The following is a 108,784-nucleotide window of genomic DNA, read 5'->3' on the forward strand; positions in this document are numbered from 1 at the left end:
GGGAAAAACCTAAAACAATTAGAAGCCAAACAGAAATTACATAATTAAATCGATGCATGCTTAATAATACAGCATGTATATTAGTTATAAGCAAAAATAATATTTTATATTACAAAAAGACTGTGAACCAAAAAATCAATATTTTCAAATATCAGGTTTGAGCATGATAATATATCTTTAAATTCAATTTCACTCTACGGCAAACGCTCAAAAAGTTGTATAAAACAATGTATAAGAGGTGTTTTGCCACTTGTAGGATGAGTAATAAGAGACATCTATTATATTTTTGTCACATGTTGGCCGAATCTCCAAAAACACTCAATTGTTTTCCTCATCTTCCACATTATACATGTCAGCCCCAACTAACACTGTTCGGTATACGCCCCTATATAAAGGGGACGTAACTTTGTTTACCCACGTGCCAAATAGCGGGACCATTCGTAAATAACGGGATGTACCGACAAAGCGACATCTGCTGTCATAATATGAAAAACAAAATAATTGCAACTCGCATTATGCTTACTGCTAACTGCTTAGTGCGTACTGTAACATGCGTTATAATAATGCTATCGTTGTCATCTTCGTTGTCAATGCGCACTGATCATGTCTTGCATTATATTTGTAATAAGTGAATATATGGCAGCATATGAATGCAAAGACACGTCAAATTCGCCCGAGTATTGATCAAAATCAATTATTTATTGTGAAATAGTATCGACAATATGTAAGTGGCAGATTCATAGCAAATTAAAGGTACTTTCAGGAACTTACCATTTAACATCTAGTTATATCAAGAACAAGCAAAGAATGTTATCTTAAACACTGAACATTATACGCTGTCCTTAAAAAAGATGCAATTAAACATATAGCATATTAAAATATGTGAGTTTAATGGTTCAGAAAGAAACACATGAAGTTGCGATTACATGATAGTGCATTCAGTAATCATAATGCATGACTGTATTCAGCAATACGTAGGTTTCCATTGTCATAAAGAAGTATAGAATCCAGCATAATGTAAGTCCAAAGATTGAATAAATGCACTAATTCTGTTCCATACTTTAAATGTCATTTTTTTTTACCGACATTCCTAGAAAGAAGAAATAAAGTGAATATTAGAGTAAGCAGATCCTTTGCTACCGAAATCTTACATTTACGCTTTATCATTGTTTTACATTCATTGTTAACCTTGGAAAAAAAGAAATAAAAGGGAACCTGCGTGACAAGTCGATGCCTTTAAACCACTTGCATCTCCGAATCCGGCCAGGACTTGGGACTCTTTCATGTGATGAAGCTTTCAAGCTAGATTGCAGATGATCGGTGGTTCTATTCTGGTGTACGGAGGGCACCTGGTGTCTTTCTTTATAAAAATGTCCGGAAAGTCGTCACGTGACCTTAATAAAGTCAGCTTGACTTAAAACCCAACTACAAAATAGGCTGTTAAGAAATGCATAAACATACATATGCAACAAAATCAAACAATACATACCAAAAACAGTTATTTAGCTTATTTAATTTTTTATAAAGATCTAAATGGATTTTTATGTGTTTCTAAAGTCAACAGAGATAACTTATAAGTCAAACAGTTGCAATATCCTTATCTCTGTGAAGCAGGAATTAACTTTTTTAAATGAATGAGAAATTGAAATTCGTTATATAAGTTCACATTAATAGTATTATGCTATCTTTAATCGGAATAAAATGAAATGCTTTAAAATTGTAAAATTTCAAAAGAAGGATTAAATTGATATCGTCTAATTGCCATAGCTTTAGTTATCAGTTACTGGTGAAAGTAAATTAATTCTCTCTAACAAGCTTGGTGCTTTAGTAAAACACATCTTTTATACTCTTCAGATTAACGGGTACATACATGTATGATATGAACCGCGTCACGACAAAACCAACATAGTGCGTTTGCGACCAGCATGGATCCAGACCAGCCTGCGCATCCGCGCAGTCTGATCAGGATCCATGCTGTTCGCTTACCAAGTCTATTACAAGTAGAGAAACTGATAGCGAACAGCATGGATCCTGATCAGACTGCGCATCTGTCTGGATCCATGCTGGTCGCAAACCCATTATGTTGGTTTTGTCATGACGCGGCTCAATTGATTTCCTTAAAACTGCATTTTAGTAATAACAATGATGGTAGAAACGCTGTTTGATGTTTTTCTAATTTATTTTTCTATGTGATCTTTACAGCTTTATATCTTTAATCGATATTGAAAAGCAAATATTTTATTTATTATGTATACGTTTTCATTTAATTTCGTTTAATTTAAATGAATGAAAAATGAACAACCTACAAAATACATGGATAGTTCGAATATTCAAATATTTGAAACGGATAAATAACTTACGTTGCAATTTTTCATGAACAATTTATTTGATTTGTTCTTTTATAAAGCATGCTCTTCTCATTTTGTAAACGTTAGACGAAAACAAAGAACTTTGTTTTTTTTTCAATGAACAATTGAATTGAATCTGTGTGTAAATTTTCAATGAAATTATCATTTGTTTATACCACTTAATTTGTACTTATTCAACTTTTGCGTTTCTTCATTGGTATTGGTGATCCCTGACTCTTAGACGCGTTGCTCTGCAAATTTACAACTGCTTCAGGAACGGCTATCCATTAGTGTTATGTATCATCTAGAACAATACGTTACAGTTAAAGTAAGGATTTCAGTATCAAATACAAACATTCAAACACATCAACTATGAACATATTTGATATTAGTAAATATTGATAATTGCTACACAGTCTCTTTGTTAACATAAAATAAATAGCGGATATTGAATAAATGCAGGTTCAATACTGAATTTATTGAACAAGTTGAATAAAGTATGATAAGTGAGCGAGCCTCTGGCGAGCATAATATTATCTTATTCAACGTGTTCAATTAATTAAGTAAACAAATCTACACTACTATAATATTCTATTTACAATGTATCACATACCGTAAATAAAGACTTTTTAAAGAAGAAAACAACCATTTTTTTATTGACGCACTTATATGGGTAACGCTAATAACGCTTTAACACTTAGCAGTATAGAACATTAATGGTAGCATAACTGGCTCATAACAGGGGTTAAAGTCCAATCACTTTTGATTCGAACGTGTTAATTGTTATCAATTAGTTTAAATATTATTTTGTTCCGATAATTAATAATTTATGTTTTTGTTTTTTTTTTTGCAAAGATTACTTTGTTACGTCAGTTACTTCAGAAAAGGAATCATGTGTTAACTAATCTCTATTAAAAATGTTTCTCCATTCAACTTGCGCCCTAAATATGTAAGTGTACCATGTTTCCAAAATGATAAGGAAATTGGAACAGGAAAGCAACTGTTCCCTTTTTACATTTAGCTCTGTTTGTAGGCTCTCAGGAATTTACACTATTACATAATTTATAAATAACAAACTCATCCAATATAATTTGGTTTACTTCAATAACATTTATATAGAACAATGATAGTAGGCATGATAATTATTGCCAAACCTCCGATCATTTAAATACATATTCCCTTGTTGGTATGTGTCCTTTCCTACTAAATATATAGAATGTATTCAATGTATGTCTGAAAACACCAAACGATTCAACATTAAACCAAAATAACACAATACAGCAGTCGTATATTATTACTTCCAATAAATAACAAGACAACAGAGACAAAAAAAGACTCCCGCTGTTGAAATTTAGAGTAATAACGATTTATCCCCATTTAAAAAAAAACATTTGGACGGTAGTTTGAATTAAACACTGCCGTCAATGGACAGGTTCGACCAAACCGGGTATTTTCTCCCTCTCGTTTTTGCTGACCATCAATGATGTTATAAAAGATATTTATAGCCAGCTTGATCTACAAACTGTCACTTTATATTGTACAGATTCCTATGACTTTCAAGTTGAGACAGTTGTTTCGTATTGTCTTCATCACGGGGGAGGAAGTGTTACACGAAAGATGGAGTTCTTATGATAACTTGTTCAGGAGTTCTTGTGATAACTGTCACGGAGTTCGTCGGAAAACATCTGTATATACTACAAAAACACTCGTTAAAAATGGTTATTTTCATCGTTCAAAAATGAGTTTAGGTGCTAAATTAAACTTTAATGATCAAGCTTGTCTTACATCTTGTATTATGTGTCAAAAACTAATTCACAGGCCATTTTTCATCGCCTCTTGCTTCAAATCTGGTAGTTTTGAGTAAAATTTCTAAATTACTTCCCAATTCACAAGTTTTGACCGGTTTATTTCTGGTCTTCATCCTTGCCATACATAATTACCTAATTATAATGCAAAATTGCAAACATAAAGCACCGGCTAACAGATTTATACCCGATTTTTCAAATGTCCCGGAGTTCTTGTGATAACTTTTGTTATTGCCAGTGTGTTTCTTGCACTAAATCACGGCCCGTTAGGGCGTTTATTATCATTCAATAAGATTGTAAATCATTATGAAATGCAGTACGATCATCCTTTGCACAAAAATGTAGATAAAACGTTGGTCTTAAGTGTTTGCAAAGGATAAATAGGTGAAAGGCTATCATCTTCAGTAAAAATTGAACCAGCGGCCACTGATATTCAGCAGTATAATGGCTTAAACCACAAAACAAAAATGTCTCAAAACGTACACGTTGTTCTCAGTTTTACATGTTTTAAGCAACCACCTTTCTTAAGCAGACAATATATAGGCATGCTTCCCTTACCTAAGGGCTAAGTAATTTGTATCATTTTATAACATAATAAAGTATATAACAAGCATAATTTCCACACCTATGTCTTAAAAAAGTACGATACATGATAAAAACTCAACTGCGGTTGGCTCTAACTACCGATCTCTCGAACAAATTTGTCCCTCCAGGTTCGAGCGAACTTAGTTTGGCTATATATTTTTGTTATCAATTACAGCAAAAGTAGCAGAGTTTCCTCCCAAACATCGACAGAAAAATATACATGAAAATACCATATTTGAGTATTTCAAAGCGCATTTTATCACGTACATAAATGCCCTACTTGTTTCATAGCAGTTCCCGGCCCCAAATCGCACTTTGTAACAAATAAAATAAAAATCTGTCTACCGAAGAGTGCAAACTTTGACAAAACAAAGTTAGGTACCTGTCCAGCATTACCTTGTTTTAATGTTGCTCTTTTATTTTACATTTAATGGAATAAAGGCCTGAGATGTTACACCTTTGCTCACTTATTCAAAATTTCATAGCAGTTTTTCGGACCTTTTTTATTTTGAATATAATTCAGTACAAATAAGCAATGTTAAGCTGGGTTTTTCAAATAGATATAACTTCCCAAACTTTTCCGTGTCGTCTTCAAATACATTGTTTAAAAGTAGTGATTAACCTAGAATGAGATTTTGTTATTGTGCATGGGCATTCAAACTAGAATTCCCCAGGTGTTGCTTGTAAGTGTCGCACGTTCTCTAATGTAACTTAAAACAACAGACAAAACTTTAAAACATATAAATTGCTGTACTATTATAACTGCTGTATTACACAGAAAACAAATGTGTCACTGATTGATGCAGTAACATAGATGCTTAACTGAGAAAAAATAGACTGTATGACTGGATGAAAATGATATAGGGCCAGAATACTGCTAGGAAACCAGAACATAAATCCTTTTTCCAGTCTACGAAATCTGCGTCAAACAAAAAAATACTATGAAAAAGAAACTGGGGGTAAGAAATAATATCTCTTGAACTAAAATTCACTTAAAACCAACATTATATGTATTTATTGTTTGCGCAAAGGATGAGCGTACTACATTTCATAATGATTTTCAATCTCATTGAATAATAAAAACCGCTAAAACGTGCCGTGATTTAGCGCAAGAAACACACTGGCAATAACAAAAGTTATCATAAGAACTCTGTGATATCTTCAGAGATATCACAAGAACTCCGGGACATTTGAAAAATCGGGTATAAATTTGTAAGTCTGGGCTTTATGTTTGTAATTTTGCATTATAATTACGTAATTATGTATGGCAAGGATGAAGACCAGAAATAAACCGGTCAATACTTGTGAATTGGCAAATAATTTGAAAATTTTACTGAAAATTACCAGATTTGAAGCAAGAGGCAATTAAAAATGGCCTGTGAATTAGTTTTTGACACATAATACTAGATGTAAGACAAGCTTAATCATTAAAGTTTAATTTAGCACCTAAAATTCATTTTTGAAAGATGAAAATAACCATTTTTAACGAGTGTTTTTGTAGTATATACAGATGATTTCCGACGAACTCCGTGACAGTTATCACTAGAACTCCTGAACAAGTTATCATAAGAACTCCATCCTTCGTGTAACACTTCCTCCCCCGTGTTCATGATGATTACGATAGCCCTCGTCTACTAGAATTTTCCCCTTTTTACAAATGTCATGTTCGTTTAATGCAGTTCTTCAATAAATTCCATGTTTACAGGGTACACTTTTACGCAGCATTTTACACATAAAATGACTTTTCGCGAATGCCAATCACAACATCATTGTCCATCTAGTGTATGATTAATAATCCGCGTAACACAACAGCACACAATGGGTATATAAATCACTCTATCTTACAGACATTGTGTCTTTCTTTTTCAATTATTGCTGCTTTTTTGATAATTCCTAATTTCATAAATTTTAAATATACTTTGTTTCATTTTCATCAAAACGAAGTTGTCTCCCCGTTTCCCTTTTTATAGCACAATATGAGCGTTTTACTAGGAGAAGATTTGTCAACAGTGGAGTTATACCGTGACGTGATCGTTTGATTCAGACTAATTGCGGTGTTTTCCTTCTTAGAACCGAGGTCCAAAGTGTCGCGGCGTCTTCTCCAGGAGTGCTTCATTAGTCCTAAAACCTAAGAGCAGAAAACGAAATGTTTTTATGAAATGCCAAACACAGAATATAAACAAGAGGGCCATGATGGCCCTGAGGTCGCTCACCTGTATATAGCCCCCCCCGGGGCCAATTTTTACCCAAGGGCTTTTATTTGTTTATTTGAACAAACTTGGTAGATACCCATAAGAAGATGTTTCATGCTAAACATCTAAGTTCTAGCTCATTGGGTTTTTTAAAAGAAGATTTTTTAAGTTTTTACTATACACATATAGTTAAAAACAATGACACCCCTGGGGCAGGGCCAGTTTTGACCCCCGGGCTTTTTATTTGAACAAACTTTGTAGATATTTACTTAAAGATGTTTTATGCTTAATATCTAAACTCTAGCTATTTGGGTTTTTTCAAAGAAGATTTTTAAGTTTTTGCTATACACATATAAGGAAAATCAATGACCCCCGGGGCGGGCCAGTTTTGACCCCAGGGCTTTTATTTGAACAAACTTGGTAGACACCCATTAGAACATGTTTCATGCTAAATATCTTAGCTCTAGCTCGTTGGGTTCTTTAAAAGAAGATTTTTTAAGTTTTTACTATTTGCATATAGGGAAAATCAATGACCCCCTGGGGCGGGGCCAATTTTGACCCCAGGGCTTTTATTTCAACAAACTTGATAGACATTCACTAGAAGATGTTTCATGCCAAATACCTAAGCTCTAGCTCTTAAGGTTCTTTAAAAGAAGATTTTTTAAGTTTTTACTATATGCATATAGGGAAAATCAATGACCCCCTGGGGCGTGGCCAATTTTGACCCCAGGGTTTTTATTTGAACAAACTTGGTAGACATGCACTAGAAGATGTTTCATGCCAAATATCTAAGCTCTAGCTCTTACAGTTCTTTAAAAGAAGATTTTTTAAGTTTTTACTATATGCATATAGGGAAAATCTATGACCCCCTGGGGCGGGGCCAATTTTGACCCCAGGGCTTTTATTTGAACAAACTTGGTAGACACTCATTAGAAGATGTTTCATGCCAAATCTAAGCTCTAGCTCTTAGGGTTGTTTAAAAGAAGATATTTAAAGATTTTTCTTTCGGTTGCCATGGCAACCAGAGTTCTGTATGGAATTAAATTCTTTGAACAATTTTTAAAGGTGACCACCAAAGGAACATTCCTGTGAAGTTTGGATGAAATTGGCTCAGTGGTTTATGAGGAGATGTCATTTAAAGCAAAAGTTTACGGACGGACGACGGACGGACGGACGCCGGACGAAAAGCGATCACAAAAGCTCACCCTGTCACTTTGTGACAGGTGAGCTAAAAATGCAATAAAAATTAACGATATATTCTCAAATATAACTTAACATTTACGAATTTAGTAATTTAATGTGACCTTACCTCGCCATTGCAAAGGCAAAATATCAAAGCTACACACATTCCCTGAAAATAAATAAAACAATAATAATAAAACTTTTTGTTCAATGGCTTAGGTAAAATATTTTGTCGCAGAACCAATGTCCAATGACGTTGCTTCTTTGAACTATACACGCAAACGACTTTTAAATGTTTCAAACAATTATTCAAATCGTCTTAATGTTTTCCTTTTATTATAAAAAAAATATCAGAAAATTAATGTTCTTATATCAAATAACAACTTTTCGTTCATTAAAAAGAACAAGTTGCCCCACTTGAAAATTTATATGGCAATCCCCAAAAAAGCATCTAACATTTTATTTTACCTATTTATGTACTTTAACGTTTTCTTTCCCAAAAAACAATTTTCTAAATTAAAATTTAAAATTTCCATTTTTTAATCATGTTCCTTAGAAAGTAATCGTTTTAAAAAATTGCATAACTTTGAAACAAATTTGGGGTTAAACACGTTTTCTCACACATTTCACCAAAAATTCCTTTTTTTTTTTTTTTCACGAAACCCGGGGAAATTCCGGTTTCAAATAACATTTTTTTCTTGTTTGGGGGTTTTTTATTCTTTAAAAATAATTCATCTGCAAAAAAAATAATTTCAATCAAAATCCAATTTAAAGGTATTATCAAAATTTTTATTGTAATTTAAATTGGGTTTTATCTTTTGTGAATTGGTTACAAACCATAGAAAACCCTTTCATTTAGAGATCCCGGAACGACTCCCGGGGGGACCAAACGCCCCCCCAAAAACCCAAAAAAAGGGTTCAATACAAACGTGGCCTTTAAAGCTTTTCTAAAAGAACAAACACACGTCCATGAATGAATATTATTCATATGAAATTTGAGATTAAAAATGATAATGCAAACTGCCATTCCTCTGTACATTGATATTTACATGTAGTTATGTGTTTTGTTGCTTGATAATGATTATTTGTGAATAAAATATTTGAATTCGTTTGAATGGCGTTACAGAAGCGGCTAATTTCTTTTAAATCCAATATTTGTTTGTTTGTTTTGGGTTTTACGTCACATCGACACAGTATAGGTCATATCGTGACAGTCCAGCTTTACTGGTGGAGAAAGACCCCAGGTGCCCTTCCGTGCATTATTTCAGGCACGAATGGGTGCCTGAGTAGAACCACCGACGTTCCGTAAGCTAGCTGGATATCTTCCTCACACGAAAGAATCCAAAGTCCCTGTCGGGATTCGAACCCACAGAGGCATTAACCACTCGGCCACGGACACCCCTAAATCCAATATAGCAATGGGTTTGAAATCTGTAACATGCGCTAGTGTGGATATTAACAGTGTTTGAATGGTCAATTCTAAAGTCATTTAACACTTTTAGTATGGTAAAAGTACCTAATCCATGGTAATGGCAGAATACAAACCTGAAATTACTTGGTTCATTTGGATGTACTTGGAGTTGTGTGAGCAGAATTCGAAGAATATTACATAAAAAGAATATATTTGCCTGAAAGATAAATATTGTTTTTGTATATAATTATTTATAAATTGTTGTTGTTTTCTTTTACAAGATATACATGTATTCTAAAAATACGATAACTGAGAAAGAATTAAAAAAAAATAATAACAAAAATTGAATTCCTTTAAATTCCTTTAAATCCTAAGCGAAAATCTGGTTTGTTGTGTTGTTTGCTATGCCACTGCTTTGGATCTTAGCTGGTGACAAAATTAACCATTTAATGACATCAAACGTATTTGGTACAGTATAGGCACCATGTAAATGACTGATTATATAAAAGATATTTTATCTTCAATGTCTAAATATACATAAAAAAGATATTTGGGAAAATACATTTGCCAGAATTATAAACACAGTGTGCCCATACCTACAAGGATAGATAGATTGAGAACTCTTTTTTGATTCGGCGGGTGTTAATGCGTGGCCGTTCTTAGGTAGTTTGTTAGACGATTGGTCTGGTTTATTCCGAAAATGTTACAATTACTTTTTGCCGTATTATTAAAATATGACACCAAAGGCGTGTGGTATGGGTACACTAAACAATTTCATGGTTGACATTGAAAAGATAAATCTTCAAATTGAATGAATGGTGTTTATCTAAAATCGCTAAGGAAAAATTATGAACATATATAATCATACATACCATTAGGCAAAACAGATTTGGCGTATATATGATCCATTCTTTGTCACCCATGCTTTTCGCCCAGCAACTGTTATAAAACAAACAGAGAGATAAAATATGCAGTGTTAATTTCTAAAATCGCATATAATGACAAGTTGCTTATTCACTAATTTTTGTAAATACAGTTTTTTGTAGTAAAATTAGACTATATATTTTAACACCTGTCATTTTGACATAAACATATTTGTTTATTTCTTTGTTTGTCTGTCTGTCTGATGTTTATGCCGATTTCAACACAGTTTGAATACTAGACAATTAAACACATAAAACACTAAAAGAGATCAAAGTACGTTTTCTTTTCAAGCAGTGTCTATGATAATTTCGCTTAACTTTGAAACATAATTTGATACGCCAATAACTTTATTAAAAATGATAATTTGTCAAGCTAAAAATTTCAAGGCTAAAAAAGAATATTTTTATCGTTTTACTAAATCCATTGCGTATCGAATGGCATTTTATGGCAACTATGATTATAATATACAGAATAGATAAAAAGTAAATCGTAAAAAATCGAACAAGACGTAATTGGAAATTGTTTGAAACTATTCATGGACGTCCCCGAACGTTACATAAAAGTGTAAGGAAAACCATGCCAGACAAAGTGTTTATATTGAAACACTTGGTTTCGATGCAAAATAATAGTCAGTTTATATGTAACAATTGTATCATAGTTTGGGGACCTTTCTGTTGAAAATGTGTCGAGTTAAATCGTATACATATACATGCACCGTGCGTTAACTGGAGTGCAGGACTATTAGTTACCCGCACTCCAAAGCATCCCCCATTGATTGGTTTTTTTGCTGGGGTTTACTTTATTGTGACGGCAAGAAAGGGAAAGCAACAAAAAAGTCATATTTGGGATGCTGTTCATTGGTTTTCCGGGGTTTTAAATTTTTGTGACATCAGGGAAGTGTTTTTTATTTTTTGACATGAAAAACAAAAAAAAGAAAGAAATCAAAACACCCGGCAAATCTGTTTATCTGGGGGGCCCCACGCCCTCGTATAAATCAGATAGCCTCGTGTTTCGATGCTCTTTCTATTACTAACTTGACCGTGCAAATTATTCCAAACTCCGTCATCTTGAATTATACTCAATTAAGGGGACATTATCGACTTAATTCATTTTAACACTTAAATATTTTGCAACGAAATTGGATTACATTCTAGTTGTTTTATGCTAACCGATGGAATAATGTTTTATTTATGATTTCGCCATTAAATCATAAGGATTGAATACTTTGATAATGAAAAATAAACAACAAGAAACGTTTACATTTAATAAAAATATACTTAGTAATTATTTTTTTCACTTTCACATGTTAATTTTCCCCCGCTATATGGTGAAAAAATTTTAAATAAAAAATGACATTAATTTCTATCCCAAATGGGTGGTGTGGTATTTTTCACTTTGAATGGATTGCTTGACAGTAAAATGCTGATCGATTTTTCTCTCTCAAATAACAATGATCCTTTTACGACTTTATGACATGCTGATTACCTTCTTAAAAAGATGTTTGATAATTGTAAAGTTTTTTAAAAAACAAAATTTTGTAGGAAAAAAATTTTCTCCAAAAGGTTTTTTTTATTGGAAATAGAGTTTTTAAAAAAAATGTGGCATTTTATTTTAAACAATAAAATGCACAATGATACACCCCCAAAACGTTAAAACAGATTAATAAAAACATACATAAAAACACATGAAATAAAAATTTAAGGAGTGGTGGTAGCCACTAGAGAAAATGTGATATTTTTATACCAAAGATGAAAATAAATCATTTTAAAATTTTTGAACAAAATTTAATTTCCCGTTTTAAATTTTAAAAACATTTTACTCTTTTTTGACATTTCCCCAAATTTAAAAAAAAACTGGCCCCCCTTTTAAAATTTTGTGTCCCTTTGAACTTTTAGAGGAAAAGAAGGTCCGATAAGAAAACCAGTGGAAAAAAAACGGAAAAATACATGTTAAAGTTTTTTTTTGCAGAACAAAAATTGGGGTTTAAGTGAAAAAAAACAGAAAAAGAAAAACGCCCCAAATTTAAAACACAACATTTTCTTTAATATTTTAATTTTAAAAAGTTTTTATAATAAATTTTTTCCCTAATTTTTCAAAATTTTCCCTTTAAAAAATTGGCCAAAAACTAAGGGAAACCCCAAAAAACAAAGTCGAATTTTTTATAATTATATCATGTACAATTTTAAAAAATATTCATAATGGTGGTTTTTTTTGTTAAAGGGAAAATTTAAAAAAAGGGGGGTAAAACCCTTTTGAAAAATTAAGGGAAAAATTTTGCTTTAAACAAAATTTCAACCCTTGGGAAAAAATAAACCACTGGGAAAAATCTTTTTTTGATTCAAAACACTTAAAATAAAAGTCTTAAAAGCTAAATTTTCCCCAACCAAGGTGGGGAAAATGAAGTAAAAAATATCAAATTAAAAATCATTTGCTTTTTAACATTAAGAATATTAAATGTACTCTTAAATAGACTATAAACGAAATGTTTTGAAAATCACCAATAGTACAAAGACACAATCGAGAGCAGGGTAACCCCTTATGTAAGGCAATGATTAAGGAGTTTCAGCTGTTTCGTATCAAACCAAAAACAAACAAAAACACATAAAAACAATAAAATTAATAACTTCAACAAAAACAAAAAAAAAAACAGCCCCGAAAAAAAACAACAACAAATATAAAAAAAAAAAACAAAAAAAAAAACACACAATGCAATATAGGTCAAACATGTAAGTTCAGTTCATTACAGTAAAACATCTTGTCCATCAAATGTCCGACACTTTTTCAGTATCAATTAATACAGTTTCGATGCTTTATGGAAATCTTTTGCGTGACACATTTTCGCATACTTATTAGACTATCACAGTATATCCATGAGAAACATATAATTTTAGTCATCTGTTACACGTCTATTAGAACATCACTTTGAGCAAGCCAAACCCAAATTTTTGTAAAAAGGGGCCCCATATCCAAAAGATTATCCCTTTTGGGTTGAAATTTTTTAAATTTTGGAAAAACCGTTAAAAAAAACGGGGCCCCCGAAAAAAAAAAATGTTTTAAAGTTTTTTGCTAGCACAAAGGGTTTTTCCCTTTATTCTATTAAAAAACACCCGTTGTGAAAGGGAGGCCCTTTTCTTTTTTTATAAAAGGTCAAACCTTTTTTTAAAAATAAGAAAATGTCAGTTTAAAAAAAAATTTACAAAACAAGTCCCCATCACTATGGAAACAATAAGATTTTTGAAAAAAAAAAGAAGATTCAAAAAGATATAATCAATTTTTTCCCTTAAATTATTTTGTTTTATGTACTTTAAAAGGGACTTCCGGTTTCTTCCTCTATTAAATGAAAACTATTGGACGAAAGAATAAATATAATATTATTTATAAAATCAGATCCCCTCCCCCGCAAAAACAAAAACAAAAAAAAAAAAACAAAAAAAAAAAAACAACAAAAAATCTCATAACAAAAACACTCCAATGAGTATCTAAATCATTGTTTATAAAACCTACTACGAATTTTTTTCACAAAACTTTGAGAATTAATTCCGGAACGCTACGGATATATTATGGAAAGACTTTAGAGCTTATAAAATATCTTTATACTCTTTTGTTTTAAAGGCACATTATGCGTCAGAAATGCTATCCTTTTTATTTCTCAAAAGTTTAAATATTTGGTGTCTTGTTACGATTTGGTCCACAAAAAATATACTTATTTACCGGTCCATATAAATGAACTAAATCTTTGCATTCTTTTGCTTTGCTGGCAATCGGTATAATTATAATGAATTAGTATTTTGTATGGAAGTCAAAATACTATTTGTTTACATTTCGCTACCTTTACGACACATTACTGCACATTCAGCACTTCTTTCTTCAGCTGTTAAATATCTTACATGTTCTTAATCCATTATTAAAACGTTATTAAACATGTGCTTTACATTTCTAAAGAATTTAATAAAAAAGGATTTCTGAGGCATAATGTGCCTTTAAAAGAAAGTAATTTCAATAAAAGTAAAAAAATGTATAGAAAATGAGAAGCGTCAATTCCGTTTTATCTTAGGATTCAATTAATGTTCTGTCACTATTTTTGTAATGAAAAAATCGCCCTGTGTGTGTGCGGGTGTGTGTTTTTGTTTAAAAAATAAACAATAATGGGATACCAAACTGAACGGCCAGCAAAGGCAAATTGCTTGTCGTTTTATAATTATGCTGAATATAAAAAGTTGGAGCACATATTACCACTGGGCTGCAAGTCTAGGAAATAATTATTTTCTATAGTTTATCATAGTTTACAGATGACTATCATACAAATATTGACATTGAAATATAACGGAACATGACAATTTGCCTTGTTGCAGGATGTTTAAATATTCTGATAAACTTTAAATAAAAGTGGCGCATTAATTTACTTGAATTATAAATTGCTATCTTGCGTTTCTTTTATTTTAGGAGAAAATATAATTAATAAGAGATAACGTGTTTTCGGAGAGCCTGTTCTGTTGGTTGATTTCGTTCTGGCGTTTTCCATACCATATTATTTATTCGGTAATGATGAATAATTGGCAACTTATTCCTTATATCTGTATTTGAGGACGTTAGATATACTCTTATCATTTCGACATATGTTCTGTATGAACGTATATTTTGTCGAATTAGCGATGCCATAACTCTTTAAAAATTGAGATAGCATTTACATAAAGGCATGAAAGGAAATTTAAATATTAAACATTTTCAATTCAATGTTGCATTTTGTAAAATCTGGTTAATGGGCATGCCACAAATATTGCCTTCGTTTTAAAGTGCACTTTAATTGCCAAACAATGTAATGATATTTGAGATCTTAATGGTTTAAATGGATAACTTTTAACAGTAATTTCAAGCTCAATTATAAAAGTTACAAACAATTGCACCTTGTTTGTCTAGCAATCGTTAAATAGTATTAAAATCTGGCAACTATAATGAACATTTATCAAACACTCCGTTTCATCTACATTACCCAATAAAAAAAACCTTAAGATTGTTTCACATACATGCTAGTATGCTATTATCGATTCTTTGTTCTTTAAAAAACGCATTTTGTCTAGTTTATGCGTCCTCATCCTTTTGCGTATTGAATAAATCCACAAGCGAAACCCCTGGTGCATAGCAACACGTGCTGATCAACATTCCTGTAAAGTTTCACGACTCTAGGTTAAATACTTATTGTGCTATGTGCGACACAAATTAAAAATTACACATTTTTACTTAGTGAAGGGCAATGTCCACAAGCAAAACACCAGGTGCACAACTTCACATGCTGATCAACATTCCTGTAAAGTTTCACGACTCTAAGTCAAATAGTTTTTAGCGATATGCTACACATCATAAGAACGGACGCACGGCCGGCCGGACAAAGGTAAATCTAAATCCACCTTCTGTGTTGGGGCACAATAAAACGGTTTTTATACACGTTACAAATAAAAATGTGTATGAACACTTTTTAAGGATTTCTGATACCACCATATTATTTTCAAATGTCAAATTCCCATGAAAGTGGTGCTAGGGGGCAAAGACAGTAACTTACATTAAGCATGGTCAGACTTAATAAAATCGAGCCTTTAGTATTTCAATTTTGACCATAATGGGTGATGTTCAATGTTTTCCTTCACAACTTAGAGTTACATGTATTATATTTTGACAAATTTAAAAAAAATTCTCATTGAAAAATAATCAAGTTAAAGAAACATTCATTTTATTTTGTCGGTGAAAATATATCAAATGTGCTCAATAGCCGTTTCAGTATTATGTGGATATAAATCAGATAATTGTGCTGCCGTGAATGAGTTACAAATATATCTTCTGCAGCAATATAACATCTTATTCACAATGTAATAAACTCAAATTATAGACAAATGAATGTTTTTTTTTCTGAAATTAAGTTTTGTTATAGTACTTTTTATCACGCTGGTTGAATTAAATTACGGGAAAAACAAAATGCAAACATATGAAAATATCAGCAATCATGTTTAAATGCATTGTGATTCTCAAATACAAATTTTACAATAATTATTTTACAAATAATTTTTTTTTATCTCTCAGAGATAATTTGAAATACATCATTGTAACCTAATGATGCTTGTCTTTCAAAATAATAAATTCCATATACATATACATTCCAGAAAAAAAATATAACTGAGTATGGAAATATTATTTTGAAAATATCAGGAAGTTTGCCTTTCTCACAAGGGTTACCAAAAAAAACAGCTGTAAGAAGCTTGACATTTTGCAGCTTTGGAAAAAAAAGAAACATAATTCTACATGCCAGCTAAGTTTTCCAGCATGAAATCTGAACAACAGAGAAAATATACATTTGCATGCATAGTCTTACAGCTTCATTATCTTTTTTGTAATTACATGTATAAAGAATTTTTATCAAAGATAAAACCATCTGCGCTTAATCTGTCATGTAACATCTGACATTAATTTTATAATGGTGAATAATGGATGATACATGTCATTTGTGTGGTTTCATCAACAATTGTAAGCCATCCCTTTATTCAAAATGCATTTAAAATTTCTTAGTTTTATGGCAAGCTATGGATTGTTTGGCGCCGATGAAATGATTGCATAAGGGATATGACTGTATGTTCTTTTTTATTGATCCGATTAAAATTCATCTCATCTGTTATGATCTTGCTGTTATTGCAAAATAAGGATATGATTTTTTTTAAGATTTGAATTAAATGATATTTCAAAATAAAAGAACATAAGTATCATTTTAAATCATTGAAACTGAAAACAAAATAAACATAAAATGTGTACTTTGATAGTGTGACATTTGTGTCCACACAATTTTTATTCAATAGGGAATTAAAAATGCTTAGTTATTTATTTTCAAGAAGAATTTTAATTGATATTCTGATAAACTCTAATATTACGTTATTAAAATAAAGTTACGAAAGGAAGCAGAGCATTTTTCAAAACTTGTTTATTTTAAATATCCACCTTAAGAGATAATAATAATAAGAATAGTTATGCCGGTCTTCCATGCAAACTGATTCATGATAAACACTCCTTTGAAGTGTTTATCTGGTACAGCTTTTTTGAAGTTGATACATCTACTATCTAAAATATTTTTTTCTGACAAGGGCCATATTGCGCTAACTTGTAATGTTATGTAGAGAAATGAAATATTAGGTTATGTGCCATTAAAAAGAATAACAAAAAACAAGAAATTGCTAATTTACGATACGACGCAAATTCTATCTACCGATTACTTTTTATCGTAAAGTTTTTGAATGATCACATACCTTTCTGATTCAGACTTATTTAAATCAGATTATTAAGTCTTATTACATCTTTCGATGTGTTCATTTAACTGAGGTCGGTTGGTTGCATTTAATTCAAACAAAAAAGCTCCAAGGTCTTTTCTTTTGAATACGAACTTTTCCGTTAGTTGAACATACAGGCATAAGTGGGGCAGTAGGTAGCTTTGAATAAAATACTCAAACCTCGAACAATTCAATATTATAATATAAAACTCGTATTAATATAAATTATTATAATGACATGACTTGTATTTGAGTTGATATTATTTTTCATTATTATTAATATAAAACTTGAGATGAAATTGCTTATAACTGGACATGAAAATGTCAAAGAAATTTTCTAATTCAACCGAAAGACAATCAAAAATGTATAAATGACAAAATGTTACATTCTTTTTAATGTCAAATGAAAATTGTTTCGAAATTGTTATTTTTATGTTTCTATGTTGGCATAATTGCTAAGAATTTGCCTGCGGTTTCATTGTCCGCTTTTCAAAACAGGTCTTTTCAGTTCTATTTTCATTTGTGTACTTGTTCTGTTTACCGAACTATGAGCACTAATAATGCTTATACAAATATAATCGATATAAATGGCTCCTTTATTGTCAGATAACTGGATAAAATCCCTATTATTGATATATCAGAAGGCATGTGTGAATGACATATCTTAATTGATTTTGAAAAGGAGATTTATTGTGTAAATTAAGAGCTGTCATCAGAATTCTTGCATTTGTATTGTTATGATATATTAAGCTGACATAGAATTCTAATTTTGTACTTTATTACATTGACATCAAAAGAAAATTATGTAGCGTCGAAGTTTATAGAACATGAGTAAATGGTTGGTAATTTTATGTATTTGATTATCATACCTTGTATTTATATTGACATATTTTTGGGTTTATTTTCTATTTTTTATTTTAGTATATAATTATTCCCATAATTTGCAATTTCCGTTAAATATTTCATAACTAAGGAACATTCCACTATTTTCTGAAAAATTCTAGTCGGGCCAAGATTGAATCAATACTTTAAATAAAGCGGCGATATATATATATTTTTAATATCTCGACTGAAGCCTTTATCTCATATCATTGGTTTCTGATGCTTGCTTATTAAAGGATCGCCATTGCTTGACATTGGTCATATTGCGTAAAACGCAATTTATCAGGGAGCTAATATACGACTCCATGTATATGTTGTACGAATTAAGATAATTGACCCGATATGTTTACAATGGTTTTTCGAATAATGAACAAGGAAATAGCCAGGTTTCAGTTGCTCTATTGCTCAATTTTCAATCACAAATGAGAAATTCTAAGCTTATTTTGATCTTGTTTTAATTTTACAATATCTATCAATATTTTGTCATGAATTATGCGATTGTGATGGGTATAAGATAAAAAAAAAAACACGACAATTTCAAATTAGAAACCATACACCAGGTGTATACTCTCTTTCAATATCAGCTTCTTACGTTTACAAAAGAGTTATCAATCGCCGCTATCAATTAAATATCAAACATTAATCGGATTCAAATTTAATCAAAAGATTAGATCAATTAACAAAATGGCTTCTCGCAACTTATAGCAGACATCAATGAGAAAAAAAGTTTCATTTCTCACAATTTATAGCAGATATCAATGCATTATTTAGTTGCATTTACAATGATTTTGTGTGCGTTACACCAACGTTTCTAACAATTATGATACTTAAATATTTCAATGTGATCAATTGAACATTAATCATTTGCTAAAATTACGAATAATAAGTTGAATGTATTTACAAATAACAGTGTAATAAAACGTTATAAATTAGGAAATAACTCGTTTATAAATTCAAATCACACAGTCGAGCTGTGTTTATGTTGACCGCCATTTCATTCCTGTTTGAGGTAGAAACGTTTCTTATTGCACATAATTACAATGAAATGCTAGCCCAAGAAAGAGGAAATGACCACAGAAGATACTCCAGAAAGATCATAAACATTTTTCATAGGTTCACTTGTCTACTTCATTAGCTCTGTTTTATCCGTTTGGCTTCGGACAACGATCTTTATTGATTATAAAATTGTACTCATCATCAAAACCTATTTTCTTGTTAGATTGATGGTGAGGTATCAGTGTCAATATGCCTATGTGGTGAATGAAAGGTCCGTATTGTCGCGCTGATAAGTTTCTTTGATCTTAATTTAGACATGTCATCTTTAAACTGGCATTAGTATAGTTGTGATATACAAGGCTGACATAGATATGAGCTTTTCCATGTCATTGATGCGGCATGGCTCAATGAACGTTATTATAATAACAAAAGACAAAGGAAGCGGTTGACTGCAAGATATATCAAGTGTTATCCTATTTTACATCATTATTCGTTGACTTTACTCTCTTTTATAGTACCATTCATTGACGTTAAACGCTATGATAGTTATTAAATAAAAATCTATTTTATGTTGTTATTCATATAGCAAATTTTAATTTATATTATCATTCATCGGCAATAGATGCTTTGATATGAAAACATAATTTGTATAATCATTCATTGACGTTGGACGTTATAATTGGTAATAACGTCACATGTTTCATATGTATATTCATAAATTCGTGTATTTGATTGGTTCGTGCGTATGGACCAAAGGGAAAACAATTTGATAGATACATTTTACGTTGTTAATAACCCCCACCCCCGCAGATAATTTATGAACTTGAAATAGTTTTAACAACAAAATAGACGTAGTAACGACAAGAACATATCTAGAAAGACATTTTCAGGCTTGTATGAAATTATTCGTTACTCAGAGAAGTCTTCAAATTTTTCAAATTCGCTCTTAACAGCACGTCGATTCTACGTCTGTTTTATCCAGCTGACAAGTGAAACACATGTAACATTGAACAGGTTGATTATTGTACGATTGATAAACCCTTTGTATGCCGGGAAAATTGTCGTCTGCTAAAATGCCGGCATTTCAGATTATTCAATTTTAAAAATCCAATTGTCTCGAAAAAACAAAAACAATGATATAAAGGTGAACGTCAAACAACTTCAATTAGTACCAGAGATGAAGTCGATGCTCTCGGCATCTGGTCTGGTACTAAGTTGCTTGGGTACATCTTTCTTACCAAATATGGTCACGATTCGTTGTTTGTAAATTGTTTGTTTGATTGCCTATGTTTGTAGTTAACTGTCACTATTTAGATAGTATGTGTTTACTGAGAAAAAAGTCCTATTGTTTGATCTCGTTCTGTTAGAGGTATGATAGTTATACAAATGTCATCATTCAATGGAAATTAGATAAAAAATCTCATGAAAACTAAACATAAAATAAACAAGAACAATTTAACGACAAACAAACAAAAGCAATTTGATAACCGAACTAAACTAAACCTAACCAAACTGAAGGAAGAAGGGAAATCTTCTCTGACTAGACAATGTAGTTAGGAAGATTACTTTGCGTTATTTCTAATTGTGAATTTAAGCTTTTTGTAATTATGAATTTATCTCTTGTGGTCTTATGGAAATATTTCTTTATATATTTTTATCTCAACAGCGGTTTCAAAGGGAAAACATCTTATATAATTTATATCCTTTATTAATTCTACTGGTTCTTATATATAGTAAGTGTATTTGTTTAATATATTTCAATAATTTGAAAGAAAAATCTTTACGATGTCATGATATAGTCTTATTGACAACAAAAATTGAACGGGAAATTGTAAGTAAATAAATGTATACATAAATTATATTCATGTTGTGGTTAATAACAAAATGTGGGAATAATTTTGAATATAGGAAAGTTAGCTGAACATATTTTAACATAGGATAATGCATACAACCACAGTGCAATATTTTCGATTCAAACACTAGCTAATTAGCTAATGTCTAAAAAGCTTATTCAAACCAAAGCCGAATGAGTTAAAAATAATAACAAAAGATTAAGAATATTCAATGTACTCCTAAATACACTATAAACGAAATGTTTTAAAAATCACCAAAAGCACAAAAGACACAATTGAGAGCAGCCCTTGTACCAGCCCTTGTACAGGGAATGATACAGGAGTTACAGCTGTTTCGTATCAAACCAAAAACAACCAAAAACGCAAAAAAAAAAACAACCCAACAACAACAAAAAAACCAAACACTACCCAAAATAAAACCAACAAACATAAAAAAACAAACAAAAAACTATGTAATATAGGTCAAACATATCAGTGCATTACAGTAAACACCTTGTCCATCAAATGTCCGACACTTTTTCAGTATCATTAATACAGTTCAGTGCTTTATTGAAATCTTGCGTGACACATTTTCTCATACTATTAGACTAGTACAGTATACCACGAGGAACATATAATTTTAGTCATCTTTTACACGTCTGTTAGAACATCACTTTGACAACGCAGCAAATTATTCTTATTGCTTTGCGTAAAGGAACACCCATATCAATGATATATCATTTTGCTTGATTATAAATCTGACAACCGTTAAAAACCGTTAGATAAAAAAAACGTAATGTATTGCTAGCATAGGTATGTCATTTATTCTATAAGAAACAGCTGTTGTGAAAACAGGCAATTGCTTGTATAAAGACCAACCTTTTTATAAGATGTCAATGAAAACATTCAAGGCAGAGTCTGAATCATCAAAATTACAAAATAATAAACCAAAACAAGAAACCTCATCAAACAAAAACACCACATATGAGTATCTTAACAATTGTTTACTAAACCTGCTACGAATTTTTACACGAAACTTCTGGAGAATTGACTACGGAATGCTACGGTTCTTTTATGGAAAGAGTTCGGAAACTATAAAATATATTCATACCCTTTCGTGTTTCAGAAATCAATTTAAAGAACAGTAAAAGGTATAGAAAATGACAAGCGTCATTTCGGTTTTATTTCAAGTTTAAAATATTGTTCTGTATCTATTTTTGTAATGAAACAAGTGCTTTGTGTGTGTGCGGGTGTGTGTTTTTGTTTAAAAAAGTAAACAATAATGGGACTTTAATGATTCAAAAAACCAAACTGAACGGCCGGCAAAGGCAAAATTGCTTGTCGTTTTATAATTATGTTTTAAAAGCTTGAAAACATATAACCACTGGGCTGCAAGTCTAGGAAATAATTGTTTTCTATAGCTTATCATAGTTAACAGATTTCTATCATACAAATATTTTCATTGAAATATTACGGAACATGACAATGTGCCTTGTTGCAGGATGTTTAAATATTCTGATAAACTTTAAATCGAACGGCGCATTAATTTGCTAGAATGATAAATAGCTATCTTTCGTTTTATTTACTTTAGAAGTACAATATAATTAGTAAGAGATAACGGGTTTTCGGAGAGCCTGTTCAGTTGGTTCATTTCGTTCGGTTATTCATACAGAAGAAATATAACTTTAACATTTGCTAAAAACGATATATTCAAAGTTGAATTCAGAATTTCGCAATTTTCTTGCTTAAGCCGATACTAGGGGGCGTGAACGGTAGGTTGTAATTACCAGTACCGTCCATGAACAGACTCAATCAAACCGAGCCTGAAACATTTTAAATCCCGCATTCTATGACCTTCGCCTTGCCTTTTCGATCTTTGTGCATACAATAACATGTTCTTTTTCATATAATGATAAGTTGTTATTCGTATAGGCAGATTCATCTGTTCAAAAATATACAAATTAATGAATAAGATATTTTAAATAAACGTTAGAAATCATACATAAAGACACATGGAAATAAATACTTCATGACTGGTGGCAGACACAAGAGAAATGTGACAAAATATATACCACAAGATGAAAACAAATCCTGTATTTATAGAAAAAGACTTGAATGCTCTGTTTATCATATACATTTTTTTCTCTTTTTTTTGACACTACATTTTGAACGACACCCCCTTAAATTTTTTTGTATTGACAGAATTTAGAGATAAGAAGTTCGACAAGACACCAGTCAAAATATGAAAAAAAACATGTTTCTCTGCAGCGAAAGATATTTTTACTGTGAAAACACGAAAAATGAAAATACGCATTTTATTTCATAAATATTTCCCAATATTTTATCTATAAGTATATAATTATTCCCATAATTTGCAATTTCCGTTACATATTTCATAACTAAGGAACATTCGACTATTTTCTGAGAAATTCTAGTCGGGCCAAGATTGAATCAATACTTTAGATAAAGCGGCGATATATATATATTTTTAATCTCTCGACTGATTTATTTGGACCCTTAACTCTGAAGTCTTTATCTCATATCATTGGTTTCTGAATTACACTTATCAGCGGATCACCATTGCTTGACATGGGCCATATTGCATAAAACGCAAACAATAGGAAGATAATTTACGACTTCATTTATATGTTGTACGAATTAAGATAATTGACGAGATATGTTTTAAATGGTTTTTCGAATTATGAACAAGAAAATTGCCAGCTTGTTCTTTATTCAATAAAAAACGAGAAAATTTAAAATTTAAGAAAGCTTTAAATGCACCTTTGAGTACGTTTGATCTTGTTTATGTTTCTCAATATCTATCAATATTTTGTAATGAATTACGCGATTGTTATGGTTGTAAGATAAGATTAGAAGACAGACACCAGGTGCATTCTCATTTTCATTATCAGTTTCTAGTGTTTAAAAAGACCGGTTTATCGAAGAATTATTAATTACGGCTAGCAATTAAATATCCAACAATAATCGGATTTAAGTTTAATCAAAAGAATAGACAAATTAACAATCATGGTATATCGCAACATATTTAAGACATCATTTATAGCTGATATCAATGTATCTTTTAGTTACATTTACAATTCTTATGTTCATTACACAGAAATTTCTAACAATGATGATACTTAAATAATATTTCAATATTATAAATTGACCATTAGTCATTTTGCAAAAAGTACGAGTAATAAGCTGAATGTATTGGTAACCAGCAGTTTAAGAAACCTTCAAATTACTCGGTTATAAATTCAATCACACTTAGTCGAGCAGTGTTTATGTTGACCGCCATTTTATTCCTGCTTGAGGTAGAACCGTTTCTAATTGCACATAATTACAATGAAATACTAGCCCATGATAGAGGAAATGACCACAGAAGATACTCCAGAACGATCATATACATTTTCCATTGGTTCACTTTTCTAATTCATTAGCTCTGTTTTATCCGTTTGGCTTCGGACGACGATCTTTTTATTGATTATAAAATTGTACTCATCATCAAAACCTATTTTCTTGTTAGATAACTGGTTATGTATCTCAATCAATGTCAATATGCCTATGTGGTAAATGAAAGGTCCGTATTGTCGCGCTGATAACTTTCTTGATCTTAATTTAGACATGTCATCTTTAAACTGGCATTGGTATAGTTATGATCTATAAAGCTGACATAGATATGAGATTATTTTCTGTGTCATTGATGCGGCATGGCTAAATGACCGTTATTATTATAACAATGGACAATGGAAGCGTTTGACCGCAAGATATATCAAATGTTATCCTATTTATAAAAAATAATCTACCACTTTCCTTCTATCAACATTGTTTTTGGTATTTATATTTTTATTGAAACATCAGTGTTCACGTGTACTAAGATTGATAATTGTATCGTCGACTGTATTAGTCGTCTCAAACTTCTTTCAGTTTATTGACAAGGATGGCGTTGAACGCTTTGATAGCAAATTGAACTTTGGTCTTGCGATGTCAATACAAAAAAAACCCCATATATTTCATCCTTCAACATATATCAATAATACTTAGGAACTTGAAATAGTTTGAACCATAAATATCACGAACAAAATAGATATGATAACGATGTATACATATCTAGAAACACATATTCAGACTTGTTTTACAAAAAATGTATTAAGTTTAATGAGACTTATTGTTACTAAGTAAAGTCTTCGAAAGTTTCAAATTCGCTTTTAACAGCACGTCGATTCTACTTGTTTCATGTAGGTGAAACCTTGAACTGATGGTAACTTGTACATATTATATCTTGCCAAGCCCTTTGTACATGTTGTATGCCGGGAAAATTGTCGTCTGCTAAAATGTCGCCATTTTAGATAATTCAGTTTTTATTCAATATCTTTCGAAAACTACAACGGTGAACGTCAAATAGCTTTATGTTTGTACCATAGACGAAGTCGACGTTCTTGGCATCTGGTCTGGTACTAAGTTGTTTGAGTACTTCTTTCTTACCAAATATTATCACGATTATTTTTTTGTCAATTGTTTCTCTGATGGCCTGTGTTTGTAGTTAATTATTGTCACTATTTAGTAAGCTTGTGTTTACTGAGAAAAATGTCCTATTGTTTGATCTCGTTCTGTCATTTCTCATATGTCAATGTCTGATAATGATGAAAAATGATAGACGTATTTTAGATGACAGAAAGAACATTTCTTTATTTTAGAAATCGGATCGCTATGCAATTGTCAACATACAATGGAAATTAATTATAAAATATCATAAAAAAACCAAAATTAATGTAAAATCTCAACAGCGGTTTCATCTAATATAATTTGCATGTATATCTGATATTAATTCTATTGGTTCTTATATATAGTAAGTGTATTTATTGAGTATATTGCAATAATTTGGAAAGAATGTTTACGATGTCATAATATAGTCTTATTCACAACAAAAATTTAACGAGAAATTGTAAGTAACTGAATGATACATACGAGCTCGTATATACATATACATAAAATATATTCATGTTGTGGTTTTTTAAAAAAAGAATAAAAAATGTAGGAACAATATTGAATATAGGGAAGTTAGCTGAACATATTTTAACATAGGTTAATGCATACAACCACAGTGCAATATTTTCGATTCAAACACTTAAGCTAATGACTTAAGATATTATACAAACTAAAGCCGAATGAGTTAAAAAATAATTACAAAACATTTTCTTTTTTAACATAGAATACTAATGAACACTAAATATCTTCAAACACTATAAACGAAAAATCACCAATAGTACAAAGACACAATCGAGAGCAGGGTAACCCCTTGTGTTCAGCTGTTTCGTATCAAACAAAAAACAAACCAAAAACAAACAAAAACAAAACACATAAAAAACAACAAAATTAATAACTCCTCCCAAAAAACCCCCCAAAAAAAACAACAACAACAACAAAAAAAACATCCCCGGAAAAAAACAACAAACATCAAAAAACAAGACACAAAACAAAAAACTATGCAATTTTGGTCAAACATATCAGTTCATTAAAGTAAAACACCTTGTCCATCAAATGTTCGACACTTTTTCAGTATCATTAATACAGTTCAGTGCTTTATTGAAATCTTGCGTGACTCATTTCTCAGACTGGTACAGTATACCACGAGGAACATATAATTTTAGTCATCTTTTACACGTCTGTTAGAACATCACTTTGACAACGCAGCAAATTATACTTATTGCTTTGCGTAAAGGAACACCCATATCAATGATATATCATTTTGCTTGATTATAAATCTGACAACCGTTAAAAAGCGTCAGATAAAAAAACTGTAATGTATTGCTAGCACAGGTATGTCATTTATTCTATAAGAAACAGCTGTTGTGAAAGCAGGCAATTGCTTGTATAAAGGTCAACCTTTTTATAAGATGTCAGTGAAAACATTCAAGGCAGAGTTATTCACATTAACATCAAGATGTCCAGATTAACCAGACCAAGTCTGCGACATTTTCAATTAATATTGTTTTTTACATCCTTTAGGGATTCAGTTTTTCTTTTGGCGAAATATGTAATATATAATCTCCCGATAAAAAAACCCACTGAAAACTCCAAAAGTTTCTCCCCCCAAAAAGCAACAACAAAACCAAAATAAAACAACAAGAACAAAACCTCGCATAACAAAAACATCCCCAGTAAGTATCTTAATCATTCTACGAATTTTTACACGAAAACTTTGAGAAGTGACTATGGAACCTTACGGATCTATTATGGAAAGACTACGGAACTTCCGTTTTTAAAGAAGTAATTTCAAGAAAAGTAAAGAGAATGAGAAGCGAATCTTCAGTTCAGTTTTATCTTAGTTCTGCACTAATTTTGTAATGACAAAAAGGTGCTTTGTGTGAGTGTGTGGGTGTGTCGTAATGTTTTAAGAATACAAATGAATTAAAAAAAAACTGAACGTCATGCAAAAGCAAATTTCTTGTTGTTTTTATAATTATATTTTAAAGGCTGAAACAGATATAACCACTGGGTGCAAGTCTAGGAAATAATTGTTTTCTATGGTTTATTATAGTTCACAGATGACTATCATACAAATATTGTCATAGAAATACTACTGAACATGACAATGTGCTTTGTTGCAGGATGTTTAAATATTTTGATAAACTTTAAATCAAAGTGGCGCATTAATTTGCTAGAATGATGAATAGCTATCTTGCGTTTCTTTTATTTTAGGAGTAAAATATAATTTATAAGAGATAACGGGTTTTCGGAGAGTCTGTTCAGTTGGTTGATTTCGTTCTGGCGTTTTCCATACCATATTATTAATTCTATAATGATGAATAATGGGCAACTTATTCCTTATATCTGTATTTGAGGACATTAGATATACTCTTATCATTTCGACATATGTTCTGTTTGAAAGTATATAATGTTGTTTTAGCGATGTCATAACTCGAAACAAATTGCGATAGCATTTGAATAGGGGCATAAAAGTAAATTCAAATAAACAGTTTCAATTCAATTGCATTTGCAATATCGAGCGAATGGGCATGCCACAAATATTGCCTTCATTTGAAAATGAACTTACATGGGCAAACAATGTTATGATATTCGAGATCTTAATGGTTTTAATAGAAAGCTCTTAACAGTAATTTTAAGCTCAAATATGAAAGTTATTAACAATTGCACTCTTTAAGTCTTACAATTGTAAAATAGTATTAAAACTTTAATGAACATGTATCAAACACTCGGTTTCATCTACATTACCAAAAAAACCTTAATATTGTTTCACATGCCTGCTAGTGTGCTATTGTTGATTCTTTGTTAATTAAAAACGCACATTGTCTAGTAAATATTTCCTCATTCTTTTGCATACTTAATTAATTCACAAGCAAAACACCTCGTGCACAATTACACATACTGACCAACATTCCTATAAAGTTTCATGACTTTAGATCAAAAACTTATTTAGCTATGTGCATCACAAATTGAAAATTGAAAATTTTAACTAAGTCAATGACAATACCAATAAGCAAAACATCAGGTGCACAACTGCATAATTATGCTGATCAACATTCCTGCAAAGTTTCAAGACACAATATGAGGACAAAAACACGGGCGGCCGAGCGGACGAACAAGGGTAAATCTAAATGCCCCCTCTGTAGTGGGGGCACAATAAAACAGTTTTGTTTTCATACACGTTCCAAAAAAAAAAAATATATGAACACTTTTCCGGGTTTTTGATACCACCATATTCTTTTCAAATGCCGACTTCCCATGAAGACAGTGCTAAGGGGCATAGACAGTAACTTGCATTAAGCATGGTCAGTCGAGTCTTTAGTATTTCCATTCTTGTCATAACATAATGTTCTATGTTTTTTCACTATACGTGTTATTATATTTTGAGAAATACTCGTAAAAGAAAATCTCATCGAAATAAAATCAAGTTACAGAAACATTCATTATATTTTGACGGTGAAAATATATCAAAATGTTCTCAATAGCCGTTTCTGTATTATGTGGATACAAATCAGATTAATGTGCTGCCGTAAGTGAGTTACAAATATTACTTCTGCAGCACAATTACATCTCATTGCGAATGTAATAAACTCGAATTGTAGACAAATGAAAGTTTTTTTTCTTCTGAAATTAAGTTTTGTAATTGTAATATGTTAACATACTGATTGAGTTAAATTATGGGAAAAACAAAACAACTCGATCTTGATGCAAACAAATGAAAATGTCTGCAATCATGTTTAGATGCATTGTGATTCTGAATACCATTTTTTCTGGGTGCCCTACTGGTGCGACTGGATTGTGTCGGGCTGCGTTCTGTGAACGTTGCCTTGCTTTGTGGATCTTTATTTTCATTTCATTTTCAATATTTTTTACAAATAAACTCTTTTTCATTCGCAGAGGTAATTCAGAATTAATCATTTCAACCTCATGATGCTTTTTATGAATGTTTTTTTTATAACTGACTATGGAATATAAATATGAAAATATCAAAAAATTTGCCTTTGTCTTAAAAAGATCACGAAAAAAACATCTGTGGGAAGCTCGACTTTTGCAGCTTCGAAGCTTTGGAAAAACGACAATAAAAAAACGCCTTTAATCTACCTGCAAGCGAAATTTTCTAGCATGAATTGAAAACTGAACAGCGGGGAAATTATGAATTTACATGGTCTAAAAGCTTCATTATCTCTTTTCAATTATAAAGATTTTTTCTTTGTATCAAAGATGTATCTTCTACCTTAAACCATCTGCGCTTAATCTGTCATGTTACATCTGACATTGATTTCATAATGGTGAATAATGGATGATACATGTTATTTGTGTGGTTTCATCAACGATTGTAAGCCATCCCTTTATTCAAAATCCATTAACAATCTCTTGGTTTTATGGCAAGCCATGGATTGTTTGGCGCCGATAAAATGATTACATAAGGGACATGACTGTATGTTCTTTTTTATTGATTCGATAAAAATTTGAAATTTAGATCATCTGTTATGATCTTGCTATCATTGCAAAATAAGGATATGATTTTTTTAAGATTTGAATTAAATGATATTCAAAATAAAGGAACATAATAATCATTTTAAATCACAGAAACTGAAAATAATCATAAAATGTGTACTTTAATAGTGTGACATTTGTGCCTCCACAAGTTTTATTCAATAGGGAATTAAAAATGCTTAGTTATTTATTTTCCGGAAGAATTTTAATTGATATTCTGATACACTCTAATATTACGTTACTAATAATAAAGTTACGAGAGGAAGCAGAACATTTTTTAAAACTTGTTTATTTTGAATAATAACTCAAGTTTAACAACATCCATCTTAAGAGATAATAATAATGTGATAACAATACATCGTCTACGATTCGAATGGTTAATGCGAGAATAGTTATGCCGGTCTTCCATGTAAACTGATTCATGATAAACACTCCTTTGAAGTGTTTATCTCGTACAGCTTTTTTGAAGTTGATACATCTACTATCTAGACAAGGACCATACTGCGCTATCTTGTAATGTTATGTAGAGAAATGAAATATTACGTCATGTGCCATTCAAAAAATGAATAACAAAAAGCAAGAAAATGCTAATTTACGATACGACGCAAATTCTATCTACCGATTACTTTTTATCGTAGAGTTTTTGAATGATCACATACCTTTCTGATTCAGACTTATTTAAATCAGATTATTAAGTCTTATTACATCTTTCGATGTGTTCATTTAACCGAGGTCGGTTGGTTGCATTTAATTCAAACAAAAAAGCTTCAAGGTCTTTTCTTTTGAATACGAACTTTTCCGTTAGTTGAACATACAGGCATAAGTTGGGCAGTAGGTAGCTTTAAATAAAATACTCAAAACCGGACCAATTCAATATTATGATATAATACTCGTATTAATATAAATTATTATAATGAAATGACTTATATTTGAGTTGATATTATTCTTTATTTTTAATATAAAACTTAAGATGAAATTGCTTATAACTGGACATGAAAATTTCAAAGAAATTTTCTAATTCAACCAAGATGAACTATCAAAAGTAAATCAAAAATGTATAAATAACAAAATGCTTCATGTTTTTAATGTCAAATGAATATTGTTTTGAAATTGTTATTTATATGTTTCTATGTTGGCATAATTGCTCGATAATTGCGGTATCATTGTCCAGCTTCATAACAGATCTTTTCAGTTCTATTTTCTTTTGTTACCAAACTATGAGCATTAATGCTAAACAAATACGTAAACTTATACGTAAACTCTTTTATTGTCAGATAACTGGAAAAAATCCCTATTATTGATATATCAGAACGCATGTGTGAATGACATATCTTAATTGATTTTGAAAAGGCGATCTATTGTGTAAATTAAGAGCTGTCATCAGAATTCTTGCATTTGTATTGTAATGATATATTAAGCTGACATAGTATTCCGATTTTGTACTTTATTACATTGACATCAAAAGAAAACTATGTAGCGTCAAAGTTTATTAAAGATTCCAATATCTTGTATTTGTATTGATATATTTTTTGTATATTAAGACAGATAATACCATTTGAGTCTTAGACTTAAAGATACAGCAAAACCCTCAATCCTTCAACATGTAGATTCTAGAAACCAGCATTTTGTCATAAATTAATGGCTATTTTGTAAAGAAAACGAAAATACGTTAGAAAATTACGCGATGCATAAATCTATATTTTTTACACAAAAGACTCAGATAAATCTTTAGAAATTCAACGTTGTCAACGTTTTTATTCTATTATTCATATTTTATTCGTGTTGATATTTGATTCCTGTTATTTCATTACAGAAATAAATTTTTGGACATTGAAGCCGACAATTAATTATTTGACTAACGGAATTTGAATAAAACTTGTTAATTACCAATAATCTAATCTGGTATTCGAACATTCACATTAATTAATGTGTAATATCTGTCCAAAAATATTCAAATTACGGAAAAAGATGTGTTTAACGAAATGTTAGAATAGGAAATAACCTGCTTATATTTCTTGTGGAAAGTCGGGATTTTTTTCGCATTATAATGGGCTATTACAGGAGAGTTTCATAGAAAGGCGTCGAGAATTTTTATTGTTCGTGTCTGGGAAACCAGAGATATGTAGCAGAGCAATTGGTATGTGATAAATATGTCCATACTGTTGTCGTTTATTAGTTTGTGGCAAATATAATACGATAATCATTCAACAACCACGATGTGAAATGTGAAATATCACAATGTTGTAACTGTTATCGTATTTCCTGGTTACACGGGATCAGCGAATTGGTTACGTACCTATGAACTTGCTCGCAAGTTAGTTATTGCTACTGAACTAAAGTAGTGTTTCGTTTATTTATACATTAATACAGGTTACGATTCACATTGTTATAAGAAAAAGTAAGACTTTACATTACATGCATTAACCATGAAATCTAATATGATACGATACGTTAATAACTTTGTTCAAATGATAATACCGGTATTATCATGTAAACATTTCAAGGCTTACAGAGATATTTTGATCGTTACACTTAAAACTAAAGCATATTGAATGTCATTATATGGCAAGTATGATTGATATATAAAATATAAAAAATTGTAAATCTTAAAAAAACCGAACACGTCCCCGTAGATCTCAACCAACGGACGTAAATGGTAAATGCAAGATTATGTCCCAGAAGATCACGACCACCCAAACGTTACATTATTGTATCGAAAACAATGTCAGACAAAGTTTTATATAAGAAATCTTTTTTATATAGACATAATAACCACTTTGTTGGAATTATACTTATATTAAGGGACATTATAGACTAAATCCATTTTAGATTTAATATTGTGCATCGAAATTGTATTACATGGTATAACTTTTATGCTTACCGATGAGATAATGTTTTATTTATTATTTTGCCAACCAATCTTTATGAATGATTATGTTGATTAACAACGATAAAAGTCTACATTTATAAAAATATAACAATTATTTATTCTCTTATGGGTTACTATAGTGAAAATATTTAGTAAAACTGACATTAATACCTTATCATAATGGTAAGTGATGAGTGAATCTTTCACATTGTGTGGTTTGCTTGACAGTAAAATGCTGATTGATTTTTTTCTCAAATTACAAGGACCCTTTTATGACATTATGACATGCTATGGTCTGATTGCCTTTTATACATGGAGAATGATAATTGTAAGATTTTGAGAACAATGTCTTTCGTAGGAAAACATTTCTTCAACAGGTTTTCATGAATGAGAAAAATATAAGATTCAAATGAAGCCAGTAAGCATACTTTATTATATCAAAATGCACATGTATATCACAATGACGTGCAATCAGATGTAATAAAATCATACATGAAAATAAATATTTCATGACTGGTGAAAGCGACAAGTGAGATGTGACAATTTTCATACGACAAGATGATAACAAAAACTTGAGATTTCTGTTTATTATTTACATTTTTCCCCTGCTTTGACACTACATTTTGAAAGCTGCCGCATAATCGTGTGTATTGACTGAATTAAGAGGAAAGTAGTCCGACAAGACACTAGTGAAAATACGGAAAAATATGTTTCTCTGCAGTGAAAAATATATTTACTGTGAAAACATTGAAAATGAAAATACGCATTTTATTTCATAAATATTTGTAATTATGTCATTTAAAGCATAATATAATAATTCCCATAATTTTGCTAATATCTAAGAAACATTTTACTATTTTTTGAGAAATTCAGGTTACGTCAAGATTGAATCAATACTTTAAATAAATCGATATTTTTTTTAAATCTATCAACTGATTTATTTGGACCCATAACTCTGAAGCCTTCATCTCATATCATTGGTTTCTGAATTTCACTTATCAGCGGATCACCATTGCTTGACATAGGCCATATTGCATGAAATGCAAAACATCTAGAAGATAATATACGACTCAATTTATATGTTGTACGAATTGAGATAATTGACCAGATATGTTTAAAATGGTTTTTCGAATAATTTCATTGTTTTATTAAAATAATGAAATTGCAAGCTTTCAATTAGTCTCTTGCTCTTATATTCAATTAAAAACGAGAAAATCCCAGCCTTCAAGTGAAGAGTAACTTTGATCTTGTTTGTATTTATCAATATCTATCGATTTTGTGTTATGAATTACGCGATAGGGTTGAGTAACAGATAAAAAACGATAATGTAAAATTTGAAGCTAAACACCAGGTGTATACACTCTTTTTCATTATCAGTTTCTTATGTTCCTCGGTTTATCGAGGAATTATCGATCACAGCCATCAATTAAATATTCAACATTAATCGGATTCAAGTATAATCAAAAGAATAGATAAATAATCAAAATGGTTTTTTAAACATATAGCAGTCATCAATGTATATTTAAATTACATTTACAATGCTTTTGTGCGTTACACCATGTTTTAACAATGATGATACTTAAATATATCAATGTGATCATTTTGCTAAAAGTACAAATAATAAGTTGATTGTATTGATAACCAACAGTTTAAGAAAACGTTAATGAATAAGAAAAGAAATATTCGGTTATTAATTCAATGACATTAAGTCAAGAAATGTTTATGTTGACCATCACTTCATTTCTTTGAAACGAGTCTAATTGCAAATAATGACAATGAAATGCTAGCCCAAGAAAGAGGAAATGACCACAGAAGATACTCCAGAAAGATCATATACATTTTTTATTGGTTTACTTTTCTACTTCATTAGCTCTGTTTTTTCCGTCGATCTTTATTGATTATACAATAGTACTCATCATCAAAACCTATTTTCTTGTTAGATAAGTGGTTAGGTATCTCAATCTATGTCAATATGCCTATGTGGTGAATGAAAGGTCCGTATTGTCGCGTTGATAAGTTTATTTGATCTTAATTTAGACATGTCATCTTTAAACTGGCATTACTTAAGTTATGATTTATAAAGCTGTCATAGATATGAGATTTTCTGTGTCATTGATGCGAATTGGCTAAATGAACGTTATTATAATAACAATGGACAAAGGAAGCGTTTGACCGCAAGAAATATCAAGGGGTATCCTATTTCATAAAAATAATCTACCACTTTTCCTCTATCAATATTGTTTTTGGAATTTATATTTTTGCTATAACATAACATTGCTCACGTGTACTTAGATTGTTTTTTCATTGTAAACTGAAGTAGTCTTCACTCGTATTAACTTTACATAAAAATTCTATTTTCTATTGTTATTCATATAGCACATTTAATCTTATACTATCATATATCGACAATAGATGCTTTGATATAAAATCATTATTTGTATGATCGTTCGTTGAAGTTGGACGTTATGATAGCAAATAATTGCACATTTTTATATGTATGTAAATTCGTGTATTCGATAGATAGTGTTTAAATAGTAAGTCCCACGTGGACAAATGCTAAAACAATCTGATAGATATATCTGGAGTTATTAATACAAAAAACATATATTTCACCCTTCAACATATATTAATATTGCTTATGAACTTGAAATAGATTAAACGACAAAATCCCTCGAACGAAACAGATGTAGTAATAACGTTAGCTTATCTAGAAACTCAATGTCATGCTTGTATGAAATTATTCGCTACTATGAAAGTCTTCAAAAGTTTCAAATCCGCTCTTAACAACGGGTTCTACGTCTGTTTTATCCAGGTGACAAGTGAAACAAATGTTACTTTGAACAAGTTGATTGTTACACGATTGATAAACCATTTGTATTACGGAGAAATTGTCGTCTACTAAAATGCCGGCATTTCAGATTATTCAATTTTTATGAAATTTTCTCGGAAAACAAAGGTACTATTAGGGTGAACGTCAAACAGCGTCAGGTTTGTACCAGAGATGAAGTCGAAGTTCCTGGAGTCTGGTCTGGAACTAAGGTTTTTAATTATACATCATTCTTACCAAATACGATCACGATTCGTTTTTTGTAAATTGTTTGTTTGATGGCTTGTGTTTGTAGTTAATGTTTGTCACTATTAAGATAGTTTGTGTTTATTCAGAAAGAAAGTCCTGTTGTTTGACCCCGTTCTGTCATTTCTCGTCTGTTTAATGCTGTTAATATAATAAGATGATTTATTTTAGACTTTTTTTTTCGGGGAGGGAAAATTTTTTAGACAGAAAGAACATTCCTCATTTTAGAGGTAAAAACAATTGTTATTTCTTTAGGGGAAAATTAAATTAAAAATTCATAAAAAATAAAAATAACAAAAAAAAGTAACGACCCAAAAAAAAGAAATTTTTGATAACCGATCAAAAACTAAATTTATAAAAAACTAACGGGGGGGGAAACATTACTTACTAAAAAGGGAGTTAGGAAGATTACTTTGCGTTATTTCTTATTGTGAAGTCAAGCATTTTGAAATTATGAATTTATGTCTTGTAGTCTTTTGGAAGTCTGTCTTTATATTTTTATCTCAACGGCGGTTTCAAAGGGGAAACATATTATATAATTTATATCTGATATTAATTCTACTGGTTCTACGTAAGTGAATTTATTAAATATATTTCAATAATTTGGAAAAAAAATGTTTAAAATGTCAAAATATAGTCTTATTCACAAAAATGTAATGAGAAGTTGTAAGTAACTGAATGATACTAAATACATATACATAAAATATATTCATGTTGTGGTTTTAAGAAAAGGAATAAAAATGTGCTAACAATTTGAATAGAGAATAAGCTGAGCATATTTTAACAAAGGGAAATATATACAACCGTATAGTGGAATCTTTTTGATTCGAGAATTTAATCTAATGTCTTTAAAGGTAATACAAACCAAAGCCATGTGAATTAAAAAGTTCATTCAAAACGTTTTATTTTTTAAACATTAAGAATATTAAATGCACTCTTTTAATATTGTCATAGACTATAAACAAAATGTTTTAAAAATTACCAATCGTGCAATCATAACACACTGTTAAAAAAAACAATCGAGAGCTAGTAATCTCTTATTGTTTATGGCAATGATATAGGAGTAACAGCTGCTTTGCATCAAACATCACCCCCCTCCCCACCAAGAAAAACAAAACACAAAAAACACACAACACACAAATAACTGTTACAATATAGGTCAGACATATCAGTTCAGTTCATTACAGTAAAACACCTTGTCCATCAAATGTTCGACATTTTTTCAGTATCATAAATACAGTTCGATGCTTTATGGAAATCTTGCGTGACACATTTTCTCATACTATTAGACTAGTAAAGTATACCACGAGGAACATATAATTTTAGTTATCCTTAGCACGTCTGTAAGAACATCACTTTGACAACGCAGCAAATTATTCATATTGCTTTGCGTAAAGGAACACCCATATCTATGATATATCATTTTGCTAGATTATAAATCTGACAACCGTTAAAAAGCGTTAGATAAAAAAAAACGTAATGTATTGCTAGCACAGGTATGTCATTTATTCTATACGAAACAGCTGTCGTGAAAGCAGGCAATTGTTTGTATAAAGGTCAACTCTTTTATAAAATATCAATGAAAACATTCAAGGCAGAGTTATTCACAGGAACATTAAAATTTCGAAAAAAAGAAGAGTCAAGATTTAATCACATGAACCGAGTCTGTAACATTTTCAATTAATATTGTCTTGGACGTCCTTTAGGGATATAATATAATTATAATATATCGATAAAAACACAACCCCCCCAAAAAAAACACAAAGAAAAACACCAAAAAAGAGACCCCCAACAACAAAAAACAAAACACAACAACAAAACCTCACATAACAAAAACATCTCCAATAAGTATTTAAATCAGTCTACGAATTTTTACAAGAAACTTTGCGAAATGAGTACGGAACGCTACGGATCTATCATGAAAAGATTTCGGAACTTATGAAATCTAATTATACTATTTTGTTTTTAAAGAAAGCTATTTCAATAAAAGTGAACTGTATAGGAAATTAGAAGCGTCGATTCTGTTTTATTTTAGGTTTCAAATAATGTTCTGTCACTATTTTTGAAATGAAACAAGTGCTTTATTTGTGTGTGCGGGTGTGTGTTTTTGTTTAAAAAATAAACAATAATGGGACTTTTATGATTAAATAAAACCCAAACTGAACGGCCAGCAAAAGCAAATATCGCTTTTTGTTTTATAATTATGGGTGCAAGTCTAGAAAGTCTAGAAAATAATTGTTTTCAATGGTTTATCATAGTTAACAGATGACTATCATACAAATATTGTCATTAAAATATTACGGAACATGACAATGTGCCTTGTTGCAGGATGTTTAAATATTTTGATAAACTATAAATCAAAGTGGCGCATTAATTTGCTAGAATGATAAATAGCTATCTTGCATTTCTTTTATTTTAGGAGGAGTACACTATAATTAGTAAGAGATAACGGGTTTTTGGAGAGTTTGTTTAGTTGGATGCTTTCGTTCTGGCGTTTTCCATACCATATTATTTATTCGATAATGATGAACAATGGGCGACTTATTCCATATATCTTTATTTGAGGACATTAGATATACTCTTATCATTTCGACATGTGTTCTGTATGAACGTATATTATGTTTAATTAGCGATGTCATAACTCTTTAGGAATTGCGATATCATTTGAATAGAGACATGAAAAGAAATTCAATCAAACAGTTTCAATTCAATGTTGCATTTGCAATATCCAGTATGTGCGACACAAATTCTAATTTGCACAATTTCACTCAGTCAAGGGCAATATACACAAGCAAAACACCAGATGCACAACCGCACATGCTGATCAACAACCCTGAAAAGTTTCATAACTCTAGTACAAATACTTTTTGAGCTATGTGCTACACAACATGAGAACGGACGCACGGCGGGCCGGACAAGGGTTAATCTAAATGCCCCCTCTGCAGTGGGGGCACACTAAATTAGTTGTTTTTATACACGTTACAAGAAAAATGTGTATGAACACTTTTAAGAATTTTGATACAAACACATTCTTTTCAAATGTCGAATTTCCTTGAAAGCGGTGCTTGGGGCAAAGACAGTAACTTACATTAAGCAAGGTCAGTCTTTCTAAAATCGAATCTTTAGTATTTCAATTTTTAGCTCACCTGTAACGAAGTGACAGGGTGAGCTTTTGTGATCGCTTTTCGTCCGGTGTCCGTCGTCCGTCCGTCGTCCGTCGTCCGTAAACTTTTACTTTAAATGACATCTTCTCATAAACCACTAGGCCAATTTCATCCAAACTTCACAGGAATGTTCCTTTGGTGGTCACCTTTAAAAATTGTTCAAAGAATTTAATGCCATGCAGAACTCTGGTTGCCATGGCACCCGAAAGAAAAAAACTTTAAATATCTTCTTTTAAAAAACCCTAAGAGCTAGAGCTTAGATATTTAGCATGAAACATCTTCTAGTGAGTGTCTACCAAGTTTGTTCAAATAAAAGCCCTGGGGTCAAAATTGGCCCCGCCCCAGGGGGTCATTGATTTTCCCTATATGCATATAGTAAAAACTTAAAAAATCTTCTTTTAAAGAACCCAAAGAGCTAGAGCTAAGATATTTAGCATGAAACATGTTCTAATGAGTGTCTACCAAGTTTGTTCAAATAAAAGCCCTGGGGTCAAAATTGGCCCCGCCCCAGGGGGTCATTGATTTTCCCTATATGCATATAGTAAAAACCTAAAAAATCTTCTTTTAAAGAACTCAAAGAGCTAGAGCTAAGATATTTAGCATGAAACATGTTGTAATGGGCGTCTACCAAGTTTGTTCAAATTAAAGCCCTGGGGTCAAAATTGGCCCCGTCCCGGGGGTCATTGATTTCCCTTATATGTGTATAGCAAAAATTTAAAAAATCTTCTATGAAAGAACTCAAAGAGCTAGAGCTAAGATATTTAGCATGAAACATGTTGTAATGGGCGTCTAAAAAGTTTGTTCAAATAAAAGCCCTGGGGTCAAAATTGGCCCCGCCCCGGGGGTCATTGATTTTCCTTATATGTGTATAGCAAAAACTTAAAATCTTCTTTGAAAAAACCCAAATAGCTAGAGTTTAGATATTAAGCATGAAACATCTTCTAGTAAGTGTCTACAAAGTTTGTTCAAATAAAAGCCCTGGGGTCAAAACTGGCCCCGCCCCAGGGGTGTCATTGTTTTTAACTATATGTGTATAGTAAAAACTTAAAAAAATCTTCTTTTAAAAAGCCCAATGAGCTAGAGCTTAGATGTTTAGCATGAAACATCTTCTTATGGGTGTGTGTGTGTGGGGGGGGGCTATATACAGGTGAGCGACCTCAGGGCCATCATGGCCCTCTTGTTACCATAATGGGTGATGTTCAATGTTTTCCTTCACTACTTAGAGTTACATGTATTATATTTTGACAAATTAAAATAAAATCTCATTGAAAAATAATCAAGTTAAAGAAACATTCATTTTATTTGTCGTTGAAAATATATCAAATGTGCTCAATAGTCGTTTCAGTATTACAAATCAGATTAATGTGCTGCCGTAAATAGGTTACAAATATTACTTCTGCAGCAATATTACATTTTTTTTCAGAATGTAATAAACTCAATTTATAGACAAATGATTTTTTTTCTGAAATTCAGTTTTGTTATTGTTCTATGTTACCACACTGATTGAAATAAATTATGGGAAAACAAAATGCAAACATATAAAAATATCAGCAATCATGTTTAAATTGCATTGTAATTCTCAAATACAAATTTAACAATAATTATTTTACAAATAAACTCTTTTCTCTCGCAGAAGTAATTTGAAATTCATCATTGTAACCTAATGATGCTTGTCTTTCAAAATAATAAATTCGATATACATATACATTCCAGAAAAAATATAACTGCGTATGAAATGTTATTATGAAAATATCAAGATATTTGCTTTTCTCACAGGGATTACAAAAAAAACACCAGCTGTAAGAAGCTTGACATTTTTTTCTTTGGAAAAAAAATTAGAAACATAATTCTACATGCAAAAAAAATATTCCAGCATGAAATCTGAACAACGGAGAAATTATAAATTTGCATAGTCTAACAGCTTCAATATCTTTTTTTTCAATTATAAAGAATTTTTATCAAAGATGTAACTTCTACCTAAAACCATCTGCGCTTAATCTGTCATGTTACATGTGACATTAATTTTATAATCGTGAATAATGGATGATACATGTCATTTGTGTGGTTTCATCAACGATTGTAAGCCATCCCTTTATTTGAAATGCATTAACAATCTCTTGGTTTTATGGCAAAACATATGATAAACAAGATCAACAAGGAAAGGCGGCGTTCAATGAACGCAACCCCCACACGACCCAGCAACAAGAACCAACGGCAAGGAGCCCAGGCGGACCCCGAACAAAAACAGGACAGAGCAAAGACAGAGCACGGACAGGTTAATCATTAAATGATAAATAATTTGGAACTGAGTGGGAATTCAAAGAAAATAATAATAGGCCCACAAAGGGGAAGGGGCAGGAGACCGGGGGGAGGGGGGGGGGGGGTAATTAAAGAAATAAAAACTAGAGGCAATGGGGAAGATACTTACCGTAGACGAGAAAACAACAATGGACACAAGCAAAAGTGTCACCAAAACAGTATGAAACAACATAGACATACATCTGAGGAACACAGTGGGGCGCCGCCTTGGAACGGTCAGCAGCATAATAATGACTGCTGGGGAGTTTAAACCGGTTAATGGTGCACCAAACCTCGCTCTTAGCCCCACCATGTTCCTATAAACGAGACAGTGTAAGTAAAATGAATCCCCGCCAAGTGAAATTCTAACAGTTGTCATGGTTTCAAAAGGTTAAATAAGTAAAACACTAAAATGATCATGTAGAAACATATAAAAGTAAACCCAATGAATTGTTTGGCGCCTATAAAATGATAACATAAAGGACATGACTGTATTTTTTTTATTGATCCGATTAAAATTTGAAATTCAGGTCATCTGTTATGATCTTGCTATCATTGCAAATAAGGATATGATTTTTTTATAGGATTTGAATTCAATGATATTTCAAAATAAAAGAACATAATTATCATTTTAAATCATTGAAACTGAAAATAATCATAAAATGTGTACTTTAATAGTGTGACATTTGTGTCCACACAATTTTTATTCAATAGGGAATTAAAAATGCTTAGTTATTTATTTTCCGGAAGAATTTTAATTGATATTCTGATACACTCTAATATTACGTTATTAAAATAAAGTTACGAAAGGAAGCAGAACATTTTTTAAAACTTGTTTATTTTGAATAATAACTCAAGTTTAACAACATCCATCTTAAGAGATAATAATAATGTGATAACAAGACATCGTCTACGATTCGAATGGTTAATGTGAGAATAGTTATGCCGGTCTTCCATGCAAACTGATTCATGATAAACACTCCTTTGAAGTGTTTATCTCGTACAGCTTTTTTGAAGTTGATACATCTACTATCTAAAATATCTTTTTCTGACAAGGACCATATTGTGCTCACTTGTAATGTTATGTAGAGAAATGAAAGATTAGGTTATGTGCCATTAGAAAAAAGAATAACAAAAAGCAAGAAATTGCTAATTTACGATACGACGCAAATTCTATCTACCGATTACTTTTTATCGTAGAGTTTTTGAATGATCACATGCCTTTCTGATTCAGACTTATTTAAATCAGATTATTATGTCTAATTACATCTTTCGATGTGTTTATTTAACTGAGGTCGGTTGGTTGCATTTAATTCAAACAAAAAAAGCTCCAAGGTCTTTTCTTTTGAATACGAACTTTTCCATTAATTGAACATACAGGCATAAGTGGGGCAGTAGGTAGAATGAAATGACTTGTATTTGAGTTGATATTATTTCTTATTTTTAATATAAAACTTGAGATGAAATTGCTTATAAGTGGACATGAAAACTTCAAAGAAATTTTCTATTTCAATTAAGAAAAAACTATCGACAATCAAAAATGTATAAATGACAAAATGCTTCATTCTTTTTAATGTCAAATGAATGTTGTTTTGAAATTGTTATTTATATGTTTCTATGTTGGTATAATTGCTCAATAATATCAGTATCATTGTCCAGCTTCATAACAGATCTTTTCAGTTCTATTTTGTACAAATACATAAACTTCTACGTAAACTCTTTTATTGTCAGATAACTGGAAAAAAATCCCTATTATTGATATATCAGAACGCATGTGTGTATGATATATCTTAATTGATTTTGAAAAGGCGGTCTTTTGTGTAAATTAAAAGCTGTCATCAGAATTCTTGCATTTGTATTTTAATGATTTATTAAGGTGACATGGTATTCCGATTTTATACTTTATTACATTGACATCAAAAGAAAACTATGTAGCGTCGAAGTTTATTAGAGATTCCCATATCTTGTATTTGTATTGATATATTTTTGCATATTAAGTCAGATAATACCATTTGAGTCTTAGACTTAAAGATACAGCAAAACTCTCAAACCTCTAAATTAATGGCTATTTTGTAAAGAAACGAAAATACGTTAGAAAATTACGCGATGCATAAATCTATATTTCTTATCACAAAATACTCAGATAAATCTTTGGAAATTCAAAGTTGTCAACGTTTTTTTTCTATTATTCACATTTTATTCGTATTGATATTTGATTCCTGTTATTCCATTACAGAAATAAATTTTTGGACATTGAAGCCGACAACTATGGTAAGTCATACAGCGGGAATATCATTTTACATTTGCTAAATCGATAGATTTAAAAATGAATTGAACTATCTGCGGATGTTTCTAAATAAAGAATTTTACAATTTTTGTATTAAGATGTTGAATTGCTTGCTTGCAATTACCAGTACCATCCATGAACAAGCTCAATCAAACCGATCCTGCAACAATATAAATTATGACACGTTGGACGTTCTTTAGGGATTCCGTTTTCTCTATTTTAGAAAATACACAAACATTTCAAATATATAAGCTGCTATCAGATAAAGATATTTTAAATGTGTTCTACAGATTCAGCTTATATATAATACTAAGAATTTTATTTTTATTAATAAAAAATACAAATTTCAATTATGCAGGCGTGAGAACGCATCCTGTTTTTTTTTCTCACAAGAATTGCTAAGAATTGTGTTCTCTTTATTTCATTAACGTATCAACATCGCTTCCGAAGATAATATAATTTGATACAGTACTGTAATATATTTGAGTACGTTAAAATATCTAACATGAATTTTTTGCGACGGGATACATTTTAGAATCAATTATAGAGACCAATAATTATTTGCCTAACGGTATTCGAATGAAACTTGTTAATTAACAATAATATAATTTTTGTGCGACCTTCCCTCCTTTTTCCACCTTTTTGCTCTCTCCCAATCTGGTTTGGTGCCCAACTGGGTCCCTAGTTTTTTCGCGCACTACGTTTTTTAAATATCGCCTTGCCTTGTTGATCTTTGTGTATACAAATAACAAGGTCTTTTTCTATTCTATGACGAATTGTTATGCGAACATGCACATAAATTCACATGTAATATCTGTCCAAAAATATTCAAATTACGGAAAAAGATGTGTTTAACGAAATGTTAGAATAGGAAATAACCTACGGATATTTCTTGTGGAAGGTCTGGATTTCTTTCGCATTATAATGGGCTATTACAGGGGAGTATCATAGAAAGGCGCCGACAATTTTTATTGTTCGTGTTTGGGATACCAAAGATATGTAGCAGAGCAATTGGTGTGTGATAAATCTGTCAATATAGTTGGCGTTTATTAGTTTGTGGCAGAAATAATACGATAATCATTCAACAACCAGGATGTGAAATGTGAAATATCACAATGTTGTAGCTGTTATCGTATTTCCTGGTTACACGGGATCAGCGAATTGGTGTCGTACCTATGAATTTGCTCGCAAGTTAGTTATCGCTACTGAACTAAAGTAGTGTTTCGTTTATTTATACTTCAATACAGGTTTCGATTCACATTGTTATAAGAAAAAGTAAGAATATGTTTTTGTGCTCTTAAAGATTATTTTATTTCTTGCAATCTTTTTTAAAAAACATCTTTTTTAACACTTGTTTACTAAAAAACAAATAAATTTTGTTCTGCTTTAAAAAGACAATAGATTTTTTATAACTTTTTAAATAAATATTATGGCCGTTAAATGCTTTTTGCCTACATTTGATAAAAAATTTTGCTTTAAATTTCTAATTTTTTTTAAAAAAAGTATCAAAATACAATTACAATAATGATACTACATGTTACTGCCAGAAAGCAACAGATGGTTTAAGTCATTTACCGGGAGTGATTGTTTGGGATAACAGTACAGCAAAAATAAAAATAAAACAAATAAAAGGAGAATGAATGTAAAACAAAGTCTGAGGCATATTGTGCCTACAATAAACTAGTTTTTCTTTTACACATGTTATACAGAATGACAATATGCGTATCCCAATTAGGATAAGATACATTTTTATCATTATTCAATTTTTTTGGTTGGATTTTACGTCGCACCAACACAGTACAGGTCATATGGTGACTTCCCATCTTTACTGCTGGAGGAAGACCTTACGTGCCATTTCGTGCATTAATTCTGGAACGAACGGACATCAGAGTTGAACCACCTAAGTTCCATAAGCAATTTGGATAGTTTCCTCACAAGCCACGGACGCCCATTCAATATAAAAGATTTAAAATGTTTTGCAATATTATTCTTAACGGTATTGACCTCATATTAAAACATCTAATTAATTCGAACATTTAATTAATTTGAAATAAGACGTTTTCAAACTAAGATTTATAATACACCCTGACGGTTTAATATCGTACACTATTTTCATCATGTAGAAATACAAATATCGTAAATCTACGTTTGGATGATAACATATTAAATTCTGAACGAGAAAATGAAATCTCATCAAACGCAAACCAAGTCGGGCATATATTCATATCATGTTTATACAATTATATGAAAATATATCCCCTGGCTGTTTCTGCAATATGGAAGCTAATCCGATTAATGTGTCCTAGTAAATGAGTTACATACACAATTTATTTTACTTGAGATATAATGGCTTTTACTAAAATGTAATAGACTTTCAAGACAGAAAAAGCAAAATTGCAATATATGAAATTTTATTTGAAACGATGGTTGTAACTTATCATTTTGATTCGGTAAAAATGAAATATCATGGAAACTATATATTTTGGTAAAATCATAAAGATCTTTTAGATCATTTAGATCCGTTCGAAATTTATGGCATTTTTGTTTACTTTTTTGTATTGATTCAACATTTTGTCATTTTATATAGGTCCACACACCATAGTGTACAATAATTTAATTCGGAAATAAATGTTATGTTTTTTAATTACTGCAAGTAACTTTAAACTGATATTTTGTTGATTAGTTGACCGTTACAGCAGATTTGTTTTAAGTAGCGCGACCTTAAAACAACAACAAAAAAACAACTTTATTATAATAAGAAAATAGTAGAAGAGAATGAAGTGTATTTGGCTAGACATAAAGCATAAAGACTTATGGTGCGTAAAACTATAACAGTAGACACATTTATTAAAGTTTACTTAAACTGCAAGCTTATACTCATATTCATATAGCCATTTTCTTATAATTTATTACTATATTAAAGGTTAGTCTAGGATTTTACACACTCGCCAACTATTTCATGCGAACTTTACAAACATTCACCCAGGTTCAGCTTATACATTATTATACATGTATAGCAAATAAGAAATTATTCTAGAACACAATATCATGTTTACTATATAAATGTTCATACTAAATCGTTTAGACCTCTACCAACATATTTTTGTTCACGAAATACTTGAAAAATAAAAATCTAAATAATACATTTCTATTGTTGTTTATCAATATTTGAAAAAACTTTTGATTTGAAAATTTGCCTTAGACCAATTCACTTTAAAGACTTTGATATAATACGAATATTTTACCGATACCAAATTTGCAATCATTTTAACTATTGCTCTGCTGGAAGCAAAACTGATTTGCATTTGAAGTCTGACCACACTCTACACTGTAAGCTGACTTACTTTGAATATCTAGCTTGATATCCTCATAATTGATTGATAAGGCACTGTTTTAATATGAAAGCCCTCGAAGTCTTTTAAGCAATCTAGCAGGTAAGGTTTATAATAATATGACGTCATGAAATAACTTCTAAAATGTGTTGATTTTTCAGAGTGCAGACTATTTCATATAACAAAAATCATCTTTTTTTTTATGTATTAATCTATATAATTGTAACTACTTCACAGTCTAAGAATTACATGTATTACTTAAATTGAAAGAAAAATAAAAATTATTTCTAACCTCACACTAACAATACCACCAACCATCTAAAATTACGAAGAAACATCTGCGAATAATCTCTTCCGTGAAAACAGACTTTTATTTCTGAATTGTATGTAAATAAATGATACAATAATATTTAACATCTTTTGTGTTTTGTCATGACGATAATTACATTGTCTCTTTATTCGAGATACATAAACAGTCTAGAGTTTTTTTTTTATAAGAAGACATTAGCTTCGAAGGTTTAGTATTATGCATCATTACCCTACGAGGCATTTGACATTTATTTTGACATTCAGACTATCATCGATGAGAAACATGTGGTTTATCTTCAAGATTTCTTTAAATTTATATAAAAAAGATGTAGAAATATGGCATTTTATGAGCATTTAAGTTATTTTGCAAGGTCAGGAAATGACCATCTCATTCGGCACATACACTGATTTCCTAAAGTATTAAACGTACATGAGAATACTTTTGGAAATAATGTAACACAACTGATAATATAGTAAATTATGATGATACGTAATTGATTGGGATAATTTCATGAGAATGAGGAAACAGGTGGAGTTTAAAACACATTTCACAGTTCTAAAGGTATATGTGGCTAACTTTATCCCGAGTATGATAATCTTAATGATAAGCTGACGTGTATAAGATAGCAAAATGCTAACAATCTAGCTTGAAAAAATACATTCTAAAGTAAACGGTATTTTTCTCATGTACAAAGATAATTGTTTTTCTTTTTAAATATTTATTCGTTTATTTAGAGAAACTTTAATTTGATTTAAAAAAAAAAGAAAAATATTGTTGTTCGTTAAAACAAAACAAAAATTCGTTCAATCGAAATGACATTTCGTTTTTAACGAAATCTTATTTTGATTGAAATAAAATGCATGATAACAATACATACGTGCATACACATGTATTGTATATAAAGATGTATAAAATATAAGCTTACATATTATGACAAATATATTATAATATGTTCACATCTCGTTTTTTTTCCTACAGCTTTTTCTTTCTTCCGTATATTGTAAAATTCTTGTTATTTCTAAGTGTTGATAATAGATGCTATCTTAAATGATAAGTACCACAATTTAAAGATATTATTCCACGCATTATTGTTGAAATTTATACATAATTTCAATTTGCTAGAAAATAAAAAAAATAAAAAAAACCCAACATGAACAGTTAAAATATTCACTACAAAGAGAATTGACATTTTTTGGAAACAATTAAATAAAACGAGATCTTGAAAAATGGCGTCGATAATCTTCTTGTTTATGCTAAGAATGCCATAAACTGTGGCATTATCAGTTATAAAATTTGATAGAACTAGTTGCTGTTCTACTGATTTATGCAACAAAATATTCACTGCCTGCACAAATATTGGTTTATATAACAGATTTAAATAATTCATGGAGCTAAAATGGTAATTATGACAATTATTTTTTCAAGGCGTGCATAATACATTGGAATTTTTTTATGAAATATCTTTTGTCAAAATGGTCAGAAGACTATATTCATCTTAAGAAAGAGTGCTACTAATTGTATAAGAAGGAAAGAAATTGAATGCTATTTAATGCATGAACATGTAGTTTCATAAACTGTACAAGAGACAGTTAATTTAATTTCAAACGTTTCGTAACCAACAGGCTCAATTTTTCTCCTAATGTTCATGTTTTTTTTTATACATTCTTCTTTTTGCAGACTTAAACAGTGCCTCAATTCAAAGGAAGATTTTTTTTTTAAATATTTTGAATAAATAACTGTAAAATACCAATACACACACATTTTGAATGATATCTAATTATAAGCATTTAACTCAAATGTAGTGTTTTGTGTCCATGAATTAAACTGGTATCCAAATAAGAGAATGCTTTACAATGGACCTTCAGAGTTTACATTTGTATGTAAAATGACTGACTGGCTATCCACCTGATTGTTACACTGGGATACTACAATTTTCCTGGCTGGCCTGGCTTACATAAAACAAAATGTAGTTTTGTTTATAATACAGTTTGAGAGCAGTCAAAGACCGTAGATATTCATTAAAGTGTATTAGCTGTAAAAACGTCTTTTCATAGGACAAAATACAAATATTTGAACACTATAAGACAACTGAACCTTTGGTTTGTTTATCAGATACATCATAAATAGAGAATATTGAATGAGTGTAGTTTAACACTAAATTTATTGAACGAGTTTAATGAAATCATAATATGCGAGCCTCTGGCGAGCATAATATTGTTTTATTCAACGAGTTCAATAAATTTAGCATTGAATCTTCACGAATATAATATTCTATTTATCACATATATAAAATAAGAACAGTAAACTGTTTAAAAAAAATGCGCCCATAGTGTAACGCTAACTTAAGTGAGCTTTTAAGCTATGTTTCTATATAGCGCAAATGACGTCACGTCAAAGTGTTATTACACTAGTGTAATATCGTTTTTATTAAATTGCTTTATTACACTCCTGTGCCGCGTTTTATGTGATAAAACTAATTCATATAATTTAAAGCAACTTTTCCCTTAGAAAAAAGACGTTTTGTCAATGAATATGTTAATGTATTAAACAGCTATAGTTTAACGTTATCTCATCCATTTGTTTATTTCGTAATTTCGTAGTATCGTTTATCAAAATGCTTTTAGACGAAAAGTTAACACTGCAACAGGCTTGATATATTTCTAAAAACATCAATGAAGATCCGCTCTTAAGATATATTTTATATCAATTGATATGATAAAAAACCTATAAAAAAGCAAGATTTATTATCAGGCCATCAGCATTATGCTAACACTGAACACATTTGCCTTTTTATAAGCAATAATCACAACGCTAACAGTATAGCGTTTGTCAAAGACTTTTGGCGTCGAAGCTATTCTTGTTTTTTTTCAAGACAGTCGTTAACCAATCGAAAGTGAATTCAACAATGACTGATTATTTATACATCATAGATAGTCATTATATTAATGCATAAGATATTCGTATCTTGCTGAATATAATAAGTTAACAAAAACAAAAACAAAATAATACTAATAAAAAATAGAAATAAAGTTTCAATATAATGTTTGAAGATCATTTCATGATTTATCATTTATCAAGTATTTCCGGATACTTCGCCTTTCGTAAAGGGGCTAAAGGGATGATTTTTTTTAGAGGGGATAAAAAAAATTTTTTGGGGCTTTCTTTGGGGGGACTGTAAAAAAAAAAAACTTTTGGGGGGATTTTTTGGGGGGGGCCAAAATTTTAAAATTTTCTTAGGGGGGGGATCAATTTATCACTGGCATTACATTGGGCACTCCAAACTGGAATTCATTTACATATATACATTTCTTACCTATAATAATAAAACCTCTTGAAAGCCAACGATTATAGACTATGTTCTAAAATATGGCGTCAAAGTGTCTTTGAAACAGCAAGTCAAGCTATTCATATGTCAGCAGGTAAATTATTCTTACCTTTTCACTTGTTTTGTACAAGAACAGTCATTATCATCTTTGCTTTATTTACGTTAATCGCCAAGGAACAGAAATATTAAACTATATTGTATTTAGTCAAATTATTCTTCAAAATGTTTGAAATCCTAAAATACCATGTGTACTATTATAATAATATATAGAGGATGTTCATGTTTTTCTATAAAACAGGATTTATCTTCATCTAGTGGTATGAAAATAAAAAATTCATGAGTGGCGGTAGCGGTACCACAAGGTTAAAATTATCCTGTATTTATAAAAAAAACCTTGAATTTTCTGTTCATTATTACATACGTTGTTCTCTTTCTTAAATTTTATGTATTGGCAGTATTTTAGAAACAAGTAGTTTAGCAAGACACCAATGAAAATACGAAAATTATGCAGATTTTTTCAGTGAAAATACAGAAAATAAAAATACTTATTTGTAATTATATGAAAATATGGGTACGCATGCTTTTGTACGTATATATATGTTAATGTCACATCAAAGAGCTTTTCTAATTGAAATAAACACAGTCATGGTTTACGTTGATCGTTTATGTTTTGATAGCATGCAAATGAATGAAATAAAACCAGATTAAATTATTGGAGACAAATGGTAGGTCTTGTTGTTTTTATCTGATTCTATTATTTCCCATATGTCACTGTACGATAATGATAAATAATGTTTGACTTATTCCATATGTATCGATATGAGAGGACATCAAATAGATTTCTATCAAACTGACTTGTTGATTAGCTGAATACTACAATCCCATTAACTGATCTAATACTGACAAATGAAACGTTTGCGTGCAGTTGTTTTCCAGGCATATAATGTAGATATATCTAAATTAGAAATTATCACAATAGCACTTTCGAAATACCATTTATTTGACAGTGAAAAAAATATACTTCAGATTCACTGTATACAATGTTTAGATACTAAACCGCAATTAGACGATAATAATTAAAACAACTTTTGAAAATAACAAAGGAAGCACAAACCCCTTTTTAAGGTTATTACACTATTTTTTTCTTGTACGTGTTTACCAAAATGTTGACGATATTGAGAAAAAGTCATAACAAAACCATGTTTCGGTTTATTCGTACATTTACATAACTTGTATCGAGAAGAGACAGCCGAAAACTCAACCTTTTATAAAATATTTGAATTTATGGGTTATCAACATAATCACAAGGCTTCAGTTGTTGTTAAAAGCTAAAAGCAATGAAGATAAATAAACGAGTCTTGCTTTCCGGCTACTTTCAGGCAAAATTATTACAAAGACGCATTTATTACTTCTAAATCTAAATATTTATAGAGTACTAATAACAGTAAATAAATCATGTCTATTTTCAATCACTTTTATCACACAAGTCTATTTATCATTATAATGTGAATTCTAGAGGACATATAATAAAGTTATGCATTTATTTTCTTATGCTTTGCAATCATAAAACTTATAGAGGTATAGAAGATATTGAATAAATGTAGGTTGATACTAAATTTATTAAAGGAGTTGATTGAAACTATGTTTCGGCTCATTCTAAAATCATACCAGCTTTGAATGGCTAATGGAACTCATAAAATTTTAACTAAAATCTTTAGTTCAAGTAACAAGAACATTTAAAAGAAACTAATAAATAAATTGACCTATTCGAGAGTCGTCAAACAATTAATGAAAAAAATACTTTGTTAAGTAACACTGTTGCTAAACAAGAATCACTAAAGTTCATCATGTACTTATTAGTAGTAATGTATAAAGAATATTCGGATATAACTGATTTTAATGTTTAAAAATGTATGTTTTTTTAATGATGGGGAAATTTTAATTGGGAAAAATTTGAAAAAATAAAATACTTTTGTAAAAACTTAAAAATTTGAATGAAAAAATGTAAGGAAAAAATCTTGGGGAAAAAAAGTGATTCTTTTTAAAACACCCCAAAAAATTATTTAAAAATGAACATTGCAAAACTCGGTTTTATAAAAATCTGTTCATTTAGTGACAATAAAAAAATTCAACACCTCGTACACCCCTCCCCCAGCAACATCTTGAGCGATATCCATTCTTCACAAAAGTACATATTTGACGAATGAAGATATATAATTACATTGATTTTTCAAAAAGAGTTGAATTAAAACAGGATTATTCTAATCATGTCGGAAACACATTTTTAGAAAATCTCATTATACAGTTAACTTGATAACAATCAAATTCTGTCTCTAAAATGATCTAATTAACAGTGACAAGCTGATAAGAATGTAGGATAAGTTATGTTCGTAAAATATCGGTTGAAATGATATAAAGGTGAAACATTCAAATATACCAAAAATGTAACAAGAAATAGGATACATTTTGTATGTGTGTTAGTTAAAAATGGTTTTGAACTTAACATTTGAAACATTCATGGAAATGTGTAATCAACTCGTCTAGTTTTAAATGGAGATGTTTTGATAACAATTTAACGTATAAACATTCAACAGTATTAGAATGTTCAAATGTTCTTCAGTTGAATTCATGGTACCTTATATCAAGCTTTTTTATAACTATATTATTTCATGTTAAGAAAATGCAATTCTTTGCAAACGTACGATTATATTTATAAATGTCCAATTAAGATAAATAAATGCGCATCCAATCAGTCCATAGATAATTCTATGTGCGACGCAGATATCAAAACAAAAGCAAAAGTGTTTTTAAAAACACTTGATATTATGAATTATTTAATTATTTGGGAGCTATAAATGTTGTCTACTATGAATGAATGATTCTTTATTGAAATAACGGTAATAAATTCAAAGAGACTTTATTCTTGTTTTTGAGAAATATGAGAATACGGAACCTTTATGTTATTATTTTTGACATTTAAGAAATGATTCATAGAATTTACAGCAAACTTATTCCCTTAAAGTAAAACAACTCAAATTTAAATGTATAATGCTATAATTTGAACATATCAATTTATTACTCATTTCATATGGTGTATTGAAATCTCTTTATCATATCATTTAACACTGCTTAAGGCTCGATAAATATCTAAAAGACAGTGATGAATGTCCGCTCTTAAAATATAGTTTATATAAATTGTTGTAATAAAAAGCCATAAAAACAAGATTTATGATCTAACCAATAGCTGTCTGCTAACACCATTTTGCCGTTTTATAAGCAATTACAACGCTATCATTTTAGCATTGTGTCAAAGACCGTTGGCGCCGTAACTATTCTTGTTGGGTTTTTTTTTCAAGACAGTCGTTAACCAATGAAAAATGATCTAGGTCACGGTCTGATGATTTATACAACAGAGATTACCATTTCACGCTAGTATTTCAACGTATTCCAGCCGAATGTAATATGTCAAAAAATCAAAAATAAAAATGTATAAAACGGAAATAAGAAATATAGCTTATTAAATCCAAGATGTTATGTGTTACAAAATGATTTTCATTGCATTTGTAGAATTATTGAAAAAAAATGCTTAAATTTTCAAAGACATGGAACAATAATAACAAAAGAAAAGTCAAAAGAATTTTATATTCACCTTTGCTTGTTTAAAAGCAGTATAACTCATGTATCATTAGATCATTATATAGATAAGCATAAGATGAATGAAAAACCCAATGTTTGCATATGAAAACATCTGATGTGATTATTCAAAATAAAATATTCCGCATTCCTTTGACATGTTTGACATGAAACATACGCCGCATGGCACATTGCATGTATTTAGAAAGGTCCTACATAATGTACAACAATAAGGGTCAGAGGCATATGACAATTATTTAGAACATAAACTACATACCGAACAACATAATATAAAGATCAGGAGAAGAAAGTATATGCTAGCTAATCAGATTGGTCCATCCGTATTCTTTTGAATAATTTTCAATTATAACTCGTCAAAAATAACGCTTTAAGCATATTCCTTGAAGAATTCTATCATGTCATGTAAGAAATGATATTTAAAAAATGTTGAAGAATAACGGCTAGTTTCAGATTGTATGCTAAACGTTTTGTAAAAATCATAATCAGTGATCATGAGTCACATAACATTGGAAATAAAATTAAGTATAGGCTTGTTTAGATAGTTCAATATCACGCTCCAACGCCATCTGGCTTTTCTTGTCATATAAAACATTTTAAAACGGCCATTCAAAGCAAGGATGCAAAATGTAAATATCGAAATACTAAATCAATATAACTGTACTAAAACTGTAAACAGGTCATAAGAAGCAAAAGATGTCGCATTTTCGGTTTAACGGGCCTATAAGTAAACAACAACAATTTCCTCACAAAAAAATCAATTTTTGTTCGAAAACACCTTGGAGTATGGCGAGTCAACGTCACAGATAGAATGAAGAAAGTGTACAAAAACAAGTTCAAACTAAATAAGAAGAAAACATGGCATTATTTGTCAAAACATTGGGTAATAATATGAATACACGAAGTCCAATCTGAAAACGAAAGAATATAAATGTTTATGTCTTATGATTAAGTAATACTACTATCTATATTTGGAAGAAGAAACCTCGCAATAATGTTTCAATTGTGTGAAAACCGTTCATTACTCTGCGACCTTATAAAGAATATTTTACTCGTGCCAAATACTAGTTTTCTCACACATAAAGTAGGTCAAGCCTAGCTCAGTAGTGCATGTGAAACTAAAAAAAATGTTGTCATGATATCCGGCTTGTTCATCCACGACAATATATTATGATAGTCCATTAACATGTAAATGCAATTAAGCCAATTATGTTATCTATGCAAGCACTGCCATATAGTTGATTTATACGCAAGCAATGTCATTTGATAATAGCAGCATTAATAACAAAGTCAATATAATACGCGTTAATTTGATTAACACATTTACCAGCAGCACACTTTTAGATTGCAAGATCGGTTTTGAAAAAAAGTAACAAATGCCAACTTCTACGGAAGTTACATCTTAAAAGAGTATTACAGCTAAATTTAATTTATAATGGTTTTATTGGGGAAAAAAAGAAGTTTCATACCATAAAACTTTTAATTCTCTTTCGGCTGTCAGCGATACAATACAATTTGAATTTACTAAGAGACGACGCTGGGAATAAATACACTTGATACAAATAACCACACATTACCAGGAAAAAATGATGAAAAAGCGATTAGACGAAAAGTTTGATATCCTTGAAATATCGTTCTCAATTAATCAAATTAACTTATTTCATAGCAAATGCATCTCACATTAGCTTGCTTTTTCTACCATTTCTACCATTAATTTAATAAATGTCGATGTGTCATTTTTGACACTAAAACTATCGGCGATTACGGTTTTATGAGAATAACATTCAGGATAACTTGTACCAAGAAACAAAATGTGACGAAGTGATTGGGAGTTCCTACATTTGTAAATTACATGAAGTTGGAAAATTACAACAGCTTTTAAAAGACAGGCTCAATAATCGGATTTGAAGTATCTGAAAAATCTATTGATTTACATTAATGATATACATTTATTTATTAATGAGCATGTTAAGGTATATTTACATAAAGGTTTTAAGGTTTTTAACTAGTTCTAATAATTTGTTGTACGATGTACTTCAAAATGGAAAGACTAAATGATCCATCAAAACATTACCTTACTTTAAGAGAGTTTATATTATTTATTTAGTGTCATGATCAATTTGTTAACATAGAAATCATGCAAACATGATTTTGATGACCAACGTGTAACTTTTACAACAATTTGTTAATTAGTCGACATCTGTCATGCTGAGTCACAGTTTGTTGAAACAAGAAAGTTGCAGTACAAAAATATTTAAGATAATTTCAAAAAATGTTTTGATTTATTAGTTATCAAATCTTTCCAGAAACTTCGCTTTTATAAAGCTAAAAGCGATCACAGAAATTAATTGATTCTCAAACTGATTGATTATTTGGCAAATCTAATCCTATGAACATTAATCACTGACATATAAAGGTATTCAAAATGGAACGTATTTACATATTTTCGGTATATACATGTTATAAAATGCCGTTTGCTATGCCAACAATAGCAGAGAGTTCTAAAAATATAGCGTTCAAGGTACCTTCCCAAGCTAGTAAAATTATTCATTTGTCAACATGTAAGTTATTCTCAGCTAATTTATATTGTAAAAATACATGCACAATAACATGATTCATTTGTTTTTTTTTACGCAAAACATTAAATTGAAAGTCCACGAACAACAATATTGAACAATATTGCTTTAGTTAAATTATTTTCAAAATTATTTGATATCCCAATAACCATGAATGACATAATGATATTAAGTTGTATGTATGCCTTAAAACGTATATAAATGATTATTTCACATTAGTATTTTCATTAAAATTAACCAGTCATGATATTGGTTGATCGTGTATTGTTGGATAGCATGCAGTGAGTCAATGAATGAAATAAAACATGTTCAAATAAATAGAATAATGGAGGCAATGGGAAGGTCTTGTTGTTTTTATCTGATTCTATTATTTCCCACATGCCACTGCACGTTAATGTTTGACTTATTCCATATGTATAGATATGAGAGGACATCAAATAGATTTCTACCAAATTGACGCATGATAAGTTGAATACTACAATCTCATTCACCAATTTAATACTGTCGAATGAAACGTTTGCGTGCAGTTGTTACAAGATAATTGTTTCAAAATGGAAATGTTAGGACATAAATTTTGATGAAATACCATTTAAATAATGAAAAAAAAAAGAAAAGAAAACTGGAGATCCTTAGAAATTAAAATAACAGACCCTTATTGGTTAAGTTTATGAAAGATATTTGGAATTGCAACATCTCTCACGTCCACTAACACCTGCTTTGACTATGTCACCCTTTTCATGAATGATATTGTAATTATAAAGAAACTACATTCATTTATCACATTGACTTTATTCTAAAAGTTGTGGTATTAGACAAATATAAGACACTATTGAAAATAACGATAAAAGTATAAGAAATTAAAAAAGTGTTACATTAATTATTTTGTGGACTTGTTCGCAAATTAACTTTAAAATTCAAAATTTAGGAAAATAAAACAAAGTGTGTTTCGAATCATACATTGAAAAGTAAGTCAATTTTTCACGAAAATAAGCAGACTAAAAACTTTAACATTTAAATTTGAATTTATGTGTTATAACCATATTCAGAAGGTTTCGGCTGTTGCTAAAAGCTTAAAGGAATTACGATAAATAATGTATTCTTGCTTTCCTGGCTGTCTCCGGTTGCTCTTTATATTTATAGATGCATTTATAACTTAAAATACTTTTGTATATATTTTTTATTCATTTTGCAATTTTATCATGCAAGTTTGTGTACACCTTTATCACATTAATTAAAACACATATATTACAATATTTTGCCAAAAATATTGTAAATATTGTCAATTTAATATTTTATTTCTGAACTAATGCTCTGTTGAGCCAAACAGTAATAAAAGATCATGTCGCACCAGAAGATTAACTAGAATTTATGCAATGATAATATTCTTTTTCTGTAAATTGTTTGAGGGCATCCACACATTGTTTTGTATGAATGTAATAAAGAGTTTACAAAGAGCACACCATACTGTTTGATCTCGTTTTTGATATTTCTCAGGCAATTGGTGTAAAAGTATTTAAATTTTATCCTTCAAGATTTGTTTATCCTGTGCTAGTATGCAGTGGACTGCAACATTGCTGTTTTTGACGGATTTCGCGTTTTTCGAGAATTTTATAATGTCATATTTTAGTCCTTGTATATGTATCTTGTATGATGCGAAAAATGTCAATCATTTTGATTAAACACAAGAAAATGGATTGTAAGAGCCAATATTAAATGAAAAAGAAATGCTTGTTAATGTGTTCTTTTGCGTTAAATACCGACGCAGAGTTATTTCATACACTTGAAAATTCGGTAAGTTATATTATTTATTTTCATTCGTAGAAATTGCTAACACGTTCTTATCAGAAATAACTTAACGTTGGAAGACGATCTAATATCATTGGAATTTTATCTGTACTTTCTGCTGGTGTTTATTTTGATATAATCTTACATTACATTGGATAGATTGACGTTTGAATAAATAAACGTTTCAAACTGATACTTTTTTACATGGACCATACTGCAAAGATATTTTACATGATTCATACGTAGGTGTAATATTTGACATCTCAAGTGGATATTAAATCAAATTTGATTTTATTTAAGATAATTGCAAGTATCATAGTGGGTATAAATATAGGAATTCAAAATTATAAATCAATTCAAATAGTCTTTTAATACATAATTCTTGATAGACATTTGACTGAAACATGACAGGCGAAAAAACTATTTATCATCAAATGTAAACATTCAAACCATGTCAATATATGACTAACATGTCGTATCAATTATGTTTAACCTCCTTACATTCCGTATTATTTATGCAGTCAATGTCTTGATATGTTTAATTGTTCAATTGGGACCTGGGCAAAATGCATTTTATATGACCATGTGCCATTTCAGTCGGTCTTTAACAATAATAACTTTGCAATATAAATACATGCTACATACCCACAGCTACAACAGAACTTATGATACCCCATAAAGAAATAATACAAATACATCTTTGCAACATAGAGTCAGTTATTTTGATTTAAACAAGATCACTATTGAAATGCAAGGTATAAAATAACATCATTTATCAAATGCTATAAACGTTTAGGTAATATAAGATCTTTTAGTTATTACGTTGATTTATTAAATAATTTTATGCAGTCATGCTGTTTATTCACTATCATATAACTGAACTTATACACAATTAATTTCGTTTGATAATAGCAGGTTGCAATATCAAGCCAATATCGCAAACATTACTTTGATTTATAAACGTATGATATTGAATTGTCATAGACAACTGACATAAATTTATCAGAATTTTAATTACAAATACTCCGGTAGTATGATTTAGCTACTATATAAACATAAAAAATAAATCATTATACACTTATTTCATGGGTGTATGTGGAACAGTTAAAAATGTTGCCCGAGGTATCAGGGATGACAATTGGAACTGTTGCCAGAGGCCGATTGCCGAGGTTAACAGTTCCAAATGTTATATCTGATACCGAGAAACAACAGTTTCCTGTTCCAAAACACCAACGGAATAACTGCTTTATTATATTATACTTTGCAATAAAACTATAATATACATTGCAACATCATTGTTTACACCTGAATTCTACAGACAAACCACTTCCTTACATTTAGCATATGTACGTTCGTTAACCGAATAGACGCGGGCGGCGTCAACAGAAATACCCGATAACGTCGACATGGGTGTAACAGTTAAAAATGTTGACCGGCAAACACGTTATTTCATCATTACACGTGCGCAGGATTTCAGCCGTCCAATTAATAAGTTGTAAATAAGGAATAAGTATTTATAGAAGGGATAAGGTAATAATAGATTTTAATTGTGAAAATGTCAAGACATAATGTATCGCTACTCTAATATGGGCCTATATTAAGCATTAAGTGCATATTTGGCCGATGAATCGATACAGCACATATCACCTTTCAAATAAGTTTAAAAATTATAATCCTATTCAAGTCGGAAACACATAATAGTTTTTTGAAATATTGTATTTAATGAACACACTGATCTTTAAAATATGTAGTTTTAAATGTTGATATAATCATACAACAGTAAAAGGTAAACTACTAACAAACTATCGTTTAAAACATGAGCCTCTCTGAAGCGCCATGATAATAGATTTCTTATACCTATATTAATAAGTTATTTTCCATGTAAACAAATGGCTTTTTGCAAATATAAGATGATATAAAGGTCTTAATAAAATAAATTAATGCGTATCCAAATAGTCGGTAAATAATTGTATGTCTAACACTGATATTAAGACAAAAGCACTCGTTAAGAAAACTTGCTATGATGAATTATCTAGCAATTTTAGGAGGTATTTTTGTCTACCATGAATGAATGATTCTTTGTGGAAGGTTTATTTCTGGAAAACTTCTTCCTTTGGCACCATTATAACTTATATAACAAAAATATTTAAACAAACTGCATGAAAAATGTATAATTTCTTTAATGATAAATGTACAATGTAGTTCATACGTAATTGCCAGTAAATGAAAACATATTTGATATACGTAATAAGCAAAAATGGCGACAAAATATCTTCGAAAGCCTTTTAATATTTAAATTTACGTACATTATATGAAATATATAGCAAGCTTTTCTGTTGGTTTGGCAAAAATGCTTATTTAATCGACCACCTATATAACTACTTCTATGAACAGTACATTGTATTCATCACATCGATAGAAGATGTAGCTTCATTAAATATTAATAATACATTTTAAATTTCAGATGCACTTGTCACAATCATAATACTTAGTCGATTGCTTTATTTTTCGTTTCTGTTTAAATATATTTACTCATCATAAACAACATTAAATTGATAATCAACGCATTTAATCAATCACTTAATTGCTAGATATCAATTTAATACTGACCTTGATATCTATTAAAGTAATACTTTCATGTCAAATGTTTGCGTATCGTGAAAAAAATCAAAACCAGAATCGAAGTTATCATCAAATATTAATGATTTTCCTGGTATAGTATGTAACATATCAGATTAAATATCATTCTAACATGGAAACATTCATTAATGAGATATAATTACCTTTCATTTGCCTGTGTTAATCTCACAATGGCGTATGTGCTCGTAAAAACAAGAGGAATGCCTGTAAAATGAAATAAAAAATTGCAAATATAATTTCTAAATTGCATGCATCACAATTTCCGAACTACTAAATAAATGAAAAACGATCTGTTTATCATAAACAACTGAAAGATTGTTATGAATAAACTACATTTTCATAACTAAATATAGACAAATTACTTAGATATATTGATTCTGAATTTCATATAATATTATAAGCACAATTGTTTAATTTTAATAAACTGTATTCAAGCAATGTCTTGGTTTAAGCACAGTTTTGATGTACTAACATTTCACTTCTATTGCAGTTTCAAAAGTTTTATACTGGTCCTATTCTACAATTACTGAAACTATATATAATTGAAATATTTAAACTGAATTATATTTGAGCACCACTGTCGTAAAATATAGACGGGGCTATATCTGAACATCACTAAAAGTCTTCATTTCGATCTCTGTATGAAACTGTACTGGGGAAAACATGGTTGTGAGGTAAGAGGTAAACAATCATTGTTTTGCAAATTTTGATGCTAATCTACTTACCCCATCCGAGAATGTAGAATGGTATAAGCCTTTTAGGAGGTGAAAAGGCGTTGACAATCAATCTGTATAGGTAAAGGCCCTCACAAAACATCCACATATAGTTTGTACTAATAAAATACAATTTCAGAAATGACAGCAGCTTGCACTGAGCCTGCAACGAAAAGAGATTCAAATGTATGTTGACCATTGTGAATTTTCAAATACAATGTTCTTATTTGTAATTTGTAGATACACTGCTTAAATCGCATTGCTTATATTATGTTAAATTGCTTACAATTATCATTTGTCATAACTGCATAATATTATTTTAACCCATTTGTATTGATTGAACATTTTTATAACATTTTTATCTATTTCCAAGCTTTGCTCATTGAAAACCGATTTGACCTTCGAGTAGAGGATATCCGATTAACTTGTGTAATCTAAACACTAAGTATCAATTATTTTTTTTGTTTGATCTGTTTTTTTTTTAAATTATTTCTGGTATGTTTTTTCCTTTCTCTACCGATATAATGTATAAACACATCAACAAATTGTTTCAAATAATGTATATTCATTTTATGTGAACTCATACGAATAAATATTACTTAAAAACAAAATTGTTTTACAGACTGAAGAAAAGTATAAATTGTTTTACAGACTGAAGAAAAGTATGCGTTAATAAATAGAAACACCATTTTATGATTTCTTAAGATATTTTGTTAGATAATATAATAACACTTAAATATTTAACTTAATATCTGAACACAAAGAAGATAAGTACTGATTCGGATAGGTCATGATTCGGAGACGACTGCACGACATGACATTTGGTTTATACTGAGGCAGCAGAATAGCCCGCAAGGGATGACATTTGGCTATATGTAGAAGGTGATGTTCTTACATAACTTGTAGACGAAATTAGATGGATTTGATGAAATAATTGCTCATATACATAAATCCAAGTTATATACGTCTGCTATATAACAGTAAATGACATTTAGAAATTTTTAATAGGAATACACTAATCTACAGGAATGTAAAAAATATATCTAAATTTTTAGTAATTTAACCTTTCATATACTTTCTTTTGATCTTCGTTATGAATACAAATGATATCAAAACAGTCCGACAGGAACTTATACTTCCTGTTCAACAAGGAAACGAGGGTTTGCTACCTGACATTAGACAAAAGATAGAATAAATCGCATGCAAAACGAAACGAAGTTCATTAATGTTTTTTTTTACTAAAGCATCGACAACAATGTCATGAAAAGACTTAGCGTTAATGACTCGTGATAAACTGAAATGATACAAAATGTCGTTTTTTATGGCCAAGTCTAAAATAACATTTACTATTTAAGTTTCCAAACTCTGGAGTGAAAAAAAAATCTGGAAACAAAGTGATCCCTCGGAAGCATTAATCACAACAAAAATACATGAAAATTGCAGACTCAGTTTGATAGAGTCTGTACATGAGGGATAATGAAAAAGTGCAACCCCTCACGCCCCATAACATAACATCATATACTACAGTCTGGACCATTATTTAGATCTGGACATATTATCATCTTAATCAGACAATTCAGGATTTGTTAAACAATAGATATGATAGACCTTAACTGTTGCTAATGTGATAACAAAACTTAATAATTGTTACGTTAATGACCTTATAAAGTGCATCGGCATACTTAAGTACATTGTTTCTTAAAAAATACAAAAAAAACAACAAAAAACAAAAAAACAAACAAACTTAACTACACCATGTAATTTACTGACATTAGATAATCACCATTTCACCGTATATACTATATACTCTCTTGTACATAAAACCAAACACATCGTGATAAAATTATCTAATGAAGATATAATGCAACAGAATGTATATCTGGGACACGAAATGTTCATATTTTTTACTCATTATTTGATTTGGTTGTTTTTTATAATCGAATTAACATGTGACTGATCACATTCGTGAGGGATTTTACTCTTGGTAAACAACAGAGTTATTTCAGGAAAGCTTAACAACCATATGTCAGTTTATCAGTCTAAAATGTATAATGAAAATGTCATTCTGTGCTGTCAAAATTAGATAAATAGCTGAAACTCTCATCTGGCAAAGATGTTATTGTTTGAAACAAGACACATAGACGGCTAAACAAAAAAGGTAAGTTTCCACTTCATTCGTCCTGCCTATGCAACAATTTAAATATACCTTAAGTCACTTCTTTAAATTCTGTAACGATTATTTGTTTTCAAAACTAGAACAATAACATAAACTTGACCGGACACTTAGCACATTTGAAGAAAGTAGAAAATAAAAAACTGTCATACCTTGAATAGAATTTAATAATATGCTAGCATGTATTTGTCTTGAACAATACCAGAGTTTTGACCTTTCGATCACCCCCTTTTTTACAAATATGAAAATGTTTGTTAATAATCTGAGAACAATGAAACGGCGCAATCTAAGTTGGAAAAAATAATTCTTAGAAATTGATTTCAAAGACAGTGATAACTGGTAAATAAATGAAGAGCTCTTATATATCACTACATAAATAATAAGACAACGCCATTATTTTACGAGCACCATGATACGTCTATGAATATGGAAATTATTAATGTTTCAAACATACATTGATCACTAACAAATAACCAATTATAACTCTCCTTTCACTGGTATTTAAAGACAATATTATATATACAAGTAAAGAAAACAAGAGTTCGTAAATAAGCATTTTGTAACTTTTAATTTGTAAAATATTGCTTGAAATTATTCGTATATTAAAGAATAGTGGGGAATGTCACTTGTAATGATGAACACAAATAAAAAAGATGCCAACCTTATTATCAAGGATAACATAACTTTCAATTGATTTGACGAGCATGACAGCTTTGTTCATGTATGCAAAATATCCGAAAAGGATAAGTGCTTGACTACTTAGCTGTTTCCTCTAAATAGAAATAAAGTTCAATACAACACTAACATTAGTTCAATCTACCATTGATAAAGACTAACATTAGGAATAAGAACCATTTAGAAATATAATGGAATCACATAAAATCTGTGAACATATATGGCTTAATTACTTCTAAATCATGGTCGGTGCTTTTAAGCAATTATATATAGGTTTCAATTGGACTAGAAAGACACCGTAAAGTGATACTTCCTTCTAGAGGAAATAAAGTTCAGACTCTTAATGCCCGGAAATATTTGTTCAAGAAGTAAAACAAATAATAAGAAAGTAAGGACATATATTCAAAACAATAGTTGAACAAATCGTTGAAAAAATCGTTGAATTCATTACATATTCTCAAAAGATTTAGAAATTTACTTACTATTTACCAATCATTAATATTTACAGGTTTACTTTTCATTTACATGATTTATGTCTTTAGTCGGAAAATACATAAAAGTAAGAACTTGTTTCTATTTCATATTTTCAATTTCCAGGAAATAATATTAAATAAAATAACATATAAATATAATTAAATAAAGGAACGCAATTGTAAGAAAAGTAGTCCACCTTCCTGTACTGAAAATTACATTTTATAGTCAAGAAACTCTACAACCAATGAAATATGACAACTATCCCGAAAAGAATGATTTTTTAAATTTTTTTATCAAGATTCTACCATTAACATGGTGCTTTTATCAATGAGCTATTGAGATTACAAAATAAAGGTACTCGCTTTAAACAAATGAGAAATGTTAATTGTTTTTTTTCTCTATAATGAAAAGTTATGACTAAGTAACTTGAAAATTATACAGTGTCTTGTTAACAAACCACCAAGAATAACTTATAAAGTATCAGAAATTGGATATAAGGTAAAAAAGTACTTATTCTATTTGCACTTAATGCTAGACATTTTCATTTGCTAAAATTGGTCATATACTCGTCCATTCACCGGCTATTAACTTCATATGAAGATCTTTGCCTTAGGAATTATTGTATCACACAAAAAACTTTTTTATGATTTCATAATTTTGCAATATACATTTGCAAAAAATAACCTTTTTTTGGTCATATTTATTTGCGTCGCCTTTAGATAACCTTCTAGAAATTAAGAGTTGAACATTTGCACTTTCTTTCGCATAGGAATTCAGAATTGTCCATTGTAACACCGCACTTTGGGGTCAAACACACTTTGGGGTCTGACCCCAAAGTGCGTTACGTACTTTCGGGTCAACGTTTTCATTAAATTTCACTTGTGTCATTTCATTTCAGTCTCAATATAGATCCCAAAATGGCTACAAATTGAAACAACGTTATTGCGGACAGATTAACGTACGAGCGTATACTTAAAATATTTTAAATATACTAATAGCAGAAGTTACTTAAATGAAATAACATGCTTGGTACCTGACAAACGTAAAAATCATTAAGATGTCAAATACATTTATTCAAAGGCATTGACTAATCGAGAAATCATTGTCATTACTCCGTGATGTAAATTGTATTTACAAACTAGATTTTCTTCTTAAATATTAATGATATTAACATTGTATACGTTTTAATTACCTATGTCTTGTGGTCCACATATTTAGGATTGTCAAACATTGTGAAATAGTCTTGAAAAGAAGTAACAGCTGTAGCCCTTATGCAACTTTACTATGATTGTTAATCAGAACTTGAATTGTATGAAAATATGTGCAATGAAATAGTTTTTACTGCAATCCATTGCATCCCCATCATATATAATTTAGGGTTCAATATAGCACCAAAAAGTAAATGGCTGATACAACATAATGCCCTTCCAAACATGTTATTTTAAGGAATACATTTAATCGTACAATTTATATAATTAGTTATAAAGTCAAAAATTTGATATTTAAAGTTGTAAAATTCTTAAAACATTTTTATCTAGGAATGACTGTCACTTAAAAATCTAAATGGAACTAAGTAAGATTATTTTATTGCATTTTGGCAAAGTGATTATCGACTGTCACCATAAATATTAAAAAAATACGTCAGTAGAAACTATTTAAGCAGAATTCAATTTGCACCTTTAGAACTTTGGAACCCAAAGTGCGTTCATCTGTAGCATATTAACGCACTTTGGGGTTCATTTCCTGATTTTGACCCAAAGTTCGTTTGACCCCAAAATGCGCTGTGAAGTGTACTGCACTTTAGGGTTGGACCCCAAAGAGCGTTTGACCCCAAAGTGCAGTGTTACAGTGCATCAGAATAACCAGTGTGCCATTCTTTGCTATGATAACTATTTCATAAAGAAATGAAGATTAGACTCTTAAACCATTAAATAATGTTTCACGACTAGTTAATTTGAAAAAAAGTGTTTCCATCAGATATATATGATCATTTACTATCCACATTTAAAATGACAACAGATTTGTGTGTATATGTAAATGGTAAACTTTTTTAATTTTGTTCTTTCTATTTTAGTTGTCTGAAAAAGTTTAAATACAAAAAGGGGGCGAGCATTGTTGATGAATGTAATCATTATGATTTTAAGAGCGTTACAAATTAATGTTGAACATGAACAATTTATTTCATAAAGAGAACAAATTACTTGACTTATATTTAACGGTTATTTCTCTAAAATGCAAGTATGTTCAATTCAAAACACTAACATTAATTTAATCTACCGTTGATAAGGACATTTAGAAATGTTGTAATGGCATCACATAATGTCTGTGGACTTATACAGCTTAACTACCCTTGAAAATGATCCTTTTATAAGAACCATTTAGAAATGCAGTAATGGCATCATATCATAATTGTCTATGTACATATACGGCTTAATTACTCTTGAAAATGGTCCTTTTAGAGAATAATACTTTGGCTTCAAATTGACTGGAAAGAAACCGTAATAAAAAGAATACATATTAATTTTACTTTTGCTTTGTGGGAGATTAATGAGTGTACTTGTATAACCCAGAAAATTCAAAACAAATAAGATAATAAGAAAATAATAATGTATATTTGTTAATATGCATGGCTTTTATCACTTGTTCTGAAAAGATTGAGAATCATACTCGCTATAGTGTGTGAATATTGAAAAAGAAACAACCTTTAAATATCAGTGTGTCTACGTTAACTTGGAACATGCTAAAACACCATTTGAAAATAAATACAATTACCAAGGAATTGTGTTAAACCCATCAACTGTTTCAGTACTATCCCTCTTGATGTGTTAATTACAAAACTCAGTTGTTACTTGTGAAACCTATCTTTTCATAAATAATATCAAATGTATTTTATATCATATGTATATATATATCTTTTTTATAACACCCTAATCTTTACAATTTTGAATGGTTCTGATATTCAAAGTTCAATCGTGACTGATCAAAGCCGTTTAGTATTTAGTTTTCTTTTCTATACAATGATGGAGCTTGTACAATATGCTCGAAAAGCAATGGTCTGTTAATCAGTCTGCCATGTACTCGTACATGTATGAAGAAAGGCCATTTCGTGTTGAAATGCTTTTCAAAGTAAGATTAACAACTGAAACAAAATTACAAAAACACCATAGACAACAGAGATGCCGTAGGAAGAAAAACTTAATTATAATTTTTACCCTCACAGCAATATTTGCGAAATACAAAATGAATGTTTTTTCCTATATCTGCCGTAAGAGCAGACTGCATAAACAAGGTAGAAAAAAGTTTCTCTTAACCTCCAGTGCAACAGTTGATAGATACGATTTTCTCTGATACATGTTAACACCTTATTCTTTTGCTATTTACAATGACCTACCGTTGTTAAAACCTGATATATTTGTTCCGTTTCATTAATTTCTACGATTTATTTATAGCAAAGTAGCGAATTATTTTTCTATCCACTCAGACCAACTATTTTTAAAGGTAAATAGTTTTGCCAATACTGAAAGATGGATTGATTTAGCGTGATAATGTAAATGGCTTTTCGATGTTTACATATACTTGTTGAAGCATTAACAAAAATACAAAAGGCATGCACTCTTCAACTCATAAATAAATAAATAAATAAATGAATAAATAAAGAAAGAAAGAAAGAAAGAAAGAAAGAATAGACAACTTTTAAAAGTCACAGCTAAGTATCTAAATTTATCATCAGTTTCATTTCATCTACTCTTTTAAATTATAAGAAATGATTCAGTAAATCTGAATGGAAAAGAGAAGGTGAAAACAAGGTTTAAAAAGTGATAATACCAGACTCGGTTTGATTGAGTCTGCTCATTAGAGGTATTCGAAAGTACAATATTGTTCAAGCCCCATTGAAACCGTCTAAAGGCCAAACAGCCTTAAACATAAATGTGATATTCTTGAGCACTTAAAATGAAAAAATGTTCTTTAATAATGAAAAATTTACTCAAAAATAAATTAAAAATTGTTTCTTTGCACGATGTTTAGCACAGTTTGAGCGGTGCAACGCTTTTTATTTTACGGTCATTTTGCACAGTGGTAATAATTATTCCTGGAAAACGGTATGAGAAAAAGACAAGCATTTTTCACATAAGTTGAAACCAGATCTACATCAAATCGAACACAAGTCTCGCAAAAAATTGTCCACCCCTTTCAGTGGAGTCAACACAATAAATTATTTGAATCAATTATACCAAAGGACAATCAAGTCCATCGCTTTTCTTTCATATTCCCAATAATATAATGTCTAGAATACAGCCATATGTTCAAATTATGAGACGATATGATTGAGGACTGGAGACGCAATGCAAGAGATATCGTTCATTTCCTTAGAAACTTTAGTAATTGAATATTACTTTATATTGCAAAGATACTTTACTACTAATAAAATATGACAGAAATACGGAATATTGAAATATAATTTTAGTTTTCTGATCACGATTCCGTCGTTAACATTATGTCTTGTTACTTATGGGATATTGAGACCATATCATTAAGGTCTAGGTTTTGAACAAGGATTTATAAAACGTGTGTCTTAAAGTTTTAAATTAACATTCATACCGAATAATCCGTAATTTAATGATAAATCAGTTAGCAATGATTTTGAAAAAAATGCTATAAATATCAAAACATTTCAAAATTGGAATCAATGGCACAAGCAAGTGATATCTTACCAACAAAAATTTAAATATTACTTATTTGCCTGTAAAAGCGGACATTTAGAACATTGCCGCAGTGATAATTGTGTTACATAAAATGTGTACTTATTTTTTCATAATTATGCAATATATACTTTGGGCAAAAATACTTTTTTAATGATCTTATATGTACATGTACGAGTATGTACGCTTTGGCTTTTAGTTCTCATAAAACACTTTTTCCAAAGGAGTAGAAAAAACTAAGTAATTGCCCAGTGAAAGGAAATGGAAAATATTGGTTTTTCTGACATAACATGACATCTTTTGCCACATAAACTGTTAAGAAAACAAAATATTCAGTCAATACTAAAGTTGTTAAAGAAACATAAAATATAGTCAAAACTTAGGTCAAAACTTAATCTTCTTAAGCCGTTTAGAAAAGATAAAATATACATTTCAGCTCGCAATGTTTTGAAGGTTTTGTTTCAGTCAATATTAGTAACTAGTGACAAAGAAAAAATGTCATGAAAATGAAAATGATAAATGTTAATGTACTCAGTTTTGAAAATATAAACTAGTTCATTACAAGAAATATGAAAGTATGCTCTTTCTGAGTACAATATCTTCTTCAGTAGCAAATAAAGTCCTTTTTGGCATATTGAAGCAAATGCACTTTTCATCTTTCCTTTAATGTTTGGTACAAGTTAGAGATTTATGACATTTCGTTTACATAATTGAACATAATTGATCATAATTCACGATCTCTGAATAAATTTCGTTTTATTTTCTTATTTCAGTATTAAAACGTTTACACAAAGCACAATGACTAGATAATTAATATAAAAAAATGTATTATAAAAGGTTACACAGTCCAAGAGGAAAACGTTATAATATCTTAGACGAGGGCGATTGGTTTTTATTGCACTGAAATATTGCATTACAAGAAACAAACATGTTTTGATGAGGGCCGATGTGTTTGTACTCGAAGAAAGTTTAAACCAATTAAATATAAATAATGTAAAATGTAAGTATGATAAATATGATAAATAATAAAGTATTTTAATAATATAAATATAATAAATGAAACAAATAAATGTTATCTTGATCTGGTACAAAATTATATATGCCAAACCTATAAAAAAGTGGTCATAATTTAAACTGGTGGATATTTCTTATTTTGTTCTTCTTATTATTCTTATTTTTATAAATTTCTATCCATTTAAATATTCTTTCACCTTGGGAAATTAAAATTCCAGAAAACTAAATGGCTTATAACAGCTTGAAAACTTGGATTGATTTCATATTCAAAATAACATAATTTGATTTCTTTTCTTTAACTCTTGTAAATATGACGCGCATTATAGCATACTGAGGATTTCATACAATTAGATAGCTTTTAATGAAAATAGCTAAAACAAGCAGTCTTTTTTTATAAACAACATAATTATGATTTTAATAGATAAGTACAACAGTAATCTTAATACGTTGACGTCGTCTCTATTCATTTGTTACATTTTAAATATGTTGTCATGAATTTAAGACATACAAGCTGAATGGGGGCTTTGCGTACAGGTATAATTAATATCATAAGGGGGGAAGACAAAAAGGGGTCAGTTTCCATCACAATTGAAATAAGACCCTAAAATACACGATACGAACAGTTTCGTTTTGATTAAGTCTCTTTAAAAGAGATAACGAAAAGTACTTTTTAATCCATAGCACCGACTTCAGAAATATTCAACATTTACCACTTTATATTAATAAATGATCACAACGGGCAAGACAAATGTAGTACTAAGACGTTTGGAATAAACATAATCATATGCAGTATTGGGGTCTCATGCCGATTCCGACAGTGTCTTATTCTGCCAACATAATTATACTCTTTTGTTAACGAGGTAAGAAAAAATAAAGCATGCATTAAATCTTAGCTATTATTATATGATAATATACCATATAAAGTAAATGAAAATTATTCTAGTTGATGAAAAAAGCTAATGATGCGATAAGGACTCTCTTTATAAAAGTAGTATTTAAAGACGTACCCTAGAATTAAGAACCATTTAGAAGTAGGACGTTGTGCAAGTACAACGTTCAATGTACCGAAATTGCCTAATTACTTCTAAAATGTCACTTTCAGATAATTACGTTTGATAAGTACTTCCATAAAAAGCCATTCTTAGGTTTTTTTTAAGAGAATGTAAGAAATTTTACTTAAGAATAATTACAAAAACAGCGTACAAAATTTGAAAAATGAAACATAGACAGTTTATTTATTTCATGTTTCTTTTATTATTTCCATTTCATTTTTTCAGCATGCCTGTATGGTGCAAGTCCGATTAAAAATGAAAAAAAAAGAAAAAAGATAATCAGAAATTTCAATTTCAATCGCTAATTAGGGGAAAATCATCTTAAATGTCAATCATTCAGTTAATGTTTACTCGTATCATTTTTAAGTGATAAACCTTTGTTATCATTATAGAGCGAGGCCAGTTTGCAAATTTGTGTTTTATGACCGGGGTGGCGGGCACTATACAGTTACTATTACTGAAAATCAATTTAACAGATTCTGAAGTAAGATATTTAATGAAAAATGTATTAAGTGATTTTTTTAACTGCAAAATGCATTGATTTTCATGCTTTACATGTTTGTTTGTTTGTACCAACAGTTTACTTGTTTGTTTGTTTATACCAACTGCCAAAATTATTTTGGCTAATTTCCGGTCCTTACAAACTTAAAGAAACATCAGGATCAAAACGATATCACCTAGTAGCATGCATAGACTCCAGTAATTTGAACCCATTAAATCGGTTATACGGCCTCGAAAAGTTTAACGGTGGTTGCAATTTTGATGCCTCAGTCCGTAAAAGCAACCGCTCCGCAAAAGGCTTTAAATGTAGATGAAGGAAAAATGCAATGCCAATTAGGCATATTTTCATTTCATTAAAGCTGAAAATGAAAAAGTAGATCTATCCAGATATATGTGATCTAGTATTTAGTATCTTAGTACTGTTTTGACTCGTCTTAAAAAATGTATCACTACAATTGTATGGTTTCCATAATCAAAGTTCAGTCGTGACCGATCAAATCCTTTAGGGATTTCTCTGTTGGTTTACAAGAGAGTTATTTCAAGAAAGCTTAACAACCATATGTCAGTTTATCAGTCTAAAATGTATAATGAAAATGTCACTCTTTGCTGACAAAATAAGATTAATAGCTGTAAAAATATTGTCTGGTGAAGATAGTATTGTTTGAAACAATTCTACAGGGACAAGATAGACAATATACAAAACAGAGTAAGTTCATAGTGGTCTTTGATCTGTCAGAGCGAAATATATATAGAAAAAAGAACTCATATATATATGTTATGAGCAAAGGAGTAACTAAATAAATTGGCTGTAAATTTATCATTTTATAATCTGTGACCAAAACTTATCAAATAATACACTAGATACATTTAAAATGTCAGTCTTTTTAAAGAAAAACATGTAGTTAAGTCATTTTATAGGAGAAATTTATATAAAAAATAAACGAAAAAACACACCAAGTACGTTGTTCAAGAGCGTTGAATTGTTTGAGGTATATATGATTTAAGATAGGGTCATTGTTAAGACATACTTTTAGTGCTCTGACATGGGACAGTGTTTTAAATATGTAATTGTAGTAAGTAATACATTTTCTTTAAAGGTTTTGTACCATCTACTTGACATTAAATTATCGTACAATTGCAGCCTTTCTTTTTATCTGACAATAATAGTACACTATTTTAATTTAAAGGCAACTCTTAATACAATCTTATAATTCTATTTGAATGAAATTCTATATATATATTTTTGCACATTTTGTAAAGAATGTCTCTGTCAAAGCGACAAGTCCAATCTTTATACGACAACTTCATTACTTCTTTTCATTTACATGCATCTCCTTTTCGGTTACATTAAAGTAAGCTATCATTTCCTATTCCGTTTTATGACGTCTAGGAAATAACGTTATGTCCAAATCATTACATGATATAATTAAATCTTAGATCGTATTGTTAAACGGACGAACTCGTATTCTTGGAAATTTCAGTAATTGAAAATTGTATTTTACTGCCTAGTAACCTTTTATGCAAATAGGATATGACAAAATGTCTTTTATAATAAAAATGTGATTTAATAACGTTTCTTTTTTCCATACATGGTGGCGTTTGTCAATATAAGATAAAAAAGACATCTCAGAGGTCAATATGTAAAAAATGAGGGTTACAATGTTCACGAATTACTGTCTTTCAATAACATGAAAGCCGTCTTGTAAATGTTCACTGAAGGCTCTCAATATGTATAATATTTAGTACTCATTTAAAATGAAGTAAGTGGATGAAGATTAATACATCAATTACTACCGTTTAAAAATGCATGTTAAAAATACTAAAATGACCTTGAATCAGAATTTGGTTTTATTATCGTTATCGGTATATTAGAATATAGGAAAAGCCGTCAGAGAAAGGGACCTGAACACAATTTATCATATTCCTATTATTGAAACTCATGCTAGTGTATTGGCTTTAAAGGAGTGATCAATTTCGTCTCAACGTGAATTTAAATTGAAAAATGATAGGAAAAAACAACACAGAACAAACAAAAAAACAACCCGTAACACCTTTTACATCATCTTAATTGAAACGCAATATTAATATACAACAAAAAATAAGAAGTATATTAAGCTTATATATCCAAATATCGCCTGATATGCGAAATGTCAATATACAAGAACGAGGTAATAGATCAAACTTACAGAATTTTTATAAAGCAGTGTATCAGAGACGTTTGTATTGGTGATCCTGTCGTAGGTGACCGTAGTGTTCCAAATGATGATGAACGTACCACTAAGAATAAAGCTGAGGAAGAAATTGATATGTAGTCGTATACGATGCTGATGTAGTAAACACCTGTATAAATATAAACACAAAATTATTATATCTTAACAAGAGACGTGGCGAAATGTCCGAGTGGTTAACACGTCAGACTAGTAATCTCATGATCGCTAGCCGCATGGGTTCAGGCCTCGTTCGGGGCAAGTCGTTGTTTCCTTGAGTAGGAAACTTTACACTCATTGCATATTATCTTTAGGTTCAAAGAACGGATTAGAATGTGTGTATATAAGCTAATAGCATCCTACACAATCGAACTAAAATAAATTCTGTATTAACCAAGCCATGTGGCATATAAGTAAAACGTATGATTTATCAGTTTATTATTTTTATTAAACGCTAACCTTTACACAAATCAATCAACTGATAACGTATTACTTAATACATTTGTATTACGCAGACTTTATGTAAAATGGACCATCAAACAGCGATGTTGGCATATTCTCGACGTTTCCTTGTTTTTAAATCATCTGATTGAATTTTTATTTTCTGTCATTACACATTTTAGACTTGCATTATACTCTTCCGAAAAATTCTATGAATCAAGCAGAATGCTCGTTATATATTCATTTAGACTATTTTGATACAAGTCGATATGAATTCACAATTTTCGTACTATACGGTCGCTCGTCTATTCTTTCCTGTGCGTAAAGTAATGCATATAAAATACGTTTCTGACAAATAAGTTTACACTTTTTGCTTACTGATGTTACTTTAGTACATTCCATTTATGGATATGGTCTATGTATAAATAAATTCAAATAATCACGACATTTTTAATGCCTGTTTTTATAAAGTGCTAGACGATCTCTACAGTTCTAAATAGTCCTAATAGTTACTTCTCTCAAGGCAACATTGACAATTAGTCGGCAAAAGGCAAGTTAAGAGTTCAACTTGACGGCATGATTTCCACTTGTATGTGCAATTGTCTATAATTACGTCGATGCTTCCATTAGAAATATCGTACGATTATTTCAAGAGTATAGATATAATGGTGATGCGTCGTTAAAGATTAAATATGTTACCTCTATCAGAATTAACGAAAGAACACCTCATCTAAGAGAGTGTCCGCACCCTTTAAATTACTATTGGCAATAGAAAACAAGTAGAGCGGATTTATTTTTTGTGACAATGGTCTGATTTATAAAAATTGACACCATTATGGTTAAAAACTTTTTTGCTTTATAAGAATATTGATATTTCTAGTGCCAGAAATACAAACATATTGCCTGCTCACATATCCATAAAAAATACATGTAACTTTGTATTGTGGGATTCCGTTTTTCTCTATTTTGTAATGTTATTGATCTTTAAAAATATCAAACTAAGTTAAACGGGCCAAATAAAAAGTTTATTTTTCATATTCTTTTTATATTTTATGCAGTCTGCATATTTTATAATTACCATTTTTTATTATCAATTTTTGGTCAATGACCATTAATGAAGTCATGTTTATGGATATAACTAATAAAGCTCGATTTGATAACGAAACAATGAGCATCTTGTCACTTTACTTGTATTATCATACTTTTGTATTAGTCACATTTTCGCTTTATTAATTTCTTTAGCGAATGCGAATATTAATGGTGAAATAACAAGATTACCAACATATTGCACTCGATAGTAGAAAGAAGGAAACATGATGCTTGTTACACTAACCTACATATTTTTCATAATTATGTATTGAGCGCACATTCTAATTTAACCTAACTAAATCACATAATATAATATAATGAAATATTGTTAAAAAGAACATAGTTAAAAATCTAATGTGACAGACGTATTTCTTTACCCTTATTACAGAAATGTCACTTTTAAGCATAAAACCGATTGTACAAACAAGCAAATTATTTTTTGAGAAAGTATAAACTAAAATGAATATTAATATTCTAAAAACGATAAATTAAATACTGTACCTAAATTGGAAGAATATTATAACTGATGGTACAAGACATAACAGACTTGCTATTTGACAGCCGATACTTATAAATATTGTAGTTTTCAACTCCTGAAATGGAAAATTAAAGATAACATATTAAAATTATTATACCTGTTCAAATACATATTTTAAATAACAAAATACCTGTACATAACATAATATGAGTTCTTTTGTAAATATTTAAACAAAAATGAGATATATGAGGCTAATAAGATATCTGCAGATGTTTCTAAATTCCAAATTGTACCAGTTCATGTTAAATGTTGAATCCTGCTTAAGCCGGTGCTAGGGGGCGTGGACGGTAGTTTGCACTTGACAGTACCGTCCACGAACAGGCTCGATCAAACATTTTCAATTTTGCCGTCTTGGGCTTTCTTTAGGGATTTTTTTTTTCTCTTTTTTGAGTGCAGTGCCCAAAAACATTACTAGATGAACCAAGATATTAGTTACATTTACTACTCGTATAGTATCTGGCCGCCATTGCAATTTTGTGAAATGTTATATAACATAACGTCTAACTCCTCAGAAAATTGTTACAATTGAATATCCAACAATATCACAATTATTAAAACTGATTCATAATCGGTTGCGTATCTTTGGTCATTATGCTTTCTTATACAGTATATAAATTGTTTAATAATCGGCCCTATACACTATTCATTCGTAACGTTCTACATCATACACCATACAAAGCGTAGGGAGATTTTTCAATTCGAGAGTGCTCTGTTATGTAATCCAGCTTTATTATTCATATGAATGGGTGTAATTACAAGGTAACAGAAACGGCCCTGTCTAGACGAAGTATTAACATTTGAATTACAAAGGAACTTACATAGATTATTTGTTTTTTGATATTGCTGTATCATAGATGAGTATAGTATAATGTATCTCAATGCAAATTACAGTAATTTCCGATATAAAAAGTTCACATACGGCCAGAATATGATTTAAACAAAGTTAGCAGTTCAGTTTTGAGATGCTTAGTTTGTATTATTAATTTATTTTTGTAGTTACGACAAATAAATATATTCGTATTAAGAACATAGACTTTCATATATCATCAGACTTCGGTGAGTAATTGAATAATTATCTTGGAAGCATTCACTTGATACAACATTTAAATGAAAAGGCATACCTTTTAAAGACACGTTATGTCTCAGAAATTTTTATTCTTTTCTTTTGCAGAAATGACAAATGTAGTAAAAGAAAATTTAAGATGATTATCACTTGAAGACAGTAGTGTTCAATGTGAAGTAGTTAGTCGTAAAGGTAGCACTATGTAAACAATGTAGTATTTTGACTAAATCACGATAGCTGTATTCATTGCTGACACGGAAACGAGGAGAAAGATGTTTCAGCTATCCTACCAATGGAATGTGTTAAAAGACACCAAAAAGTTGAAACATAAAAAAAAAACATTTTTGTGGCAAAATGGACTTTTAATTGACCATGCAACAATCAAATTCAAAATGTTTTTACCTGATAGTTTAGACACGGTGTATAATCTGTCCACTCAAGCTCACCATTCTTTGACCAAGTACCATCTGACAGGCACTTTTTCAAAGCCGATCCTGTAATATATTTCGACAATGAAAAGACGCTTTCATAGCAGTATGTCAGTTTTTGAATTGTTTCAATAATGCTTTGTAATGTGACATTCATTAAAGCGTTTAAAGCAAAACAATTATACAGTTGTTGTATGGTAATTTTGGCATTTCTAAAAAAAAATGATTAGGAAATTTTATAGTATAATAATAAATGTTAAAATAAAACATTCTGTTTTTTGGCATCAATTGACAAAACAGTCTTACTTAGTAAAAACCAATATAAGTACTTTATAACATATGTTTTTTTCAAAATAGAGAAATGTATACTCAATGTAATAATTACTTGTTGGAATGGCAAACGGCAAGAAAACGGGACATGACATAGAGCTTATTCGGCCCGGCGTTCCTTTTCCCCAGCACCCAAATCCATCCCACGTTGGTGCGCACGTGTCATTGAAATCCTCGGAGTGGGCGTGACTACGACAACATTTATGGGATGTTTCACAACAGAGTTTCCACCTGTCACATTCATCAGGTGTCAAAGATGAGCAGATGATGTCAACTAAGGTAGAATTTTTAATATCAGCTTTGAATGTAGAATAAGCCGGGTATTTTGAGCTATTTGTCGTAAGCATGAGGTAATGCTGATGATGGTGAGGTTTAAACACATTCTCCGGATACAAGAAAAAGTAACACCATACGCATGCGTGAAAATCAAAGTCTTCCGGTTGAAATATTCCAAACTTGCTTCTGCATTGCTGGGCAAAACAAACGAACTGAAAATAAAAAAAAAACAAAAAGGGTACCATTAAAGTTATATTTTAACTTAAGTTTGTCGAAATTTATTATGATGCCATGTGAACTAGATAAACTACATGTTTCCATTCATCACCGGATAGAAAGCTATGAAAGAGGTAAATGAGAGAACGGCAAGATTTCTTTCATTTCAACTTTTGTTCTAAAAAGAAAAAAGTCTGTTTGTTTGCTTGATTGGGTTTTACGTCTCACCGACACAGCATAGGCACATAGCGACGTTCCAGCTTTACTGGTCAGTACAATTTGAGTTTGAAAAATTCAAGTAGTTTTATTTCTAATTAGGCATTTGTCACCTGTCGCCTGCAATCAGAATACTAGTAACATAAAATAGAGAAAAAAAACGGAATTCCCTGAAGAAAGTTCAACACCACAAAATTGAAAATGTTGCAGGCTCAGTTTGATTTAACCAGTTCATGGACGGTAGTGGTAATTGCAAGCTACGTAGCACTGTCTTAAGCAGAATTCAACTGTTAACATGAACATGTAAAATAGTGAATTTTGAAACATCCGCGAAACCGCATTGGAATGATTGCAATATTAACAAAGCTTTGTTTGCAACAAATCAACTATGAAATTGGAATATATAGAGAACAAACTGTATATATTTAAGGCACTTTAAGCTAGAAGAAACAAATACGAATTCGCCCTGAAAAAAAAGACAAACCATTAGAGATTGGATCTAGAGAATGTTTGATGCTTATCACTTTAAGAAATTTGATCTTTTGCAAACTATTTTGTCATCAAAAAAGCAAATAGTTAGAAAAAATATAATTTCCATTTCAAACAACATCACAAGAAACCTTTACTAATTGTTAATACAACCAAATATGTACCCTTTTGAAACTGTTGCATTAAACAAAAAGTAAACAAAAAGCTTTCGAGAAATAAAAAAATTATAATATTTTGAGGCTTTATGCGTCTTTTAGATTATACCACTCGTATTTTCAATGAAAGCTTATTTTAAACCTTGCTGGAAGTACCCTTGTTGGGTTTTTCAGCACTGATGTCATTGCTTTATATGTAAGTAATTATGTTAGATAATGGAAGAGGGATATAGATTCGATGGACAGGGACACAGATGAAAAATTAAATGGTTTCTAATTTTGTGTTAGACAAAAAGTCATGACTTCCTTAATTCCATTGTTGTAATGCAATAATCACTTTTTTTACTTGATTTAATGTCACAAGGGTTGTTTAAATACGATCTACGAATAACATATTGTATTTTTTGTACACCGTTATCATAATAACCAAAGACATTTAAGACAGCATGGGGAATGTCATGTTTGTTTTATGTCTGATAAATTTGTCAGCAAGGACACAAATACATATCATTCAATAACAACCTTTAGGTCATTTTTTGCAAAAGATATATCAAACATTTTACATTTTATAGTGGATGGTTTGTAATGTTTAATGAAATTGTTTACTAGAGAGATAATGGATTAGTGTAAGATATCTCATGCCCCCTAGCACCGACTTAGCCGGTATTTAATCTCCAATACTTACGTGCTGGAATCAATGATTCCGATGAACCAGAACAATATAACAACACTAAAGTGAAATAGGGGGTAACGTTCTTTTTTAATCTGTCACTTGAATTAAAGATTAAATCTCCAGAAAGTTGAAATCGTGAATTCACAAAATTGTAATCGTCAAGTTCAAAACGTGTAATAACGAAGTTGAATACGTGAAGTTGAAATCGTGAATTCAAGAAGTGGAAATCGAGAATCCGTGAATTATGTATGTTGAAATTGTGAATTCGTGAAGATGAACCCAAGAGTTCAAGAGGTTGAATTGTTACCATCGGTCTATCGTTAGTTTCACCTAATATTTACTGTTGTGAAAATATACGAAAATATACCTATGAATGACCCGACCTCCAGACTGCAAGAGACGTGCACTACGATATTCATTAATGTATTTCTTCTTTAAAGAAATTCTTATGCTCCGATCTTGAGGGAATAGAAATGATAATGATTAAAGTTGAATTGATAAATTTAATGATAAAATGACGAATGTGCATATTTACTATGACTCATTAAAAATCGGTACATTATCATAAAAACAACAGCAAAAAACAACACCTCCTACCCCCAAAAAAACCCAAACAATAACAAAATAAAGAACAAAAACACCAACAAAAACAACACACCAATCCCCTCCCTCCCCCCTCCAAAAAAAACAACAACAAAAAACACAAACAAACTCACAAAAAAAACCCAACAACAAATAGATCAAAGAAACAAGAACAACATTACCAACAACAACAAAACAACAAGAACAACAAAAATAATTAAAACAAAGGGAAAAAAATTATGAATGATTGATGTGACAGGTTTAATTTTTTAAAGCTAATCATCTGCTATAAAATTGGGATTTCTTGATTTAAAAAGGAGTAAGACAAGTAAATCTCAGAGCATTACATGTTTAACATAACGCATAACATTTAGAACTTTTAGAATCAAAATGTCAAACAAAAGGATAAGCATATTAAAAACGAAATAATTTTTATCTAACAAACATATATTTTCTTACAAAGGTTTTTTCGGACGCTGTATGAGATAATCAATTACAAGCACATTTTTCTGATGTTAGTTTATATTTATATTAAAGTTACAAAAACCCACATTAAACAAGAAACAAGCATGTGTATTATATTAAAGTAATTATTGATAAATTGTTAAAATGTGAAATAAATCTAAAATTATTCACAGTATATCCGTTGACTTATCATTTGAAACAACGAAGACAGTTTTGAAGTAACAACATGTGGTTGACATCGTAAAATATTTTGTTACTAAAAGGCACAAAAAAATAGTTTATTTCAGTCCAATTTGATGGTTTCTTGTTAAGAGATTAGTGTTATTTTCATTAATAAATACTTTGTTCAGATGAAAAACAAGTAAACCGCCAAGAATACGATATGTGTTCCGGAACATTTCTGAACAATCAAATTAATTGTGCTCGTAATGCATGAATAGATATAGGAAATATTTGACATATGAATTAATTGATTCATGAAAATGCCAAGTTTTACTTTATTACCAACAAACAATATATTTTAGTCAAAGAGCATGATTATACAAAAGAGCAAATTTAATGTGGAGTGGCATTTGAAAACTTTTTATCATTGGTAATTTCTATTTTTAGCTTAAAGATAGCTATTGAATCGTATTTTTTCCGCTAGATGGAATGAGATGTCTGTTAATGTTGTACAAAAAGCTGAATATTTAGTTAAATTGTGGTCTTTCCTGTACTGTATATTAAAAAAAATACTTATATGATATCCATATCAATTTGTAACAAAATGATTATATGATGATGTTTTTATATGTTTCACTTGTTTGAATACTACACCCTACTTTGAGTAAATTTGACATACTCAAATATTAAGTGGAATCTCAATGCCGAGTGGTAAAGATCACTTGCCCCTCGTCGCTGTGGGTTCGAATCCAACAAGGGACTTTAACTGCTTTCACGTGAGGAAGCTTTTGTGCTAACTATATATTTAAGGTCGGTAGTTTTATTCAGGTGTCCGCTTGTGTCTGAAATACATGTGTACTTTACAAAAAGGGTACCTTAGGTATTCCGTAACCAGTAAAGTTGGAATGTCCGTGTGACTAGATTTCCAACAAAAACAAATTAGAATTTAAAGTTTATTTTTTCCAGAATTATCTTTTCACCATTTTCTAATGTTAAAAAACCAAGAAAGCAAAAAACATTGTTAGAATAAAACATCAGACGTTTGTTTCTTTGTTGTTAGAAAATAGCAAAAATATAGCGCTATTTACAGCTGAATACCTTAAGTCTTATAATAATTTCACACAGACATTTTCTGTTTTTGTTTTTGTTGTTTTTTTGTTTGTTGCAAAGAATAATGTTTACAACGTTTTTTTTTCATATGAATAGCATTGATGACGCATTAATAAGGGTAATAAAGATATTATCGCATGACTGAGTGTTTTCAAGAAAACATTTAGAAAAAACTGTTGTTGTTTTACTCGTCATTACTCGTCATTCCTAGACGTTAAAAACAACAAACTTACGGATATCATTCTTTAACAAAGAATGCATTTATTTACTTATTACAGTTTATTCAGCATGTGGTAACGTCTTGGATACAGAGTTTATTCAGAATTATTTCATTGTTGATTGTGTAGGTTATTAAGACACACTCTCAGATCCGTTTATTGTACTGAAATTGAATGTGAAATTTATTGCTCAAGGAAACCATAAAGGCCCCTGTAGGACTTTGAACCCCACGGGACCAGCAATCCTTGAATTATTAGTCCGACCCGTTAACCAACAGGCCATGCCACTTGTGAAAATGTTTATTCAAATAAGTTTTTTTCTTTTCTTTTTAATGACATATTTAAGTTTTGATGTTATTATTTATATGCTTCGTTTGCTTTTGCCATACTTCACTTGATTACTGTGTAATTGGTCAAACGTGATGAATTTGCTTACGAAAGAAATTAACTTGAGTTTTATTTAATTATGAATAACACGTTTAAAATTTAAAGATTTCTCAAAATTCCATGTTTTATGGCAGCCGTATTATCTCATATAATGTTTCCAGATAAAATACACTGGTGTTTTAGATGTTTTTTTCTTTATTACTTCAAAGATAAATCAAACTGTGATATTAGTAAATCATTACATAATATTATTTTTTTATTAATTGATCAAATACATATTAAAGTTTCAATTTTTAAAATGTACTGCAACAACAACAACAAAAAACAAACACAACAACAACCAAAAAAGAAAGAAAGAGAAACAATTTTTTTACTCGGTCATGAATATTTGTTTTTCAAGGCTAAAAATAATTTGTGCGCAAACAATTTAGATAATCTTACATCCTGTTGCTCTGTACGCCCACTTTAGACAAAACACATTTTAATGCTAATTAATCAACAGTTTTATACAATGAAGCTAATTAAAATTACACTTTTGCCTTTGAAAGGTTTGTTTGTGAAAGCTTAGCACGCAACAATATTCATAATTACAAAAAAATTATCAGTCTCTTCTGAGAGATTTAATTATGTTTTTAACAAGGCTTTTGTATGTTATCGTCGAGAAAGTTAGTCTTGTTTTTGGGGATATTTTTCTCTGTATTCTATAAAGTTATTTGTATTTGATTACACCTTTCTGTACGAATTAACTGATCAATCATTTCCCTTGTGGCTGAGGGGTTGCTTTTAAGGGTTAATGCATCAGAATTGCAGTCGCCATTTATCCCTGCATGCTCGTAAGAGGCGACTAAATGGGTTGGAACTACTGGAGCCTATGTATCTCTTATCTTCAGAAGGTGAGGTGGTTTTGACCCCTTGTGCTGCTTTTAGTTTGTTACAAACGAGGTTAGGCAAAATAACCTTTCCTATATCGGCGCCATATGACCTAAATTGTGTTGCGGCGCCGTAAAACCAAACCAAACAAACACTGCAACAGCGAACATGGGAAGCAAATTGCATAGAATATTCTTTGATGCATTATTTTCATGTGGATAAATTAAACTATTTGTCTTATAGATATATTGAACAAAAATCAAATCTTGACATAGTCCGAGTTTTAAAGTTTGGCAAAGTCAACACTACGTCTGTGTATGAATAAACTTGATATTTCGCCTGGAATTTTACGAAAAACAGATAAACATTTTTTGCATAGTGATATTTAAATTATTCACAGTGCCAACACGTTGCTTACACAAGTTATGATTTACTTTCAAAATTGGCAAGTATAACTTAAAATGCCAATCCATATTCCAAAAAGAAAATAAAAAGTATAATTCTATACCATATATTGCTGCGGGTAATTATGAATATGTTACATGTAACAGAAGTTATCGTGTCTTTTTTTATCATTTTCACTTTGTTTGTCAATGTGATTAAGAAGATAACAAAACAGCTTTTGTTATATATGTACATAAAATTAATGTCTTTTCCCATATGTCTTCTAAAACAAATTCGAGGTCGGTTATATAAACTTGTTTTATATAATGCAACATTATATGGATTTGTTTTCGTTCGAAAGCTAGTATTTTGTTTCCAAATGTACCCTAATTTGTTTAAACTCATTATTAAAAACCTGAATAACGTACTTACCTTAGAGATAAGTAACATCCATGCATACAATTTGAAAATTTCCATCATGAAAAGTAACAAATGACAAGGCAAAAAGCAAATTCTTGTTAAAACTTAATATAAGCTCTCCTTATTTCTAACTCATATCAGTCATATCTTCTTAATGACACTTTCCATCATTCAGCAGATAAATGTATTTGGATGTTGGAAGTCCTCTTAAAGCATCACAGACCTTATCAAGCGCTTATAAAGTTTCCAATAACCAGCAATAAGACGTTTATAAGTGTCCAATATGATAACATGATGTCGATCCTAACAGGGAAAGGAGAATTATTGACAATATAAAATATCTCATTTTTATAAGACATGTTCTGTTAAAAATAACTTTTGCGCTTGATGAAAGAGATTGAGATTTAATAAGCCAGAAATGTGCAGAAACTTTACAGTTAATGCCAAATCTTGCGGGTAACAAACAAATGGCCATTGTAATGAGTTTCTATATTCCGTTTTTGTTACCATTTAAGTCACACGGAAGCTGTTACATGTAATGCATTTTTATGAGTTCAAAGCTTTACTGGGTAAGGAAGACTTTATGCACCGATCCGGGCAATAATCCAGGCCACTGATCTTCCATGTTCTAACTGGATAGTTTCCTTATAAGACAAGATCTTAAGTCCTCGGACGGACATGAACTTATATTGGTACAAATTTTACTTAACCATGATTCAATGTCATGATAAAGTTATGATATTATGTTGAAGCTCACTTCACTCATACATGTTTAGCATTTCAAAAATGATATTAGCGATGAATGTAAAATACATAATGATCGTTCGTGTATGTTTAATGATCGTGTCGTATCATTTTTTAAAGTTGTTCAAATTTGTATTGTGAATGATGATATTGTTAACAGCATTTTGTCTTTCAAACATATCCTTTTTTAAAATAACTTATGCAACAAATACTATTTTAAGAATTTTCAATTATTTAAGTTTGTTAAGACAAAATGCATATATTCGGCCTCATTGTTTACTTATAACCTACCCCTTGTCACCAAGAACATCGGTTACCTAATCTTTTAAGACATTCAAGCCATTGGAAATATATTGTTTGATGTTTAAAATTTTCAAAGCTGGATATTTGATTTAAAGTGCAATGATTCTATTGATAATTCTTAATTAAGACAAAGCTGATGCGTAATTCATGTATACTTTTTACAACCATGCCAGACTTATTTCTCGTTAAACATTGTCATCCTTTCTCTAAAAGGAATATTTAACAATGTCTCTTAAAAGCCAAAAGAAATATTTGCTGTGCATAAGCAGACAAACATTTTGCGAAGACAGGAAGTTTCTATTAGTCTCATTGTGTTGGAAATGTTTAGACACGCAAGAATAAATAGATAAAAAATGTATGAGTTGTAACATATATATTATAAACTAATATAGTACTTGTTGTCTGCATATCCCTGTGCTATAGATTCCTAGTTTGATATAAAGATTATGTAGTACTGTAATGGCAACATTTTGTAATATTGGAATAACCCTATTATTATAACAAACAAACTTGCTAACTTTTTTGAGATATATTTTTGAATTTAAATATAAGTTCAATGATTCAATAGACAATTCTTACGAAACCAAATTGCTTTTAAAATTAAGCCAAACAATTGCACCCAAATATTACAGTAGCTTTGTGTTTTAAACTAAGTAAATCAATGATTGACTTACACATGCAAATAAAAATAAATTATCAATAAATTATTTTAAGATATGAATCGAGTGTTTACCTAATGTTACTTTTTGTATATTATCAGCATCTTCAAATAGTCAATTTTCTTAACATCTCATAATATGTTCTTTATAAGCATGCGTTGCTGAAATACAGATATATTGAAGAAACGAGTTTATCCTGACGCTGAAATAGAACTTTACGAAAACACGTAATAGAAAGAGCACCGAAACACGAGGCTATCTGATTTGTACGAGGGGGCGTAGCCCCCGAGTATAAATCAGATTGCCGAGTGTTTTGGTGTTCTTTCTCTTTTGTATCATAGTCAAACATAAAAACACGTTCCCTGTTGTCACAATTTTAAACCCCGGGAAAAAGTAGCCAATGATCGAGCATCTGAATATGATATTTCTGCCGCTTTCCCTTTCTCTGCCGTCACAATATGTAAACCCAAGCAAAAATGAGCCAATCAACGGGCATGATCTGGAGTGCGGGTAACTGATACCTGCACTCCAGTTACCGCACTGTGCATGTATGTGTATACGATTTAACTCTGACACTTTTTCAACAGAAAGGTCCCCAAACTATGATACAAATCTGTTCTTAGTAAAGCCCAATCTATTGTCAGTGAAGAAATGCATGACCGTAGTGTTACAAACAGATTGCAAATTGTGATTTCTTGAAAAATGAAAGAATACTGCCACAATGAAAGCTGACCATTGGAATTATAACGTCGTGTTACAGTTTATGTAAATATTACACAACTTAAATTGTCGGCAATAACTGAAAATCTTTTTAACGTGTTAAAGCATATGTATTAAGAAACTGTGAATAATCCGTGCAAGGACTTGTAATGAGCACAATATATTCCCCACAGAAACACATTTATCACAATTAATAATATGCTGATTATGCATGAAATCGTACAGAAAAGTTAGAGTTAGCATGTTTTATTTTATTAGTTATGCATAATAGGTTAATGTGCACCCAATAGATGAATTTAATGTATTTCTAATTTAACATTTTGTGGCATGAATTTAAAGCTGATACTGGTACGGATGTTGAAAAATGAAATGTTGAAGTATGAGAGCAAATTAGCTTTTGCATTATGACTAAAACGGAAGCCAATCTGCAATGAACGCTGAGAAATAATATAATTTAACGTGTAGTCCATATGACCTTTGTGCGAACTTAATTTGAAGTCAAATGTAGTGTGTCGTTTTACCTTTTATCTCTGAAAATTTAATTCGTCGTTGATTGACATTTAAAAAAAAACCTTCTCTCTTTTGACAGTTTTATTGTTTATTAAATATAATCTTTAATACAAATAAAAAGTGTTAAATTTACTTAATATAAAACTATAATAATATATATTAATATAAAATTTATATAGTATAAAAATTCATTTTTATCGGAAATATTATTAATTTACACTTGTTGACTAGACAGTTTTAAATGTTGACTGGTTCATATAAGGTGATTGTTATATATGCCGTTGAATTTCCATAGCATAAATATTATATTTGATAAAAATCTTCAGACAAAAATTTCCATATTGAAAACATTACACCGTCTGACAATGTGACTGATATTATGGTTAAAAATAATATTTGTTCAAAGTATATGATTGTATTGTTTAAAACAAAATAAAAACGAAATGCAAACATACAATTATGATTTTGTAATCTTTGCAAATGAAATTATTTTAAAAATTCTATTTATTTTTTTCAATATAATTTTTCATTAATTATTTCAAAGCAATTTTAAGTGCAAAAATATCACATCTGATTCTATCTAGACATGTATATTTTGTTAAATTCCTTAACGTATGTTTTTTTAGTATAGGGCACCAAACGTATGTTTTTCACATAGGCGCGTATCTGCTATACTAAGGTTGTTTATAACATTGCAACTCTCAGCTTTAAAGAGTTCTACTTTTGTTCACTGACAGCATAAGATTTGAGAAAAAAAATCTTACATTGATTAACTGGGTCACTTAAACGCAAAATTGAATATAAAAAACGAATAATAAAAAATACATGCTCAGAATTAAATTGAAAATTGATATGCAATACGAGTCTTAGCACATTTCAAATTTACGGCGTTTTTTACTTTATCCTCCTGAGGATTTTCTGCATATTACAAATGGTTATTCTAAGAAATAATCAGAGTCAGCGGTTGATGGGAAATTTTGTACACAATTTATTGGTATAGAGGTAAAGGGAATGGTATTAAAATCTCTCAACATATTTCCAATCCCGTCATATCAAAAACATTGACCTTTTTTCTAAATGATGTAATCCTAAGAAACTTTCTTACTGGTGGAGACCGCGATAAAGCAAACTTAACACAATAGCTCAACTATTCTCTTAAAGCTGTCAAATATACAATTCAGCATAATTATTTAAAAGAGACAAATACTCACTGTAAAGGAACGCGTGTTAGTTAACTAAAAAATAAATTCACATATGTAGACACACAATTCATGCATTATATTTCATTGGACTTTTAATAAACAATCAACAATCAAGGCGATACTCTGTAAAACTGTAGTAAAGGAAACTTCCGAAAATATTTATTTCAATAAAATATCCGCGATGATATATGAACATGGTCTCAAAGGTTCTATAAATAAAAACACACATTTTTCTTATGAAAATATGTTTCCTCCAATGGGAATTGCTAACAAATAGAGGAAGCTTTACGTTAGCAAAGCGAGAACAATAATTATTATTTACAATATTGTACACGCAATATATCATTGTTCGAGTGTCGTTATTATCTGAAAAACACCGAAACTGTAAAGTGATCTAATGAAGTATTTTCAAGTCAAAAATTAACATTCTTAGCTTGCCAATCCTGTAGACGTATCAACTAGACGTCTAAAAATTTACTATCAAAACTTTGCATTAAAATTTAAACGAATGTGTTACCCTTTTAAAAAATATACGTTGGATATAATTAATTATATCAAATATAAAATAACATATAGTCCGATAGGATGTTATATATTTAATATGATTATATATTCATTTCTCGTTAATTTGTACAATACTAAATACAAATATCAACTTCAGACCAACTTTTTAATGAACATAATGATTCTTTTTGCAATTAAATACGCCTGAAATAGCGAATGTTGTATTTTCTAGTCCCTGTTAGAAAAGCATATAGAACGAACACTGTACAACCTAATTAACAAAAATCAAGACATTTTAATCATCCACTTCATTTAACTACTGTTTAATTATACTGCTGGTACTAAAAATGTGACCATTTCTTGCACGAAAATATTTCCCCAACAATTGAATACACTGAAATTACTGTTGTAAACATTATAACAATCACAAGTAGTGCATTTGGTAAGGAATATTCATATCATTTACTAAAGCATGATGTCAGATGTATCCATATCTAATACCGACATTGTGCCGTCAAGAAGCATAGTATTGGTCATTTCCATGTTAACATTTCGCGCTAAGTTTGTAGAGACATATATTTTTTTCTGGCTGACCTTAAATCGGTTCTAAAATTACTATTCATTTGTATTTTTGGGAATTACTACATAACTGTATGTTTATAATTTCATAATACATTTTCTTATCTTTTTTGTTTTTATTTCAGCAGGGAGAAAGTAAAAGTTGTTTCTTTGAAAAGACTGTTTTATAGTTTAGGACTAAATGTAAGCCATTCGCAAATTCTACCGAAAATAATTATTGCCATGCTTAACATCTGACTTAACTATGAGGCTCTTAATTAAGCATGAATGCAATATGGATTTGATGCTGGCGAACATTGGTTATAATTGTTCCAAACTGAGTAGAATGCACAATAGTTCATATGTGCTATGCTGTATCATGGTATTTTTCTCTCAAAGTGCATTTTTCTCTCGTATATCTAAATAATCCGTTATTTTTTCATTTGATAAAAAAACTTACTTAACAGTTTAAAACAAATTACATTTATACGAATGGTTGAATTTCTTCCATATATTCAACCCAGTGATAATTTACTTTCAGATAATCTTTGTCCAACATGATTAAACTATATATATTTTTCAACATCCCCCAAAAAATACAAACAAAGAAACTCAAGTTTTAAACATGGTTAAGAGGTCAAAAAATCTTATCGATTAGAGCATGCGATTTTGTTTAAATCAGCAATTGAATCTATGATGTGTTATATGTTTTAAATACTGAAACGCAAAGCTATTGTAACAGAAAAATCATAATTATCATTCTTATGGTATTTCATAGTAATAATTTCGTTTTGTTAAAAAGTAATCTTTTAATTCCCATGTCCTATATATGTCCAATGTTGTTGGACAGCAGGTTATGACAAATATCATGCAATGATATCAAGGTTTTTACCTTTGACAGAAAAATAATCCACAAACTTCTGAAGAGAACGTTCTTCATTATAAATATCCAGCCTTCATTAGAAATCGTGTTCCACAGATATCTAAAATATATAAAAATAACTTTTAAAATATATTTTGTAATTTCAGCAAATGTTTTCCGATTATATCGACAGAAATGCAATATCAATTTTAAATACTTAGACTTTGCAAACAGTGATTCAGTAAGACATTTTGTGCACTGACAACAGGTACAAGGGCGAAACAATAACCTCCTTTGGCTGTACCACTGGGAAAACAAGTGAGAAATTGAATCAATCAATTTAAATTTTCATAGGATTGTAGTAATAGAAACCGGTATGATTCTAGAATCATAGTATTTTGTAAAGTTTAGAATATGGCATGAAAGAGTAGAGCATTTGAGTGTTATAAATTTATCTAGAACTGTTTCTAATTTACAGTGTAATATCATGTAGCAATCACACGAAATCGATAGAAGACTAATTCGCATTTTTAGTCCAATAAGGTCTGCAAAAACACGAGTACTCAAGCCTGCAAGGCGTAGGATTTAATAGGATCTAAGGATTCTGCAGATATGATATTTATTCACGAAAAAGGTGCATTAGCGTTTTTATTGCATACAAGTATAAAGAATAAGTTTTAAATCGGTTATTTCGCGTATCGTTATCTGTATGTCGTATAACGAAAGCATTGCTTGTGACATGCTTTCCGGGTTTGTAATTTGATAAAAAAAACTACCAATTGCAAGGCCGTCATTGCATTAAGCTGCTTGTGCCATGAAACACGCATATTATAGGACATGACAAGAACAAGACTTGACCACGAGATTTTATACGTAATGCATGTTTTCTACCCCGTAAATGTTCTTCTGCGCTTTTTATACGATCCTGTTTATTATTGAATAAGTGCTAGAAATTTAGGCAGAACATGGCTTCAACTTAAATAACAACAATTATTTTGATTGATTACTTTGCGAAAACATTTTGTGAAAAAATACTATTTAACATCGCATTTTGGTCGTCAAGAAAACAGGCTCTATTCGCTGGTATAAAGTGTATGTAAAGAAATAGGAAAGTGCTGATAAGATGAATGTTTTGTTATCTCTAGATACCGAATGTCAATGATCTAACAAATTCAAATTTTATCTATTGACGTTATATGCATACCTACTTCCTACACGTGATGATCAACAGTAATCGTTATTTACCACATTTTGACTAAATGCATAAGAATGCAAGGTTTATTGGCGAGGAAATAATCAAACATGCACATTTTGCATAACATATCCTGCACTGTCGAGCTTGCGTAGAGACTACTAAAAGGTACACGTAAGTTTTAAACATCAAAAGGAAATAATTAGAAATAATTAATCTATGTCTGATAAACACGATTGAAAGGGAATATAAGCTTTGAGACAGACATTAATTAATTATTTATGAGAATCTATGCTATTAATCTTAACTTCACCATGCTATCAATTAGAGTTCTTGGTATTATACAATACTATCTGTCACTGTTACATCTTCAAACAAAAGTATTTGAAATAAAGGTCAAGGACTAGAATAATCAACACAGTATTTTTTTTGAATATTTGGGAAAATGCAAAGATGCACCTCTAAGTTTTAAGTTTATCTTTTGCCGAATACAAAGAGTAATGCTTTCTTCTGTGTTTGTAAGTTTTGTTTGGTTTGTTGTTGTTGTTTGTTTCTGTTTAGTTTTTGTTTTATTTATTTATATTAATTAATTAATTAATTAATTAATTACAATGCGAGGATATGTTTATCATTTGATAATAAATCAATAATAATATGTTAAGGATAATTCTAGCAAAAGCAATTATAAATTTGTAGACTAAAGTTTCCTATTATATGTTTTATTATTTGTTGGTTTGTGCTGCTAATCTTCAAATTTAAATGATTTCAATGAATATTTTGAATGCACTCAGACAATTGAACAAAAAGCACTGGCGTCAGTTGTAAAATTTCTTAATACTCTTGACAATAGACGTATTGTTGCTTGGGCGGCCATGAAATGAAATGTTGAAAATACTTGCAAAGATAACCATAGACTGAGATGAATTGTTTGTAAACAGTTATCATAATTAATTGGCAACACTTGTTTTTTTCAAATCTGCCAAAATACAATATATATCAAAACGCAAAACTTTTATATTCAATAAGACATAACAAATTATGTTTAGACGAACCGAAAGATTACATTGACATATATAAATTGCATTCTAGCAAAAGCATCCGTTTGTTAAGCAGAAAAAGATGATATGTCAAATTCTTATTCCTGTGCGTATCTAGTATGCACTGATTATTTTACGTTATATTAACAATAGAATCTGCAGCCACACGTTCAAAAATATAACTTATTAAAATTAGATTAAAATGAATTTCATAACAAAACATCATACCCTTCAAATGTTGTAATAATTAGTGTAAAACATAATAAAACATATAATATATTATAAATTTAAATTGGCGTCAATTGACTGTTGATATATAGTGAAGAGTTTGTACGTATATAAACTAGAATGAGGTAGATATTTGTGACATTAATAAGATCTATTGTACTTATACCTCAATTTGTCTGACATGTACATTGTATATTGTAGTTAATGTTTTATATGTCTTGACTAATTAAGATTTATTGAATATTACTTTGGCACTAATAAGGTTTAATTATTTCTAGATGTTGAACAAAAGACAAAAATCAAAATGTCTTTAAAGTTTTATAATTTTAATTTTATCATTCATATTTGTAATATTTATATAAATCATAATTAATCCAGTAATTGTTATGATCTTATAAATAATTATAATTGTTATACCATTTGCTTCTTGTTAACTGTTCATCTCTTAATCTGATACAAAATAAAATATTACCAAACATTATATACAATGCAGTGACGTCACTGTATTGAATAATATATGCATGCAATGCACAAAACAATGTTTTTAACAGACATATCGCATGAAAAATAAGTAAATGAGTTAATAATAGAAATTTGGATATTGTTTATTTACATGATTAATTCTTTTCCGTTGGTTATTGATCTGAATCTGAATCATTACACCTACTTTGTCTGCCGTTCTTTCGCTCAGTGGATTTTTATTTACTAATACTGTATATAACAAGTTTTCATCGTTTCCATTAACTGGCATTCTCATTTTACAAAGCGTAGTGTGTGAATATTTTGAAAAAGTGTTTAATACCCATCTTAATACTTTATTGGTATTAACTTGAATTTTTCAAATAAGTGTATGTTTTTTTTTTCGTGACTTGGTTCAACCTCATTACTTGCTCATTTCTTTGTATTTATCATAAATGTTTTTCTCTGACTATATAACTGTTTATAAAAATTTTCTGATGTTGACCAATAACATGGTGATATTGATATTTATTTGTTAAATTACAAGAAACATAAGGTTATTGAATTTAATATTTAAATCTTGATTTCACATAATTATAAAGGACTTGTTGTACATATAATTAAAATATAATGTATATAGGTCAATGTAAAGCAAATCTATTCAATAAAATTTTAATGTTTAACGACTATTAAGGATGGTTTAGGTAATCATTTATTCATTACATTGTTTAAGTTGCTTTTAACGATCGACAATAATGGTATCATTCGCAAGCAAATATTTAAGCTTTTATGCCAAGACGTTCAAGTGTTTCCTTGATGCTCTTAAATCTTATTTCAGACATCAATAACCTATTTCTACTCAACCTCAAAATGACAGTAGTAAGCTAGAACGTACTTTTTTAGAATTCATTTCAAATAAAATATAAACAAATTTTAAGATATTTTGAGTCTCTAACAATATGTTAATCTACATTTTTCGTAACGTTTAATCAATATGATTTCTGGGTCAATGTCTATAGCTCATTGACAAGAATATTCATACATGTTTAGAAAAAAAGCGGAGTGATGTTAGAAATGAAAAACACAAGTAATATTAAGTGTTTTAATTTCTAATTTTTGTTTATTTTCTTGGAAAAAATAGAGCGAATACGACTCTCTACATAGCTTAACTTAACTCAATGGACATAATTTGATTGCGCTCAAGATTGTTACCATTAAAGCAGCACGCCTCCAGATTCATGCTAGTTTTCATTAAAATTTGAAGATGTATTGAACAGTATAACATTGTGCAGTTACAAAAAGAATGCAATTTACACATTATCAACGGCACTTACAACCCACGTTAATTATCATAAGAGGTCAAAATATGATTAAATAGCCCTTACTGCATTAGTAACGCAGTAGGAATATAGTTATAAACACTGAAAAATTGGTCATTAATCGCACATAACATGTAAATTATTACTAGAATTTTGAATCTTTATACTTTTCCAAAAATCTTAGTACATTTTTTCAGGTTTGATTTTATCAAAATATTTTTGCTCATATTATTTTCGACTCATTAAATGGATAGACAAGTTTGTTTTACCTTGAATTACATATGAAAATTATATTGTTGAAATACCTACTGAGGAAACGTAAAGAATAAACATATAAATTTAAGCACATTAAATGTTTTTACAAAGTATGGGACCAAGTGTTAATGCTGTATACCAAATATCAAGAGGCTGTGATAATTAGTTGCTGCGAAAACTGTTACGAAAATGTCCTACAATTGACCAATAATGTCAAAATTTAACTAAGTCAGTTCAAAATATAACTAAGTGAGGTAACAGAAAGTGGATGAGCGACAGATATAAAATCCAATCCTACGGCATGGGACCACGTGTTAGTTCTGTATACAAATATCTAGTTTCTGAGAAAATTGTTATGAAATTTCCTACCATTGACAATTTATGTCGAACATTTAACTAAGTCGATTTACAGGAAGTGAATGACTGACAGACCTGATATCAAATAATAACGGTATGGGACCACGTATTTATGTTTTATACAAAATATAAAGAGGATGTAATAAGTTGTTGCTGAGAAAACTGTTACAAAAATCTTTCCTCAATAAATTCTATCTTAGCCGTGAATACCTTGCGCACAATAGAGTGTCTTCAATAGAGTGTCTTTATATATAAGGCAATATTACATAAGTTATATATGCCTGTCGTTTGTGTTCTTGTTTAATTTAACCATCAACACCAATGTTCTTACACAAAGTATCTTGTCATCTTTTTTCGGCGCTGATATGGCAAAATTTTGTTAAAATGAACAAAATTGAACAATGATCTTGTGACACATTAACAAATAAACATTAAACAGAATAGTTTTACTTGAGAACGAGAAGTTTTTATGTTTTAACTGTTTTTGACATGTATGAAATATAATGGATAATTGATTCTATAACATGTTGAATAATAATAAATTACATTTGTTTTACCGACAAAATCAAATAGTACGAATGATAATACCTACTCCATAAACTAATGGTGTTCCTCTAACGTGCAATGGTTTGAATGGTATTATTGACATAATTTAATAATGTTTAACAGGACGTTTACCATTATTTGTTTTTTGTTAAAGAGTCTATCCTAAAGTATGAAAACAGGAAAGGCGGTATTCAACGAACGCATTCCACAACACAACCTAGCAACAAAGACCACCGACAAGAAGCGCAGCAAGAGGAGCATTTTTTTCTCATATCGCGGCAATTGGTCTACATTATTTGTAATTATCATTTCATCCACAAATAACGTACATCTTCTCCAGCATGATTTCTGAAACAGCGGTGAGAAACAAATGACCATTACACTCAACTATCAACTATCACGGAGACATTTCGCTTCATCTGAGGATTGATCCCCGGACTACTAATCATATGCTTTTTCTGTTGTGTTGCACTTTCAGAGCTACGATAAAATTTCATGCAATCAATAATCACATGTCCTGTAATATAATTGCATGTCTATTTAAGTATGTCTTTTGCATCGAATTCACGTATTAAAAAGTTATATTATACATTGTTATATCAATGTGTTTGAACGTTGGGTAAGCATTGTAAACTTGCATTAAATTATAGCTTTAAAGTCAACGAAAAGAGAACAAAAATAAGACGCAAGTTAGCAGAAGAAAACACACGCAACTTTTAACACAAATTCCAACTGTGATGTATTGCGTGTTGCTTTCAAAATAGTTCACCAAGCTACGTAGATATGCCTTGTCTATAGAGGTTAATAAGAGTTCATGTTTGTCATTTGTGACTTTCAGGATATATGGTAAATTATTTCACAGCGAGAAATATGTATTTATATGGCAAATCTAATTGGTTGAGGTGTGTACTCAAGTCATTCTATATAAGTTTATACTTAATGCACCTCAAAGGTCTTTAGTAACCAGGCGAAAATCCTTATGAATAGGTAAAAGTCCATTGCTCAAGCAAAAAAAGAATGAGCCATATAAATCTTCCTTGAACAAAAAGAAATAGGGAAGGGTTACAAATAGAAGGAATAAGTAAACTGAAACATGTAATAATTACGTATGAAGTATTCCATTTCTTAAACACATAAACTGCTGAAGATTTAATATTGACTTTTTCAGGTTAAATTTTCCGCACTATTCATAGTCAATTTTGATATTAAGATAAAAATGTAAAATTGGTTAGTAAAGACCTAAGCCTCACTTACTGGCGCTATAATTGGGGTAGCGAAGGTTAAACACTTTTGTTCCAAAAGGTTAAAGGTTAAGTTTCTAAAATGTATTATAAAAAATATAAAGATTTATTTTTGTACACAGAAATACTACTAAATTTCAAATAAGCATTTGAAATTAAAACTGGTGATCACATGCCCACATCAACTTAATCAAATCAACCGTTTTTGATTTTAATCTATTTTAGTGGTTGCACCATTTATTTTGTTCGAGAACTAAATCACTTTCAAGCTGAAAACAAATAGGTTGTGTGATAGACTTAAAAGTTTCACATACATTTTATTAGTCTATTTAATATTTTGACAAACAGATGTCAGAAATACTTTAAGCGATAAACTTTATTGACAAAAGTTTAAAATGATTTTACTTAAATATTTTTTTTTACATTACAAAAACTTTTATGTAAAACCTGCTTGACTAATAAGTAAACTGTTACTGTAAGTGTGCTTCAAAAGAAACATTTACCTTCAAATTTGTAGTTTTGGGTAATAAAATAATAAATAATTGTTTACTCTCAAGTAAATGAAATTCAATATGACTTGAAGCAGCAGCACACATTCAAATAAATTATGGAAATAAAAATACTGTTGTAATGAGGAAAGAGTATGTAGATTTCATTCAATGGCTTTATATAACTTAAGGTACTTTATATAATTAAAATAGATTACATACAACTTATAGAATTTTACAAATGCGAGCGATAAATTGCTAACCTTAAGTTCCTATTTTGTATAATATTTATATAAATTATTTCATAGCAATACTTTTCGAGACAACGGACAGCACATTTGTCATATGTTACCTACCACAAGGAACAATACCTTTCCAGACGATATATTATTCATTCTTCAACATGCCTACATATTAATTATATGATAGATAACAGAGAGGGAAAAAGAACGAAATGCATTGTAAATACACGCTACTTGTAGTTGCAGATATAAGAATGATCAGTTTAAATAATCTTTTGCTTTTCGTTTGTAAAAAAAGCGCAATCGTTTAGCATTAAAGCTAATTTTAAAAGCAAGTACAAAGAATAGTTATTCGCTTTTATCATACAAATATGATTTATATAAATGAAAATTGTTATTATTATCCGGGAAATATGAAACACTTATCGATACGTACAATTCTTATTTAAAACTCCATAGCAATTGCTACAACAACACTAATGGATGTTCAACAAGTATCAATAAAGAGGTATTCCCAAATTATACTAAAAGCAAACAGAACAATTGATTTGTCTGTGTTGTTACAAGAAACTGTCATGAAGGATGAATAGATAATATTAATTCTTAATATTAACAAATATTGTTACTTGTTAAAAGGTTTGGTACGAAGTTGACAATTCTTGATATTTAAAAAATTTGAAATGAGTTTATAATCTACCGGGTGCCTTCATGCTTTGGAAGGATCCATTAAACAGACAAGTCAGGCTATTTCAAAATTAACGTTTTTTATAACATGATTTAATTAGTGAAAGAATATTTTATTACATTCATCTTTGAAAAAATAAACCGAATAAGACAATATTAAAGAAAAACCATAAAAAGCTCATTGTAGTCTAAATATATATTTACAGAGTTACTGTGTTGTTTTTAGAAGTAACATTTACACACGAAAAGAGCAGTTATTATATACAGAACAGGGCAATATAAACAAATTAATAGTTTGTTCCCGCTCTGGTTCGTTTTATTAGATTTTTGGCTACACTATTGACACTTTGTATGTTTCAACAGCCGGTGGTTAGAAATGTGTATGCTCTATCGTCTTAGATACTGTTTGATGTGATGTAAAACTACCGAAAATGTAGACATTAGCTACACAAATAAATGTTTGAAATTTTATAATTTGGTTCAGAAGATAAATCAGCAGATGTGTTTTTACAGTTATGTCATTACAATCCATACCTGTTTATTTTTCACCACTTTTCTTACCTGTGTACAATGAATAAACAAAAATAGGTTACAGACAAAATGACCGTTCTCTAAGACGTTCACCTAATATCAGGAATGATGAAATGATCGAGAAAGAAAGATTAAAAGGAAACAAATTAATAATATTTACAACTTATTAGTTCCTTTCAGAAGCAAATTAAACATCTTTTATGATAGTTTTGGTTTAAAGAGCATTTGTCATTAAATATAAAACTATCTATATCAATAATATCGTGAGACAATATCATTATTTCTTTAACTGCCAACACAACAAGCCAGGTTCTTTGTTACAAAAGGAATACAGGCAAACACACATACAAAAATCCACTGTACTAGAAGAATTGAATAATTATTAAATATGAAAGTATGTCAGTAAATATCTGTTTTGAAAGATAACTAAAATTGCGATAACCTTCATCCGAATAAATTAGTACAAAGTAAGAAATAAGTTTGGCATTAAATTTCCCAAAGCCACTTTATCTGTAATTACACCCTATACACTTTGTGTGTTTTGTAGACAGAAATAATTTGCAAATAAAAATATTCTTCATAAATTGCCTCCCTTTACAAAAACTATTTCTTTCTAATAAATTACATTTGCATGGTATATTCAAAGAGCCTTATTATAAACGATGACTTATTCCTGTGTAGGACTTCAAAAGACTGGGAAATAAACTATCGACTATTGACAAGAGTAACTATATCGTGTTCTGTAATTTCAATGCTTAAAAATGAATAGCTATAGCATTAATATAAAGCTAGATAAATAAGAACACAGGTTTTACTTATTATTGATTCCAGATTGTGGCTAAGAATTCCATGTATCTCAAATATATTATAAATAACCAATATTAATCTGTTATAAGTTACAGAAAAGACATGTTATATGAAACAAGTTTGGCAAATAAAGGATAGTTACTAAAAATATAAGGTGTTTGCCTGTTATTCATCAAAAGAAAGATTAATAAATTTGACTATAATTTAAAGTTATATTCTTGCATACAAATTGCGAAATCAGTTAAACGTGAACCAAGAAGGAAACATGCTCTAACGATAAAATCAAGGGAGCATGGCCCATTGTTGCACGTTTTACAAATGTGTGACTCAGTGCAAAATGTTAAAAACAGGAAACAACAATGACGACCCCGATTGTTTCATTTTCAAAATAAAACTTTCAAATGACATCACATTAGGACTAAAAAAGCATGTCGAATACGAAAACAACGAAACGCTGAATAAGTGAATCAAATGTGTCTTTTTTATGCAAGAATAACGTTGAAACGCAACATCTCAATAACATCCAGTATCTTTAGATCTACAAGGATGCTTATAAATGTTTGTTAGATAATATTGAAATTCAAAATTTTAGACGTATAATGTATGAACCTCACTTTTAAGCTGACTTATATATACCGTAAATAGTAAATAACAGAATATTTTGAATTTGTTGATTACTTAATTACAACTGATTCCCTACATGTTACAAATGAGGACCAATATCAGCCAGTTTTATCAAAGCCTACACTGTTCGCTATTCAATCAGTACATGCTTTTAAAATCTCACAAAAACTTATAAATCGTTTCGTCCAGACTGAAAGATGGATAAGTCCATTTAAGATATATGTCGTGGAATATTCAAGAAACCTAAACTGATACACGCTCGACAGGTCATAAACTAACTAGAAATATGCTTATCATGATATCCAGTTGTCGTACGTAATGCTTAGCCATTTTCTGATTCGGTAGACCGGGAAATGACACACACTGAAAAGTCTGCCTTATGCCTCTCAGTGAACAGTTTTGATAACTTAATCATCATGAAATTATTCGGAACATATGGTTTGGGGAATACCACTATCGCAAATGACATTGTTTTTTTTAAATAATTATAATAAAATTGATTTAATGTACAAAAGAAGATTTATAATTTAGTAGGTGTTTCGTTTAAGATCTTGTTTTTGTACAGTCTTGAATATTGTGCATTTTCACAGATGATTTTGCACAGTGTTTATGCCAAAAAATAGATAAAGCCTGACTTTGCACCTATAAACTTCAACTTTCAGAAACTAGAAGATGATCTCTTTTTTTTCTTTTAAAACAAAAACAATACGAATAAGTGCTTTATTCAATTTTCAAATTATTTTTGAATGTATAAAAGGACATAAATACCACATAATTAAGTAATGTAATTATGCCATATTCCGTTAAATCTTCACATAACTAGGATGTGGTTTATTTATCTCAAGACACCAAGCTGTTTACACTTTTAGCAATAATACACAACCCCTTGAATAAAATCTTCTAAAAAGCATATTTACCTTAAACATCAAATTAATCCGCACTATGTTACAAAGACTTATCTTCATATTTTATATCCAGTCTTCATGACGAAATCAGGTATTTTAACGCAATAACCAACAATATCAAATGAATAGTATTTAAAAATATTATTTTTGTTTCTCTCACGTTCCCTACTTCCTTGCTTCTAGAAAATAGCAAAAGTTACGCTTGAAGCTTTAAGGAAGACTATTACATACACTTTCAATAGTTTCGCGGTGGAAGAGTTTTGCGTTTTATCTATGGATGCTTTACATGCCATTGGCGCTATGTGAGTTTCCAATAACAACTTTGAAAATATCAAAGCTACCTTTCTAGCATCTCATACAGCAATAAATTAATTTAATTTATTAGACAAATGCCAATTCCATACGCCCTTTTCTTAGCTTATACGATTGATATAACTTTGAAATTTTATCACATTTACGCAGACTATGCAGTATTTGTTAATGTAAATTTCACATTTAATTAATATGTGATACCACCTGTCTTATATATCACTTACGGATAAAACGACATATTATCATTGTTTATAATACTGCACGATTGTAACGCAGATTTTTTTTGATAATTGTAAGGTATATATCATTTATAATCACGGCTTTTTTTCGTATTTAACTACAGCTATAAACAGTTACCCAGTAATTTAAATTCGTTATATTGTATAGCAGAGTAAAAACGGTTGTTTGCCTTGCGGCTCGTATGATATAACCTTTCAAACGTTTACATATCAATAAGTTTGTATAACTAACAATATAAATCCGATTATATAAATTTACTTAAAAACATTCATAAGTAAGATGTTCAAAACAATTTTCATATCTGTTACATGTAGACATAGCCTCTGCATGGTATGTATAAATGACCCACACAGCATATTATATTTGTTTATGTGCATTTTAGTTTGGAGCATTTATTTTGAATTCTTCGGCACAGACAAGGAAACCGTATATTTATGTCTAAAAGAACAAAAGAAGATCGTTACAAATAAACTAGAACAATAATCTTTCAAGTCTAATGGAATGACAAAAAATCTATATACATATTTTAAATAATTTTACTGGTTTATTAATATTAACAATAGGATTCTATCCTAACTAATGATAAAATTACCCCTATATTCAAATAACACGTCCATTTATTACAAGTCATTGACAGGCAATTTAAAAAATATGAAGCAGAACAAGTATAAAGATATAATAGAACCTTATATTGCTTTAACACATTGTGCAAATAAATATATATTTAGATGTTTAGATTAATATGTTTTCCTAGAGGACGCAATGTATGAAATTATCTGTGTATCATTTGTGCCTTTTATACTTTATTTATTCTATTAATCTTAAATTCAACTTAAATTGTATGTCCCAAACATATATTTTAGAGATAATGTCAATAAAATAATACTAATACTACAAAGTACATGCGGCAAGTAAATATGCGCGGCGGTTAAGTGTAAGATTACTTTGTATTATGTTATTTATTTCATTTTTTTTTCATTTTATTTGAAAATAAAAATCCACGAATTTAAGACCCCACGTTAATGCTCGTTTTTATTAAACCACGAAATTTCATGCACACGAATATAGGTGAATTCGCAGTACCTGTTTTTCAGAAAAGGAAGTCATAATTATCAGGAAGAATGTACTTAAACTTTCCCTAAAGTAAACTATCCCTTTTACTGATTTTAAACATCTAAGGATGTTATTATATTTCATTATCATTCATTATCATTGCTTCTTGTATGCTTATACTACTTGCTTACAATATAAAACTTTCTAGATTTGCAAACAAAGTAACATTTGTTCGTAGAAAAAAGGTTAGATAAACATCAATGAGTATATGTGGTAAAAACGATTCAATTTTTTTTCAATATGTTTTTGCTTAGGGCAGTATGTCTTCAAATTCAAAAACACTCTGCTTTTTAACAATTCGATTATCAGAGCATTAACTATGTATATGCATAACTAATGTTCCACCGACAATTACAACACTTAAAAAACGTGTTGTTATATTTGACACGTGTCGTATGCATAAAACATAACCGATGACACTTTTATTTTGTAGCATAAAATATAAAAGCCATATGATGGTTTGTTTGTTGTTCAGAAAGATAATCACAAAGCATTATTTATTTATATTTTGTATTTTATTTTTCATTTTTATGTTAATTACCATTTTTGAGGGGGAGGGCGAGGGTGGGGGTATTTAACTGTTTATATACCAAATTTTATTAGTATATTTTTTTTTGCTTCAAAGTTGTTTCCTGTTTGTAAGAGTTCTAAACAGATATTTCTTTCTATATTAGGCAAAAATGTTTGTTATGATGTCCCCTTTTACTTATGATAATTTTTTTATGCAAAACAGTTTTATTAAAACATCTAAGAGCCGATCAGGAATCAAACTAAGCAAAGTAGCTTAACATCCTAAAAACGACTTCCAATCTTGAAAACATATAAATCATCATCAAATTGAGCAAAAACGAGCTTTCAATGAAAAAGATAAATGGAACTGAAATATTTCAAGGTTTTTAAATTTTGTTAGCATTCAAAAACTTTAGTCGAAAAGATTTCGATTTCATTTCAATTTGAATTTTACAGCTTCCTTGTTTCAGTGAAAAAATAACAAACAGCAAATGCAAAACTTGTATAAATGCCCTTTGGTATGCATGAATTCTAAATTTATAAAATCATTCCACATGCATGCATTATCTATGGATGCTGTTCATGAGGAAATCTCTTTCATAATCTCTTCCAGAGATTTTAAACACAGATTATAAATTGATTTCATGTTTTTATCAGAGAGCATTAGGCAGCAACAAGTTTTTCAGCACGTCGGAACCATTACCAAATATCCTATTTTCGACTTTTTATCTTTATTGATATTCATGATTCCTAATTATATTCATAAAAATACACCTGATTAAGAATAAAGACTTACATATCTTTAATTGTTATCAGAAAATTAAACAGAAACGTAAAAACTGGAAGCTTCTTTTGATGAATATATTGCATACATTTATATTTTTTTCGTCGAGTCTTTTATTGCATGTTTTTTAGATTCTTACCCGGAAACGACTGAAAACAGTAAATGCTTTTGATTAACACCAATAAGAAACATAATTATTATTTGAAATTGATATTAACGTGATATTCTTTTTCGTTTAAAAGACAATATTATTTCGTAGAAACACTTTTCATTTTAACGGAGTAAAAATACGTCTTTTACAAAAAGTTATCTCGTTTTCATGAAATGCTATAAAATTGTGTATTAAATTTACATTTTTGAGACAAGATGTAGAATTTTATATAATCAATGATGATAGTTTGTCCTACAATAACTAACCGTTTAGCTGAAACTATAACAAAATTAGAAAAGTCAAAAAGTTACCCAGTCAGTGTAGCAAACTATTAATAATACAAATGCTCATACATTTTTTAATGGTAAAAGCGATAAAAATGTTAGATAAACGACAAACCAAAATGCATATCTCTATTTTAATAACCAGCTTCTTTCTAGAATCATCGTTTTTAGCTCGACTATTCGAAGAATATGAGAGCTATTGTAGTCGCCCCGGCGTCGGCGTCAGCGTCCGCGTCCGCGTCTGCGTTGGTTAAAGTTTTTTGTAAAGTCAAATATCTCAATCATTACTTGAGATATTCAATTGAAACTTACAATACTTATTTATAGTAACAAGGTACATCAGATTGACAAGTTGGATAACTCTGCCTACAATATTGACAGAATTATGCCCCTTTTTAACTTAGAAATTTTGGTTAAAGTTTTTTGTAAAGTCAAATATCTCAATAATTACTTGAGATATTCAATTGAAACTTACAATACTTATTTATAGTAACAAGGTACATCAGATTGACAAGTTAGATAACTCTGCCTACAATATTGACATGATTATGCCCCTTTTTAACTTAGAAATTTTGGTTAAAGTTTTTTGTAAAGTCAAATATCTCAATTATTGCTTGAGATATTCAACTGAAACTTACAATACTTATTTATAGTAACAAGGTACATCAGATTGACAAGTTGGATAACTCTGCCTACAATATTGACAGAATTATGCCCCTTTGGAACTTAGAAATTTTGGTTAAAGTTTTTTTGTAAAGTCAAATATCTCAATTATTGCTTGAGATATTCAATTGAAATTTACAATACTTTTTTATAGTAACAATGTACATCAGTTTGCAAAATTGCATAACTCTGCCTGCAATATTTGCAGAATAATTTGCCCCTTTGAAACTTAGCAATTTTGGTTAAAGGTTAAAGGTCTTCAAAGATATTTACTTGAAACTTTACACATGTACTTAGGGTCATAATTGGAGGGTCATAATTGTATGCCACTGACCAAGTTCCATAACTCTATCTTGCATTTAGGCTTATTCTAATTCATATCCCTTTTCTACTTAGTCTCTTGGTTAATGTTTACATGCAAGTTTTACATATCTCAATAACTATTAAAGATATTTATTTAAAACTTCACATATGCATTTAGGGTCATAAATGTAGGTCACTGACAAAGATCCATCTATCTTGCATTTAGGCTGATTTTTCTCCTCTTTTTCAACTTAGAACTTCATGGAAAAGTTTTGCTTGTAAGCTGTTATCTCAATTACTACTGAAGGGTTTGTGCCTTTTTTTTGGGACAATTTTATGCATTCATAATAATAAACTTTTTTAAAGCAGTGATTTACTTGATAAAACATCTTAATTAGAAGCCTTTGTACCTTTTCTGTCAAATTTATGTATTCATAGGTAATTAGTATTATTATACTCAATAAAACAACCTTGTGACATTACCTTCCGAATAGTCAAGCCAATACTGTATAATTAGACTCTCTCTAAGGCCTATAACATGAATTTATTAAAAAAAATTTAGACCTTTTGTGATCTTAAAAAATTTAACATTATCAAGGTTCTTTTACTATCAAGCACTTAGAATAGTCGAGCGTGCTGTCCTTCCGACAGCTCTTGTTATTCAACTTGATGTATGGAACAAATGACCCAAAATCCTAAGATTTTATACACTTGCTAACATGATAAGCATGATTTTGGAAATTTCTTATGACAAAAGAGATCTATAAATAGTTCATTGTACATTGCTTTACATTATTTTTGTAAGAGTTAGCTTAAAAGTTTAACCAGATCGCTAAGGGAATTGAAGTGAACTTGGAAATCTTATGAGATTTATATTGGGTTAATTTTAGAGTCGTTACATGCTGATTAAACTGTTGCATACTCATGCTTAACAGCTCAATTGTTGAAACGCAACATTTACTTTAAAACTGACTCAAAAAGATCCATAAAAAGCATTTTATTGTGAGCAAATGAAGAATGGTTTTAATCTTTATCCAATATTTTGTGTTTCCAAGTTTTTAAGTTAAATGGGGCAGCAAACTTGATGCCCCCAGTAGTATGTTTAGTAAATAGCGTGTTTTTTTAAAATTCTTTAACATAACAGACATTAACAATTCAGTAAATAAATCAATATTTAAATAAAATGTAATAAAATATAGTAAAAGAAACAAGATTAAAAGTCTTAAATTAAATGTTTTTTGTTAGAATTAAATAGGAATCTGCATTAAATTATTATCATTTCAACTTTGACATTTTAGAATCTTCAATTAATGTACTTGATATCAACCTTTATTTTCAGAATAATTTGTCAATTTCTACTAAAAATTGAAACAGTATTGTTTCGCCGTAGATTTCAATAAATGATATAATCCAATTAGCCAGATAAGATTTCCACTTGTTTAATGTAAAATCGTGAGATGTTACCTAAGGCTAAGTAATGAATAATACATTTTAGAAACAAATTTATGTGAGACTATATTGCACAAACCTTTTCTCATTCTTGTGTCTTCATTCGAATAAAAAGAAATACGAAGTTGATTACGTACATGCAAATTGTGCATGTAGACTGAGAGGATAAATGCACATGAAAACTAATGTTTAAAAATGAAAAAAAAAGACATGAAAAA

General features: G+C 29.9%; 1 protein-coding gene and 1 long non-coding RNA gene across 2 annotated transcripts; both read right to left on the reverse strand.

Annotated features, from left to right (window-relative positions):
• Positions 1–6,628: 6,628 nt before the first annotated feature.
• On the reverse strand, positions 6,629–8,284 carry LOC132738208 (uncharacterized). The gene is made up of 2 exons (XR_009626831.1): positions 8,240–8,284; positions 6,629–6,866 (listed from the first exon to the last, which is right to left on the reverse strand). It is a non-coding gene; the product is annotated as an uncharacterized LOC132738208 (long non-coding RNA).
• A 657-nt stretch (positions 8,285–8,941) lies between these two features.
• Positions 8,942–102,986, reverse strand: LOC132738206 (calcitonin gene-related peptide type 1 receptor-like). Its single transcript, XM_060725672.1, has 11 exons — positions 102,770–102,986; positions 91,873–91,963; positions 79,213–79,645; positions 78,802–78,893; positions 77,300–77,391; positions 75,248–75,401; positions 62,485–62,635; positions 61,903–61,963; positions 10,396–10,462; positions 9,658–9,740; positions 8,942–9,059 (listed from the first exon to the last, which is right to left on the reverse strand). Exons 2-11 carry the CDS (start codon positions 91,918–91,920, stop codon positions 8,942–8,944), a joined length of 1,299 nt encoding a protein of 432 aa, XP_060581655.1. The 5' UTR covers positions 91,921–91,963; positions 102,770–102,986.
• Between the last annotated feature and the right edge of the window lie 5,798 nt (positions 102,987–108,784).

This window comes from Ruditapes philippinarum, unplaced genomic scaffold (assembly GCF_026571515.1).
Source record: "Ruditapes philippinarum isolate M1 unplaced genomic scaffold, ASM2657151v2 ctg4281_1_1_1_1, whole genome shotgun sequence".
NCBI classification, from domain to species: domain Eukaryota; kingdom Metazoa; phylum Mollusca; class Bivalvia; order Venerida; family Veneridae; genus Ruditapes; species Ruditapes philippinarum.

Coding starts and splice junctions, on each gene's coding strand:
- LOC132738206 (XM_060725672.1), bottom strand. CDS start 91,920: ATGAAGAACGTTCTCTTCAGAAGTTTGTGGATTATTTTTCTGTCAAAG. Junction 75,402..77,299: donor ATAATATTCTTCCAATTTAG/GTACAGTATTTA, acceptor ATATTTATACAG/GTGTTTACTACATCAGCATC. Junction 10,463..61,902: donor TTAACACAGGCAAATGAAAG/GTAATTATATCT, acceptor GTTTTATAACAG/TTGCTGGGCGAAAAGCATGG.